Below are 144,179 nucleotides of genomic sequence, written 5' to 3' on the forward strand. Positions count from 1 at the left end.
GTATACAAATTTTTTTGCTAAAATGAGTATACAAGTTTTGTTGCTAAAATGAGTATACAAGTTTCGTTGCTAAAATGAGTATACAACTTTTGTTGCTAAAATGAGTATACAATTTTTGTTGCCAAAATGAGTATACAAATTTCGTTGCTAAAATGAGTATACAAGTTTCATTGCTAAAGTGTGATGTAAGATTCGTATGTGCATCAGTTTCCATTAATGAGTTCATAACCCAAGCCTAATGACTGAATCGTGCTCTATTGACTACTATGTGTATCCCAAACATAGTGTATAAATATGGTAAAATGCACTCAAGCGAATCGTGTGAGTGAGGAGTTGTCTACCTCCTAATAGCGCTATCCATAATGACCATGGGTTCAAAAGAGTTAATAAGTTATGTCAAATGTTTCCAGGGACTTAACCGCGATACAGACCTCACGAATTAAAGTAACATATACATACATGCAAAATATAGCAACCAATTTTTATACGAGTCAACCAAAATACAACGAACACAAATAGTTTAGGACATGCTTTTCATCCCCAAAACATTTAAAACCCAAAATAGGGGGAAGGTGTGAATACTCACAATACTTCAAAAATACAAGTGATGCCTCAGGATACACCAATACGTCTTACTACTGGGATTCTATGATAACAACACACTCTAGTGATTTTCTATGACAAAAATCTAATACTAATATACAAATTTCTACATATATAGAAATCCCAAATTTATTCTCATAATTGGGTTTTAATTACTTGGTGACAAATTTTTATGAAATGTTGGAATTTGAAATGTTGGAATTTTATGTCTCATGTGGTTCAAAGACAAATTTGAGGTGGTATTTTCCAAATTTTTGTATCATTAATTGTAGAGCATTTTAATATTTTGAAATGTCTTTTAACTAAGTAAAACCCAAAATATTACCAAACAGTCAACAAAAATCATTAAGCTTTATATTTTCATTCCAACTACTTTGAAGGTCTACCAGAAAATTTTTCTTGAATTTTTTATGCGTTTAATTAATTTTCCTTTATTTAATTGCTCAAATTAACACAAATTCATGAAAAATAGCAAAACTTTAAGAAAATTCTCCAACATTTTTCTAGAACTGCTAAACATCATATATAATCTGGAAAAAATAAAAAACTTGGATTTTAAAAAGATTAATGTGATTTTATGATTTTTGTGTATTTATTATAGAAAAACTCGAAATAAATAGGAAGCGGGTTTTAAAATTATCTAAAAAAAATTTGACACTGTTATGTAACATATATAATCTAGGAAAAATATCAAAGTTGGTTTTCAAACATCTTAACTATCTTTCTTTGTTTTATTCACTTACATAAGCATTAATTCGTAAAAAATTAATAAATTGTATCTAAAATTCACTAAAAATTTTATTTACAATTAATATATGTAACACCCTGTTCTGAAAATATTCATTTATGAATCTCGGAGGCCAAGGCTAGGGGTGCTTTGTTCTTTCAAGGGTTCGGAGTTTTATTTGAGGAGTTTTGGGCCAGGGTGTGTCGCTAGAAGTGTAGGGCTTCTCGCCACCTTTTCGTGGATATAAAGTTTGTCGGAAATGGACTTAGGATGAAGGAGTTATAACCTTTTGAAGTTGTTGTCATTTATGGTCCCTCAATGGAAAATTTGGCAAAGAAGGGCCATGCATGGAAAGTAGGAGGCGCGTGGGTATGCCCAGCGTAAGCTGGGTTACGCCCAGCGTATGAATGGAGGTGGACGCGGGATCTTTTCGGCGTACACCTGGTGTACGCTCAGTGTCCAAAATCCTTAATTTTAGGGCATGCAATTATATAAGGAACATAATGACCCAAACCCTGGCCTCCTCATCTGTCCCTCAACCCCAGAGAAGCCTTAGAACGCCTCATCTCTTCATCCTTGGGTGATTTTGACTTCAAGAAGCTCATTTTGGTGGTGTAAGCTTGGAGGAGGAAAGGAAGAGGATTAGAAAGGAGGAACCTTGGAAGCTGGAGCTCGTAGGTCTGAGATAGCATCATCTTTTGGAACTCTTTGGAGGTATAAACTTCACAACTTTACTTAAGGGTGCAAAGATATAGTGTGGTTTAGTTATGGAGTAGTTTTTGGTCCAAAGGTGGAAGCTTTACAGCTTAAATCTGATTTCCAGGCCAGGGGTTGCCACCCTTGGTGCTAAATGACTCCCTAGAGCGGAAAGTTGATACCTTGATGGTCTTTTGGAGCCATGCAAGAGATAGAACCATTGTCATGGAAGTAAGTTGTCACATTTTGAGTTTGGGCTTATTTGATGGGTTGCAAGCCATCAAGTAAGCATCTTTATGGATTAAGACATGGAAGAGGACCTGGATCTAAGTTTGTAGCCTCTGGAACGGGGTATTAAGCACTTAATGGAAAAGTGGCTTAATAGGGTTGTACGTTGGGCGTACAAGGAGGTACGCACGGCGTACAAGCCATCAGTCAATACGCTTAGCATACCTAGGAGTATGCCCCTCTGGCAGTTTGGGTTTTGAGTAATTGGGCCTCAGTGTGGGTTGTGCTTTGAACTTTGGGTCTTTGGGCCTTAGTGGGCCATCAAGAGTCAGTTAATATGGGCCAAGTATATGTGTATGGGCTTAGTAAAAGGCCCAATAAGGTTTGGGAAGCTTACCTAGTGTTGGGCCTTTTTTAATATGGTTTGGGATTTAAATTTGGACCGAGTGGGAATAGAGGGTAAAATGGTCATTTTACACTAAGGAGGATTATTGTATTGAGGTAATGGTTATTTTGGTATTGGTAGCTCAGGGAGCCGGAGGTAGCAGTTCGGGAAATTCCAGTTAGCAGCCAGAAGGTTATCAGCAAGGTTCAGTAGTGCAAGGTGAGTCTCCTCACTATGTGAATGGGTCTAAGGCCACAATATCGGCCCATGTAGTTATGAGTAGGAAGACCCGGGGGTTAGCCATAAGCAATGTATGCTAGTATGATATTTCGGACCAAGGTCCGATGTCAGGCGGGTGCCCAAGGAATGCTTGCGTGTTAGATTATACTTGTTGTCTGTGTGATACTTGTATGTGCCTGGTAGGGGATGAGTGTGGGAGATGTCCCGTATCTCATCACTAGCAGAGTATGGACAGGGTTCCGTATCTCAATAGTAGTAGAGCATGGGCGAGGCCCGGGATAGGAGGAAGGTGAGGGTGGGTTGGGGCCCGTATCTCACTATCATCAGGACCATGGATGGGGTTCCATGGCTCACCAGTAGCGGGACAGGGGCGAGGCCCAAGACAGGCGAGGCCTTAGGACAGGAATACAATAGGGTATGTTCAGTCTATGTGTTATGTGCTAGGGTTATATGTTCATATGTGTTTAGCGAGCGGGGCCCAGAGACAGGTCGGGCCTAAGAAAAATAGATTTGTATGCCGAGCAGGGCACAAAGCCAGGCGGGGCCTGAGATCGGGCGGGGCCCGAAGTACCGGGCGAGGCCCGATATAGCGGGCGTGGCCCAGTACTTGCAGTATGTGATTATGCATGGTATGAGGTAGGTTGGGGAACTCACTATGTTTCGTGCTTACGGTTTACAGTTTTGGTTTCAGGTACTTCCGGTAGCGGAGGGAAGAGCTCGGGGTGATCGCATGGCACACACCATTGTTTATCCAGCCTGGGATGTTTTACTCTAATAAAATCAAATAATGTTTGGGACATGATACTCTGATGTGATATGTTTTGTATGAATGGTTGACACTTGTGGTTTGTTTATTAAATTAAAAATGAAATTTTTGGTATGGATTTTTAGGTTGTTACAAGTTGGTATTAGAGCCTTCGTTTGAGGGATTCGAATACACCCTCAGGTGTGTCTGGACTCAAACTGAGGAATTCGTATAGAATTTTTCAAAAAGGAAAATCGATTTTGTAAAAAGGTTTTGAACAAAGAAAACAACTTTAGAAAATAAGAAAGAGAAGAAATTTAAAAAGAGAAAAGGGTGTGGTGCATGCAATCAACTGAGCTCAAGTAAGTACCCCAAATTACCCATACAATTTTATGTTATGATATGAGTATGAGAACTGCATGCTAGATTAGGACTGAGGATCTAGAAAGGATGTCTTATGTGCCTGTTATATGTGTATGAGCTTTATGAACTACATGCTAGTACAGATTCCTGAGTAGAGGATAGAACAGTATGATTGGATTATGTGGTTAGACTTTCCCTCTTGTCTGAATGCTACTTGCTTTTTGCTTTGTGGGACTCTGAGTGATGGGAGTTAACCACTAGGTGAATACATCAAGTCACATGTGATCAGGGTTGAATAATCTCAGAGTGTTGGTTTTGGCCCTATTGTGCGGCTCTCGTCTGAGTCTAACCGTTGTAGGGACGAGTCCTTTACTCGAAGGATTATCTAAGCCTCGTCACATGTGATGGTATTCAGGTAGTGGCTAATTGGCATTATAAAGATTCCTTCAGTAGCAGAGGACTGGGTGCGGGTTGGAAGATACCCTAGGGTAAGCCTAGGATGAGATTAGTGTTGGGAGTAGTGTTGGTAGATGGGACTTGGTGGAGTTGAGGCAATTCTTGAGTAAAGTACGGATAGATGTGGAAGGTAGTATGGGCCCATAGTACTGAAAGCAGAGGATCCGTACTCGATTCAAGAAGGGCCAAGATGAGACCAAGAAACTTATAGTGAGTGTGTGGTCCCTTGTTGGTAAGGAATATTATGATAGTCGTTATGATATGTTTTCAAGCATGGTCATGTTGCGTGAGAGACTAGTGGGCGGATTAGGCACCACATAGGGATCACACTCAGGATCAGGAGCCGAGCAGCTTGAGGAGCAGATGAGGGAGTTGATATCAGTTGAGGTTACGCGCAGTATTCTAGACCAGACTCCTGTGATCTTTGGTTCGGTCAAGGAGGGTATTTTAGAGCTTCTAGATGAGAAGCTGAGGGTTTTTCGCGCTGAGATGATGGCTCAGGTGGGGGTGCGTACCTTGAAATTCCGAGAGTTCAGGGCTTGTGGAGCTCCGGATTACCATGGCGCTAGGGACCCCATTGCTAGCAGTATGTGGTTGGCTGATGTCGCCAAAACTTTCCGTACGAGCCGGTGTCCCGAGGGGGACAAGGTCTGACTTGCCTCGTATCTTTTGAAGGACAGAGCACGGGATTGGTGGGAGGAGGTTGGTCATGCTATTAGAGATGATGTTGCATTGGACGCAATGTCAAGGACTAATTTCTCGGCTAGGTTCAGGGCCGACTTTGACACCCAACTCTCCCGGCTTGTCAGTATGTGACTTCATCTCAAAGATGTGATCATACCTAGACCTTTCCTTGCCAATAGGGCTTGAGTGACCTTGAACTTGTGGGTTAGGGAGAACAATTAGAGGAGGTGGATGAAGTGAAGTTCCAAGATATTTAGGAAGATCATAGATGTCTGAACTAGACATCTTTTGGGAGATATTCAAGATAGTTGATTTAAAGTCCTTAATATAACACCCAATATGAGATATTAAGGCTAGGACCCAACAAACTATTTTATAACTTGGAAGAGGGATGCCGTAATCCAAGCTATAGAATATTTGAAGGTAGGTGAATGACGATTCACTAATTTCCACCATGAAAAACGAAATAATTTATTAGGTTTTAATTGGATTTGAAACTCCTAGATCTTTTGAGATTCATTGAACTTTTCAATGGCATGTTTCAATCTCGAGTGTGCCCTTCAGGTTTTGTGACTGGGATGCCGAGGATCACAAAACAAGGTGTGAAGTAACCATGCAAATTACTTGGTACGCTTAAGTATTTACCCCTCAATCGATGTGCCGGTTAACCACACACGTGTAACGCCTGTGTTTCCGGGCTTGCCATTTTTAGCAATGTAATAATCTAGGTTAACCTTTGTAACCCGTTTTGAAATAATAAGATTGTATTATTTGAGTATTGTGTGTTTTGTGCTTAATTGCTTAATTATGTGGTTTGAATAATTAAGAATAAAAATAAGCGTCAAAATTTAACTGTAAAATAAACTTAATATCTTTGAATAATGTTGTAGTAGTTAAAACGAGGTTTCCGAATATATATATATATATATATATATATATATATACATATATATATATATATATATATATATATATATATATATATATATATATATATAGAACGCCCAAATCTGACTTCGTATAAGGAAGTTATGATTTATCGAAGTTCCGGCTTAGCAGTATACAACCTGTTTTACTCGATTTGAGATCGAGCGGTTGTTAGCCGAAGCAATCTAAACGAGGATCGAAGGTCTCGTTGTTGGTATCGAAGCGATAAAAAGTTAGGCGAGAACGGACGTCAAACGAAGAAGTTATGAATTTATAACGAAGTTTTCTGTCGCGGCCTATTAAAAATAAATAATAAAAATAAAGTCGAAATTAGCCGATGGAGTCTAAACGAAAGTTGTAGAGCGTAGTCTCACCTTCGCGTGGATATAAAGAACGTCGAAAACGGAGTTCGTATGAAGAAGTTATGAATTTCCGAAGTTTATAAATCATTTTGTATTTAAATTTAAATCAAAATTCGGAAGCATTATCCGAAGGAGTCACCGATCTGATCCGAGGTACGCCCCGCGTACTCCGAGGGATGTCGACACTCGCACTCGAGCACTTCGGATACGTAAGCAATGACGTTTTGGGCAGTACGCCCCGCGTAACGCAGTACGCCCCGCGTACTCCGAGGCTCCAGCCTCCTTAAATAGGAACCGAAGGCAGCCGACCCAATTGCCAATTTCTTCTCTTCTCTCTCCCGTTTTGCATCGTTTTGCGTGCCATAAATACCCCGAAGCCCCGGTATCATACTCTAGTCCCGAAGCAAGTCCCGAGATCCCGAAGATCCCGAGAAGTGCGGTTCCCGAGTCGAAGCTCTGCCCGCGAGAAGTTCGATTTTTGTGAAGATCTTCCAGATCTGCTGTGGATTACTACTTCTATAAGCCGTAGTGCTGTCCGATCATCTTCTGATCAAGTGAGTGTATACTACCTTTCATAAACACAATAATAATACGAGTTTGGTTCGAGTGTATTAAGAGTATTGTTGTTTATAAGTGTGAGTGTGTAGTTATTTTCTTTCCAAATACAATAATACGAATTATTATATATAAAAATACGTGCTATGTGTATATATTTGGTTGTGTTATGTGTGAATGTGTATTCACTCTCTTCTATCTTATAGATCTGCTTATTTCTTTATGAGATATGTGTTATGTGTGTGTGTGTGCCTCATCTGTTATGTGATATATGTGTTGATTAAAGCATGCTATACAGGTTTTCTTTAAACTATGTATACAAATGTATATTTTTATCTACTAATATGTTGGGTAGAACATGGGTAGACAGTTGGTGTGTAATAAACAGATGAGAGGCCTCGTTGTTGTTTGATTGAGTCATCTAGCGGAGTGTAGATGACGACCACTGGCTATTCTAGACAGTCTTGTGGAAACATTAGCAGGTTCGCCACCTGTAGGTGTTAATGAACTTGGGTGTTCATTCGCTGTACTCCATCCCCCTCATGGTTGCCTTATTTGACTTATATTGCTGAGGTACCCCCGAAGCATGTGTTGTCGCCCCGATGAAATATTCTTAGACTAGGTCCCTTATGTTAGTTGTTTTAGGGACATTAAAGTGAGAATAACGGGAATGGGTAATTGGGTTATTGTTGGTTGGTGAAAATTAAATATGATATTTATTGTGGGTTGAAAACCCTATATGCTCACCAGGCTCCCAAGCCTGACCCACTTAGTTTTAAATTGTATTACAGGTAGTGGCGGAAGGGCATGAGATGGATGAACCATCAAGTTGTTTTGTTTACAAGTCTGCATATGTTTATATTTGTTATATGACTTGTAATGTATTCGTTTATGCTTATTGGTCTGTATCGGAACATGACACCCCGAGTTTTGATTATAATGAAAATACATTTCTTTTATGAAATGCTTCGGTAAACAATGTTTTATCATGTTTTGTTTTTGGGAACAAATTCCGCAACTCTTTCAAATCAAAAGGATTTACTCTGAAAATATTTAAAAGCATAAATGAAAATCGGTCTTTTCTGGCCGAGATTTTGGGGATGTCACAGTTGGTATCAGAGCATTAGTTTAAGCGAACTAGGAATTTGTAGGATTTCTAGACTTAAACTTAGAATGCTAAGTGAAGTTTTGAGATGCGTGTCTGTTATGTTTTAGACACGAGCACTAGTTTATTTTAGGAAAGTTGCCTAAAATGTTTTATGTGCTAAATGTTATATGTTGCCATATATGATATTATTTGTTTGGATCTATGGTCTGTTGCCGACCGGATCTAGAAACCTTATGTGTGTAGGATTCTAAGCGTACGTCTACGATATTAGAACTAGCATGTAAACGTTTCGGAGTGATAAGGATGATTTGAATATCCATCATGATTGAGGATCTAATTTCACCTTATTTGGTGTGTAGATCAAAATGGTGAGAACAAGAAGTGGAGTTGGAAATGCTGACGAAAACAGGAATCAACCACCAGTGATTGAGCCAATACCTGTCGTAGCAGCAGCACCTGAGCCAATAACCATGGCTGGTGTGCAATTGATGATTCAGACGATGTTGGATCGTCAGATGGATGAAACTAGACGGCTGCTTCAACAAAATCGTGAAGAACTGTCGATTCGTGTGGAAGAGCCTGAACTGAATGAAGGGCACTCGGAAGGTGGAAACTTCAGTGGGTCTGTTGGTCCAGCCAACCCACCGATAGTTAGGCAAGATAACCATGATGGAAGGAATGATGGAATGGGATGCAAGTACAAGGACTTTTTGACTTGCAAACCATCGACCTTCAATGGAAAGGAGGATCCGATTGGGGTTATGGATTGGATCTCCGAAATGGAGCTAGCCTTCATGACGTGTGGCTGCAGAGGTAAGTTGCAAACTATCTATGCCGTGCGTCAATTCCGAGGTGGAGCCGTTCGTTGGTGGAACACTCTAGGGAAGACCTTAAGCCCTAATGAGCCACTGCAATTGACATGGGCAGAATTCTTGGTGCAGTTCAAGCGCAAGTTCTGCTCGGCTCAAAATCTGTTGGAGTTGGAGAATAAGTTTTTGACATTGACGAAAGGAAGCATGTCAGTTGATGAGTACACCAATAACTTCACCGATAAGATGGAGTTTGCCTTGCGTATCGTTCCAGACGAGCTGACAAAGGTGGATCGGTATGCGAAGGGACTTCCATGGGAGTATGAGGTGCCAGTGCGTCAGGCACTTACTCTAGAGGTAGCTATCTGGGCTGCCAAGTCTGTGGAGAACATGATCAAGGGGAGAACCACCATCAAGTTTGAGGTTGGTGAGAAAAGGAAGTTTGAGGGAACATCTGGTTCCAGTAAGAAGAGCAAATTTTCGAAATCTGATTCGAAAAAGTTTAGAGGAAAAGGAGGCGAAGCAAAGTGGTGTGATAAGTGTAAGAAAAAGCACTTTGGGAAATGTAGCGAGGATGTGACCTGCTACAAGTGTGGAAAGGTTGGACATTTTGCCAATGAATGTCCGAACAACAAAAGGATGTGTTTTGGTTGCAATGAAGAGGGGCATATTTTGAAAGACTGTCCGAAGAAGAAGGAGGCAGCTAGGCCCAACATTCCACCAAAACCGAAGGCGAGAGCCTTCCAGATGACACTTGAGGCTGCGAAAGATGAAGCTGATGTCGCTTCAGGTACCTTTCTCGTAAACGAATTACCTGCTCATATATTGTTTGATTCTGGAGCCAACTACTCCTTTATTTCGCATGAGTTTGGTAGAAAGCTAGCTTTGCCTATTGATAGACTAGATGATGCTTTATTAGTCGAAGTAGCTAGTGGCAAGTTTGTACCTGTTAGCCATCGTATGAAAAGCATCTTAATTGATCTGAATGGGAATAAGTTTCACGAGGAATTATTTCTTATCGAACTAAATGGTTTCGACATCGTGTTGGGAATGGATTGGCTTAGCGCCAATGATGCCGAAATTTTGTGCAAGAAGAAGATAGTTAAAGTAAACCCGCCTGGTAAAGATTCGTTTATGGTGTATGGGGACAAACGCAGAGTAAATTCTGGATTCATTTCTCTAATGAAAGCCAGAAAGTGTTTGACCAAGGGATGTACATCATATTTAGCATTCGTGATTGATGCTAAGAAAGAAAAGAAGGTGATGCAGAGTATTCCAGTGGTGTGTGATTATCCGGAAGTATTTCCCGAAGATCTTCCTGGATTGCCACCTGATAGACAAGTGGAGTTCAGAATAGACTTGTTACCAGGAACCACGCCAATAGCAAAAGCACCTTATCGATTAGCACCGACGGAGATGAAGGAGCTGATGATGCAACTTCAGGAGTTATTGGACAAAGGTTTCATTAGACCTAGTTCATCGCCCTGGGGAGCTCCGGTGTTATTTGTAAAGAAGAAAGATGGAAGCCTGAGAATGTGCATCGATTACAGAGAGCTGAATAAGGCAACAATAAAGAATAGATATCCGTTGCCGAGGATTGATGACCTGTTTGATCAATTGCAAGGTTCGAGCTATTTCTCGAAGATCGATCTTAGGTCAGGATATCATCAGCTGAAAGTAAGAGAGCAAGATATCGAGAAGACTGCATTCAGAACTAGATATGGACACTACGAGTTCTTGGTTATGTCGTTTGGACTAACCAATGCTCCGGCAGCGTTCATGGATTTGATGAATAGGGTTTGTAATCCTTTCCTTGATAAATCCGTGATAGTGTTTATAGACGACATTCTGATCTACTCGAAAAGCCAGGAGGAGCATGGCAGACACTTGCGAGAAGTGTTAGAAGTTTTGAAGAAGGGGAAGCTTTATGCAAAGTTCTCCAAATGCGATTTTTGGATTCGTGAAGTCCAATTCTTGGGTCATGTGGTCAACCAAGAAGGTATAATGGTTGATCCAGCGAAGATTGAGGCTGTGATGAAGTGGGAACAACCGAAAAGTCCCACGGAGATTCGAAGCTTTTTAGGATTAGCCGGATATTACCGAAGGTTTATCCAAGGTTTTTCTTCGATTGCTACTCCATTGACAGCTTTAACCCACAAAGGAGCTACTTATGCTTGGAGTGAGAAGCATAAAGAAGCATTCGAGAAGTTAAAGAAGAAGCTATGCGAGGCACCGATACTTTCTCTACCCGATGGAGTTGAAGACTTCGCTGTTTATAGCGATGCGTCTGGTGTTGGATTGGGTTGTGTTTTGACCCAAAGAGAAAAGGTGATAGCATATGCGTCTCGACAGCTGAAAGAGCATGAAAAGAATTACCCGACTCATGATTTGGAGTTGGCAGCGGTAGTTTTCGCTCTGAAAATATGGAGGCATTACCTCTATGGCACGAAGTGCAAACTTTTCACTGATCATAAGAGTCTCCAATACCTCTTTAATCAGAAAGAATTGAATATGAGGCAACGACGCTGGCTAGAATTACTTAAAGACTACGACTGCGAGATACTTTACCACCCCGGTAAAGCTAATGTTGTTGCTGATGCTCTCAGTCGGAAAGTCAATCTTGAAAGGAAAAGGCCAAGAGCATTGAGAATTGAAGTTGTCTCGACCATTGTGGAAAGTATAAAGAAAGCTCAAGAGGAAGCTTCTGAGAAAAATGACCGAAAGGAGGAACGTTTGGGTAAAACGTTGGTGTTTGGTACTAACGGTCATGGACTGAAGGTATTCCAAGATCGTATTTGGGTACCTAAGTCAGGAGGAATTAGGGATCTTCTGATGGAAGAAGCTCACAAAACCATGTACTCAATTCATCCGGGTAGCACTAAAATGTATAGGGACCTGAAACCCTACTACTGGTGGCCGACGATGAAGCTTGATGTTGCAAAGTATGTGGTCGAGTGTGTGACTTGTGCGAGAGTCAAGACACAACATCAGAAACCTTACGGGAGTTTAGAACCATTGCATGTGCCTATGGGTAAGTGGGAAGACATTGCTATGGATTTTGTCACTAAACTGCCCAGAACAAAGAATGGTCACGACATGATTTGGGTGGTCGTTGATCGATTCACTAAGAGTGCGCATTTCATAGCGGCCAGGGAGAAATGGTCTATGGAAAAGCTTGCGAATTCTTATGTGAAGGAAATTGTGAGGCTTCACGGTGTTCCGTTAACGATTGTATCGGATCGTGATAGCCGTTTCACCTCAAGGTTTTGGAAAAGTCTACAAGAGGAAATGGGTACCAAGTTATGTTTAAGCACAGCTTACCATCCACAGACTGATGGTCAGAGTGAAAGAACAATACAAACACTTGAAGATATGCTAAGAGCATGTACCTTGGAATTTCTAGGTAATTGGGATGAACATTTACCTTTGGTAGAATTTTCCTATAATAATAGTTTTCACTCGAGCATTAAGATGGCACCTTATCAAGCTTTGTATGAACAGAAGTGTCGTACGCCGTCTTGTTGGCTTGAGGCTGGGGAAAAGCAGTTTATGGGACCGGAGATGGTTCATCAAACTGCTGAAAAATTGAAAATAATTAGGGAAAGAATGTTAGCAGCTCAAGATCGTCAAAAGAGCTATGCTGACAAGAAGCGAAGACCGATGACTTTTGAGGTTGGAGATTCGGTTTTGCTTAAAGTCTCGCCGTAGAAGGGACTTATAAGATTTGGAAAAAGGGGAAAGTTGAGTCCAAGGTTTATTGGACCATTTAAAGTTCTTCAGAGGATTGGGAACCAAGCTTACAAGCTCGAATTACCCAAAGAACTGAATGGAATTCACAACACTTTTCATGTGTGTTATTTGAGGAAGTTCACGGGAGAAGTTCCCGACATAATTCCAATTTCTGAATTGAGAATTGATGCGAACAAAAGGTTGATTGAAGAACCAGAGGCAATTGTTGATCGAAAGACTAAGAAGTTGCGACGCAAAATGGTTGGGTTAGTGCTTGTCCGATGGAAACACACGAATGGGCCGAATCTCACCTGGGAGACAGAGAGTGACATGTTGAGTCGCTACCCGCATTTGTTTGTTGATGTGTGATTCCGGGGACGGAATCATTCTAAGGTGGAGAGAATTGTAACGCCTGTGTTTCCGGGCTTGCCATTTTTAGCAATGTAATAGTCTAGGTTAACCTTTGTAACCCGTTTTGAAATAATAAGATTGTATTATTTGAGTATTGTGTGTTTTGTGCTTAATTGCTTAATTATGTGGTTTGAATAATTAAGAATAAAAATAAGCGTCAAAATTTAAGTGTAAAATAAACTTAATATCTTTGAATAATGTTGTAGTAGTTAAAACGAGGTTTCCGAATATATATATATATATATATATATATATATATATATATATATATATATATATATATAGAACGCCCAAATCTGACTTCGTATAAGGAAGTTATGGTTTATCGAAGTTCCGGCTTAGCAGTATACAACCTGTTTTACTCGATTTGAGATCGAGCGGTTGTTAGCCGAAGCAATCTAAACGAGGATCGAAGGTCTCGTTGTTGGTATCGAAGCGATAAAAAGTTAGGCGAGAACGGACGTCAAACGAAGAAGTTATGAATTTATAACGAAGTTTTTCTGTCGCGGCCTATTAAAAATAAATAATAAAAATAAAGTCGAAATTAGCCGATGGAGTCTAAACGAAAGTTGTAGAGCGTAGTCTCACCTTCGCGTGGATATAAAGAACGTCGAAAACGGAGTTCGTATGAAGAAGTTATGAATTTCCGAAGTTTATAAATCATTTTGTATTTAAATTTAAATCAAAATTCGGAAGCATTATCCGAAGGAGTCAGCGATCTGATCCGAGGTACACCCCGCGTACTCGAGTACGCCCCGCGTACTCCGAGGGATGTCGACACTCGCACTCGAGCACTTCGGATACGTAAGCAATGACGTTTTGGGCAGTACGCCCCGCGTACTCCGAGGCTCCAGCCTCCTATAAATAGGAACCGAAGGCAGCCGACCCAATTGCCAATTTCTTCTCTTCTCTCTCCCGTTTTGCATCGTTTTGCGTGTCATAAATACCCCGAAGCCCCGGTATCATACTCTAGTCCCGAAGCAAGTCCCGAGATCCCGAAGATCCCGAGAAGTGCGGTTCCCGAGTCGAAGCTCTGCCCGCGAGAAGTTCGATTTTTGTGAAGATCTTCCAGATCTGCTGTGGATTACTACTTCTATAAGCCGTAGTGTTGTCCGATCATCTTCTGATCAAGTGAGTGTATACTACCTTTCATAAACACAATAATAATACGAGTTTGGTTCGAGTGTATTAAGAGTATTGTTGTTTATAAGTGTGAGTGTGTAGTTATTTTCTTTCCAAATACAATAATACGAAGTATTATATATAAAAATACGTGCTATGTGTATATATTTGGTTGTGTTATGTGTGAATGTGTAATCACTCTCTTCTATCTTATAGATCTGCTTATTTCTTTATGAGATATGTGTTATGTGTGTGTGTGCCTCATCTGTTATGTGATATATGTGTTGATTAAAGCATGCTATACAGGTTTTCTTTAAACTATGTATACAAATGTATATTTTTATCTACTAATATGTTGGGTAGAACATGGGTAGACAGTTGGTGTGTAATAAACAGATGAGAGGCCTCGTTGTTGTTTGATTGAGTCATCTAGCGGAGTTTAGATGACGACCACTGGCTATTCTAGACAGTCTTGTGGAAACATTAGCAGGTTCGCCACCTGTAGGTGTTAATGAACTTGGGTGTTCATTCGCTGTACTCCATCCCCCTCATGGTTGCCTTATTTGACTTATATTGCTGAGGTACCCCTGAAGCATGTGTTGTCGCCCCGATGAAATATTCTTAGACTAGGTCCCTTATGTTAGTTGTTTTAGGGACATTAAAGTGAGAATAACGGGAATGGGTAATTGGGTTATTGTTGGTTGGTGAAAATTAAATATGATATTTATTGTGGGTTGAAAACTCTATATGCTCACCAGGCTCCCAAGCCTGACCCACTCAGTTTTAAATTGTATTACAGGTAGTGGCGGAAGGGCATGAGATGGATGAACCATCAAGTTGTTTTGTTTACAAGTCTGCATATGTTTATATTTGTTATATGACTTGTAATGTATTCGTTTATGCTTATTGGTCTGTATCGGAACATGACACCCCGAGTTTTGATTATAATGAAAATACATTTCTTTTATGAAATGCTTCGGTAAACAATGTTTTATCATGTTTTGTTTTTGGGAACAAATTCCGCAACTCTTTCAAATCAAAAGGATTTACTCTGAAAATATTTAAAAGCATAAATGAAAATCGGTCTTTTCTGGCCAAGATTTTGGGGATGTCACAACACGCTCCATCGATACTATGATAAACATTAAGTTACCCTTTGCCTACCTTGTTAAATACGAGTTAGTGTGCCGGTTAACCACACACGCTCCACTAACCGACTTAAACAAAGTGCAAAGTGTAATTTCATGGATTAGCACCTTATTCACATTTTCCTAAGTAACTAAGATTGGGTATTATTAAGAGTTTAGTTACTTAGTATTTATCATTAATACTTTTAATGAAGGGAGAATTATACTCCTATCAAACCCGTTCGGCTAACGACCCTCCACCGGTCAAGGAAGCGGTGGGTGAGAGTGGACACCCATTAAACTGTCATTTTATAGGCAGTAACCTTATACCCTCCTTATAGATCGGCTTTGTGAATGAGGCCTACTAACGGTAAGACTGACTTTACTCTTATACATATATATATATATAAATATTTTTAACTTATAATATTATAAAGTATAAGGGTTGAATTTTAACTTTTAAAATTCTAAAGGGCTAACTTGGAATTAAAGTATTCATAAGAGAAAACTTTTCAAATTCCAAAACTTGAGGGCAAGTTTTGAAACTATTCAAAACTAATTAATTCCATAACTTATGTGTTTAAAGTAGTTTTAATCCAAAAACTCTTCAAGTTCCATAACTTGAGGACAAGTTATGGAAGACTTTAAACTAATAAATGAATATAACTTTTCTTTATTTGTAACTTGTGGAACTAATTAAGGTTACACATGTTAATGATTTAATGAAGTGACTCTTGAACCTCCATAACTTGAGGACAAGTTATGGAGTCATAAAACCATTCAATGAAAACAAGACTCTTCATTTGTGTAACCTTTGCCCATATTTATGAGTTTTAAGAGACTTTAATGTGACTCTTCATGTAACTTGAGGACAAGTTACACAAACACATTTTACAATCAACTCTTAGATTAAAATGGATTGAAAACATATTATCACATAATTTTCTATTAATCTAAATCAACTCATAAGATCAAAATAATTCAAAAAAAACTTTTGGATTCCATAACTTATGGAGGTTTCAAAATTCTTAAGATCATAACTTTAAAAAAAACTTTTGAGTTCCAAAATTTTATGACAAAATTTGTAACTCCTTAAAACCACTTAGATCAAACTTTTAAAACAAGTAAAATAATCATATCATTCTATCTTTTAATAAATTGACCTAATTCAACTCTTGTAGTAAAGTGACTCAAATTTTACAAATAATTAGTTTTTCATAAAATCAAGTAATTATCATAAAATTCGACAAACTTCATGTTTTTTTTCTTTTTTTTTCCATCAACTTGAAAAAAATACATTTGCATCAAATATAGTAGAAAACAATCTGTCTCTGATACCACTGTTGGGTTTTGGTATAATATAACATCATATGGTGCACATACAACCCTAAATACCTTGGATCTATGTTTTCACTAATTATACATGCAAATGGTTTCCAAGGCATTAAACCTATAACTGGTATGCATTTTACATAAACCATATAATATACTAGTTAGGGAAACATACCTTTTATGTGGCTTGAAGTCTTGATGTATTTGGCCTTAAGAGCTTAGCACCAATAGTATGAAATGCCTCAAATGGAATCACAACACATCTAGGACAAAGGTGGCTCTTGAGAGAGAATTCCATGCACCAAAACACCTCCATATTTCTTTAAGAAAAGAAGTGGTGATTTTGGCTATGGAGTAACCTATTTATATGTAGGATTCCAAGGGTCATGGGTATAACCCATAATCCATACCCATGGGTTGTATGATCCATGGTTCATGTGGCCCAACTCTTTATGTATCCATATATAAACTTGGTCCAACGTGGGTCATAAGCCCAACACATATAAATATAACTAATTATCATAATTAGTCCCCATAGATTTAATTAGTCTCTTTTGATCACTAAATTAATTTCAGATTATTTCTTGACCGATACTAATTAAAACTTATGATTTCATATTAATATATTATAACTTATAATATATTAATAAACCATAAATAACCTTCTCTCAAAAGTCCATCCTAACAAATTGTCCTGATGATATGCAACCCAAATGGACCATGCTACTCTCGGGTCAAGTACATACCAATAATAGTTATGGGCTTAGACATCTAATGCAACAGCATGTTCATGCAAGAGACCCAAGGGGTCGGATGTGAGATCGAGGGATTATCAGGGCTGCAGTCGTTGTGGCAAGTGTGCCAGGACGCACGAGGGTGTGTGCAGGGGTGACAGTGGGGGTGATTCTGGCTGCTTCAAGTGCGGTCGGACTGGTCATTTCAGTAGGGATTGTACTGCTACCACCACTCAGGGATCAGACCTGATATGTTTCCATTGCAGTCAGAGGGTCCACAAAAAGGCCCAGTGACCGAGATTGTTTCCAGCAGGACAAGCTATGGAACCTGCCCTTACGACCATGAGGATCACCGACGGCCGTCAGGGCTGAGCAGAGGAACCTGCAGTAGGGAACAAGGCTTTTTAGTTGTCTATAGTGGAGGCACGCACAGCAACGGATGTTGCAGGTATGTATCTTTTGCTTTTCTGTCAGTTTTATTCATGATCATGTTGGTATGGTATTGCATCTATGTTAGCGAATGTATGTTTGAATTTCATTTATGTTCGTGTTCAGATTATATACCATCTGCATACCATGGGTTTCGGTCGGTAGTTCATTGTAGTACCCTCTTTTCTAGCCGGTTCCTAAGATGCGGTCGCAGTAGCAAGTATGAGTGGGGTTCGGGAAGTGCCTTATTAGTTTTCAAGAGTGGTTTAGTATTGGTGTTGGTTGTTGCTAGCAGTGGTAAGTGTTGGATGTCAGCACACTAACCTCTTTTGATAGAGAAAATGATTGGGAATCCTTCTTAAGTTGGGGAATGTAGGGGTCTAGTCGAATCGAATTGGGGGAGAACTATTCTAGAAGTTGGGAGTGGGATTAAGTGAAATTTTGGATGCTTTCAGATTAGTAGTCAGTGGTATAGTCAGTATGGAGAGTGTGGTAAGACTGTAGGATAGCCGTAGCATTCATTAGTAGCCAGTTAGAGGAGTGTGAGCGAGGGCCCGTATCTCCTAAGTCATAGGGTTGTGGGCGAGGGCCCGAATCTCCTAGTTAGCGGAGTGTGGGCGAGGCCCGTATCTCCTAGTTAGTCGGATAGAGATCCAGAAAGGATAGTTTTTGAGGATTCGGAATGGTTTAGGACCCAAGTAGCCCTAGATAAGTGAGATTGGGGTAGGGTCACTCCGTAGTATGGTTTGGGTGGGACCCATGGGCGAGGCCCTCGCGATAGTAGCAAGACAAGTGAGACTTGATGGAGGGACCGCTCTAAGATATAGTTAGGTGAGACCCGTGGGCGAGGACTGTGAGATTTTAGCCATGCAAGTGGGACCTGGTAGAGACCTCAGAGGCAAGATAGGGGATCAAGGATCCTAGGACTTATGAGTGGTGAGGTATATAGAGAGCAGTTTTAGTTAGCCGAAGTTTCTTCGGCGGTCACTGGGAGCGACTGGGAGTTTGAGCTTGGGACCAGTAACCGGAGGGAATCCGGTATTTTGGATGTGGACAGAAAGGTTCGGACCTGCGAGGTCCCCGTTATTTCAGAAGGAAGACAAAAGGCAGCGTGATTTTCTAGCAGAAGTGTCTATCATGATGGTTCCTATGTGCGAAGTAGCTTGGGAGTTGCGGAAGTTAGAAGCTCGCCTTCTTCTGAATGGAAGACCGAGTCGGCTTTCAATATCTTAAGGATGTTGTTTCGCATGTAGAATCATCGGTTGCGTTCCACAGATCAGTTTATAGGGTGTTGGGTGTTAGTAAGGAAATACTTCGAGGACGAAGTCTAGTTTAAGTGGGGGAGAGTTGTAACACCCTGTTCTGAAAATATTCATTTATGAATCTCGGAGGCCAAGGCTAGGGGAATTTTGGTTTTCCAAGGGTTCGGAGTTTTATTCGAGGAGTTTTGGGCCGGGGTGTGTCGCTAGAAGCATAGGCTTCTCGCCACCTTTTCGTGGATATAAAGTTCGTCAGAAACGAACTTAGGATGAAGGAGTTATAACATTTTGAAGTTGTTGTCATTTATGGTCCCTCAATGGAAAAGTTGTCAAAGAAGGGCCATGCATGGAAACTAGGAGGTGCATGGGTACGCCAAACTTAAGTTGGGTTACGCCCAGCATATGAAAGGAGGTGGACGGGGGAGCTTTTTGGCGTACGCCCAGCGTACGCTCAGTGTCGAGAATCCCTCAACCCCAGAGAAGCCTTAGAACGCCTCATCTCTTCATCCTTGGCTGATTTTGACTTCAAGAAGCTCATTTTGGTGGTGTAAGCTTGGAAGGGGAAAGGAAGAAGATTGTCAAGGAGGAACCTTGGAAGCGGAAGCTCGTAGATCTGAGATAGCATCATCTTTTGGAGCTCTTTGGAGGTATAAAGTTCACAACTTCACTTAAGGATGCTTAGATCTAGTGTGGTTTAGTTATGGAGTAGTTTTTGGTCAAAAGGTGGAAGCTTTATAGCTTAAATCTGATTTCCAGGCCAGGGATCGCCACCCTTGGTGCTAAATGACTCCCTAGAGCAGAAAGTTGATACCTTGATAATCTTTTTGGAGCCATGCAAGAGATAGGACCATTTTCATGGAAGTAGGTTGTCACATTTTGAGTTTGGACTTATTTGATGGGTTACAAACCATCAAGTAAACAACTTTATGGATTAAGACGTGGAAGAGGACCTGGATCTGAGTTTCTAGCCTCTGGAACGGGGTATTAAGCACTTAATGGAAAAGTGGCTTAACGGGGTTGTACGTTGGGCGTACAAGGAGGTACGCATGGCATACAAGCCATCAGTCGGTACGCTTAGCGTACCTAGGAGTACGCCCCGCGTACTCTGTCAGTTTGGGTTTTGAGTAATTGGGCCTCGGTGTGGGCTGTGCTTTGGACTTTGGGTCTTTGGGCCTTAGTGGGCCATCAGGAGTCAGTTAATATGGGCCACGTCTATGTGTCTGGCCTTAGGGAAAGGCCCAATAAGGGATTGTGCCCAATATAGCAAATTAGGTCAGTAGCGAGCCACTAGTGGGCTTGGGAAGCTTACCTAGTGTTGGGCCTATTTCATTATGGTTTGGGCTTTAAATTTGGACCGAGTGGGACTAGAGGGTAAAATGGTCATTTTACCCTAAAGAGGATTATTGTATTGGGCTAATGGTTATTTTGGTATTGGTAGCTCAGGGAACCGGAGGTAGCAGTTCGGGAAATTCCAGTTAGCAGCCAGAAGGTTATCAATATGGTTCAGCAGTGCAAGGTGAGTCTCCTCACTATATGAATGGGTCTAAGGCTACAATGTCGGCCCATGTAGTTATGAGTAGGAAGACCCGGGGGTTAGCCCTAGGCAATGTATGCTAGTATGATATTTCGGACCAAGGTCCGATGTCGGGCAGGTGCCCAAGGAATACTTGCATGTTAGATTATACTTGTTGTCTGTGTGATACTTGTATGTGCCTAGTAGGGGGTGAGTGTGGGCAAGGTCTCGTATCTCATCACTAGCAGAGTATGGACGGGGTTCCGTATCTCAATAGTAGCAGAGCAGGGGCAAGGCCTGAGATAGGAGGAAGGTGTGTGTGGGTGGGGGCCCGTATCTCACTATCAGGAGGAGCTTGGATAGGGTTCCATGGCTCACCAGTAGCAGGACAGGGGTGAGCCCCAAGACAAGCGAGGCTTTAGGACAGGAATACAGTAGGGTATGTTCAGTCTATGTGTTATGTGCTAGGGTTATATGTTTGTATGTGTTTAGCGGGCGGGACCCAGAGACAGGTGGGGCCTAAGGAAAACAGATATGTATGTCGAGTGGGGCTCGAAGCCAGGCGGGGCCCGAAGTAGTGGGCGTGGCCCAGTGCTTGCAGAATGTGATTATGCATGGTATGTGGTAGGTTGGGAAACTCACTAAGCTTCGTGCTTATGGTTTTCAGTTTTGGTTCCAGGTACTTCCGGTAGCGGAGGGCAGAGCTCGGGGTGATCGCATCGCACACACCATTGTTTATCCATCCTAGGACGTTTTACTCTGATAAAATAAAATAATATTTGGGACATGATACTCTGATGTGATATGTTTTGTATGAATGGTTGACACTTGTGGTTTGTTTATTAAATTAAAAATGAAATTTTTGGTATGGATTTTTGAGTTGTTACAATAGAATATAAGATATTAATATGAAGTTTCATAATATTTGGATAAGTGTAGCTAGTTTCCATCAATTTAACCCCTTAAGTATTCATTAAATCGGGAAAAATAAGAAACTGTCATGAAAAAATTTGTAAATTTTTTCATAGGGTCTTTATAATGTCTAAAAGTTGTGAAAATTATTAAATTTGGTTTTTGACATTATAACTATATTTTTGAATTTATTTCTCTTCAATAAATATAAATTCTAAATCAACAGAAAAAGATTTATACAAATGCATGCAACTTCATGAAATGTATTTAATCAGTGTATAAGTCATATAAAAAATTTCCCAGAATTTACTAACCATAAAAAATATTTTATGTGAACTATTGCTCTATTTTCTTGCATTAATTATAAAAATTTGAGAAAAATGATTTATTTTCTGAAATTTCCAGATCATCTTATTTTGTTGTTTTGATATTGGTAAAAATTCGATTTGAGCGGAAAAGGATTTTATATATTTATTTGTGAATAAATCCTTTATACGCATTCTTAACAATGTACTTTGATCATCAAGCCTAGGCTTGATGTTCATCATATGCATTATGATTTAAAGACCACCATGAATGAACTTATTTTGTTCAAAATTATGTTTCTAAATGAAAAACTTGAATGCATGTGGTTTTGGATCTTTAAAACTTGTAAAACTCAAGTTGATGGATTCGATTTAGGTTTTGGTCATTGGATTTCACCTTCTAAAAACATGCATGTTGTGTTTGGCTGAAATCCTACCACCATCATCATCAAATTTGACGTGCATGAACATGCATATGAATGTTCATAAAGAATGGTGTAGAAGAGGGAGAAAAATGCACGAAAACATGAAATTTTTGAAAGAAAATGTAAGAAAATTAATTTTACCTTGAATATCAACTTGAAATGATGAAGATTCTTGAGTAAATGAGGGATATTTGCCGAAAATTTTGTGGGTTTTGGAGCTAATTCATAGTGGGAAAGAATGGGAGTTTCAAAGAGAAGAAAAGAGAGAAAAAAGAGAAAAGAGAGATTTCATCTCTTTGGATACTCAATTTCTCTCGTCATCTCATTGGGGTTTCTCTCAACCAAAATTGGCCACAAAATTACAAATATGTATGTAAACTTATGAAGAATCAAATGTAAAAATCTATCCCATTTATTTTGCTTCTATGTTCGGATTTGCTAGAGAGAAGTGAGAGAGAAATTTTAGAAAGAGAAAAGTAGAGAGGTAGAGTAAAAGTGTGAGTAAAATGAATGCAAATTTTTAGGAAGATGGAGACGGAGGGGAGTGGCCAAAATTTTAGAGAGGCTCCCTCTCTCTTACATTATTTAAAATATTAAACCTTGAATTTTTATAAAAATTTCCCTCTTTTATAAAATTATGCACTTGAATAAAAATTGGTTCTAAATTCTTGGATTGTTTTACTTATAAAAGTAAGGTTAAATGTTAATGACTTCTATTTTATTTTTCTTAATTATATTTTACTAATTTTAATTTTTGTAAGATGATATTATAAGCTTCATAATTATTTTTATAGAATTTTTGATGTTGAACCTTAGAAATTTGAGTTTTTATGACTTTTAAGGTTTTGGGGATTAATAATTCTTTGGATATCAAAATAAATTGAATCTTTAAGACTTCAAATTATGTTAGAGTTGCATAACTCTTTTATATTTAAAAATAATTTTTGTAATTTGTTTTTGTCGGTTTATTGACATTTCTTACAATAGTTGAACAATTCACTTGAATTGTAGGAGTCAAGTATATTAGTCCCAGTTTTCAACTTTGACTTAAGCTCCTATGACTGACCTAACTTCTACTACTAGGTCAAGTGCTTGATGTGTCTACATGATTCATGCAAGATGTTCGAGTTAAAGAATGACCCGAATATGGATGGTCACTACAGTTAAAGTAACTGTAGAATTCACATATCAATGTGAAATCTAAGCGTACTATCCTTCAATTCTACTTGTTTCCAAGTTTCTAGTAGGTTATAACTTAGATTCTAGTTACTAAGTCTAGTATGGTTCGTGCCTATATGTGCAACTAAGCTTAGTCAAATCTAGAACCGAATCGAATTTTGACGGTTGTCACAAAAGGTACTGTCGGGGACATGCTCCCACAACGATAGGTATAAAAGAGTTCCTTCTTCTCAAAAAGAAAGGATCTTTGTTTCTCTATCTCAAGTAAAACCCTAATTCTCTCATCAAATTACTAACTAGAAGGTCGGAGTCTCGTTTCGGATGACAATTAACGTCGGCTCTTTTTTGGTTGTGATTCTTAGGCTTAACTCTGACGATACCACCACAAACGGTGTTAAGCTCGAACACATATCACAACATTTGGCGCCATATGAGATGTACTTTGAGTTACACAACCATAAAATGACCCTAGATGACGACAATGATGGGAAAGACACCTGCAGCATCTAGCGGGGGAGAAACAAGCCCACTCCTATCAATGTCGTCGCTCAATGCCACATAGCCATCTACCTCAAATGGAAAAACCCGCACCCATACGCCAACAACACAGACACCAAGCCCAATAATGGGAACCACAGCAGCAGCAATTGCTGCCTATGGCGACCGTCGCCCGTCACAACATAGTAGCAGGTTACAACCACAACCGCAGCGCCTCAGTTAACATCGACTCAACAGTTGTAACCATTGACCCAGTTGTCACAACCAGCGGTTTCTTAGCCGCGGACGCTACCACATCAGGTGCGGATGAACACTTGGTCCCCAGGAACCATACTGTCATCAACATAATACTCAATGTCAAGCTATCAATTATATCCGGTAGCAGGAATGTCGTATATTCTACTTTTCACTCAACAAACTCTGATGTTTAACCCTATCTCCAGCAGTCTCACAGATCCAACCCCCAAACAACGTCGTCGCAAGAGTCTAACCCTCACTTATCATCGGTGCAGAAGCTCAACACCTTTGAGAAACAACCGTATGAGTCAATTCCAAACATGTTCCAACAACCATAACCAAGCACACTGTAACTACCCAAATTTTACAACGAAATTTTTCATTTTTAATTAATAAACACACTTGCATAAACCATGAAATTCCAACATAATTGTTTTCAAATCCACATTCATTACAACTTGTTTAAATCATCAGAGTGTCCCAAAACGTATTAGTGAAAGAGAGATAGAGTGCACGCCGCGCCATCACGCCTTGCCCTTGCCCTTGGGCTCAGATGTACTTGAAACAAATATGAAAACGGTAAGCTTGAAAGCTTAGTGAGTTCCCCAGAGCACACCCACACACAAACACGTACAACATATCATACTAGCTAATCAGCTATACAGAACACATAATCCATGCATAACAACACATAAGGAAGCCCTGGAAACCCTCCAGGGTCTTACTCTAAGTGTCATGGGAACCCCCACATGGTCTTAGCCCAATGCATCGGGAACCCCCGGGGTCTTTGACCTAGGATGCCAAGGAAACCCTCCAAGGTCTAACATCTAAGTGCCTCGGGAACCTCCCGAGGTCTGCCGTAGAAACCCTCCACAGTCTTACACCTACGTGCCTCGGGAACCCCCCGAGGTCTTCCACACACAATACATAGAAACAACTAGCACATTGCATATCAAATAATCCAAATAGCATATAAGTAACAATTAGTGGGCCAACCTTGGTGCCTTTGACCCATTTGTATGGTGAGGAGACTCACCTCTATCTGTTGAATACAAAAGCTACTCTCCTAACAGTCTGAAACCTCTCGAGCTGAATAATAATATTAATCAGTGTTAGGACCTTAGATTAGTCAAAGGAAAACCCAAACTCCAAACCCATCCATGAGGCCCAATTATCCTTCCCTTGCTAATGGGCCCAAAATCCAAGTCCAAAAATTACTATTGGGCCTCTTGGCCCAATAAGGCCCAACCAATATATCCATGGCCCGTAACATATGAAATAGCCCATAATTCACAGAATGCAACCAAATCCAATAACCATAATAAGGCCCAAAACAGATTTGGCCCAACTGTGATGCGTACGCTCGGCGTACCATCCTGGTACGCGCAGCGTACTGGGGTCTTGGGACTACACACAGCGTACATGCCCAGCGTACAACCAGTTTAAGCACTTTCTTCATTAAGCGCTTAATACTCGTTTCCTTTACGTCCAAAAGCCAGATCTAAGTTTGATAGGACGTCCTAAGGCATAAAGTTGGCAACTTTATGCCTTTGCATGCCTCTTATACACCCAACACCTCCATTAAGACCTTTCTAAGGTATTTACCCATGCATGAGGCCAAAACTCCCATCAAGACTCAATTTTTATAGTTCTAAAGGACCAAGGGACCTCAGATCTGTCTTTCCCATCTTCTGGAGTTTCTTAACTCACAAATGGAGGTCCAAAATCAACCAAAAGGGACAAGGTAGAAAACCCTAGCTAAATCTAGAGATTTAAGATGAAAGATCCAAGATTTTTACCTCCAAAAGCTTTGCAAGATGATTATGATGCAGGTTCTTGAAGCACCAACTCGTTCCAAGCTTGTTTAACCTCCTCTTCTTCTTGGAATGAACACTAAAAGGGCCACAAATGCACTTTTTAAAGCTCAAAACGGTCTCACAAGTTCTCTGGAGTGTAAGGACGTTCTAAAGCTGTGGAGGCTCTCTATGGTTAAGTCCAAGGGACTTAAGGTCGCTTAAATAGGCCTCATGTCCGAAAATTAGGGTTTTGGATCCCTGGAACGTACGCCCAACATACTGCTGGTATGCCCAGCGTATGTCCAGCTCCTATGTGACCAATCATGAATAGTACGCTAAGCGTACACTTAAGTACACCCAACATACTTAAAGGACCAATTATGCTAAAATGTAAATTCTTGAGGGTTTCAAGACATACCAGATTTAGGGTGTTACACGCACAACTAGAACAAAGCACACAAACAAGCTCCTAGTAGCAACAATAAATCTCGCAAGCAGCAATGTATAACCAAGCGTATGAAAACCTGTATTATGCTCAATAGTTTACAATGTACGATGGTTTTCCATACTCTCGGATGGAAAACCCAGTGAGAAGCACAAGTTCTGCCTTTTACTAGGAGCTCTTGCAGTATGAGATCTCACACTCCACGATGATACCAAACATCCCCAGATATGATGGATCACATCGACACCTATGGGTGGACGATGACATCACTGAGGATGGACAAGTGGTTCATTTGTACGTATTTCCCAGTTATGTTATCAGGAAACGTCAAAAAGTGCTTCAAGGCGTTGCAACCGGGCTGCATCTCGAGTGTCGAACAGTTACGATAATTTTTCCTTAATAATTTCATGCAACTGAGTGAAGGGAAAATACATGAAAACTCCATAATAGAATGTATGCAAAAAGAAGGAGTGTCAATACGGGCATATTATGATAGATTCAAGCTGGAGACACTTAATGTCCTGAGCCATGAAGAGTTCCTTGTAACTGGCGCCTTCGCCCAAGGTCTACTCCATAGCCCTTTGTCAGAGAAGATGTAGTGGATTGTACCTCGGTCGAAAGACGAGCTCAAATATAGAATCGAGAAATACCTCTGATAGATCAACAGTGACGAAAGGAAGGAAGTGAACCTAAAGGTCGTCGAAAACCCGTACACCAAGCAAGAAGAAGCAAACTCCCACACAAGCCCCAACCACCGAGATCACCGTGACAGAAGCCACGAAAGAAGCAATGACAAGTACAACCAACACTCAATACACCCATCTCGTAGATTTCATCCATTTGGTGAATATGATCCCAAAGCCACCGAGCTAAGGTGCATGAAGTTGAGAAAACACCTCCAAAGGTGGAAAAAGAGAAAGGAATATATTGTGAGAACCACAAGGGAAAACCCATGATATCGGTGAGGGCACAGTTCTGAGGAAGGAAATGAATGAAAAGTATCTAACGGGCAACCTCACAACAATTGAAAAGCATTTGAGGTCCAAGTTTAATGCTAACCAAAGGAATACCAAAGAGCAGAAAGATGTCAAAAAATGCCAAGTTAAAGAGGAGATCCTTACCATCACAATGCCTCATAAGAGGAGTGGGTATTATGAAACAGATAACGACATCGAGGTACTCCCTAAAAACATCCTCAATATTAGTTTTTCGTCATAGGACCCAAGGATGCTAGTTTGGAACTGCAGGGATCCACTCTTGATAACCGCTTGCATACGTCAAATACAAATCAAATGTGTCCACATAGACAACGGCAGTGGCACCCACATCCTTTACGAGCACTGATTCCAACAATTGTCAGCCTCCTGGAAGGAAAGCTTAACGAATCTGACCGCCAGTCCCCTCACCGAGTTGATAGGGCACAACTTATCGATGCTAGGAATGACACATCTCCCTCTTACTATAACAAGTCATGATGGGAGAGACATGGTCACATGCACGAAAAAAATTTAGTAGTACAATCATCGGCAGAGCATGACGTCCTGCATGAGAGGCCGACACTTTTCCCATACAATCCACGGCACCGTGAAGTTTAGCACGAGCACTGGATCGGCCACTATCATTGCCTTTAGCCCATGCACACGTCGTTACTATTAGGCCAACGCTGGCCCAAGTCTAGTGTGAATCTCAATCGAAGAACAAAAGAGGGGGTTAGTAGGTGAGGAGAGTGAGACAACAAAACGTGAAGTCTTAAGGCCAGTAGGTGTAAGAACCCCTGGGAACCAAGCTCCTCTAGTAGGGTCACAAACCAAATGGAAACAAGAAAACATGGAAAGCCACAACGAAAGTGCATCGATTACCTTGACCTGAGTGAGGCAGTTCTACCCTACGATACCACAAGAAGGCAGATGACGCCAAATCGAGGAGAGTTCATTCTAAAGGAGATGAAGGGCCAATCTTCGAATGACGAAGTATAAATCACTCCGAATCAAAGAAATATTAAAAGATCCTCATAGAAAACGAAACAAAAGTCAAAGAAGGACTTGGAACAGGCCTCTGTCAGGCATGAGATGTTGGAGTAGAACTCTCTCCAACCCCTGGTAAGTCTCTATCTGCCACCAACAGGGTTGATGCCTCTTACAAGGCTACAGATTAGAGGGCCAAAGATACCAAAATGAAGAGCAAGAATTGACATGATCCAGCGGGGATCCCAAAGTCGAGCAGAATCCCCGAAAAAAGTTACAGATACCAACACCCCGAACAGGCTGCCCTTAGCACCTTTCGACCACCAAATCAAGAAGGTACCGAATAAAGCTCTTTGGGAAAGAGAAGTCGGCATAGAAAAAATCACCAATGCCACAGAACTCACCAATCATCTCAAACGTTCAACAGATTAATACTTATGCGGGCCCTTTCCAAGCAACCCTCAGACAACAAGAGGGCCAGCGCTAAAATTACGCGACTCGCGATAGAGAAGGTGCTGCCAAGAAAAGAAAGGCACTTGCCTGTAGAAAAGAATCAAGCAAGCGACTCGTAATGAAGAGCTCTGAGAGCCATTGATGGAAAGATGTCTTGCTCGAGAGCACATCAGCCAATGACATGCAAAGATAAGATCGAACCCCTAAAAATCGTTGCTGAGGAATGCTCAGAATACTAGGTGCACATCCCTTCTCAAAGCCAACATGCATTGAATTTGACCAGCAACCATCGGTCACCCGATTAACAGAGTATCGACACCATGGGGCCACCCCGTCGCCCCAATAAGATCCAATTTCCGTGTGTTCACCCCTGTCCGTTTTATTAGGCGGGTGAAAGGCAAGCATCGATCAAGATCAAAAACAGCATGGAAAACCAATAACAATGTCTTAGCTCGATCAATAGGCCCCAAGGACATACATTGAAGGAATATCCTTTAATCTGATACAATTAGCAAGCAATATCACCACTTGGTATTGCAAACAGGCTGTTGTGAGTGCCAAACTTTGGTGTAATCATCAACAAAGCGAAGCAATGTCCAAAAACAAACATACTCAATGGGAAACACGATATCATTAGACTCAGCCAGGCCGCCTTCAGGAGAAACGCCAAAAACCACCACACTTGGTGTAAGTGAGTGGAAAGCTCCAAGGCAGAATATTAGGCAATGGAAAAGAATGGGTCTAGCCATTCACGACCCTAGAGCTAGCTAAACGTCACCAAGGAACATACGATATAGGAACACCAAAGCACAACAAGATGGAGTTTCTTTTCAAGAGTTCAAGACAGAGGAGTCATCCCTTGGACCTGGAGTGTGTGCAATTCACATCACCACCCCTAGAGCAAGGAAAAATGTTGATACAAGGCACATCTGAGGCAAGGGTAATGTGATCAAACTCTGAATGGATAATCACACGGTAGAAAGTCAGCACAAGAGCTATGCCTTGGCTTATTGAATGATATAATCATCTCCCTTTCTTTACTCACCAAACAATGTAGTTGTTTCTAAAATATTATCAATGAAGTGAAGGAAGTTTGACTATCAAAGAGAAAACAATTAGAATGTTTTTTAGTATTCAAGCTTGATAACATTTACAAAAGAGGTTGTACACGTTTACCAAATGGTAACAAGGACTAATCATCCACATCAATTGAGCAAAATCGTTGTGAGAATGCAACCATAGGTGGCAAAGGTTCATAACCTTTCCCTAGTCATGTCAATTCAACCCAAAAGGCGACAAATCCCGACCTTGACATGACTAAAGGCTTCAAAGCCTCATAACCTTTCCCTGGAAATAAATAATTCCTGAGTCCCAAATGCATTGAGGTGACGATCTCAGCTTGATTTAGATGATTAGGTTCGGAGTGCAATTCTCCAAGGATCGGGACTTAGAACAAAGTCCCAAAAGGGTAACTAACAAACCTTAGCTAAAAAGGATACCCTAACAAAGCAAACTGGACAACAAACCTCAGTTTAGAAACAATGATCTTTGACCCAAAGAAAAGGCCAATTCCAAGCTCCCGACGCGAGCTCCCGAGATAAGCCCAAAGGACCCTAAGTAATTATGAGTCCTAGAGTCATAAGTTGGGCAAATCTAGTAACGTGGCTAAATCACCAGTCCAAACATCAATTTATCAGGCAAAAGGATCTAACTATCTCAAGTAGACCCCCCAAGGTCGACATCAAACTAGGGGAAGAATCGCCTCAGTAAGGAAAAATAAGGGCACATGTTCACGGGAGGCCCACATAAACCACCTGGGGATAGAAACAAAAGCATGGCATAAACAGAAACGACATTACTATCAAAATACAAAAAAAATGATGTTCTAACGGACAGTTATCGGACTTAAAAAGGGCCACGTAGGGCCAAACAACACTTAACATGAGACATCTTCTCTGAAAACCAAAAATTCAAACATTGTTTCACATAAACAAGAAAGGAAGAAGGTAGGATCACTTACCGAGAGTAGCAGAGGAAGACCCAACTTTGAGAGGGTCACCGTCAAGCGGGTTCTCCTCGGCGTCATGCTCAAAAAACAATTAGCGAAGGCTCTCCAAGTCAAGCTTACCTAAAAAAGGAGGGAGGCAAATTCCTTTTCCATGAACGAATTCACAAAAATCATGCATGGCCTGAGTCAATTCCACCACAGCTCATGGCTCATGCGGATCAATTTCCTAGAGGCCACTTGTTCCTTCATTGCCTGCCTTCCACCCTCCAAACCAGCTGCGACACACACTGCCTTCATATCTCGGACCCTAATTGAGAACTTTATACTCTCAATGACCCGATCAACCACCCAAACAATACCCTCCCAAAGCAACCACACCACATCACCCTTCACAATCTGCCTCCTCGATTGCCTCATCGATTCCTCGACAACCAGCTGTCTAGCATGTTGCTTCACCTTCTCTTCTAATAACCCTTTCTCCTTTACCAGAGTTTCCACTCTCTTTTCCAAATGCTCCACTAGCCCATCCAAGCTCGCAACCTATTCCTCCACAGACTTTTTCTCCCCATCCAAAAGATCATAACGCTCTTGAAATTTGCGCTTTTCCTCCTTTATTACCACAAATTTTGAACTTAACTCGTCCGGCTTGGACCTAATAGAGGCAAGCTCTTCTGAATCTAAACTAACCAGACGAAGGCACCGAGCGGCAGCCACCAAGTAAGGAGCGACGTTAGTTGCAACATAATGGAGACTATTGGACATATGAGAGTTGGAAAGTAGCTCCAAGGCTTCAATGATAGTAAGAGGGAATGTCTGATGCCCCCATTAATAAGCAATAGGATGTTGCGTTAGTAGGGACTCACAAGTGAGCCCCAACTCAGGGACATAGATGACAGGGCCTGCCATAGGCAGAGAAGAGGAACTTGCAATAGGGTCATCCTTTGCTAAAGCTAAAGTAGATGCATGACTAATTTGGAACTCACCCTCAGAGTCTTGCCCGCAAACACCTTCCCCGGGAACGATAGTATCCTCCAACTCCTTCTTGGGTTCACGAGGTTATTCAGCCACCTCTTTATCTATTCCCTTCGACTATTTCGAAGTGTCATCATCGAGAATGTCCATCACCACGTCCGAATCCCCCAACAGGAAGTACACGTTTTGATTCTTACGAAGACGCCTGCCAACAGTGTTGGTACGGGCGCCTTCGGTAAGTGGCGAGTCTAACTAAGGCAACCGTCACTTGATATTCGAACGGATCCCCCAGTTTCCGCCTCCTTTGACACCTCATCCTCCGGATTAAGAGGCGAAGGATCATCGCGAGAAACCCCATCAATAGTTGTGTCAACCAACTCTGGGTCAACCTACGCACCGGATCCTTGCGCTACAACATTGCCAGAACTAGCAAGTACAAGAGCACGATCAGTGAGACCTGAAACCAAAAAACAAATCACGTACATCAGGGGATCGGAAAAACCCCCGACTTCGCTGCATCGAGATATGTATACAAAAACATAAAGGGGGTGCAAGTGGTCGATGCGTCATGTCAGTGAAAGTGGTGCAGGTGCTAAACCCCCAACTTCAGCACCTGCACCAAGGTCTTATTGGCACCCAGAGTTAAGGCGTCCAGTCAGTGAAAGTATTTCTACGAGGATAGCCAAAACCGAACAATTTGTGTTTCACCCATAACCATTTGTCCTACCAATTCTTCTTGTGGGCCTTTTGGTTTATGATAAATGCATGGATGCCCTGCCGCTGAGAGAACATATGCACACTAGACTGATTAGAGGAGTTGAAGAAGTACTTGAAAGCCAAGAATTGAGGGAGCACACTCAATGTTTGATAAGACATCTCAAAACCAATTATCTTGTTTATAGAATTAGGAGTTAGATCGTCAACAACGAAGCCATATTGACGCATGATCTCATCGAAAAAATCGATTGTCGGCAGCCGGAGAACCACCTCAAAGATTGCGACTGGGACTCCGACCTTCCATTTCGGCAGCCGAGAAATATGTTCCCCCCTTTGAGGATATTACCCCGTGCTCAAGATGAAAGCCAAATCGAGCCTAAAGGGACTCAAACTCCTTTGGCGTAGGCTCGATTCCGGTGTTCGAACTTGCCATCGTTTACCGATAACAAGTACAAGACGAAAGAGACAAGAAACAAAGATAAAGAAGAGGCAGTTAAAGAGCAAGATAGTGAAGAAAAGGAAATTGTCCCCGATTAGGGAAGAATTAAATGAGAGGCGGGAAATTTGAACGGTTGCAATGATGAAACCGTCTGCACAACCGACTCCGTCACATCAGTAGACATCAGAGCCATCTTCGCTAAAGACGTGCCTTGATCTAAGCTACAACAACCCAGCTACCTAAGGCTAATGTTGACGTTACTAGCCTAGGGGACTTGTTAACTGTCACACCCCCGAACCAGACGGCGGAAACGTCCGAGGGCTCGTGTGACTTAAATTGAATATCATCACAATGAATATACATGAATCATAACATAAACATCACCATGCATCAATATATTGCAACTGATATTGTTCACATCAAGTACATTGTTTTTAAATATTACACATTCATACCATAAATTATTTGATAGCTTTCAAAACATAACATCCTAACATTACTTGATATTACCCTTCCGCTTACCTGTTACCTGATAATACAAGTTATTTTGGAAAACGTCAACTTATGAAATGTTGGTGAGTTCATAAGCAATGTTGTGATAAAAATGATTTGTGTAGTTTGTAAAACCCAGAAAATCCGATATTTTCTAAAAAGACCATAGTTTATCAAAGCGTGAAGATCCATAAGTTGATGCATGAATGATTTCAAAACGTGTATATAAAAGGGAGTATTGTAATATAGTTATAGAGATTATACGCGAGTGGTGTTGATTTCCTCGAAAAACCCGATGTTTTCTGATAACACATGACATACTTGTTTACAAGTTTCTATACCGCTACAACGAATGATTATTGTTTACTCTTCCTTGATTACTCAGGGGGTGTTGGATTAATTAAGGGTCGTAAGTCGTTATAATCATGCATTGATAATGACGAGTTATAACTGCCGACTACAAACGATCCTTAGAGGCGTTGCCCGTTATCACTCACTTAATCCAAACAACCTTGATTACTATTGATTAACAACCTGAATCTGTTTACTTTGATTACTCATAAGCCTAGCAAACGAGGAGAAGAGGAGTACAAAGTCCTGTTACTTCCGTGAGTTCACTTTAGGCTGTCGGGGATGCGAAAGACTTGTTGGCCCATCTCGCATTTGATTACTTTGACCTTACTGGCAATACTATTGGATCACTAGGGCCCAATAGCACTTGAGAGCCATTGAAGGTCCCTTTATATGGAATTGGGTCATAGAAGGCCCAATAACATATAATCATTATCCCTTGGGCCCAAAGATCATGTTAATGGACTTGCAAGGTCCAACAAGCATGATTTGAAACTTTCAAGCCCAAGTGTCGAATGTTTACTTGTCTTAGGTATCGCATATCTACTGGAGAGTTCGATTTAACGATTGTTGTTTTGTATCGACTCGAGACCGATCGATTTGTTTATAACGATATTTGGAGTTATACGTGTATTTGTCTTTCGATTTTTGTAAACCATGGATTAGTATTTTTGACTCAATATTCTATAAATAAAATAATTGGTTTAAAAATAGTGGTTTGACCTTTTCAGCCCGTTTCTTTTTATAAAATAACAACGGTAGTCCTTAATATAAAAGAAAAGTCATTTTAGGCCCTTAAAACATTTTCTTGACACTTTTGCATCATAGATTTGTCGAAAAGGTATTTTTAACTCAAAAATTATTTTGTTGACAGTTTCAGCCCCTTTCAGAATGGTATTTTCCGGTTGAAGCCCAACTTTGTGCTATTTTTACAATTTTAGCCCAAAATCTAAAAACTTTACATTTTTTATCCTTTTTGGAAATGAAAATCATTTTTAATCCTTGAAATAGTTTTGTTACACTTTTCATCCCCATTTTTGAAGATTTTACCATTTCATCCCTTTTAAATGTTATATTTTTGCAATTTTGGGCTTATTGGGCCGTAAGGCCCAAAATTTAGCCCATTAAGCTACTATTTACATTTTTAGTCCTTTGAAGATCATAATGTTCATAAAAACAATTATTGTAACTGTTTTGACTCTTTTGACCTTTAAGAAACCGTGATTTGGCAACTTTTAACCCAAATTTTGTATATTTGACAATTTAAGCCTAATAAAGATGTTTTGTGGTGAAATATGTTTATCACAATCTTATAAGTTATTATTCTTGACTTTTTAGTGTAAAATAACTTAGATCATGTTTGATTTCCTTCTTATTTCATAGATCTCGAGATATCTTCCCTTTTTGTTACATATTCATCACAAAAACACATAAAATCACACATACATGCATAAAATCATACATAGCATACACATACACGTAGATCTGCACATTTTCTTGTATCCTCCCCCATAAAACATATAAAAACCAAAAAGAGAGGGGTATGAGGCTCACCTTGAGTTGTGGGTTCGGTTTTTGAAATGAGAAATGAAGAAGATTCGATCCTAGCAAGCCTTCTTGAAAGATCTCGAACTTAAAGGCTTCTAAGATGGTGATCATGAGTTTGAATAGATTAGGAGGAGATTTTTGATGAAATGAAGTAGTTAGATCATAGATTAAACATCAACTTACCTTACATGATGAATTTTGTGGAATAATCTCCTTGAAAAGCCCTTAGATCTTGAAAATCTGATGAAGGATGAAGAGAGTTCTTTGAGAGTGTTTGAGTGAAATGTGTGTGTGGCTTCCTTGTAGTTCTCGGCCGAGGATAGAAAAGAGAGAGGAAGAGAAGTGATTGAAGTGATGTGTGCATGGGAACATGAGTTTTTGCATGGAAATCTAAGAGGTAATAAAGAGGTGGCAAATGGAAGTCAACTCTCTTCCATTTTGGGTTGTTGGGCCGAGAAGAGGAGAAGGGAAAGAAAGAATATTAGGCTTCTTATGATTAAGCCCATATTATGATTTAATTAGGAAATTTTCGGCCCAAATAAGTTAAGGAATGATTTTTATGACCCATTAGGCTATATAAATTTGTTGTGACCCAATAAGGCCCATTAAAGTTAACCTAGTTTGTTTTAGGCTTATAAGGCCCAAAATATTAAGTTTCATGTATATGGGTCCAATTAGGGCCCATTTGAGAGTTCTATGTTCAAGATAGTTAAATTGGAAGCTTATTGGTCCATTAGGCCCAATAAGGAAATCCTAGTCCAAAATGGACTTAAACCGGGATTTCTAGGGTTTTCAATTCTTTGTTGACTATTTTTAGTGCTTGTATAAAGTGTTTGATGGAAGTTTTGTTATTATTGAATAAGCATCATGCATGCTTTCACATTGTTGGTTTACAATTGTTATCATTGTTGTTGTTACAAAGCATCAAAATTCCTAGTTGTGACATTAACGTATCTCTCTAAGAATACATTAAAGATAACAAGATAGTTATCTAAAAGACGATCTAGCTATCAGTCGTTACCCAACATAAGTGCTAGGCCCGTGCCCTCACCCTCATGATCTCACACTTAGCCCCGGACGCTCTAGTGCCAAGGTCCAACTCAGAACGAGCAGCTTCGGTCTATAACAAGCCAAATAGTACCAACCGCTCCCCAGACCGACAGTTATAGTGCTTAGAGCGCTGCTCTTCGGTGGTTTTGCGCCAATAGTAGATAATTGCTAGTGGTGAACGATCCATCAATAGGACACCACCACATCCTGACGGTCCAGACAAGACAAAAGGTATTGTCGGGGACATGCTCCGATGACGATGGGTATAAAAGAGATAAAAGCGATCCTTCTTCTCTAGAAAAAAGGATCGCCTCTTTCTCTTTCTCAAGCTAAACCCTAATTCTCTCATATAAACATTGAGGTGATTAGAACAAAAGCTTTCAAATCATATAAACTAAACCTCGCTGGAAACATTTAGGAGACCTTGGGTTGGAACCGCACACCATCACATAAAGGTAGCAACTAAGACAACTCATTAGAATTAGCTCCGGCTCATTCAAATCGAAAGTATAAAGGTTTGACAAGTTCTTGTTCAAATGTTGTTCAAAATAGATGTTGCAACTGCTTTTTACCTTGTTTGTTGGAACCATTGGGATCTACAAAAGTATAGAAGGTTAATAAATAGCCAATTCCAATTAGTAATGCGAGGAATTGATTAAGTGCAAACTTAGGGGTAGGTATTCCATCTTGGAGGCAGATGTGCCACCCTTAGAGAAGTTGCACCATTCCTTGCACATGATGCACCATCTTAGTGCAAGGTGTGCCACATATGTTCCTTGATGTGCCATGGTATCCCTTCATGTGTCACATATGTTGCGATGTTTACTATGATGCTCAAGATTTCCCAATGATGCTTAGAAGTTGAAGATGCTCAAGGATTATTGCATGAAGTGTCACCATGATGGTTGATGTGCCATGATGATTTTGATGTGCCACTCTTGCATCATGATGTTCCACTATGGATCATGATGCTCCATCATGTGTGTTGTTGATGCTCTTGAAATGTATATTGAGGATGAATGTTCTAGAAGCTACTTCATGGCGGATTGTGATTGGTTTCCACCATTCATGGGCATATGGACCAATGGGCTTGGCCCATTAAGGTTTTAGATATGATCCTTTCACTTTAAATAGAGATGCATGTTGGTTATTTGAATGTGTCTTTTGTATCTTTAGTGAGTAATATGTTGGTTGTACTTGTAATCTCTATTTTAGATCTCTATGAATAAAGAATACTCCCCTCCAACCTATGGACGTAGGTCACCTTGACCGAACCACGTAAATATTGTGTCTTTATGAGCTTTTGGTTTCGTGTGTTATCCACAGTATTTCCTGACAAGGGTCATCCGAACTTGGCAAGTGACATCAGATTTGTTCTTAGTCTTGACAAGTATTTTTTGGTTTCTTTAACAGTTTTCTTATTGACTATTTCAACACAAAGTTTGACGACGAACTCCCATGGTTCAACCCTTACTTACCACTTGCTAATTGATCATCTATTTCACATAAATTAATTATCAATCCAATTATCATATTAGTAATTCTACTTACAAGGGTAGTATCTAGAATAGTTATGTTGACTTGGTTGTTGGATTTCTGTAAGGTTATATATTGAAAGGGTCCCCGACTGCCTTACCTATTCATTCTTTATTCCATACTCAACGCATTATAGTGCAATTGATGAAAGATTTGGGGTGATATAATGGATAAGTTACATAAGGTTTGTAAGGTTTTATTTTTGACACGTCAACAACTGTGATCAGGAAACTACACCAAAGCAAATCTTTTACCAATCTTAGAAAATTTCTAGTAATGTATATGCCTACGACTTTACCAAAGGTTTCACATATAACCGATAATTCCTTGGGTTCTAAATTCATAGGGAAGTTTGTTGTGTAATATGGCATCGAAATCTTATCAAGATCCAAGAAGTTTGAGTTGAGCTTTTGTTCCTGTGAATTTTCCTTGTCCACCCAAATCTTCTCAAATATAATGCATTCATACTTTTGAATCTCTATTCCAATCCTTCATATTCGATTGATCATGCCCTATATGATCCATCAAAACACAACCCTCTAATCCTTCATCTTCGATTGACCATGTCGTACATGGTCCATCAAAACACAACCCTAATTCCATCAGGTAACAGTCCTCGAGTATTTGACGATGTGGTCGCCTTTAGATTGACTAGTAGGAAAATACAATCACCTTAGTGAACCCCCTGCCGAAGAATATGTCGGAAAAGCAATTCAACGTCATATCGGATGGTTCCTATGGTTCCTAATGGTTTCTTTAAGTAATATAAAGCACGACTAGTTGGCAACAATTTCAACAAGCCGAAATTGATTGCCACAAAACTTTCAACATGGTTGTTAAATTGGTTACCATATGAACCTTACTTAACCTTTTTGTGTCTAAATAATGGCATATACATCAACTCGTCGTCAAAAAATCAATTTTACACGATCACTTGCAAGAAATTGTATGTATGCACCAACCCATAGCGTTTGAGACATCTCATGTTTCTCAAAAATTCTTTATATGGTCTTGAGCAAGCACCAAATGTTTGGTACCAATGTGTTTCGGATTCCATTGGCACCACTAATTTCATATGTAGCATTTGTGATCACACGCTATTTATTTATAGAAATGACAATGACATGACGTACCTTATACTTTACGATGTCAACATTATTCTCACCACTTCCTCTGTAACACTACAACACTCTCTCATCGAATTGCTAGCCCGAGAATTTCCTACGAAAGGTCTTGTACCACTTACTTTCTTGGAATTTCCATCCAACATCATCAAAATTGTCTTTCTTTTTTCTATGTCAAACAAAGTACGTCGAAGAAATAACTAACACTTCCGAATATCTACTTGCAAACTGGAAACAAGCCTCGTCGACACTCTTCCAAGTTAAACTCTCAAGCCAAATACTCATTTCCCAATCCAGTTTACTATCATAGTCTAGTTATCCCTCTACAATATCTCATATTTACAAGACCAAATATAACCTATGTCGTTCAACATATCCGGCTTCATATGAACATTCTCCTCACGACTCACATGAATGCACTAAAACATATAATTCACTACATCCAAGGTACACTCTACCTCGACTTACACCTCACCAAATCTCAATCGACGTATCTTCTCTCATATACAGAAGATTGGGGTGGTGTCCGGATACCAAACTTTTGACCTCCGATTATTACTATTTCTTGGTGACAACCTTATTTTGTGGTCCTCCAAAAGACAACCTACTTTATCTTGTTCTAGAGCCATGATACTCTCATTCTTGATTAGATTCATGAAGCCTTAAATGCTAAGTAAAAAGATGGAATACATTGTTTCAGGTGGTTCATGAGTCGACGCTTAGTGGGTTTTTTTTTTAAAGGAAACTTCCTCAACAAGGATTTCAAGCCAGCTTTCGTGCACCGATTAATCCCCCGCTGCAAACATAAGGCTATGCCTCATACTCTGGAGGAGTCACTACATCCCCGCTACAAACATAAGGCCATGCCTCATACTCTAGAGGAGTCACTACAACGAACCTCCACGACCAAAAGGGCTGGATAGTGTCAGGAATTGTCTACCAATAATTCTGAATTTGTGATTTAGGTCACTTATCTTTTACTTATACTCAACAGACCAAGAAAATTTTTATTCTATATTTTATTAAATCACGAGTGAATCTGAACCCCTAAAATGATATGCTATAATTTGTGGCATCCACCAAGCACCATGGCATATAACATATGCTAGATTTTGTTCATTTAAGTTGACTAGCCATTTTTCGAAGCTACGGCCTATGAAGACTCAATACAGCAAGCCACGGTGAACACCACGTAAGTTTAAAATCCACTTTAATGGTCTAAGGAAACATATTTAAAAAAAAAATAAAAAAAATAAAAAAAAAAAAGTTTAGTATATGTAAGTTCACTTTAATGGTGATAAAACATAATCAATAAACTATAAACCATGTATCAATTAACCCAGTTAAGTTTCTTCACAAGAAAGTCAAAGAAATGCCTGAAAGATAAAAGTTACACCACTCACCAATTTGAGAAAATGCAACTTCACTCAATCGACTAAAACAAATACTCAGACAACTTCTCTTCATCAACATTCTCCGCGAGTGCATGTGAAGGGGTAGAATCGTCTTTTTACATGCCCCCGACCCAATGAGAATACTATTAGCATTAGTTTTTCTCAAACCAACGCCTCTGAGCTACATAAACCATTTCACTCAGGAAAAATAACGAGGTTCACACCGGTTCATCCGTTTCTTGTGACTCAGTAACAATTTCAGATTGAGTTTCACCAACCGAGTCAACCGGGACCGACTTGTTATTTTCCTCACCACCATGAGTAATTACAGATGGAGATTCCACTGAGTCAACCGGGGACACAGGATAACCTGCGGGGAAACCGAAACCGTTTATCGCGATAGGGTAGCCTTCGGGTGAAACCAGGTAACCATGCGGGACCCACGATTGACTCGGTATGAACTCGGCTGCATGTGGGTTCATGATTCGCGGGTCATGGAATGCGGGTTTAGTCCGTGGGACTCGGGAAAGACGTGGACCATATGGGACCCGCGCGGTTGCTGACTGATGTGGCGATCTACGTGTCGGGTTGACCGTCAACATAGTGGGGATGATGACAGGTGGCGGTAATATTCCTCCTTGATCTTTTAAAGATGGATTAAACGGAGGTGCAGCTGCTGATAACTTCTTTGTCATCTCTTTTCCATCATTTCTAATTTTTTCATCTTTTTCCGATTCCAAAGCTTCCAAACCTTCATTCTCTGGTTTCCCAGAATCGGAATCAGATTCCGGGATAACTTCGGTTTCTTCCTTCTTTTCATCAATCGTTTTTTCCTTTTCCTTTTCTTTTTCCTTTTCCTGTTCTGAAGATGGAATAACTTCTTTCTCGGGTTTTTCGATGTTTTCGGTTTCGGTTTCGGTTTTGATCGCCGGAGAAGGTTGCTCCGGCGACTTCTCCGCCACCGTTACCGCCTTGACGATGGTGCCAGGTGGAGCTAAGGCGACTTCTTTATACGAGAAGAGTTTTCCGGCTTCTTTGACACTGATGGAACGTATAGCCGGACTTAAAGGAGTTGATTTTGGGCTGAAGCTTGCGCTTTTAACGAACTTCTTGGCGGCAGTAGGTGGAGGTCCGGCAGAAGTACCGGATTCAACAGTGGTGGTTCTCGGGGATGTGAAATTAGCGGGTTTTGGTCGATACTTTGTGTTTAGTTTTGCAAGATTTGGTTTTTTAGAAGTTGAAGATTTACGAGCTGCTTTAGAAATAGCTTCTTGCCATCCTTCATCTGAGTTGTCCACTTCTATAATATCATCAATCATTTGTTGTTCCTTTTCAATCAAATCTGGTTTTGTATCCTGTTGTTCAGATTTAATCTCTTTATGTGGAACAGAAGGTTTTGGTGATGATACTTCTTCTGTTAATGGAACCTCATTGACTATGGATTCCTCATTTTGTTCTGGCTTTACTTTAAGCTAGAAAATTGTAAAAAAAATGAATAAATAATTTGATTATTCTTCATAAGACATGAAATTACAAGAGGGAAGAAAAAGTTACCAGTTTTGCACGAGTTTGTTTCTTTTGGGCTTTCATATCTGCATCTGGGGCTATATAATCGAGTAAATCTGATACACTGATTCAAGAATTACAAAAACAAATGAACAGACTCATTTAGACATTAGAATTAGTTCTAGACAGAAGGGTAAAACAGTAATTTATTCTCCACCTCAAATGGCCTTTGCTAGATATAGATGCATCAGGTTTTGGGGTACCATGGCGTGCAGCTTCTTGTTGTTCAAGAGCCTTGGATTCAAAGTATTCAAGCCATGCAGCTGCATCCTACAATATCTTACATGCTAAGTAAAAAAAAAAACTAAAAAATATCTATTTACTTATTTAGTGTTTTTATTGTATGTTTTAAGTTATAAAATACCTGAGTACGAAGATCTTCAAGTCCAAGTTTAGACTGAAGAATCTGCAGAGTAGTCTGTTCATGCTGAACACTCAAGGAGTATGCTTCCATTAAAGAGAGAGCAATTGCTATAGCATGATAGCTAGCAGCAGTCTGACAAAAAGATGAATATTAGTTAAAACATGAGAGAGAGAGAGAGAGAGAGAGAGAGAGAAAGAGAGAGGGAGATTACTTGAATGTGATCAGCTCCAAGAAGCCTTTGATTACACTTGAGAGCTTCATGAAGGTATCTAAGGGCAATATGGACATTTCCTAAACCTTCTTCCATCATTGCAACATTGATATAAGTAGCAGCAGTATTCGGATGAGAAGGTCCACATGTTATATGTAAAAGATACAATGCACGATTCACATACCTTTAAAAAAAAAAAAAAATAGACACACAGTTAGTTAAACATGATCAATCTTATAATTTTAAAAAAAAAAATGAAAGTAGAAAGAAATGTACTTTAGAGCTAGCTCTGTGTGTTGGAGTCTATAGTAGAAAACAGCTAAATCACCATAACTTTTCATAGTATCTGGATGATCAAGTCCAAGCTCCCTCTCATTAATATCCAAAGCTTTTTGCTGATAGATAGTAGCCTAAAGCATTCACATAGTTAATATCAATCTTAATTAGATTTATATATAACTATCTTTTAAAAAAAAAAAAAGGAAAAAGAAATGAGTTTAAATATACATATATATATATATATATATATATATAGATATATATATATATATATATATATATATATATATATATATATATATATATATATATACCTGATTAAAGTCACCAGTGTGATAGAGCACTACAGCCAAAAGACTATATGCTCCTGCAGTCATTCGATGATAAGGACCACAGACATATACAAATTTTGCAAGTGCCTACATGAAATTTTGTTCAAATAACATAAAATATTACAACACAATTAATATAAGTATAAAAAAAGGGAGATCAATAATTTAATATGTTACCTTAGTTCCATAGTTAACAGCATCCTCCAGCTTTCCTTTATCCAAAGATGTTTTAGATGACTCCAAAAGTGTACGTCCATCAGCAGATGAACATGCAACATGCTGTAACAAAATATTTCACATGTTAAATCCTCCATACTTAGCAATAGGAAAAAGTAAAAAGTCATATATATATATATATATATATATATATATATATATATATATATATATATATATATTACCTTATATATAGGAACCATGCTAATTATATCTGTTTTCACGAAAGGAGATTCAGAATCCATATCATAGTCTCTAGGAACAAGCTCAAGACCAACCTAATGACAAAAATAAAAAATAAAAAAAAAAAGTAACAAAATTAATATTTCATGAAGAAAAAATGTTGTAAAAGAGAGATTATTAAACTTACCTTGTGTGAAAGGCCTCGAAGAAGGGAAAACTTACGAAGATTTTCAGTGTGAGATTCGGTTTTCCATTGAAATGAAAATCTCTTTGATAAAAAGCATTCAATCCACTTCCATTTGAAGTCATTGTTATTTCCTAACAATATATTTAAGCATGATGCTATTGTCACAGATAAATCTGTAATATTGTCAACTGATGAAATAACTGATTGTAAGATATGTTTGTAAGCTCGAACAACCATTTCATGGATACAGAGTGATTGAACATGAGGAAGCTTGTCTGCAAGTTCAACCTAAAACAAATAATTTTATGTCATTGTTATTGACTTATTTCTAGCCAATAATAATAATAATAAAATAATAAAATTACCACTCGCCCTAAGGAGCACATTCGCAAACCCCTTGTGTGCATAAAATCAGTCAGAGTTCTTCCATCAACAGGTGAAAGTTCAAGTGAACCAAAATCAGCCACCTAATGAAATATCAAATGACACCTATCAATCATTTTTGGTAAAATAAAATAAGAGAATGATAATTGATAATTGAAAATTGATATTCTTCTCATAAATTCAATAATGTAAATCAACTAACCAACTTTGGGAGAGCAGTATCTTCATAGTACTTATGTGCCATTTGAATTAACTCATCAGGTGACTACAAAAATAAATGAAATTTTCAAATTAGACCAAAACAATAAAGAGATTTTAACTTCCATCAAGCAAGAACAATCTGTAAATTTTGTATTAGGAAAGGACCATTTTTGTAATTTTTTAAAACGTGCGGACCGTTTTTGTGAAAAAAATATTAACATTGACCTTTTCTATAAATTACAGGGACCGTTTTCGCAATTTATTTTCTATGTAGGGACATTATGTAACTTTTGTAAGTTTGTTATTAGGAAGGGGCATTTATGAATTTTTTTTAAACATATGATGCACCAATATAATTCTGCACAGGGACCTATTCGGTAAATTACATGGACCGTTCTCGTAATATATTTTCTATGTAGGGACCAAACATGTCAACCCTGCAAAAATGCCAATATACAAAAGGTAAAAGAATGGAAAACGTCGATGTTTAAATTTGAGGGGGTAAAACTAACATTTTACAACGTACAGGGGTGGAAAGTGGCATTCGACAAAGTAACAGAGTGGGAAGTGTGAACATACGAAAATATAGGGACCAAATCTTCCAACATAAGAAATTTTGTGGCCAAAGTTTGAAATAAGAAAGTTTTCAGGCCAAAGTTTAAGGTTATTCGTGGCCAAAGTCTAAAATAACAAACTTTTGTGGCCAAAAAACAATAAAAATATACTACTCATAAGCTCTTTTGTTTTAATATACATAATAATTCAACCTTAATAACAAAACGATAAACCATTATACATTTTGTTTTATTGATCAAAAAGAAAACCAATTTTCCTACAATGTAGTTTCTCCATTTTACCAATTTACCCTTTTGAATTATTATTATTTTTCCTAGAATAAAACAGAAAGTAAACCAACCTTAAGGTGGAGACCAGTATCTGATTCTTTAAGGCGCAAATAGGCTTCTTCAGGAAGCAGTTTTCTCCACATTATTTCCTTTTCTTCTTCATCCACCTTTTTCATCTCTTCAATATCATCTGATTTATTGTTTGTTGTAATTTCCTGTTCAATTTTGTTGCTTTTATCATCAGATTTTTTCTTAATTTCCTTCAGTAATCCCTTTCCTAGACCCTTAACAGCTGATTTTGGTTCTACTTTAGCTTTAGATTCTGATTTTCCAGAAGCTTGGTTTTGTAAATGTTGCATCCAACATGCTCCAAGTTCCCATCTGATAGATTTTAAGTTTCTAGAATCTTCTTCTTCTTCATCATCCTGCATTTTCTGCAGACTTTCCTCCATTACTTTCCTCACCAAAAGCTTTGCAGATTGCAAATCTTCAACATCTGCACCCTGAACTCTTTGTATTGGTGTAGATGATGACTTGTGTAATAGCATTCTCAAACTGATAAATAATGAAAAAAGAAATTAGCAAAACCCAAAAATCAAATCAAACCTAATTTCATTTTTTTTTAAAAGAAGCATTTTTTGACATACCTATTGACATTCAAAGCATTAGCACCTCCTTCAGGTTGATCTTCAATTTCAATGTCTTGAGGAATCGATTTTACATCAAATTTTACTTCAGCTTCAACTTTCACAACAGCTGTATATCCACAGTGTCTAACAACCACTATGCCTAGAGTAGAAGTATCCTTCATGAATCATGACAACAATATCATTAATCAGAAAAAAAAAATGTCAAAAAAACAATTTCTACAATATATAATTGAAGGGTTAAATCTTAAATGCACTAACATGAACTGTAGTGCTCTCATCTGCTGTTATGCCTTTAAGCAAGTTTCTTTTAGAATCCAACTTTGTGTTTGCATCTGAGAGATCTTTTGTAACCCTAATAAGCAAATCTCCAACTTTCTCCTCGTGTAAAACTGATTTGGTGGAACTTTTTGAGGAAAAACTGCTACTTTCAGCAAGATTTTTAATGGCAGAAACTGCTTTTAACACTGATATGTCGACAAATAGGGAGTGAAGTAGAAAAGCTTTCCTATCTCTAACTTGTCTTTCTTCTTGAGTTTTACAAGGCATTGTTGCTAGAATTGAAAACTCTTTTGCCCATTGTCTATCGTCATATTTACCATCTCGCCCTTGTCCACCACCATTCCCTCCCCAATTTTCATCTTCTACAGGAAGTGGTGGAAAAAGTGAGGGATTATCAACAACAATTGGAGGAACAATCCATGTGTTTGCTCTAAAACCATATGGGAGATTTCCAAACTGAGACAAGAATACAAGATAAAGATATTTTCACAATGGAAAGTTGCTTAAAGTTTTGGTGGCAAAGTGTAAATTTGACTTACTTTGTTGTGGTCTATGAATGCTTTCATGAGAGCTTTGTATGCCTGCAATTTAAGACATTGAATCAACATTATAACAATGAGAGCTTTGTAGTCTTAATACACCTCTCTATAGTAGCTTAATTTAAGCCATTGAAGCCAAAATATGCAAACAATGAATGAATCATGGTGACACATGTCAAATAAGTAAGATGTTACTTACACCATTAAAGATTCGGCTTATTTGCTGCAGTAGACCAACTAAAGAATGAGTCAAAAGAATACGTTTTCCAGCTGGATAGAACCCTTTCTTAGAAGCAACAATTGTCATTGGTTTTCCACTAGAAATTCTTACCTGAAAAGGGAAGTAGATATCAGTGGAATTCACTTTAGTGGTTCATATAGGCATTATGAGCTTTAACATGTCTAGAGAACATTAGTATCCATATTTAGTGAGAGCAAGTATACAATGAGATGCTCACATCAATTTGGAAGAAATCATCGTTTGTTTTATCTTCAAGGAAGGGTCGAGTAGATCTCCTGATATCTGAGAAACAAGTATGTTAGATATAAACTCTTTGACTTTCATAAAATAAGATCAAGAATAGTTCATCCATCACAAAGGAAAGATATACAATTTGAGATCTGAGCCAAATAAGTTACTTACTAGTTTCAGTTCATTATGTAATGCCATGTTTAACTTTATGCAAATTTAGGGAAAAAATGACTATATAAACATTAACATTCGTTCAAGAAATTATATGATTTTTCCATTCTTTTCTTAAACCTTCAGATGTGTTCATCTCTTTCGGTACATTAATGGCATAAAGAATTATATTTAACGTGAAAATGCATTCATTAGACGTTAATAGACTGATCAAATCAATATAAAGCGTCAAAAATCAAAATCAAACCAATGCATATCTTTTTATGGAAGAAATGGAGCGGGTAAACAGAGACCAACTAATTTTAAAGAAGAAAGTAACTAGAAATTAGCTTTGATGACATAATAGAAGAGAAATAGGGGAAAATATAGATAATTTTGCAGAAAGGGGAAGAGAAAAACATTTACTATTTAGCTTGAATGAAAAAATAGGACATACATTGGATGGGTGGTGTGAGATGAGAGAACGAGAAGAAGTCGTAGAACTGCCCAAGCCTCGGCGGCGGGTAAATCTCCGCCATGGGGTCACGGTCACCCTTGTCAGACTGATCGGAACTGATAGAAACTTCCGTTTCCGGGGATTTGGCCCCACTACTCGACTTTTTATCCTGACCGATCTCTCCATCGCTCGAATCTGGTCTGTTAGTTGTCGCTCGACTGGAGGTGGAGGCGGCATTCTTCGGAGGAGTAGACGAACCACCGAAAGCGGTGGTGCAGGCGACGATATCCAGCAATCGTCTGATGTGTGCGATGGCGAGTTCTTCGGTGTAATCCTCTGCAAAGTATTTTTTATGGTATTTCCATTTTAACCCCTTAAAGTTTAAAAGAGTTGACAATTAAGCCCAAAGTAATTTGAGTTAAGTGATTACCTTCAACGACCGTTAAGTGACATGGTTTTAGAGAGGCTGTTTCAACGGTATCTTTTAGCCTGGGTCCACGCACCTGTTAAAAAATCAGAACTTTATTTATACGAAAATACAATAATAATAAAAATTTTGTATTTTTTTTCACCTTGTTAAGATAATATTTTGATAAAAAAAAATAATGATATTACTTTAAGTTACTTCAAATTGTAACTGGGGTTAACTGAAATCTAACAAGCATTTCAGACCACAATATGTAAGAGCAAACAAATTATCTTTTTAAGAACAAAGCATTTTGTGAGGTTCCATATATTATGTAATAGTGTGTGCTCAATCATACTACACTAAGTGTAAATTAAAAAAAATATCAAATATCAAAATTTAAAAAATAAATATTTTTTAAAATAAAATTTTGAAATAACGAATAAAAAACATATTAATTGCAATTTATTATCATATTTACTATATTTAATACTTTACATATATACACGTAAATATTATGTGACTTTAATTTTAAAAATTGAAAAATCTAAAAAATGATATGTGGATTTTATTTTATTTTAAAAATATCACAAAATGACAAGTGTTAAAACTTATGAGAGATTGACATGTGCAAAATTGATCTTCATTTATTATAGTAGATAAGGTTGAGTTAAGACTTGAAATTTCCGATCCGAATCCGTATCATTTATGTTAATATGGAATGATATTCGATATCAATCCTAATAACAAAATTATTGATAATATAAATTCAATGTAGGTTGAGTTTCTATCTATCTTGGTACTTGGGATTCTAATGTACCGAAATAGATGAAACTATTTAAAAAGAATGTAATGTGGACCCATACAAAACAACTATATTTTCCAATATTTTAAGCATTTAATGCTCTTGCTAATTAAAGACAAATAAATATACATGCTAAAGATTAAATCATCTTATATGAAATGAAAATATTTTTAAAATGCATATTATAATTAATTGATTTATAACTTGGCTTAAGTTCAAAACCCCGAGCATATTGTTGTCCATTAAATAATTTATCAAATTAGTTTGATTAAAAACTATTTGAGATGGCTTGTTGATAAAAGCTCATAAGATTTTTTCCATTAGTTTTACAAATATAGATTTATACAGTAGCTTCTAATTATATATCAAAATGGTTTTTATATCATTTTATATTTGTCATATGGCTATTGGCTAGTTTAACAAATTATCATTACTTTATCAGCTATCAAATTAGTTTATCTAGCAAAAACGAGTTTTTTAGATCAAGCAAAATATTAACTATATCAATTTTTACAAAGGTTTGGTTAAAAAAATAAATTAATGTTGTTTCACACATGTGATGTATACTTCTACAAAAGTAAATCTAAAAAAACAATAGATTTTTCTGAAAATGTTTTTCAAATCTATATTAAACAGTTATTCTAACATATAAAATTTTAAAATAGATTATTAATCTCATATTTAATTGTTATAAATTTTGTAATTTATAACTATAATAAATTCAACTCTATATAATAAAAAGGAAAATCTGGAATTCTAAAACACTTTTTATTCACAGGAAACTTTCATAAGTATGAAATAAAACTCTCAAATAGTATCATAAAATAAACTTACTAAACCTTTATTTGGACTATATCCTTAGTTTTTTGCAAACCATCACCACCAATTTTGTGGTTATCTTTTTTAAATGATTATAGAATACAATTAAAATCGGAAGTACATATAGCAAGAGGTAGCATCAATGTGGTTGGCTTTGGTTTGAAATAGGTAGAAATGACAAAATTGTTAATCTGATATGAATTTTGATACGGAACACAGAGATGATCTCACAAAAGCTTTTTGGGCAAGTGGGAGAAAGGCAAATGGGACCAAAAGAGATCAATTAAAACGAACATAACTTTTGATCTATAAAGAATTTGAAATGTGTGAGATATCGATGGAAAGGATCGATGGGCCAAAGCACTTGATCGGTTGACAAAGTCGACCTGCCTTATAATCGACCATCAAATTTCACTTTTTAGGCCCACAAATCCTAATTTTACCTAATTTCCGCATAATTTCCTTTTTTTTTTACTTTATTCTATGTTAATGACAAAATATCTGTTTTCATTATTTTCTAAAAAAAATTCTCTTGTTTAGGAGGTTAGTTAATAGAATTTATTGTTGATTTTAGTTTTTCAAATTTGGTCATACCTACCAAATTTAGTATCGTCCTTTAGTTATTTGTAAGCATTTATTATTGTTTTTGTTCCACATTAAATTCAATATAAAATAAATGGTCTTAAATATGACACGACACAAAAAATTAAACGTGTAAGATAGTGTAAGGTAATAGTTGAAAATTTCAAAATCGAAAATGTCTCATTTATATGCAATATTTTTATTCTTTAGATAAATTGGTCACATCTAAACAAAGGCATATATACAAGAAAAAAGTTTGGGTTGAATCGATTTGTAATGTGGAAATAACTTAATTACATAAGTCAATATTTCATTTTCAATTTTCGTTTCCCTCTCATACTCCACATGATCACTCGACCACTTAATGCTCCCGTTGCCTTGAACATTTGCATACTTAACTCTTAATTTTTTTCACTTTGTCATCTAAACTAACTATGAATTTCGTAACTCTGCCCCTAAGTCCTATTATTTCTAGTTTCTCAATTTTGTTTTCCTTTTTGTTTTCTAAACTCTTACTCTTTCAACTTGTCTAATGTTTTCAACCCAATATGAAATAATATATTTACAATGTCTAAAATCTAACAAGCTACTAGGCACAAACTCGACATGAAAAAATAAACGGATTGTCACGATATATGGGAACCACAAAAATCATTGAAAAAACTTATGACAATATCTTTTAAATTAAGAGGTTTTATGAAGGAAAAAAAATGTTTTGAATGAAAAAAAAATTGTCATCTAATGTTTTTTTGAATGAACTCTTTTAGGTGAAAATCTCTCAAAAAATATATATCGTGGATGCTGTAAGATTACCATTTTGATAATAGATTTTTATTATTTAATGTTAATGAAAATTTGATATAGCAAAAAAATATTCAAGAGCAGTTAATATTAAGGATGCTCTTATAGACAGGGGTGTATGGAGAAATAAAAATTCAACCAATAACTGAATAAACATAATTGAAAATTGAACTGTTTTGAAAAACTAAAAACTTGATTTTTGGTTTTTTGTTTTTAGAGAAACTAATTATTTTCCTAATTTGATTTGGTTATTATATATAGGGCTAGGTTTTTGTGTTTTTTATATTTATTGTGAGTTAAAATGTTCCAATAGAAATTTAGTAAAAATCAAATAATTATTTAATTAAATAAAGATATATATTAAATAATTTTCATAATTGTATGTATATTAAATGATATCCATAATTGTAATTCTCTTTTTTATGGAAACTAAATTCGTCATTAATGTCAACAACATTCTTTCAGAATGAATTCGTATCTAAGTTTTCATGTATGGATTCGTGTTTTGTTTATGAAACCACTCACTTAAAATACAACAAGTTTGCATGAAATATGAAGAACGAGAGTATATTCTATTAGAATACACTCTCATTTTGTTAGAATATACTTTCATTCTATTAGAATACACTCTCATTTTGTTAGAATATACTTTCATTCTAATAGAATACACTCTCGTTCTCCATGTTCTTGGCAACTCTGTTGTATTTTGAATGAGTGGGTAACAAAATAAAATATGAACCCATACATGAAAAACTAGATGCGAATTCATTCTGAAAGAATATTATTTCTGATATTAATAACGAATTTAATTAGTTTCCATAAAAAATGAATTATTATTATGATACCATTTGATATACATATGGAAATCATTTAATATCTATTTTTATTTAATTAAATAAAAATTTAATTTTTTACTAAATTTTTATTGGTGCATTCTAGCATACAATAGATATGAGAAACATTTGAACCTCTCTTTTTCTCTCTCTCTCTCTCTCTCTCTCTCTCTCTCTATATATATATATATATATATATATATATATATATATATATATATATATATATATATATATATAAGCAATTGATCGAGTATATTGATAATAAGTATAACTGACATGATCTTTATTGAAAGGTAAATAATAAATATATTTGTTTACACGTTCTTGTATTTATCCTGGTAGATTATTATAGCTAAGGACATGTTTTTTTTTTTTTTCAAATTCAGTCATCTAAACCGCAAATCAAGCAAATATGACTGCGGTTTCGTTGAATGGATTGTGGAATTGTGGCATATTTACAGTTTCGTGGCATATTAGCTCATTATATTTAAACCAAAAAAAAATAATCTAACCTCATTTAACATTAAAATTTTACTAAAATTCTCTATGATGATAGAAGGCCGAGGTTCCAAATAATAATGTTGTAAGTAATCTTATATATAACTTTCTTGTTTGTTTTTATTATGTATGTTGAAATGTAGTAATATTTTATATGTTTTTTTGTCCAAAATTCAAATATATATATATATATATATATATATATATATATATATATATATATATATATATATATATATATATATATATATATATATATATATATATATGAAACCGCAAATAGTATGGCCATGCGCAAAATGTACATTAATGACTTGTACATTCGAAAATGGTCATGTTATATATGATTTCGTTAATATTTTGTTATGTACGGTTTCATCCATATATGGTATCCTATAATCTTTTGTATGAATTTGTAGTCTCTCTCTCTCTCTCTCTCTCTCTCTCTCTCTATATATATATATATATATATATATATATATATATATATATATATATAAGTATGTTCATGCGAAAACATAAATATCTTACGAAAACATGAAAGTAGATTTTATCTTATAAAAATGAAACACATGTACTATAAAAAATAAATTTATTAGCAATAAATTAAAGATAGTAAGTTTACATTGGATGATGTGATGATAATATAGATTTAAAGACGGTTTTATTAATTTTTTTTCACGTCTTTAATCATTTTTTTTAAATTCATATTTTCATAATAAAAATGTTAAAAATCATACTTTGTTAATATGAAACAATTTCTCATCTATCATCGATTATCATCATGTATTTCAAAGTTTGGATAAATTGTTTTCCAAAATATAATGTTGAGGTGACATAATATTATAGGTTTTTCTTGTTTTCGCGTTTTAACAAATTATTTGCGTTTTCGTATGAACCCTCCCATATATATATATATATATATATATATATATATATATATATATATATATATATATATATATATATATATATATATATATATATATATATATATATATAAAGTTGTTTACTTTTTTTTAATCCAAGAAGTTTTTCTTACTTTATACACGAAAACGTAGATGGCTTATGCCATCTGCTCTTTGGGGTATGAACTAAATGAAACCGGATTTTTTTTATATATCAAATATGAAACCAAAGATGCTCGACAATTCTGTAGATGGCTCGATGAAGCTGAAAGTGTGTTTGACTGTTATGTGGTTTCGGTGGCTAGTGTTGAAAAAACTTAATATTCGACTATTTTATAGAAAATAATTAAGAAAAATGGATTAGATTTGTTACATTTTCTCCTGTTATTTTTGTTAAGCTTTACAAACATGATTAATAAATAAAGCGAAAAAACAAAAATAAAAACCAAAAGTCCAGCCATAAAAACAAAAAATTAATCGTAGGCTTAAAAAACCAAAACTTAATCTCAACTTAAAAATAACCCGACAGCTTAGTTTTTTTCTAAAATAAAAGGCCGAACCTTTTGATCTAGTTTTAATTTAGTCAAAATTGATCCCCTAATTAAAGATGCTTTAGATCAAACATTACTTAATTTATGCGCCGCTCAAAAAATTAAAAAAATTAAAAAAAAAAACTTAATTTATGAAAATATTAAGTAATAAAACCTAATTATATGTCAAAAAGGATGTGTAATTGGTGGAGAAAATTAAGTGCTAATTTATGGTACCTCATGTGACAAGGAGTAACTGGTCAAGTGGCATGCCTCCACGTGGACCGCTAAAAGCCTCCTAACATCTAAGATCTTGTCCGTAGATATTCCCTGTTGTCAATCGAAATGAGAAAAATAACGTCAACCCTACAATACATTTCCTACACCCATCCACACCAGATAATTTCACTATAATGTTTACCTTTAGCGTCACTTGGGATTCCTCCGGCGTCTCTATACCTATTTCTATAACCGTTGGTAATACTATTCAAATGGAAAAAGATATACAAATATTAGAAAATAGTATCCACATCAAAAAAAAAAAAAAAAAAAAATTGATAAGGGCTTAAGTCAATACGTTTTAAAATCCATATAAAAAATTAATAGCGAAACATTAACAATGTTTTGTTAAATGTTGTTAAGAATACAGTTTAACAAGATTTAACGAAATAAACTTTTGCTTGCACATGAGATTATTAGATGTGCAAGAATGTTAATTATCAAGAATTATATAAAAATCACATAACTTAAATGCATAATAATAATGATAAGGCAATATTAACCATGCGTCTTTTACCTTGACATGGTAATCTTTAGTTCACGTAAATATAATGTAGGCATGTTTTATGGCAGCTAACACACTATTTGAACTAACATTTTCATGATGCATACTATTATTTAAATTTAAGAGTAAATTACATTAATGGTTCCTATGGTTTAGGGTAATTTACGCGTTTGGTCTCTAACTTATTTTTTTAACTCGGAAGGTCCCTACTGTTTGTTTTTATTACACGCTTGGTCCAAGTCTTACCTAAAAAACTATTTTGTCCTCAATTTTTAAAAATATTTAAATAAATACACCGCAACCCTACCCCCTCACCTTATATTATCTATCCTATGGGCAAGTTCATCAACTGGCACCACAGAATGTAAATCACAATGTCCAACCACAGTAAAAATGATATTTATGCTTGAATATGATGTATTTTTTATGGATTCTAGAACTCATATCTAGACATATTCTAAAATTATGTTTGTAGGAATATATATATATATATATATATATATATATATATATATATATATATATATATATATATATATATATATATATATATTTGAGAAAAGAATATTATAACCAAATAACCAATATATGCAATAAGTACAAAAATTCATATAGAAAATTAAAACGCGCCTCTAGGATTATATGAAAAATGTATTACCTAGAATGCCATTTATTTTATCTATCGATTAAATTAATTATAATATAGAACACGACATTGTCTACTTGTGGTTACTGGTTACTTAAAGCATCAATGCATATATAATATAATCAGTGGTTAAAAGATGGTCGAATGCATAGCTGACATTCAATTAATTAAACTCTAACATGTTATACCAATGTTCAATAAATACGAATTTCAATTGCCTGATAACTATTGAATGAGAAAAAAGAATTTTTTTTTAATATTTAACGATTAACAAATGAATGATTTTTATGAAAAAAAATGTTACATTAAATTTTTGTAAAGTTTAGTGCATTATAGAAAAAAGAAATAATAAAGTTATATGAAAAATGAACTGTAGAAAAAAGAAATAATTAAGTTATACTAAAAATGAAATGGTTATATGACAATTAATTAACTACACAAGTTCAATATATTGTGGATGTTATTAGATTAATATCATCTAATTGAGAAAGATCATATTCGTTGCACCAATTTGAAAACTGAAATGCATATGTAAGCTTTTTAGCCACATTAAAATGCTATAATGATGAGATTCATGATCGATGGTAATTTTTCAGAAAACTACACTCTAATTCCAATCTATGGCTATCAATCAACAATCATCAGCCATTGTTCTTTCCTTCATGAACTAACGTCATTTACTTCCGAAAAAAAAAATCTTTGAATGCATTTCATTTTCAAACTTATCCCAACATAAATTTCAAGAAACAAACACTAAAAAAGCTTCACACACAAAGAAAAAGAGACTACCCATCGTACCTTTCTCTTCCTTCTTCTTCTTCTCGCCCTTAGCCTTATGAGGTTTTCCTTTAGCAGCTTTCGGAGCCATGTTAAAAACCAATTCAAGTTCACACAACGAGCAGAATTCGGATTAAATTCGTTAAACATTCATAAAATCCATCACCCACATCCCTAAAATCAGTATAATTCAATCTCAGCAACTTTCAGCAATCAAGAAACCAAAATTCAATGAAGAGAATGAGAATATGACAGAGATTTCAAATGGAGGAAAGCGATACTTGAGATAATAATTAAGAAGAGAGTGAAGTAGGTTGAGTAAATGTGATAGTAGGAGGTGTATGTGGGATTGGTATTTGGTGGGAGAGATTTGCCGATGAGGAAATGAAATTAGGATTTAGGAGATGGCGGAGGAAGGATAGGATAAGGTAAAGCGGTTTTATACTGGTTCGCTCCTTTTAGAAGATGCAGTACAGGGCTCATTTACAAGTTACAAGTGAAGATGGCTGGCGATTTTAGGCCTCTAGTTTTAGTCTCATTTGTTTATGATAAATTAACATATATAATTTAGTATATAATTTAATTAAGTGTAAGTTACGTTTTGGTCTATGTGGTATATATTTTCTTCCGGTTTGGTCATAATTTTGAAAATTTGTCACCACTATCCTTTTGATTGGTAATCTATCAGTTTTGGTCCCTACTTGAGTTACCACCAAGGCCCTTCTCTTAAATACTTATTAAATGACAAAAATGCCAATGCTTTAGTATTTTCTGATTTTGTATTATTATTATTATTATTATTATTATTATTATTATTGGCCTCACTCATGATCATTTTCCATTATATACCATCACCATTTTCATCATTTTTCACACTGTCATATACCACCACCAACAATATCATTTTCACAACCTACAACTCAAAACTAGATCTAGCTAAAATGTAAAATTGGAATGGACCAAACCTGGAATCCATAAATCAGAATTATAACGAAAGTATCGTAGAATATCAAATCATAAAATTGCTAATGAGTGTGTAAAGTCACGCCTTTAGAATCCCACGAACTGATAATGTGCATGAAAACATTTAATTCACAACTATAGACTAAAACTTAGTGAGTTCTTCAAAATATCACACATAGTACATGTGACATCCTTAATTTTCACGGTCTGAAAAGACCTTTTATTTATGCTTATTTTAAAACAAAGTATTCTTTATAAGTGCAAAATTTATCTCATAAAAAAGTATTTCCGAAGAAATATTTTTCATTGATTATTAAAACTCGAGATGCATAATCGATACAAAACATAAGCATAAACATAGTCATTACAAGCCTTACATTAACGTATTATACTAATGGCCAAAACTTATCGAATCTTTCAGTGGATTGTACCTTTGTACCGTTACCTATAATACAAAATAACTTAGTGTGTTAGGCTTGGGAGCTTGGTGAGCACATCGGGTTTTCAACCTACAATATTGTAATTATATATTTTTCACAATAAACAAATAACCCGATTACTTATTCTCGTTATTCTCACTCCTTGATCCTATGATGATGATATCGTTGGACCTATCCCAAAGGATTTATGTGAGTAGACAACACTACTGTGGGGAATCCGCAACAATAAGTGTCAATAAGGCAACCTTGAGGGCGATAGAGTAATCGAATGAAAATTTTTCATTTTTTCCCTGAAAAATATGATCATTAACACCTACAAGTGGCAACATGCTAGTGCTCCACCAGACTATTAGAATAGTCAGTGGTTGTAATTTATACTATGTTAGATGATTGGTCTTGATAGTAAAAATAGTACAAAGCATGGCCTTTCACCATTATTTTATTTTCTCAAAACCCTTCACTAGCCAATACAAATTTAAATAAGATAAAATAATTTATATAGTAAAGTCATAACATATTATTCCATATAACACATATATTGTCACACCCTCGGACATCGACGGAAATGCCAAGGTGCGTGACGTAAATCAGTGGTCATAGTTATTAAACATACATTGAGCAGTGCAAATATAATCTTCTATTATTACCAAAATAGAACTTACATTGACAATGATTATTGCTAAACCACAACACACGCCTAACAATTTGGCGTTTACAAAAGATATACTACAATAACAAAAATTCTTCTATGCAAACTCTTCCGATCTACCAATAAATCTAAGAATACATACATTAAGATACATCAACAAAAATTGTTGGTATGCTCTACAGGTTTTGACACTAAGTGTTTTTATAACCAAAAGTGTTTTATAAGATTTATCTGGTTGACCAATTTTTATAAATACATACTTTTCAATCAAAGGCATAAAATAATTGAGTTATAAAAATGTATTTGGACTTATTTTAGAAATATCGTTTGCTCAAATTCAAAAGTATAAAATTGGCAAAATACATATAAGTAAGCCAGACTTATATCAAATTCTATGGTTCTCATGACCAAAATGCAATTTTATATATGGATTTTTAATACCAACTAATGTAAAATAAGATATATCACCCTTTGTGAAAACATAAAACATACAAACAATTTTATAGTTTATATGTAAAACTCATAGATCTTGAGTTTATAAAAACTTATAAGGTTGTGTCATAGCGTTTATTAAATGTTATCTTACTTAATTTGGGAACCGGTATCTAAACAGTGGAACAAACTCCTCCCATACAAATATAGTGTTTTCGTACAAAAACAAAGGGTTATTATTATGTGTAAGTTAATAAACCTCATCCAATTGTGTTATGATATTAATTAAGTGTTATATGACTTAATTTCTAGTATTGATATCTTTCATTTTGAGTCACAAACTATCCCACTACAGAGTCCTTTTCAGCTAGTATAAGTGAACAAAAACCCTGTATAAACCCAATATCGATTCTATACCGTAACAAAACAAATATGGGATCTATAATAAGCTCATAACCGAACAGCGACACCTCTACATCAACATTAAAAAGGGGCATGCTAAAATTCCACAACACAAACATGGGAGTGCTAAAAGGTCCACACCAACGCTTTATCAAATTCGTGGAGTAATAGTGTAGAAACGTCAACGCCAAACTCATCTCGTCAAGCGATGGTTGTAGCTAGCAACATGTGGGCGAGATGCCAACCCATATAGATAAGCGTCGTCGATTGAAAATTGTAAAAGAGGGGTCGTATGAACTCACATTTATAATATATTAGATTGTAGCTAGCAACATGCAGGGACAATTTTGATCAAACAATGCAACTAGAGGGGCTGTTTTACATTCTGAAACAAAAGATGGGCTATTTTTGTTATTTATTTAACCAAAAGGGACTGGTTTTGTAATAAGTTAAATTAAAAGAGTTGTTTTGGTCTTTTAAATGAAAGGATGGGGCTGATTTAATTTAAATATACAAATAGAGAGGCTGGTATTGCCAAATGACACAGACAATGGAGACATCGGTCCTCTTCTGATCGGAAAAGAAGAAGACGAACGTAAACAAACAGAAAAGGGTCCTACAAACATAAGCCAGGGGGAAGGATCTTCGATCCTTGACTGATTGAAGGAGAATAAGGAAACACAAATGGAAAGTAGCGATAGGGGAGCTCTGGTAGTCAAGCATATCATAAGGAGAGAGAAGGACCATCAACCACCTTCACTGGCGAGCGTTTTCCTTCGTTTATTTGCTTTGTCACAGACAACAACACATGAATGGGAGGAGGAGCAAAACAATATTGTCGATCTTTTGGGAGGGGTTAGGGGTGTCAAAAAAACTCGAACCCGATTAACCCGACCCGACCCTAACCCGAATAAGGTAATTAGGGTCGGGTTCAATAAGGTTAGAATTCCAAATCGGGTTATTCGGGTTAACCCAACAAACCCTATTTGTAGTTAGGGTCGGGTTTAGGGTTGATTTTTACAAAAAAATTGGGTTTCGGGTCAACCCGAATAACCTGGTTAGTAATTCACAACCTTTACATATTCCATCGCTCTCTACTTGAACAGTACAAAAGACTACAAACCCTTTGAAAATGTAAGTTTTTGTGACTCTAGAAGCATACGAGGGTCAAGTAACTCCCATTGGTGAAGTTGAAGTGCAAAATGATATAAAATCTCAAAAGTAATGGAGCAGCTGAGAAAGTAAAGATTTTATTTGATGGTTATTTCTACTTTAAACTAACTATAAACATGAATAAACTACATGGTGTTGATCGTTAACTAGAGATTAAAAGTTCATATATTTAATATTTATAATGGGAAAACTCTTTTAGCTATTGTGGTATGCATGCTTTCTCATATGTTGTAATAACCATGAGGACCATGATCTTTTATTTTTAATTTATTTCAATTCGTATGCATTCTTGATGTTAAGAAAAGAGTAAAAAAATGGTTTGAGTTTATATCAGATTGCACTCTTGAAAAAACCATATATATTATGTTTAAATCAAGTGTTTAGTCTATTAACCCAACAAACCCGACAAACCCGACCCTATTAACCCGAAACCCGACCAACCCATACCTTAATAGGGTCGGGTGTCAGGTTAAATTATTTTTTTGTGAAAACCCGACTAACCCGACCCGATTAACCCGAAACCCGATTAACAGCCCTAGGAGGGGTGATTTAGCTGCTCCGATCGATGGGAAAGAATGAGGTAGGGAGAGGGAGTCGACCTTCCGACGACGATTTGCAAATGAAAGGAAGCGTAGGCCATCACCGCTGTCTATAGTGGTGAGGGAGGCTGCTCTGACAGCTTTCTTGTTGTTTCTTCTTTCTGATATGGTAGTACACACACAAAAGAAAAGCAGCAGCAGGGGGTGTTTGTGGGGTGTTACAGGTGTAGTATCATGACAGGAGAGGGAGGAGGGAATACCACAACCGGCTGCTCTCCGGCTTCCTTTTCTTCGTTGGGGTAGTAAGAAACTAGATGGAGAGTGATAAATGAATTCTAGAGGGAAATGAGTGTGAGGGAAGCTTTTTGAGTGTACAATTGATCTAGAATCGTATGTGATCTGATCTCAACAGATTTGAGTAGATTTTAACATGATTTTGGTTGTACAAAATTATATTTTTGAAAGATATTATAGATTACTTTGCAAGATATACATACACATGTATGTATTTCGAGATTTTGGAAAAGATTTTGTGCATTCATACCATTTCATTACATTTTTTGAAAGTGCCTACTTATTGTCTCGGTCTTGGTGATTCCAGAAATGTAGACGGAGTTCAATTCCGATATATGGAACTCCAGGAAACAACATTTAAAATTTCGCGATTAATTGTTTTAGATTCAACAGTTTTTGTGATTCCGTTTTTGCTCGAGATTAAAAATGTCATAAAAATTAAATAAATAATAAAGCATAGTATAAGTTTAAAAATGTGTTCAAAAAAATTTTCTAGGTTTGTAGCTATCCTAAATGAAGTAGTGCATGGTTTGTTTCAGGAAAATCAGATAAATACTGATTTTGTAACTTAAAAGAGACGGAATTTTCTCATATGATTACCGTTTTTGATGTTCTTTATATCCACGGAATCAGGTGAGCTTAATACTTTCAAACTGGTCATAAATTAGTCCTATGTATACTTGATGAAAAATTTTACTTTTTTTATGTCACAAATAGAAATAAATTTTGGTGATTCTCGATTCGATCCTGAATGATAGACAATTTGTTGAGCAGTTTGATACATTTTGAAATTAATTATGAATATAATATCTTTAATATACATTACAAACATAGAATCACACACAATTGGTCCTTAATGCATAACGGCTCGCGGTGGTTTGACCGTCGAACTCTGACCAATCTTTACTAATTGTTACATATATAATAAACACATATAACATTTAATAAATACTTCATATCTAAGTGTAAGGGGAAAATAACTATGCACTCACTTGTTAAAAGTGGATGCCTCGGAATTTAGGCAGCACTTCACCTTAGCACTTAGCTTTTTCCTTGGCGTGACCTAACTATAATTGTTATTAAGTCTTAGCATGAATGATGCATATCCCCAAATTTAAAAAGTTTTGTTTAAAACAAGATTATGAGAAGACAACAAATTGATCTAAGATTAGCATTCAGTGTGGAACAATAATTAGCAACAAAGCAATAGAGTTAGCATCATTATATAGAACATGAAGTGGAAAGATAAGAGAGATTTTGGTGTATCACTATTGTGTTGTAGAAACAGATGATCATGTACAGAATGTTTCAAGGTGTCATTAGTGTATGGTTCTATACGCTGAATCATTTACCACTTTTATTAGAAGAATAACTTAGGAGAGAATGGTATGATGTGTATGATACATTCTGGTATGGAATGTACCCATTGGCATAGAATGTCAAATTTCTATCAGTGTATGGCTTTTACAGTGAATCAAAAAATTCTTTGTTAGAAGCTTTATAGGGCTAGAGTGGGTAGAAGCACGTAATATATCACAATATATGATATACCCATCGGCACAGATTTTTCAATTCCTCATCAACGTCTGGTATCATAGACTGAATCATAAAACTTTAAAGAAGAAAAATAGGGCAAGAAGGGCTTAGTGTGTGTGATAAACTACGCTTGCTTAACCATTGGCATATAATTTCAAACTTTTATCAATGCATGATATCATACAGTGAATCATCAAGTTTTATGACAGACACACATAGGTGTAATCAATATGAATCATAGACAACGCATAACTCATCAACATGGAGTGGTTCAACTCCTAGCATCAGAGAGTATAGTTTCATTCTAGAATCAACCATTCACCCTTAATTCCTTTTGATATGGTATAGTACAAAATTTAAAAAAAAAACTAAATAAAGACAAAAAGAAACAGTAAAAAGAAAAGAGTCAAAAAGGAAAATGTGTAGCTTTTTCATGAAGATCATAAAGACCTGATATGGTTTATCCTTTGAATTAAATGTTCACAAAGTACTTCCCTTTTCAAGAAACTTGCCACACCAACTTCTGTCTATAAAAGAGAAACAAGTTAGCACTCATTTCACACCTCAAAATATATCAAGATACAAAGATTGTAAGCACCAATATATATATATATATATATATATATATATATATATATATATATATATATATATGCTCTTATCCTTCGAAGATGAGATTATTCTGATGGATTTGAAGCTTCATATTAATCTCAGAGAGAATATATTTAAAGAAACTAAGTCTTTGTAACCAATGAGTCAAAAGTTTCTAATCTTTGTAACCTTCAAGTTATGAAAATTTGCAGGAGAAGACTTGTAGGAACAAACCATTATGAGCTTCATAATGAGAGACAAGAATCACTTTTTAGTAATTAATTATTTGGATCTCAGATGGAGGCCGGAGTAGCAGTCAGAGCGTCTATGGAAGTTAGATGTGCCATGTTCACACCCGGCCATGTCTCAACGGGTTAAAAGCCCAAAAGAAGGAAATGAGAGCATTAAGAACATTTTGTTCAGACACAATTCTTTCTTATCTTGTGTCGACAGTAAGACGCTCAGTATCTATCCCTCTAAGCATCGGTTTCATACTGAAGGATGCATGTATTGAAGAAAAGATGCAGAGCTATTGAGAGTGGTCTATGAGACCAATCTTGAGGTTAAGATCTTGAAAAAATGGTATACAGGGTTAGGCGAGCTGGTATTTTCTTTATAGAGGAAGAATGCATGTTAACATCAAATTTTGAAGCTGGATGATCATGAGACTTAAAGATTGAGAGAAAAGAAAACACTAGTGATTAATAAGGTGTGTGTGTGTGTGTGTATATATATATATATATATATATATATATATATATATATATATATAATGAAATCTTGAATTTTTAGTTTTTTAAAGAAAAAGACTTGTTTTTGTAGTTTTCAAAGCAACACAATAACGTATTGAAAATACAAAGCAGTAAATGTCTAAGAAGAAACAAACACATCAAGCACAAATTTCATTTTTCTTGATAGCAGTGGGCAAGATTAAATTCTTTGAGTTAGTGTTTTTTCCCTCCTTCTCGCTGAAGCATACTTTGTAGCCAGTTTCATAAAGTTGACTGATAGAGATGAGGTTGTCTTAGACCCTTGACACAAGAAACATCCTCGAATTCCATAGTCCTACACTGAATTGATCCAAACCCCTTTGTTATTCCTTTGCTATTGTCTCCAAACGTGTACAGGGCCAAACTTTTCAACATAATCACTTAGGAGAGACTTACAACCTGTCATATGCTTGGAGCATCCACTATCAAGGTACAAAAAATGTTCCTTACCCTGCAGTGCTAAGAAACAAATTAGGACACACTAACCTATTTTTCAATGGGTCTTTTCATTAAAGAAAAAACATCATAAGACGCAGTGGGAAGACAGTTTAGAGAGTTATGCTTTTTGATCCACTTCTCATTTATCAAATGAAGATTTTCAACTCTCTTAGTTTCCTCACCAAAGTTAGACTCACTGATCTTATGAGAAGGATCTCCACAATGATAACATACCCTTACTCCAAACTTTTTATTTTCGTTGACACTTTTCAAAAATTTGGGTTTCCAAAGAGTTGTAACTTTTTCATAAATATTTGAATAGGTCTTTGTAATATAGGATTTGTCTAAGTGACAGGTTGTGGAGTTGGGGTGAGACGCTAATGTACAAAAAGATTCATTAGTGTTAGAGGAATGAGAGTTATCAGTGTCATGACAGTCGACAATACATTCTGGGAACTCATTAAGTATCTCATGTGTGGAGTGAAATTCGCCACTAGAAATGGGAAACTTGAGATACATTTTAGTGGTTTCGGTAGGAATGTCAAAGAGAGGATTTCGAACAGTAGGATCTAAAGCAATTAGACGGGTAGTGCAAATAGTGACACCGTTAGGGCTAGTCATGTAATTTTTATCAATGAGAGATTGATTTATGAATGAGTGACTAACAAACCTAGAATTAAAATCTTCCTTGAGATCATGAGAGGAAGGAAAGTTTTGTTCAGTTTTAATCTGTTTATAAATGTTGTCAGTCTCATTAATATTACCACTAAGAATTTTTTCACATTGATCAGGTATTTAGGTATCTATTATTTTACTTAACTTATGATGAGAGTGATACCAATTATTCATAATAACTTGAACTTTTTTAACATACATTTCAACTCTATCCTTTTAGTTTGAAGATTAATATTGGTAAGAGATAGCTTTTTGACTTTAGTTTTAGTAAAACTAAGATTATTTTCAACGTTGGACAAACTTTCCATCAATGTGTGAATTTCTAACCTAAGTGAGTGTTTTTCTTAGTTAACTTTTGAGAGATGATGACATAGGTAATTAAACATGATGCAGTTTTCACTATCAGAATAAGTGATGAACCTGTTTACTTGATATATGGAAAAGGAATCCCAATCTTGTATTTTTGAATCCTTAGCGGCTTTGGCCAAATTATCACGCCTGGTATGATACTCTTAATTTTTTTCTAAAGCGATGTGGTTTTCAAAGAGGAGTTCTTGATCCTACTCTGATCCGAAGAGTGTCACACCCCAAAACCGGAACGGTGGAAATGTTCTGGGTTGGATGACGTCATGTCAAGTATCACAACATATGCAGTATAGTAATCAAAGTACAACAACCATTGCATTAATAGTAATAGTTTTACATGGTTTACATTGTATAGAATCATCATAGTAATACAAGTAATAATGTAGGTGCAACTTGGTACTAAATGGTCTTCACCAAAAGCGCCTGAGATGTACCTGTCTATTGCTGACTTGAGAATACAAGTTATTTTGAAAGCGAGTATCAGTATTTTTATAAATGTTGGTGAGTTCATAAGTCTTTTAGTTTCATTTGTGTAAGTTCAAAATAACTTTAGAAAAGTGGTAGTTTAGAGTCTATAGAGTATTAGTGTCCTTTCCAGAAAATCCTATATTTTCTTCAATAAAAGTAGTCTTATACTAAGAGTCGACTGAGTTATGTTGTAAAAAAGAAATTTTCCCTTAAACACTATCATTACCAAAATACGGTATTTGATTTTAAAGAAAGTAGGAGAATATCAGGGAAAATAACATATGCCTCAGCAGTGAAGACTACTGACTAAGGCAGAAGAAATCATAGACTCCAGGGAAGAATCGAATGAACGACACGCCTGACTCAGTCTAACAAGAGGAGATACAGACCCCAGACGGTATCAAATGAATGACACGTCTAGTAAGGTCTAAAACAGAGAGACACAGACCCCAGACAGGATCAAATGAATGATACGTCTTGTAAGGTCTAAAACAGAGAGACACAGACCCCAGACAGGATCAAATGAATGATACGTCTAGCAAGGTCAAAAAACAAAGAGACACAAACCCCAGACAGGATCAAATGAATGATACGTCTAGTAAGGTCTAAAATAGTGGATACAGACCCCAGACAGTATGAATTGAATGATACGTCTAGCAAGGTCTAAAAATAGTGTAATTCTAGGTGTGTATATTCGAGGTGTGTATTTCCAGCATACAGTGTTAAGTGTCGTTACCTTAAGGCAATGAATTATAAGGTAACCCCGAGATACTCGTAACCATACTGATAGACACTAGAGAACTCGACGCCCTGCAAGCGTCAAAATAAAGATGTGACATTTGTCACCCCTTGGCTTGGTAGGCCGTGGACTGTAGCTAGCAGTCAGGGTGCGGGGGTGTCAATCCCGTATAGATCTATACACATAATGTCCGCTCTCCCTACAAGAGACTCTGGTTACCAACTAGACAACGGAGAAGGCCGTGTCCTGAAGATGTATCTCGAATAGTGGATTCTGATGTAAGTGTTGGACTAGCAGTAGAGACTCATAACTGAACCGATCGATGTAAACCCATATGTCTATACATGTATACATGATATATAATTAATGATCAAACGACCTTCGGATGGATATCCGATCCCACCAGACCACATCTCAACAAAGAAAAGGAAATAGCGCGAACTAGCCTTCCTAAGTCCTTTAATCATTATTTATATAACTATACAAGTACAGACATACTTTTAACTAAGTGGAAGCGTTAACAAGTATAAGTGAAGTAGAAGCATTAACAAGTATAAGTGAAGTAGAAACGTATCGTGAAGTAGGAGCGTATCGTGAAGTAGAAGCGTATCGTGAAGTAGAAGCGTATTGTGAATTAGAAGCGTTAATAAGTAAAAGTGTATCACTAAGTAGAGGTATTTCACAAAGTAAAAGCGTATCACGAAGTAGGAGAATTAACTAAGTATAAGTGAAGCAGTAGTATCTTAACCAAGTAAGAGTATAAAAACATGGAAGAAACATGGAAGAAACTTTGATGAAAACTTTCGGAAGGCCTTTATACTTAAGAAAATCACGACTTTGTATTCTTTTGTAAAATAAGTTTGAAAGCCTTTAGAAATCCTTTGAAAACCTTTCATAAACACATTTTGGTTATAGCTTTGATAAAACAATATAAGTAAAGATTTGAACAAGTAAAGTCGTTTTGGAAAACCATTTGCAATATCATACTTGGCAGAACAGTTAACAGTGTAATAAATCCTTGTGCATGCGGGTTATCAATCACATGTGATTGATATGATAACTGGCATGTTTAACTTGTATTCCCCCCATAAAAACATGTAAAAACAGTTGAAAAGGTCCATTAAGGGGTATGAACTCACCTGTTGTAAGTGGATCCGACGAAGGTGCCGGTTGGGTGCTCGGTGTCAAGTAAAGACTTGAACACACTTAGTGACCTATTAACATATGGTGACATATGTTTACATACAATTAGTAAATATAATACTAATTAAACACGTATACGCATCCTAAAGTGCGGAAAACACTTTGGTTAAGTGCTTGGAGTGTCCCGGGTAACATTTAAGGGTGTGTATGGCTTAGATAGGGAGTTTACTCTTCAAGAGTAAACTCTTTATAGAGTTCACGGCCCTGGGACTAACTCCCCATGAGTTTACGGCCGTAAACTCATGGTGAGGGTGTTCTAGGATGCCAAAATGTCTTATATCCAGGGGCGGTCCTAGCTAGGTGCCCGGTGTGGGCCCGGCAACACCTAGCTTCCGCGCACGTAGTAGAAAAAAATTCATTTTTTTTTAAAATTTTTTACCTATTGTGCCACTACGTAAAAAAATCGTGCAACTACTAAAAAAATTGTGCAACTACATAAAAAAATTGTCACTCTATCAGGAATTACTAAACGAAAAAAAATAATAACGAGCCCACAACCCAATGTTTTAATCGATTATTGTCTAATAGTCCAATTGCCCAAAGCCCAAAATAAAACTTAAGTGGATAAATTAGCAATTGGGCTAATTGCTTGTAAAAAACATAGCCCATCCTAATTATTTGAGTTTCTAATTGATGATCGGTACAAGCAAAAAAAAGAAAAAAAGAAAGAAAACGATTACACAACAATATAAACGATCGTCGAGACGTCGACTCGACTTCTTGGCGCTTGCGGCTTGCCTCCAAGGCTCCAAAATTCAATCAATTGCCGAATGCCGATCGCCCCTAGATGACTTCTATATTCGATCAAGTACTTCTGTCTTCTTGATCGTGAGTCACAGCCCAAAATCGATTTTGTTGTTTGATCGATTTTAATCCTAGAATCTTGATCGATTTCTTGAAGCAGGTTTCAACAATAGTATCGATCAATAACTTTTGTCTAACTGTCTTCTTTCAATTTCTACAATGAAGCAAGTAAGTTTTACCAATTACCATTTACCAATTCATTTAGATATTTGAAATTGATATGTTTTTTAAAGTTATTGATTGACTTGGGTGAAATTGATTTGTTTTGTTGAAGTTATATTGTTTGATTAGGTTATATTCATATATTGCTATGTTTTTTTTATTGAATTGATTGTTTGATTAGGTGAAATTCATATGTTTTTATTGAATTGATTGTTTGATTAGGTGAAAGCAACTTGTTTTATTGAAGTCATTGTTTGATTAGGTGTAATTGTTATGTTTTTATTGAATTTTTGTTTGATTAGGTGAAAGCAACTTGTTTTATTGTTTGATTAGGTGTAATTGTTATGTTTTTATTAAATTTTCTTTGATTAGGTGAAATCAACTTGTTTTATTGTTTGATTAGGTGTAATTGTTATATTTTTGTAGGTTAAACTAAGTGATTTTTTTTACCAAAAGACAAAGACCTAATCCTAATGAAAGTGGTGAAGAATGTTCCCAAATACCAATCACCAATCAATCAATTCCTTCCGTTTCTAATCCTAATGCAACTCCACAAACACCAATCACCAATCATTCAATCCCTTCGGTTTCTAATCCAACTCCACAAACACCATGTTTTAACCAACCTAATGATAACGTTGACTTGAAAGATCTTCCAAAGGACCCGACGGATAGTCCATTGATTACAAGTTAAAAATTCAAATATAAGAGATGATGTAAGAAGATCATATTTGCTTCAAAGACCGTGTCAAGTAAGGGCACATAAGTTTCCTAAAAAAAATAGGTGATAGATTTAGAAGATTCGTTCCTTCATGGTTTAATGACTTTGATTGGTTGGAATATAGTGTGAAAAAGAATTGTGCATATTTTTTATATTGTTATTTGTGTGGGGACCTCATGGGAAAAAAAAAGGAGGGAGAGATGCATTTGTTTCCCAAGGTTTTGATACTTGGAATAAAAAAGATGCATTTCGGACTCATGTGGGTGGTGTTGATAGTTTTCACAACAAAGCAAGAGAAAAGTGTGAGTTTTTAATGAGGGAAAAACAAGCAATTAATGTAGTCTTGAGGAGGCAAACCGAAGCGGAGGACAATAAATATAAAGCTCGATTACGTGTTTCTATTATTGTTGTTAGACTTTTATTAAAAACTAGTTTATCGTTTCGTGGTCATGACGAGTCGGTTAACTCGGAAAATAGAGGGCTTTACATTGAAGTGTTAAAAGCCATTCGAGAGACTAGTGAAGAGATTTTCAACAATACTTTAGAAAATGCTCCTAAAAACAATCAACTAATTTCCCCTAAAATTCAAAAAGAACTTGTGCAATGTTTTGCACAAGAAGTACTTTTGAGTATTCATGAAGAGATTGGTCAAGATGTTTTTGCTTTACTAGTTGATGAATCTAGTGATGTTTCAAAAAAGGAACATATGGCTATTGTTTTGCGTTATGTCGATAGTCTTGGCTTTGTGAAAGAAAGATTCATAGGAATAGTGCACGTGAAGGATACGTCTTCTTTGACCCTCAAAAACGCCATAAATGAAGTACTTACAAGTAATAAGTTGAGTTTTAGTTAGGTAATTTATTCTTTACTTTTTTTTATTTCAATTTAATATTATATATATATATATATATATATATATATTAATTGTTTTAAATTTTAATAGATAAGAGGACAAGGTTACGATGGGGCTAGCAATATGCGAGGGGAATTCAATGGTTTGAAAGCTTTGATATTACAAGAGAATGACACAACTTTTTATGTACATTGCTTTGCACACCAACTTCAACTAGTAGTTGTGGCTGTAGCAAAGAAGGATGATGGTGTTAGTGACTTTTTTGAGCAAATTTCGTTGGTGGTTAATGTTGTTTGTGCCTCCTGTAAAAGAAAAGACTTACTACGAGAGCAAGCAAGAGAAAGGGTGCAAAAAGGCTTGTGTAGTGGTGATCTTGAAACAGGAAGAGGGTTAAATCAAGAGACTACACTTGTTCGAGCGGGAGAAACAAGATGGGGTTCACATTTCAACACACTCACAAGTTTGATTAAGTTGTTTGCGGATGTTCTTGTAGTTTTAGATTTTGTGAAAGAGGAAGGAGGGTCATTGGCAAACCGTCAACAAGCATCTGGAATCTTAGCATATTTTAAATCATATGAGTTTGTGTTTTACTTACATACGATGTATGACATTTTACACCTCACGGGTACATTGTCAAAGCAACTTCAAAGAAAAGATCTAGACATTTTGGAAGCGGCTTCGATGGTTAGAGGGACAATGGAGGCATTGCAGTCTTTTAGAAACATAGGGTTTGCTAGCATTTTGCCAAAAGTATCCTCTTTTTGTCAACACACGAAATTGAAACTTTAGATATGGAATAGTTGTATATTGGTGCGAGAAACCGTAGGACTACAAAGACTAATAGGTTTCATTTTGAGGTTGAAATCTTCAACACGGTGGTAGATATGCAACTTACAGAATATCGGGATCGATTTAGTGAAACAAGCACCCAATTACTAAAATACATGGCTGCTTTGAGCCCTTGTGATTCATTTGCACAATTTGACAAATCAAAGTTATTGAAGTTGGGTAAGTTATACAAGTATGACTTTGATGATTCAGATATGATAGACCTCGAAGGACAACTTGAGATATTTTATCACTCTTGCATTAAAGATGAGCGTTTCACTAGTTTGAAAGGAATTTCCGACCTTTCTCGTTTGATGGTTAGTACAGGGAAGCATCGGTCTTATCCTTTGGTTTATAAGCTTTTAAAGTTGGCTGTGATATTACCCGTAGTGACCGCAAGTGTAGAAAGATGTTTTTCAAAGTTGAAGCTCTTGAAGACAGACTTGCGTAACAAAATTGGCGATGAATTTTTGAACGGCGCATTGCTTTGTAATGTCGAGACGGAAGCACTTACGAAAGTTGAGGATGAAAAAGTAATGGAGCGATTTCAAAAGATGTATGCACGAAGATGACAAATTTAAATTATAATAGATAGTTGTTATATAATGTTTAACCAGAAAAATTTTTTGTATTAGATGGTTTATATTATGTTTGACCGGATTTTTTTTAACGTTCTATATTATGTTCGACCAGACGAAAAAATTTGTGCAACCCCTACTACTAATTCCTACGTCCGCCCCAGCTTATATCACTTGTAGATTTATGCTAGATCCAAATATAAGGCACATGAGTGGATTTAAGGCATCTACATGGACCATTTGAGGAGTTTACGGCCCTAAACAAGGAGTTTACGGTCGTAAGCTCCTATATGCATGTTCTTTTGGTGTTTTAAGGACTTAAATGATAGAGAATAAAATCCTATGCATTTTTCCAAGTCAAATGGGGAGTTTAGGGCATCATTTGGGCACTTAATGGGAGTTTACGTCCCATGGACCAATTCTATGGGGGTTTACGGCCGTAAACTCCTATTTCCTTGGTTTCTTTGTTGTTTAAAGCATTTCCTTCAATGAGGGTTGCTTCTAGATATTTTCCAAGGCCATAGGAGGTGTTTGAGGGCATTTCTAACACTTGAACTTGAGTTTACTCCCCATGAAGAGGAGTTTATGGCCCAAGCATGATCTTGGGCAGTAAACTCAAGTTTACTCCCCAAAAGTTAAGTTCAACGTGTTCTAAGTCCGTTCCCATAAGTCATTTAGCCATATCTAAGCCTTAGGGGAAATTTTGAGGGGTTTTGGGGCTTAAAAACCCCACTTAAGGGTGTTCACGGTCCAAGAGTGTTCTTGGGCCGTAAACACCTAATCTTGCATGTTAGCTAAGCTATACAACACGTTAGGATAGATTACTTACTAGTTTGGGGCTCGAAACGGACGTTTTTGGCTCGAAAATAAGTTGTAGAGAGAGAGAGTGTAGAGAGAGAGTGAAAAGGGTGGAAATGAAGTCCACTCCCCCTTATATAGGGGCTTGAGTTGGGGCTCAGTGGAAATCTACCCGATACTGTCGTTAAACGGGGCTTTTGGTCGCACCCGATTTAGTGGTCGTATTTTGACTTGGTTGAAACTACAATTTTCCAAGGGATTAATGAGGGTGTTTCTAATTTGTTTCAACCCTTACTAAGTTATTTAAAAAGTCCCAAATTCATTAACCAGTCCAAAAGTTAATGGACAGTTAAATAAAACGAGGCTTATTAACGGAAAAAGGGTTAAAATGACGGAATAAATTTCGGGTTGTCACATCATCCCCCCGTTAGAGGGAATTTCGTCCCGAAATTCAGGTTTAGGCAAGGAAGTAGGTATGAATGACCGAGTAATGAGATGAGGGTACTTCCTATTCGGTTTGCCTCGCACTCCCAAGTGATCTCTGGCCTGTGTCTGTCATTCCAACAAACCTTCACCTATGGGATGCAGATTCTGTCTCGTGTAGTTAGCGATTTCCTACAGGTATGTCTACGAAATTAGGGTTCTCAATGGTTTCTATCAACATGAGTGGGATGCAAAGAGTGACATCGGGCAAGCACTTATCAAGTCTAAGAAGTGGATCGATCTGGGGTGAAGCTTGTGGAATATCTGAAAGTAGTAGTGGTCTAATGAAGGTTGGACCAGTCTCCGTAAAGGATCTCGGATGGTGCTAAGCTCTTGGAAGGGTAGAGCTTTTCTGTACTTAGAATATAGTGTACTTCTATGGCAAGATCATCACTGGCGTGATCGCCATTCCGAAGTTCCAACCGTTCTCTCTTACTAGGAGTGTAGTCCCTTTGGTTGGTTCTTAGAATGCTCGGGTTGTCCTTGGATTCGTGTTCCTATTGTTTGGCTTTCAAAGGTTTTCTAGATCATCGGATGGATTGTGTGTCTATGGGTATCTGTTTGATATAGAGTGGCTATCTCAATCTTGTGCAAAATGAACCTGCACTAATGAATCTTGAGATATTTCTAACTGAAACCCTCAGGGTCGGGGAGATAGGGTTTCATCAGAAGAGTGTTGGACTATCTCGGGAGGTGGTTCTACTATTTCTGTGCGAGATAGTATTCGTGGAACACCTAGTAGTCCAATGAATCTCCAATACATGTTCTAATCTGCAAGGCGTTGGTTTGTTCTAGTGTGGAAAGCGTGTGCTCTTGCATCACCCATCGACTAGCACCTAGGCTGGTGACAAGTCTATAATCTCTTCGAGATCTGGGTTGTCAGGCTTAACGCAACTTACTTTCGCACGTTAATCAAGTATTCTTGGTTGCGAAGGTTATCCTGTGGTTCTCGATGTTCTAGTGTTCACTTCGGAGAATGCAGTCTATCGTCTACAGGGCGACGACGACCTCCTCCATGTAAGGGGGCGGAGGGTTCTAGGCACTACTTGTCGGTAACGGGGTGGACGAAGTGCCTGAGTAGTGCGAACATCTACTGCAACTACTCTTCCAAAGGTTCTGAGTTTTTCTCGGTCTTGGTCAAATCTAGTGAGTATAGGGTCCCATCACTCGGAACTTTGATCTCCATTATATACCACCCTTATGCATATGCTCAGTTATAGTGGTCAGCCCTATGAGTTCTATTCTCTTGATTCACGAACTTGATTGCGAGGTACGAAGGGTCCTTCCAGGGGATCTACGGAGTATGTTATCGTCTTCTGGAATACATGCGGTGTCTTCGCTTCGGTTTCTTTCTGTCTAGGAAGGTTGGTTAACGGCGCGCGGTACCCTTCTCCTAGGTACTTCGGAAGGTTCGAGGTAAGAGGGACGACTGGCGGATTGCATTAGGTTTTATTATCTGTATTATGTTTAGGTTCAGAAGGACCTTTAATTGCCGAAATGGCTACGGAGAAAGTTCTTTTTACACAGCACTAGGGATTTACACATGGTTACACGAAGTCGAACCATGATTGATATAGGCATCGAAGTTAGCACACTTCGACATGATACAGTATGAGGGTCGATGGATTCATGTGCCGAACAAGCACACCAGTTCTAGGCGTCTCGGGTTTCGTCCCGTATCACTACCGCGAATACTTGGACCGATAGAGTTGACGCGGAACTATAGAGAGTCCTGAATGTTTCTGAGTAGAGTACCTTTTCATGAATGGATTCTCACGAGGCATTTCTATAATCGCTTAATATATACTAGTCATGTATAATTAAGGTGGGGAGGACTGTTGACTGAGCGACTCCGCCCTAAATCCACAACCCAACAAGGAATAGGAAATGAGGCGACATTCACTCACTCTAGGTCTATCCATCTTAATTATACATGGTCGTAACGTATATATCTAGCCATTATAGTTTCACCTAATGAAATTTTAAATTTTATAACAGTGATGCGACTTTCGCCTTAACGGGGAAGTAATTACATTTAGAGTTAGCCTTTTAATGTTTTCGGTTTGCTATCTGAGATTGAGAGACGTACCAAGATCTACCGGGTTCCTTGATGCTTCTCCCTAAGCCTTAGAGTTAGACTCCTCCTGAGTATTTGTTGTTTCCTTCGGTTGGGCAGTCCCTTTTGGAGTGTCCAATCTCACCACATAGACGGCAAACTGGATTGGTCGTCACTTTGGTGGTTGATGTAATACACTCAACCGGGGTTCTGCAGACGCGAGCAGTATGCCCCTTCATGTGGCACCTAGCACAATAGAGTTCCTGGCACATACCATGATGATGGTAGCTACACTTTCCGCAGCGGGGAAGGCTTCCTAGGTACGGTCTTCTTGAAGTAGGGATGGAAAGGTTGGCAGGGGTATTGACTGTCTCAGCTAGCTGACCTTCGGAAAGTCCTTGAGCCGAGGTACTTCCTTTCTCGTTCTTGAACTTTCTCTTTAGTGGAGTTGGCTGAGGTTCTTGGGTGGCTGTGTACACAGAGGTTGGTTGCTGCTGTCCACTACTAGGATTGGAATTCCCGATATGGCTCTTGCTAACGTTGGCGTTGTTAGTATTCAGTTGAGCCATGACAGCTGCAACGGCTGCAGAAACTGCAGCCTGGAACGTAAATTCATCGAGTAGGAGAGTCGGTTTCTTGCCAGCGGATGGGTTACGATCCTTCGGAGGCATGGGTTTTCCTATACGGAAAAGAACTCAAGCGGATGAGAGACGATGGTTAAACCTGGACATATCTGTCCTTACTGTATTAGGCATAAATTTTTCCCGTGCTTCGGATATTGGTTGTCTGAGTGTCGACCTACATCCCTATGATGTATTCCTGGTATTCAAGGTAGCAGTGTGAGTATCGGAAAAAGCCATAAGATGGGAGTCGTTCTTACTAAGTTACCTTTATACTGGGAAAGGTTTCACTCTCTGGCTTGGAAAGATTTGAGAACAGTTCGGAACGAAAACCGCGGGAAGAAAGGCTCATGAAGACTTATGGCTAAACTCTCTCAATAGAGGTGTGGGGATCCGCTCTAATTGTATTACTTGCAACGGGAAAAGGCGTTTTTACCTAACACATAGCGTGAGTAGTGTAATCACTAACTCACTAAATTGTATTATTTTATGGATGTATTAGCATGACAATAACGAGGAAAAGACACTTCTCGGGTTCCATGTACTAGCTCCCTCTGTCTACCTCGTATCTTTGACTAGGGCCGGCGTTGGTTTTCTTTGGATATTTACCTAGGGTTCTTTTCTTGTGAAGACACATTGAATTTATACTCCGCCTTACTTCCGAATCCGACTCTGGGTGTCATCACTTCATGATGGATGACTGGAAATCTCGGAAGTTTAGGCGAATCTCTCACCGATGTCCCTAAAAGATATAAGCACTTGGTGATTTCAATAGTCTCGACCTAGTTCATTTATTTCCGAACTGGAAATCTCCTCAATGAACCTCTTCGAGGTCGGAATCAACTCTTCCGGTGAGAACTGAAGTGGATAAGGTTTTCTATAGGGTTCGTGTGAGAATGGAAATGTCTAAAGAATCCTAAGAGATTATAAACATTTCACTGGGTGATCCATATTGAGTCCTGCTACGATTACATAGGGTATACAAATCATATATAACTTAGATCTGATAGGCCTTCGAATATGTGATACTACTCTGTATCCACATCCAAACAAGGAAAAGGAAGTAGAGCTAAACCACACATTCTTAGCCTATGGGATCCTTATTATATATAACCTTGGGAGTATACTCTCTGTAATTGTAGGTATATCAATAAGGATCTTTTTAGTTCTTCACACAAGGTTGTCTATGGATTCTAAAATACCCCTATGGTATTTTAATTTCTTGTTTGTTCTTATATTCTGAATGTGATTCTGGGATTAATGTGAGTCTTTTAGTATTCCAAAATACTCCCATAGTATTTTAAACTTTATGTTTGGCTCTAGCATTCCTAGTTGGTAAGTTTTAGACTTGTTGCAACACCACTATCACTCCCAAGCACACATTCATCGCATCTCGAATAAATGTAGTTGATCAGCTTACATTTATTCCAGCTTATGATTACATAACTGCCCAGGTTTGACGGTAATGCTCAACATCCGAAGACTTTTATTGTTCTTCTTGTGATACTTGTGTTCGAGTGTTTAGATTCTGGATGTTCTTATACTTTGATAAAATATGGTTATATTTTAAAGTATAATTCTTGGTCAGAGTGTTTTATCCCTATGTATTTATAAGTTGTATATCTTTTATGAATTGATATACTTAGCTCACTATAAACAATGCTCTGATACCAATCTGTCACACCACAAAACCGGAACGGCGGAAACGTTCTAAGGTGGATGACGTCATGTCAAGTATCACAACATATGCAATATACTAATCAAAGTATCAAAATCGTTGCATTAATAGTAATAGTTTTACATGGTTTACATTGTATAGAATCATCATAGTAATACAAGTAATAATGTAGGTGCAGCTTGGTACTAAATGGTCTTCACCAATAGCGCCTGAGATGTACCTGTCTATTGCTGACCTGAGAATACAAGTTATTTTGAAAGTGAGTATCAGCATTTTTATAAATGTCGGTGAGTTCATAAGTCTTTTAGTGTCATTTGTGTAAGTTCAAAATAACTTTATAAAAGTGGTAGTTTAGAGTCTACAAAGTATTAGTATCCTTTCCAGAAAATCCTATATTTTCTTCAATAAAAGTAGTCCTATACCAAGACCCGACTGAGTTATGTTGTAAAAAGAAATTTTCATTTAAACAATATCATTACCAAAATACGGTATTTGATTTTAAAGAAAGTAGGAGAATATCAGGGAAAATAACATATGCCTCAACAGTGAAGACTGCTGACTAAGGCAGAAGAAATCATAGACTCCAGGGAAGAATCGAATGAACGACACGCGTGGCTCAGTCTAACAAGAGGAGATACAGACCCCAAACGGTATCAAATGAATGACACGTCTAGTAAGGTCTAAAACAGAGTGACACAGACCCTAGATAGGATCAAATGAATGATACGTCTAGCAAGGTCTAAAAACAAAGAAACACAGACCCAGATAGGATCAAATGAATGATACGTCTAGTAAGGTCTAAAATAGAGAGACACAGACCCCAGACAAGATCAAATGAATGATACGTCTAGCAAGGTCTAAAAACAAAGAGACACAGACCCCAGACAGGATCAAATGAATGATACGTCTAGTAAGGTCTAAAACAGTGGATACAGACCGCAGACAGTATCAATTGAATGATACGTCTAGCAAGGTCTAAAAATAGTGTAATTCTAGGTGTGTATATTCGAGGTGTGTATTTCCAGCGTACAGTGTTAAGCGTCGTTACCTTAAGGCCATGAGTTATAAGGTAACCCCGAGATACTCGTAACCATACTGATAGACACTAGAGAACTCGACGCACTGCAAGCGTCAAAATAAAGATGTGACATTTGTCACCCCTTGGCTTGGTAGGCCGTGGACTGTAGCTAGCAGTCAGAGTGCGGGGGTGTCAATCTCGTATAGATCTATACACACAATGTCCGCTCTCCCTACAAGAGACTCTGGTTACCAACTAGACAACGGAGAAGGCCGTGTCCTGAAGATGTATCCCAAATAGTGGATTCTGATGTAAGTGTTGGACTAGCAGTAGAGACTCATAACTGAACCGATCGATGTAAACCCATATGTCTATACATGTATACATGATATATAATTAATGATCAAACGACCTTCGGATGGATATCCGATCCCACCAGACCACATCTCAACGAAGAAAAGGAAATACGGCGAACTAGCCTTCCTAAGTCCTTTAATCATTATTAATATAACTATACAAGTACATACATACTTTTAACTAAGTGGAAGCGTTAACAAGTATAAGTGAAGTAGAAGCGTTAACAAGTATAAGTGAAGTAGAAGCGTTAACAAGTATAAGTGAAGTAGAAACGTATCGTGAAGTAGGAGCGTATCGTGAAGTAGAAGCATATCGTGAAGTAGAAGCATATCGTGAAGTAGAAGCATATCGTGAAGTAGAAGCGTATTGTGAAGTAGAAGCGTTAATAAGTAGGGGTGCAAACGAGCCAAGTCGAGCCCGAGCCTGGCCAGGCTCGGCTCGGGCTCGTTTAAGTTATATAAGGCTCGAGCTCGAGCTCGGCTCGATTCGAGCTTCCTTGTACCGAGCTCGGCTCAAGCTCGTAAAGAATTATACAAGTTCGGCTCGAGCTCGGGCTCAACTCGTTTTATATCTGACGTGTCTAAATAAGCTTAAGCTCGGCTCGAGCTCTTTAAGAAGCTCGTTTACTAATACCCTAAATCCATAATTCCCCTAATATGTTTTTATTTTAATATATATAAATAATATTAAATTATATTATAGAAAGGCTCGTTTAGGCTCGTGAGCCTAATCAAGCTTAATGACATAGGCTTGAGCTCGAGCTCGTTTAATAAACGAGCTTAATATTGTCACACCCCAAAACCGGAACGGCGGAAACGTTCTGGGGTGGATGACGTCATGTCAAGTATCACAACACATGCATTATAGTAATCAAAGTACAACAAAACATTGCATTAATAGAATAATTTTACATGGTTACATTAGAAGGTATCAAAGTAATACAAGTAATAGAATAAATACAACATGGTACTAAGCTATCTTCATCAACAGCTCCGGGGATGTACCTGTCTAATGCTAACCTGAGAATGCAAGTTATTTGAAAAGCGAGTATCAGCATTTTTACAAATGTTGGTGAGTTCATAAGCATTTAGTGACATTTCATTCAAATAACTTAATAAAGTAATAGTTTAAGAGATTTCAGTGTATTAGAGTCCTTTCCAGAAAATCCTATATTTTCTTTAAATAAAGCAGCCTTCTACCAAGACTGGCAGTGATGTGTGGTAAAAGTAGTTTTTCCCTAAGTTGCTATCATTTTCAAAATACTGAATTTGATTATTGAGGAAAGCAAATGACATCAGGGAATATCATATGCCTCAGCAGTGAGGACTGCTGACTAAGGCAAGGAACCGTAGACTCTTGGAAAGTATCAAACGAACGACACGCCTGGTTTAGTCTAATCTAATGAAGACGTAGACCCCAGAAGGTACCAAATGAAAGATACAACTGGTAAGGTCATAAAACAGCGAATACAGACCGCAGACAATATCAAATGTAAGATATGTCCTGCAAGGTCTAAAACAGTGAACACAGTGAATACAGTGGATTCTGTGATTACAGTGGATACAGACCCCAGACAACATCAAATGAAAGATACGTCTTGTAAGGTCAAAACAGGGGAGACATACCCCAAACAGTATCAAATGAAAGATACGTCTTGTAAGGTCAAAACAGTGTGACTCTGAAAATGAATTACCAGCATACAGTGTAAATAGCTGGCGAAATACCGTTACCTTAAAGCCATGAATTATAAGGTAACCTGGGATACTCGTAACCATACCATCCGACACTAGAGTACCAGACGCCCTACAAGCATCTATATAATGTGACATTTGTCACCCCTTGGCTTGGTGAGCCGTGGACTGTAGCTAGCAGTCAGGGTGCGGGGGTGTCAATCTCGTATAGATCTATACACACAATGTCCGCTCTCCTTACAGGAGACTCTGGTTACCAACTAGACGATGGAGAAGGCCGTGTCCTGAAGATGCATCCCAAATAGTGGGTTTCTAATGAAAGTGCTGAACTAGAGGTAGAGACTTCCCAATAGTGGGTTTCTAATGTAAGTGTAGACTTGAGGTAGAGACTCTTAACTAAACTGACTGAAGTAACCCGTATGCCTAAGCTTGTGTACATAGCATACGACTAATGAATCAAATGACCTTCGGATGGACATCCGATCCCACCAGACCACATCTCAACGAAGAAAAGGAAATAGGGCGGACAAACCTTCCTAAGTCCTTCAACCATTATTTATATGCATCTACACAAGCAAAGACATACATCTAACTATGCTTGAGTGGGTATCAAGTAAAAGTGATTCTCGTGAAGTAGGAGTGTCTAACAAGTGAAGTAAGAGCGGTCGCAAGTGAAGTATAAGTGTCGAATAAGTAGAAGCGTATCGCGAAGTGGAGATGACAACAAGTGAAGTAAGAGCGTATCGAGTATAAGTGAAGTAGAGTCGATCTCAAGTATAAGCGAAGTAGACTCATATCACTAAGTAAGAGTGTGAATAAGTATAAGCGTCATCAGGTATAAGTAACTTCAGGTATAAGTGAAAGCGTTACAAAGTAGGAGTATAAAATAAGTATAAGTGAAGTAGCAGTAACTAACAGGTAAAAGTATACATGAAAACCTTGGAAAAACCTTTATACTCGGGAAAATCGCATTTGTATTCTTTGGTAAAATAAGTGTGAAAAACCTTAGAAATCTTTGGGAATCTTTCATAAATCAGTTTGAAAATGGAACTTTGATAAAGCAATAAAAGTAAGAACTTGAACAAGTGAAAACCCTTTTTGAAAGCCATTTATAGTGTCCTACTCGGTAAAACAGTGTGCAGTGGTAAAATCTTGTGCATGCGGGTTATCAATCACATGTGATTGATATGATAACTGACATGTTTAACTTGTATCCCCCCTATAAAACATTTAAAAGCATTTAAAAAGGTTCATTCAGGGGTATGAACTCACTTGGTGTAAGTAGGTCCGACGAAGGTGCCGTTTGGGCGTTCGGTGTCACGCAAGGACTCAAACACACACAATGACCTATTTAACATATGGTAACATATGTTCACATACAATTAGCATATATAATACTAATTAAACACATATACGCGCTCACAGGAGTGGAAAACACTTTGGCTAAGTGTTTGGGTGTCCCGGGTAGCGTTTAAGGGTGTGTGTGGCTAAGAAATGGAGTTTGCCATGCGAGAGTAAACCCTTATCACCTAGTTTACAGCCCAGGGACTACTCACCATGAGTTTACGACCGTAAACTCATGGTGATGGGTTCTAGGGTGTTTAAGGCTTCTACTAGCATCATAGAATTATTCCAAGCACTTTTCCTAAAAGGCATGAGTGGGTTTAAGGCTTCTAAGGGCACTTTATAGGAGTTTACGGCCTAGAGACACTCCCATGGGAGTTTACGGCCGTAAACTCTCAATCTTTGAGTTAAGTGAAGTTTTAAGCCCCTATTACCTTTCTAGCAATTTCTAATGAAGTGTGATGCTATTTTGGGGGATTAAATCTAACATTTGGATGTGTTTTGGGGATTTTACGGCCTAGACACTTGCTTGGGCCGTAAACTCCTTTTTACCCCTCCATTTCATGTGTTTAAGTCCTTAAATCCTTCCTAGCATTTTATAGAAATAGCCTAAGGCCATTTGGGGGACAAAACCAACATTTTGGGCATGATTTGGGGTGTTTACGGCCTTGGTATAGACCTGGGCCGTAAACTCCTTTTTCCCCTTTAATTTGATGTGTTTAAGTGATCAAAACCCCAATTACTAAGTCCCTAAATTATGTATGAAGCCTAATGGTGGTTTGGGAGTGTTTTGGAGGCATTTTAACATAGTTTTGAGGGGTTTACGGCCTAAGCATTTGCTTGGACCGTAAACTCTCTTTTAAGCCCTAAATCATTGTGTTTTCATGCTCAAACACTCCTAGGTAAAACCCTTAATTTATTTCCAAGCTATTAGGGACATTCTTGAGTCATTTTGGCCATCTTTTGGGGGTTTACGGCCTAAGGAGGCACTTAGGCTGTAAACTCCTTTTTCATATCTCGATCTTGTGATTTTTAGGCTATAATGACAATAAGGTACACATAGAACAAGTTAGGGTTTATAGTCTTACGTTTAGGAGTCGGAAATCATGGTTTTTGAGTCGAAAACGAGCCTAGAGAGAGAGAGAGTATAGAGAGAGTGTAAAAAGTCTCCAATAGACTCCACTCACCCTTATATAGGTTTCACAGTCGGGGCTCAGTGAATTTTTACCCGATACTGCCGTTAAACGGGGCTTTTGGTCGCACCCGATTTAGTGGTCGTAATAATAAAACTTGACATTTTCCCAATAAATGGAAATGTGTGTCCTGTGTTTTTATTTCCTTTTATCACGACTTAACAGCATGCTAAATGTAACCCAATGGAATGTTTATCAATTTGACGCCCTCTAATTTAACGGAACTTTTATACAGGGGAATATCCCGTTAACGGTAATGGGGAAATGTAACGGGACAACTTGGGTTGTCACAAATATTAAGCTCGAGCTCAGCTCGGGCTCGTTTAAAATCAATTTCGAGTCGAGCTTTTAGCGATCCGATCTCGAGTAGCTCACGAGTAGCTTGGCTCGTTTGCACCCCTATTAATAAGTAAAATTGTATCACTAAGTAGAGGTGTTTCACAAAGTAAAAGCGTATCACGAAGTAGGAGCATTAACTAAGTATAAGTGAAGCAGTAGTATCTTAACCAAGTAAGAGTATAAAAACATGGAAGAAACATGGAAGAAACTTTGATGAAAACTTTCGGAAGGGCTTTATACTTAAGAAAATCACGACTTGGTATTCTTTTGTAAAATAAGTTTGAAAGCCTTTAGAAATCCTTTGAAAACCTTTCATAAACACATTTTGGTTATAGCTTTGATAAAACAATATAAGTAAAGATTTGAACAAGTAAAGTCGTTTTGGAAAACCATTTGCAATATCATACTTGGCAGAACAGTTAACAGTGTAATAAATCCTTGTGCATGCGGGTTATCAATCACATGTGATTGATATGATAACTGGCATGTTTAACTTGTATTCCCCCCATAAAAACATGTAAAAACAGTTGAAAAGGTCCATTAAGGGGTATGAACTCACCTGTTGTAAGTGGATCCGACGAAGGTGCCGGTTGGGTGCTCGGTGTCAAGTAAAGACTTGAACACACTTAGTGACCTATTAACATATGGTGACATATGTTTACATACAATTAGTAAATATAATACTAATTAAACACGTATACGCATCCTAAAGTGCGGAAAACACTTTGGTTAAGTGCTTGGAGTGTCCCGGGTAACATTTAAGGGTGTGTATGGCTTAGATAGGGAGTTTACTCTTCAAGAGTAAACTCTTTATAGAGTTCACGGCCCTGGGACTAACTCCCCATGAGTTTACGGCCGTAAACTCATGGTGAGGGTGTTCTAGGATGCCAAGATTAATTTATTTCAAGATTAATTTATTTCTCACTAAAGAAATACTTCATCTCGGAAAATAAAGCATCTTTACATTTATTTTTTACTAACCTTTCATCTATTTTAATCTCTTTCAGCTTATCTTGGCCGTTTTACGTCAATCCATTCCGATATTGTTCTTGTTTTCTCACCTTGAGAAGTTTTTCAAAGGAGATATGAGATTTCACATTCCGTTCTATTTGTTAAAATTATATCGGATTTCAAATCCGAAATGGTAATGTGATCTCGTTCTTTTCTTTCTGAGCTCTAATCCTTTAGCTCTTGGATTTTCTCAAGTCTATTTCAAACTCTAAGACCTCTAAGATATTTCTTATCTCTTTTACTTCTGATATCCATTCAGGGATTTGTGCCATTTATCAGATTAATATCAAGTATTTGTGAGTGATTCTTATTTCTCAGAAGTATCTTATGTCTATTTGATCTATTTTTGGACTTTCATGGATCTGAATTTATCCTCCAAATACTAGAATAAATATTGATTTTTAAGATTGTTATTTAATCCGGTTTAATGAAATGTCCAAAAAAAATATCCAACTATTATACGATTATCCTTTTAAATTCTAATAAACATGCTTTGGCACACAAAATAAGAATTGATTGAGTGTTTTTTTCTAAATGGCACAAACAAATGTCCTTTCACATTGGGTTTAATTGTCACATAGGAGGGTAATCAAGTACCCTACATTCATTGCAACTCGTTTTCGTGTTGGGGGTCATCATTGCTTCTTCGACCTAACACTAAACAAACCCACCTATAAAAGGATTTTGAATCCAAACCGTTCCTTCTTTACGCTCTTTTATCTATCTTTTCCTTATAATTTTCTCTATTCTTTGTGTTATTCATCAAAGCTTCAAAAAACTCATTAATGGCGTCCAAGATTGCAAAATCCCCATCAAAAAACAAATCCTATAAGCGATCTGCATCATCTTCAACATCTGAACCTATTTTGAAGGACACAACTCAACTCTTTTCTCTCGACCCTCTTGTTTATGATGACTCTGTTCTTTTGATGATTGAATACCTCTCCCGCCATCTTATTTTTTTTCCTCTCACTAAAGTTCCAAACCTTAATTTCCCTTTGTGATTATTACACAAGGCGTTCGAGAGAGTGAAAATCGACAATGATGTTCTTGAGTGCCATATCACCAATGACAAGATCTTTCCTGTCACCAAAGAAACTTTCCTCAAGGCCATTAGGATTTCCCTAAATCCTGAGGGTTTCAAAGTCATTGAACCCAATCCTAAATAATTTCAAGATTTCCTCACTAAAATCGGTTTCAAATATGAGTACAAGTCTAAAGAATTCAAGAAATATGTTGTTCCTGGCATAAGGACAATATTGATGCATATAGTCAAGAAAGGTCTCTCCAGAAAGCATGAAGGCTCGAAATCAAAGAGAAAAGATTGGCTTTATTTTGTTTACAACATCTTCACAGGAAGAACAAACGTCGTCGATCTACCTAAAGCAAGATTTTTGGAAATTTGTCGTCCATCGGAAATCAAACGGGATTTCATGTCTGAGGTTCTTGTTGGGGTATAAAGTCTTGTCCAATATGGATCACTTAGATCGTAATGGAGCACTTGAGGTTCATGGAGCATGTGACAAACTAACGTCCTTTATGAAAGGAATGGATCATCAGAGAAAGCAACAGATCAAGTGACAAAGGAATGGATCTTCTAAAAGGTGTTTTGGAGCAACTTGGAGTGGCTTGGAGCAACTTGGAGTGGTTTTGGAGCAACTTGGAGAAACTTGGAGCACTTGGACCAACTTGGAGCAACATGTTGCGCCATGCTGACTAATTTTGCACCATCCCTTGGGATGTTGCCCTATATGGAGGAATCTTGCACCATCCATGACGATCTTGGGCCAAAGGGATAGGAGTTGCACCATAGGAATGAATGTTGAGCCACACACAAGAGATGTTGCACCATATGGTAGCCAAAAAGTAGATGTTGCATCACATCTATGACATGTTGTGCTATGAGGGTATGAAGTTGCACCAAGGGAAGGATGTTGCGCCATCTTGAGGAGATGTTACGCCAACATGGACCATCTTCGTACATGATGCACTGTAACGCCTGTGTTTCCGGGCTTTCCACTTTTAGCAATGTAATAGTCAAGGTTAACCTTTGTAACCCGTTTTGAAATAAGAAGATTGTATTATTTGAGTATTATGTGTTTTGTGCTTAATTGCTTAATTATGTGGTTTGATTAATCAAGAATAAAAATAAGCGTCAAAATTTAAGTGTAAAATAAACCTGATATCTTTGGTTAATGTTGTAGTAGTTGAAACGAGGTTTCCGAATATATAAAGAACGCCCAAATCTGACTTCGTATGAGGAAGTTATGATTTATTGAAGTTTCGACTTAGCGGTATGCAGCCCGAAATACTCGATCTGAGATCGAGCGGTTTTTAGTCGAATTGATCTAAACGAGAATCGAAGATCTCGTTGTTGGTATTGAAGCGATAAAAAGTTAGGCGAGAACGGACGTCAAACGAAGAAGTTATGAATTTATAACAAAGTTTTTTTGTCCCGGCCTATTAAAAATAAATAATAAAAATAAAGTTAAAATTAGCTGACGGAGTCTAAACGAAAGTTGTAGAGCGTAGTTTCACCTTCGCGTGGATATAAAGAACGTCGAAAACGGAGTTCGTATGAAGAATATATGAATTTCCGAAGTTTATTAAATAATTTGTATTTAAATTTAATTGGAAAATCCGGCATTATCCGAAGAGGAGTCATCGGACTCATCCGAAGTACGCCCCGCGTACTCGTGTACGCCCCGCGTACTCGTGTACGCCCCGCGTACACCGAGGAATGTCGACACTCGCACTCGAGCACTTCGGATACGTAAGCAGTGACGATTTCGGAGCAGTACGCCCCGCGTACTCCGAGGCTCCAGCCTCCTATAAATAGGATCCGAAGGCAGCCAACTCATTTGCTATTTTTCTCTCTTCTCTCTCCCGTTTTGCATCGATTTGTGTGCCAGAAGTACCCCAAAGCCCCGGTAATATTCTCGAGCCCCGAAGCAAGTCCCAAGATCCCGAAGATCCCGAGAAGTGCGATTCCCGAGCCGAAGCTCTGCCCGAGAGAAGTTCGATTTTTGTGAAGATCTTCCAGATCTGCTGAGGATTACTACTTCTGTAAGCCGTAGTGCTGTCCGCTCATCTTCTGATCAAGTGAGTGTATACTACCTTTCATAAACACGATAATAATACAAGTATGGTTTGAGTGTATTAAGTATATTGTTGTTTATATGTGTGAATGTGTATTCACTTTCTTCTATCTTATAGATCTGATTATTTCTCTATGAAATACATGTTATGTGTGTGTGTGCCTCATCTGTTATGTGGATTATGTATTGATTAAAGCATGCTATACAGGTTTTTAAACTATGTATAAAAATATATATTTTTATCTACTAATATGTTGGGTAGAACATGGGTAGATAGTTGGTGTGTAATAAACATATGAGAGGCCTCGTTATTGTTTGATTTAGTCATCTAGCGGTGTTTAGATGACGACCACAGACTTTTGTAGATAGTCTTGTGGAAACATTAGCAGGTTTGCCACCTGTAGGTGTTAATGAACTTGGGTGTTCATTCGCTGTACTCCATCCCCCTCATGGTTGCCTTATTTGACTTATATTGCTGAGGAACCCCCGAAGCATGTGTTGTCGCCCCGATGAAATATTCTTAGACTAGGTCCCTTATGTTAGTTGTCTTAGGGACATTAAGTGAGAATAACGGGAATGGGTAATTGGGTTATTGTTGGTTGGTGGAAATTAAATATAATTATTTATTATGGGTTGAAAACCCTATATGCTCACCAGGCTCCCAAGCCTGACCCACTCAGTTTTATTTGTATTACAAGAAGTGGCGCGAGGGCATAAGATGGATGAACCATCAAGTTGTTTTGTTTACAAGTCTATATATGTATATATTTGTTGAATGACTTGTAATGTTATCGTTTATGCTTATTGGTCTGTATCGGAACATAACACCCCGAGTTTTGATTATATAATGAAAATACATTTCTTTTATGAAATGCTTTGGTAAACATTGTTTTATCATGTTTTGTTTTTGGGAACAAATTCCGCAACTCTTTCAAATCAAAAGGATTTACTCTGAAATTATTTAAAAGCATAAATGAAAAATCGGTCTTTTCTGGCCGAGATTTTGGGGATGTCACATGCACCATCTTGATTCCTTTGTTGTGCCATACTGATCCATGTGTGATTAGAAGATGATCATGCTCAATGAATACACCATGTTATGCCACCATGATAAATGTTGGGCCATTAGTGATCATGATGATCCACTTGTGCATTCTCCACTATGGTTAAGGTGGTCCATCATATGTGTTGATGATGCTTACAGAGTGTATGACATGGAAGAATGTTCTAAAGGATGCTGCATGGAGGAATATGATTGGTTGTCACCATTCATGGGACTATAGGCCAATAGGCTGGGTCCATAATCTGCCTACCCCACTCACCTATTCTTCTGAAGTACCCTTCGATGTCTTAATACAACTTACATACATATACACACACAAGGAGTCTACACACAATCCACCCTCACCTTCCCAAAAGGGTGATGCTAGTATTGAAAAACGTTCTTTGGATCCCCTTAGAATATACTCATGAGTCAAATTGCATCCTTTTCCTTCAACACATGCACGCTCTATGGCTTTCGTCGTAGATCCTAAGCTTTCTAAATTAGGGATGGTCCCTCCAACTTCGGATGTCACAATCGAAACGATACCCTCCACGAGTAAATGAAATTTGGGTGCTACCAACTCATATTAGAATGATTTACTTGACAGGTCTAAGTTTCGACATACTAATCTTACTCGTGATCAAATTGAATACACCGTTATTTGGATGCGACTCTGAGCTGCTGATACCTTTTTGCATGATCACAAGTTCCACAAGATGTTGATGTTGATGCGTTTCTTTTCTATGCCATAAATGAGTTCAAAAAACATACTATCCGAACTCCCGATGATGTTCCCAATCAATTAGATGATCCATCCGCTAATGTTGTTGAGAAGACTTTGAGTGTATAAGTGTCTGAACAAATTCTTAATTCGGATGAGCCTCCTATAACCAATAAAGAAGCTACATGAGATGTTCTCGATCGCACTCTTATTTTAGATGATCCCCCTCATGATAATGTTAAATTGTGTGAAAATTATGTTTGAAGAAGGTGATATCAAAATCACTAGTGTGCTTCCTTCCAATTCTAAATGTCAGCTCCTACAACCCTCATCCTACAATCCGGAAGCTAAATTTGAATTCCAATTGTCTTCCTACAACATGGAACTTGATGGTGGTGGAGAAGATAATCAAGAGAAATTACCTCTAGATGGTGGTGTTTTAGAGCTAACCATGACGATGGTGGAAATGAAAGTAATAAGAAAAGAAGCAAGTAAAGTGAAGGATCCAGTTCAGATACTAGATCATTGGAAGAGAACATAGCAGATCCCTTAACTTTTCTCGAAATACGTGACAAGATTGACCATGTTGATGCCAATGTTGATACAGTGAATACTCAGGTTTGTGCTCTCAATTCAAAACAAGATTTATTCCCTAAATCCATTTCCTAAGTCAAGGCAGCCACCCCTTTGATTCTAGAATGAGAACAACAATTTGATCAACTTATCTCTCTTCGTCTCAATTACACTCTCAAGGAGTCCAACCGAAGATATTCTAAAAATTTAGATACTCACATTGAGACCATGGAGAAAATGCTAAAGGTCCATGATTACTTGGTGTCTGAAACAAATGAGATCATCAAGAAAACCCATGTTTATCATCAAAAGTAGACCCAACGTCTAGAGAAAGAGATCTGATTCAAAGATGGCATGAACCTTATAACATAAGAAGTCCCCATCAGAGTAATTTGGTCTACTCAACACTTTATGTACATTCAAAACTACAAGTTTGATGAAGTCCTATCCATCTTTGAAGAAACCCTCAATATTGTCACATCCCCGACCGAGGCTACGAAACACGTCGGGCTGTGCGACTAAGTTCATGGATCAAATGTAAACTGAATATATAGCACATGTACAACAATAAACAATATAACATTCGTGTTCCATCTTGACATTTAAATACAAGGTTTATACAAATAATAATAATAATAATAATAATAATAATAATAATAATAATAATAATAAAAATATAATAATAATAATAATAATAATAATAATAATAATAATAATAATAATAATAATAATAATAATAATAATAATACATGAATTGCCTTAACTGATAAACATATAACACAATAGCAAGTAAATGTTGGATTAATGTCTAAGTCCATAACTATATTTGGTATGTACTTGACCCGACTCCGCATGGTCCATTTGGGTTGCACTTCACCGACACAATTTATATGGATAGTCTTTTGATAATAGTATATTTATGATTTATATTAATATATTATAAGTTCTAATATATTAATATGGAATCATATATATATATATATATATATATATATATATATATATATATATATATATATATATATATATATATGGAATGGGCCAAGTTCATTTAGGTTGGGCTAAGCTATCATGGATAGTCCATGGAGTTTTAACCCATGGATCCTATGAAATGAAAGGTCATGGGTATTAGGGTTTACATGGATGTAACCCTAATCCTCCATACTATATAAAGAGGCCTTTGGCACAAGAAATGGCACTAGTGTGTGAGGACATAAGAGTGGGCCAATTTTAGTGTGCATACATATTCTCTCAAGTTCTTCCAAGGTGTTTTGGTGATTTGTGATTCCACTTGAGGCTTCCACACTATTGGGGATAAGCTTTTAAAGCTTGAAGACATCAAGCTACATCAAAAGGTATGTCATCTAACTAGAACTTTGTAGTATAGGTGCTTTATAATATGCTAGTTAGGATGAAACCTTGGAATATTTAATATTTTCATGTATAATAGAGAAAACATAGATCCAATGTTTATAGGGTTGCATGTGCACCATAGGAGTGTTAGAATGCTCAAAACCCAATAATGGTATTAGAGCCTAAGCTTGTTTTCTTATATACTTGATGCAATTGCTGAAAAATCGAAGTTATCTTGCTGTCTGGATAGCGGACTCGTTGAGTTCACTCATGGACTCGACAAGTCCAAGGGAAAATGCAACCAACTCATCGAGTTGGACCCCCTGACAACATATCTTTGAGTTTTGGTGTTGGAATTGGTCTAGAATCATTATCTTAAACTGTTTTGGACTTATAAAAACTATTGTTTGATATGGTAATGATTATGGTAAACCAATTTCAGAGTTGTTATCAAAAATTTCAAGTTTGATATGGTTATTTTTATGATTCTTGAAATTGTTGATATGCATGTTCTTGAACTTATGAGCTTAGATGATCATAGGAATTATTTGTAACCTTCTTGGCAGTTTAATTCTTGATCATTATGTGTTTTAATGGAGTCCATAACTTGTCCTCAAGTTATGGATAACCAAAAGTCACAAGTCATTAAATCCATTAAAAGAACACAATGGTTACATAAAATGAAAAGTCACTCATTTTAATAAGCCATTAACTCATAAGTTATGAGAAATGAAAAGTTTTGAAAGTTTACAAAACTTGCCCTCAAGTTTTGGAACACGTAAAGTCATAATTAAAACTTTAGTTCCAATCCCTAGAATTTTAAAAGTTAAAATTCAACCCTTATACTTTATAATATTATAAGTTTAATAATATTTATATATGTATAAGAACAAAAGTCGTCTTACCGTTAGTAGGCCTCATTCACGAAGCCGACCTATAAGGGGGGTATAAGGTTACTGCCTATAAAATGGCAGTTTAATGGGTGTCCACTCTCACCCACCGCTTCCTTGACCGGTGGAGGGTGGTTAGCCGAACGGGTAGGACAAGGACTATAATTCTCCTTTCATTAAAAGTATTAATGATAAATACTAAGTAAATAAACATTTATAAATTCCTAATCTTAGTTACATATGAAAATGTGAATAAGGTGCTAATCCATGAAATTACACTTTGCACTTTGTTTAAGCCGTTAGTGGAGCGTGTGTGGTTAAGCGGCACACTAACGTAGATTTAACAAGGTAGGCAAAGGGTAACTTAATATTTATCATAGTATCGGTGGAGCGTGTGTTGTTAACCGACACATCGATTGAGGGGTAAATATTAAGGGTACCAAGTATATTTGCATGGTTACTTCACACCTTGTTTTGTGATCCTCGGCATCCCAGTCACCAAAACTGAAGGGCACACTCGAGATTGAAACATGCCATTGAAAAGTTCAATGAATCTCAAAAGAATCTAGGAGTTTCAAAACCAATTAAAACTTAATAATACATTTCGTTTATCTTGGTGGAAATTGGTGAATCGTCATTCAGCTACTTCAAATATTTTATAGCTTGGATTACGACATCCCTCTTCCAAGTTATAAAATAGTTTGTTGGGTCCTAGCCTTAATATTTCATATTGGGTGTTATATTAAGGACTTAAATCAAATTTACTTGAATTTCTCCCATTTTTGATGTCTGGTTTAGACAAAATTGATCTTCCCAAATCAAGCTTTCCTAATGAATATGACTTCCCGAGTTTGGCTCATGGAAGTGATACTTCTCTTCCACCACATCCTCCAATAATTCTCCCTGACCCACAAGTTTAAGGACTTGAAAAGTTCAAGATCACTCAATCCCTACTCACAATAAAACATAAAATTGGAAGTCCTGTGTGCACTCATGTCTTAGGACTGAAGTCACACACTGACAGGTTGAGAATGTTGGGTGTCGTTGTCCCAAGGAAGTTGGCTATTGACTAGGTCTTTCAGTCACTTCCTGAGTCATATAGAAAGACTACTATGTGACAGATCACGACATGACCCTAACGGATCTTTCTTATTTTCTTATTGCTACTAAATCAGAAATGATTTGGTGTAATAGTCAAGCAAATATTGATGGAAGGTCTATTTCTCAAACTTCCATGGACATGGACAATGGTGACATTGGAAGTTCAGAAAAACTTTCTCTTCCCAATGGAAACGGATCAACCTTGGTCAACCGGAAGGTAAAGAGAAAGTCTAAGTCTGGAATAGCCTATGTACCATTCCCAAAGAGTCTATATGTTCTCAGTGTGAAGAAAAGGGGCATTGGAAGTGAAGCTGCCCAAGCTACCTGAAAGAAAGAAGAATCAAAAGTTTGACTTTGCTTCTGGTAAGTCCACTATCTAACTCTTTTAAGTTCCCAGTTGATGATTCTTAATACAAAATGTGACTCGGTTGCATTTTGATATTTAGCAGGATCAAGCAAAGGGAAGGAAACTTAAAGAAAGAGTATGTTGAATTTGATCGTGAAGATGGATTTCTTTCGCTTTGGTTGAAGATTGAATTCTTGAGCTACTTCTTAGGAGTTATGATAGATTTCTAGGAAACATGTAATAACATTGTTTTCATTTCAAGTTGCATTGTAAGGAAAAGTTTTTTCCGCATTTTAAAATAAATAAAAGTTTGTTTTACTTTATTTGTATCTCCTTACAATGGCATTCATGAAAACTTGATGTTTGTATGTTTATAGCAATATTGGAAATATGAATTTGATTCTATCATTTGTGGTAGTGTCTAAATCTACCAAATAAGTAAAGATTCTCATCACCCAAGTTTCAATTGGACCGAAACTTGGAATCATACAAGGTGTTTAGTGTGATGTATGAGAATTTTCAACTTTGGAAAATTAAGACTAGTTCCGTTTTCACATGTATATGTGACTCAAGAGAAGGACTAAGGGATCAAGTAAACATTCTTCTGCACTAGCCAAAGTTCACCATAAAATATGGATAAGACTATTCGTCATGATTTACTAAGGTTTAGTAAATATGATTATAATTACAAGCTTAAGTAGAATTCTGATATATTGGAAAAGTTTCAATGTATGATAGAACGAATAAGAAGAATCAAATTAGGAAGAAGGATAAAAGTTTCTCAAATCTGAAAAGATGGGAGAGTAATCTAGTATCATGTTTTAAGATCATCTTAATGATTTTGAGACCTTATCACAATTCATCCTCTAAGTGCATTCTGATAGTTAAGAAGAGGAGTTATGAATTGTTGAAGTGGTTAAATCAAGAAGATGATTCATAAATCATTCCAAAAACACTTCTTAGAGGAGTAAATTACACGAATGGTCCTTATGGTTTGAGATAATTTACGTGTTTGATCCCTAACTTATTTTTTTAACTCGGAAGGTCCCTATTGTTTGTTTTTGTTACGTGTTTGGTCCCTACTGTTTATTTTTGTTACGCGTTTGGTCCCTGTCTTACCGAAAAATACTATTATTTAAATAGGAAAAAATGGTGTGTTAGATAAGGAAACGTGAGGGAGATGAGATTGGATGTGTGTTTATTTAAATAGATTAAAAAATTAAGGGCAAAATAGCTTTTTTAGGTAAGACAGGGACCAAACGAGTAACAAACACAAACAGTAGGGACCTTACGAGTTAAAAAAATAAGTTAGGGAGTAAACGCGCAAATTACCCTAAACTATAGGGACCATTCGTGTAATTTACTCCTTCTTAGAGTTATACTCTAAGATTGTAACTTGAGTGACATGTCTTAAAGAAGGTTTAAAATACTTGTCAAATGTCTACTCTAGCTTGTACATTTGAAATTGGTAAGTTGTGATGTTTTGGATAAAACAAATACCAACTAAGACTAATTGTGTTAAGTGTCTGTCTTGATTAGAATCCACACTATCTCTTGAATATCTGGCAAGAAAGTCTTATAGGTCAAGGAGACAGTGGGGGTCTAAAAGATCCTTAAGGGTTCTCAAGAAGTAATCAAGAATAAAACATGTATTTCATCACTAGCACACAACTAGAGGTTTATAACCTATCGTGTTGACATTTCTGTGCCCATTCCAGTTAAGTTGGCTATAAATTTGAGCTCTACATGTTCTCAATTGCTTGCATAGCTACTTGGAAGCAATGGCAGGCCCTTGAGCTGCCAGGTGGCAAGAAGTTAAGATTGCACAAGTTCAATCCATATGAGTTAGGATTTGTTACTAACCTAGTCTTGTGATTATGGTTTGACAAATTCATGGAGATAAGAACACATACACCATAAATTCTAAGTGTCATAAGGTTTCTCTCCGATTCATGAAAATGATTGTGAGGAAATTCTTTCACTAAATAGATTTTAAGTAGATAGCAATTGGGATATTTGCAGTTCTCAAAGTCGTTAGTGGAGCGTGCGTGGTTAACCGACACACTAACATTGACTTATGAGAAATGGCAAAAAGTCTAAACAATTGAGACTATGATTATAGCATCCCTTTTCATAGTTCTAAAATTGTTTAGACACACCTGTGAGCTATCTAAGATAAGGTGTATGTTTTTGATAAAGTCTTGTCAAAGCAATCTAGTATCAGAAATCTAAACTTTGATAAGAATGTCAATAAAGTATTGACTTCTAGAGGTCCAACTGTTTTCTGGATACATGTCAAAGCTAGTGGGAGCATAAGTGTTATGCTAATAATTATCATGTTATTGGGAGCATGATAATTATGTTAAGTATTGCAAGTTAGAAATGTTAATTATAGAAAACAAAAGTTTCAATTTGTGAGGTTGCAGGGGTTGGAAAAGTTGTTATGCTATAATTAAGGGAGAGGAAATTATATTTCATTTCAATTCTAAAAAGCTTAGATTGATTTAAAATCATTCTAAAGAGCTTATATTGAGGTTTTAATCACATTTAGTCAAGAATATATATATATATATATATATATATATATATATATATATATATATATATATATATATATATATATATATATATATATATATATATATATATATATATATATGAATTTCATGTTGGATTGGTTCAACTTAAGAAAATTCTATATATTGCGTTCTCAAAATTCGATTATGATTATGGCATCCCTTTTCATAGTCAAATTTTGAGAATACGGCAAACAAAAATTATTATGGCAAAAGGCTGGTCTAGAACCATATCTTTATGTGAAACATCATGAATCGTGTCCCATTTATTTCGGGTACAAGATCGATTAGATGTGCTATAATATTTATCCTTTCTGAATTGTCCAAATGTCTTGGGGCATTAAGGGGAACAATGTCTAGAATTGGATATGACAAAAGTGATTAAGCAATTGTTGAGGACAATCTAAGGTTTACCAAATATTGGTTGATCAAGGATAGTTGGAAGTATAATGGTAATATTGGAAGGACCATATTGACATAGTCTGAAAAGAGGCAACTCTTGTTCATAAGTGGTAGTCAAAATGGGAATATAGAGTTGTCTTCATAGGTGGAAGCAATCTGTGTAAGGTTAAAGAAACTTAATGCAAGAAGCATGTTCAAAAGCAATTCGCTTTGAATTTGAGACATCGTTTCCATTGAATTGCTTTCCATTGGGATACTATGTAATTATTGATACCAAGTCTTTGTGGCTTTGTGCATAATCATTACAAGAGGAACAGTGCATATAAGTTTAAAATCTAAACAGATTTCGATAAATGATAGGAATTTGGAATTCTTACATTTAAGACAAGGATTTAGGAGTGTGAAAAGAGAATCATTAAAATTATGTTCAATTGATCTAGTTCACAATGAAAAGGATCATAGACAAACATAGAGTTCATACTTGGTGTATGGCAAAGCTATTGTTTAGAAAACATAGTGTACATGCTTGGAGCATGGGACACTGTGAAAACCCGAAATTTCCTATCCCGTACAGTCAAGCACTTCATTGAAAGTCAAACTTACTCCTACTAACTTTTAGCACAGTTTCGAGTTCGTTTGAGCATTATGAGCTTTATTTCATCTAAGGAATAAGTAAATGAGAGTGTCAGTTGAACTTGTAACCTGTCAAACAAGCCTTAAGCCCTCAAGAGAGGAATTTACGGCCAAGACCTTGGAGTTTATGGCCGTAAACTCAAGGTGGCCGTAAACCCCTTGATATATATATATATATATATATATATATATATATATATATATGACACTTAGTCATTTTTACTTGATTTCTTCCATTCCAAGCCCAAGAAAACGGATTCTCTCTCTAGGATCTTGAGAGTTTTGCTTCCAATCTTCAATCTAGTAAGTAAACTTTCCATTTTCAACTTGATATCCTTCCATATCTAGTGAGTACACATGATTTCATCCATGAAATCTCTTCTTTTGGTTAGATCTTCAAGTGTTCTTCAAAACACCAAGAACACACACTAGTGTTCTTGGACCTTAAACACCCAAACAAGCTTCTATATTGTAAGTACTCTTGTCCTAGCTTGTTGTGTGCTTGAATGAACTTGTTTACACTTTAGAAACATCAAGAAATCCGGGTTGGAAGAGAGTTTATGGCCAAGGCATCACCCAAGGCCGTAAACTCCATATAAAGGTGCAATGTTGCCCTAATTTCCTCCCTAATGCTTAGAACTTAGACTAGAACTTATCACCATTGAACTAGGGGCCTTAAACTTCAAGTTTATGGAGTTTTCCATGGGTTTATGGCCGTAAACTCCAAAGGGAGTGGTCCTTGGGCCATGAACTCCATAGCAATGCTTTACACCCCTTTGATGCAACCCAATCGGCTTTAGGGTGTTTATACTTACTTAATTAGTGTTATGATCTGTTGAGTCTAGTTATGTTGCGTCATGGGCTTATGTTTTGTATCCGCATTGGGCCTGTCCATCCGTGATTTTCTAGTAGGGTTTTACTATAAATAATGCATGCATGTATGCATTAGAGACAGTCGTGATTATCATTTATTGTTTTGTAACCCTAAGCACCTCTACAGTCGAAGTTCTTAATCACGCTCTTCTGAGGTGTTGACTCTTAATCATACGACATATTTAAAGCCATTCTTGTGTTCTTAATTACGTTCTTGATTGTTTGCCTGCATATAATCTATCGATCCTAATAGAACTTAGTTCCAATAATTGGTATCAGAGCAGGAGACTGTGTGATCAATCCACATTCCTTCTATGTTAATAATTCCTTAGGGTTTCCGCTTTTATCAAATATAAAAGAAGTCTTCTTCCTATCGACGGGAACTCTTTTTGATAAAACCCTAATCTCAAGTTACATGTCTGATTCTAGCGGCTCACCATGTCTCTTGAAGATTCTCAAACAAATCCCATCAACATCTCTAACAACATTGGATCCACTACCAGAATTCCCATTCTTTACACTCAAGACTATGAAGTATGGGCGCACCACTTTGAAGATTATGTGGTCGAATATGAAGATAATGGTTATCTCATCTGGGAAGCCATCATGCGTGGGCCGTTCGTTCATTCTGGAATGAACATAATGGTTAAGACTTAAAAAGAATATAACAAGCTGGTGGCAGACGAAGACAAGATGCCACAGGATAAGAAGGATAAGTTGCTAAGTAATGTGAAGGCCATGAGAATGATCAGATTCGCCTTGCAATCTGACACTTTTCGGTTAGTTGGTTCATGCACGACAGCCAAAGAAATCTGGGATAGGTTGAAAGAACTTTACTCAACCAATGAAGATCTAGAACACTCCATTCAAACCTTGTTGCTCTCTGAATTTGGAGTTTTCGAACAGAAACCATAAGAAAAACTAATACAAACTTTCGATTGATTCAATCATCTCCTAAGTAAGATGATCAAGCATGGAATAGAAAGAAAGTTGATCGAGCAGAAGGTAAACTTCATGAACGGTCTGAGACCAGAATGGATGGTTGTGGTTTCAACAGTAAAAGCTCATGAACAGTTTAAATCTTATTCACTAGCAAAACTTGTGGGAATACTTAAGTCCCTTGAAAGTGTGGTAACCAAGGAGGTGAAAGTTGTTTCAGGTGTGGGATCATTGACCCTTGTCTCAAAAGGAAAGAATATTGCAGAAGAAGGAGAGGAGTCGGATATATGTGAGTGTGACCTTACAAACGAAGAATATGCCATGATGAGTTTGCAAAAAGAAAATTTCCTGTCAATAAGAACAAAAAACTGGTAGGGAAGTTACAGTTCTGAGAAGGTGAAAGATGAAACAAAAATTACTTCTCAAAAGGATGATGACAAGAAGGAGAGAAAGCTTACAGGAGACTCTGGGTTCGACTGCAATTACTATCACTGCAAGAACCACTTTGCCAAAGATTGCATGCTGAGGAAAATGGTTGAGAAAAGAGATGGTGAAGACGATGAGGCGTACTACATGCGAAAGTTGGAAAAGATCACGAAAAAGAAAACTTCTAACAGTTCTATGAATGCCTTGATTGTGCAGGAAAATGCAAAAGAAGGTGAGTTCAGTGGCGTTGAAGTTTGGTCAACCAATTCTGAAGATGAAGAGGTGAGAAAGCCCACTCATGGAAAAGATTATGTGGCAAAGGATGCTAGTTCGACAGCAAGATGTTTGATGGTCACAGCTGGTGGATCAACCGAAAGTCCAAATAAGGAGCCGAACCTAACTGAGGATAAATGCTTTGCAGCCAAGCCCGTGAGCGAAAAGATCAACGACTGTGATCGGCTGATCAAAAAGGTACACTCCATCCTTGAATCACTTAAAGTTCCAATAACAAATTATGAAGAAGAATTAAAATTTAAATTTTCTAACTTAAGTGGTAGTCTCATTCAAACTCGCTTAGCGAATTCTAACCTAACTGACCAACTCAACAGGGTGTCTTCAAAAAGTGAGGAGAGAACGCGGAGTTATCTAGGGCTAGGGATGAAAGTATTTATTTGAAACGAGACAATTTAAATTTTTTGAAACAAAGGAATGTTTTTTGTTTAATTGCTAAGCGCTTATATACTAATATTGCTCAATTACGTTTAAGTTGTAAAATAGGGAAAAAGATTCATAAGATGATCTTACCCTTCGTTGAATTTAAGGAGGATGAGGTCATTGTTGAGTGTGAATCAATAGTGTCCTCAGAAGAGACATCTAACGCTTACAAAATTGGACTGGATAAGATAGAGACCTTCATTGACTCTAAGGAACATAAATGTATGCTCAAAAATCTTTTAGATGAAAATGATAGGTTAAAAATTAAGTCTGAAACCATTCAACATTTGACTCATCCAACGCTAAATTAATTTCAGAAAATAAAATGAACATAGAAAATACATCTGAATTTGATGAAGAAAGTGAGATAAGCGAAATCTCAGTTGAAGACGTGGTTGATTGCTCTGAGTTCATGAAGAGCGAAACCGAAAATGAGAAACCCCTCATTTCTAAAAATTCGGTGGAATACGCTCGCCTGTCAAAGGACAAGCCACAGAAACTCAAGGAGATAGCAATGGTTTATAATAAGGTTCAAACTGTGCTGAATCAAGTCTATGCTGTTACAGGAGTCACTACAAAACAAACAGCAGAGTTAAAAATCTTAGTTGACAAAGATAATGCTGAAGGATGCAACGATTACTTCTGGTCGGCCCCTATTGACAACGCAGACGAAACCATTGGCTTATCTGAGCAAACTTCATGGAGAGTTAAAGGAAGATATGTTGCTGAACCTATCAACAAACCCTCGAGTTTTCACAAACCAAACACAAGTGGAACAAAAGAAATCCCTGAAGAACCAATGAGAAAACCAAGCGTTCCAACTAAGACAACCGGAACTCAAAAGAAAAAGCCAAAATTGATTTTTAACATTCACAAATCTCAAAAGGAGCTAGCTGAACATAAACGCCAAAGAAATCAAAGATACAATAAAAATCTGAATGATCGAAAACGTTATTGGCAATCTCAAAATCCCAAGTACGTACCTCCTGAGAAAGAAACAATTGACAAAGGAAAGGAAAAGAAAATTTTAGTCCAAACTCCTACTATTCCAAAGCTCAGAACCGAATGTCTAGTTTCGGTCCAAACGTCAAGGCTAACAACCAATTGTCTATTTTCGGTTCCAACATCAGCACTCAGAACCGAAAGTCAAGTTTCGGTCAAAAGTCTAGTTTCGGTCCATCCAACTCCCAAAGAAAATTCAAATCAATAAAGGGCATCAAAGGAAAGGGAAAGCTTGATTCTGATTTTGATATCAATAATAAGAAAAAGTCGGCTAACCCTAGAATTCAAAAGAAAACACCAAAACCATCTAACAACACACCATTGAATACACTAAAATTTAAACAAGATAAAACCAAAACCAAGGTGTATACCATTAAAAGAAAAGTTCGATCCACTCTAATAAAAAGAACTTATTTGGTTGATGTTTCTACTGTAATTCCTTTTTCTGTGAAAAACTCACAAGGACCCAAGAGACTTTGGGTTCCTAAATCTTCTTGAATTTGCAGGTGATAAGTGACGAGCAGTTCGATGATGAATGGTACATAGACAGTGGCTGCTCTCGTCACATGAAAGGAAGGAAGGAAGAGCTGAGGGAGTTTCGGTCCCTAAAGGACGGTGGATGTGTGAAGTATGGCAATAACTCATATGGGACAATCAAAGGATATGGTATGATAACCAAGGAAGACTTCTCGATTCGAAAAGTAGCGTATGTGGAAGGATTGCAACATAACCTCATCAGCGTGTCACAATTAGTTGTTGGAACAGGTTTGAAGGTTTCGTTTGATGATGAGGGCTCTGAAATAATTGAGAAGGAATCCAAAAAGGTTATGTTGAAGTCTGAACGCAAGGGAGAGATGTATCCTTTGAATCTCAATCCAATTAGAGGAAAACCGGCAATATGCTTGTTATCAAAATCAAATACAGATGAAAACTGGTTGTGGCATCGATGCCTATCGCACCTGAACTTCAAAGACATTAATAAGTTGGTACTTGGTGACCACGTTCGAGGCCTTCCACTTCTCAAGTTTGACAAGGAATATCTGTGTGCAGCGTGTGAGATGGGCAAACAAAGCAGAAAGAGCCATCCTACACAAATCAACACAAAGATTGTTGAAGCTCTTGAACTTCTGCACATTGAATTGTGTGGACCTTCGGCTATCGAAAGCTTCGGTGGTAGTAAGTTCATTCTTGTCATTGTAGATGATTTTTCACGCTTCACCTGGGTTTTCTTTCTTAAATAGAAATCAGATGCGACACCCAAGTTGAAGATATTCATCAAGCATGTGGAAGTATAGCTGAGGAAACTGGTGAGAAACATTAAAAGCGACAACGGGCTGGAATTCAAGAATAAAGAGTTTGAGGATTTTCTGGCTAAAAAGGGGATATCTCACAACTTCTCAGCCCCTTATACCCCACAACAGAATGGGATTGTTGAAAGAAGAAACCGTTCCCTATGTGAGGCAGCCAGAATCATGCTAAACTTCGCTTCTCTACCACTATACTTTTGGGCTGATGCAGTTGCAACCGCGTGCTACAATCAGAACAGATCCTTTCTCAAAAAAAGATTCTCAATCACTCCATATGAGATTATGATCAATCGAAAGCCCAATGTTAAATTTTTCCACGTGTTCGGTTCAAGGTGTTTCATCTTTAATTCAAAAGAGAACCACAATAAGTTTGACATCAAAGCTGATGAGGGAATTTTTCTTGGGTATTCGCTCACTTCAAAGGCATACAGAGTTTTGAACAAACCCTCCAAACGAATTGAAGAAACATATTATGTAACCTTTGATGATAATTACATGAAGAAAGTTCAAAGGAGCGCAAGTGCCATAAGGGAAATATTTCCTCAATCAGGACAAGTCTCGGTTCCAATATCCATTTTGTTTGAAGAATACATTCAACTATTTGATGAACCAGAGAAAGCAGCACACTCAGAAGCGAAAGCAGCAGCTAACAAAATCGACAATCTCAAAAAGATCATAGATGAAGCTGCCAAAGAAATGGAAAGTGAACCTCCTAAAGCGACATGTGGTCAACTCTCCAATGACTCTCCAAACAACGGCTCAATGTTTAAGGGGGAGAATCCTATACCATCCCCAACTCATAAAGGTCCAAGAGAGGGGGAGCATACAATTCCAAACCCACCCAATAATAGTCCAATCGAGGGGGAGAATCCAACTTCTACAGAGGATGAAAACTCTAATCCTGACATAGGTTTTACTTCGCCGGTCGAGGGGGAGAAAGAGAATACAACTGACAAAGATGAACAATAAGAACTTGAAGAGGAAGTAAATGCAGAGTTGGATCCAGCTTGAGACCCAAATTATCCTCCTTTAGTAAAATGGACCAAGGATCATCCCAAAACACAAATCATTGGTGAATCATCTGAGAAAGTTCTCACTCGATCTCAATTGAAAGCGAAACAAACTGCATTATTCTCTAAAGTTGAATTATGTATGTTTAATTCGTTTGTCTCCAAAGTCGAACCAAAAACAGTTAATGTTGCACTTGATCATTCAGATTGGGTACAAGCAATGCAAGATGAGCTTCATGAGTTCGAACGCAATCGAGTTTGGAGACTGATTCCCACACCAAAGGATGCTTCAGTGGTTGGCTTGAAGTGGGTCTTTAGGAATAAATTGGACAAAGAGGGGAACGTCATTAGAAACAAGGATCGGTTGGTAGTAAAAGGATATTGTCAAGAGGAAGGGATAGACTATGAGGAAACCTTTGCTCCAGTAGCAAGGTTGGAATAAGTTAGAATCTTTCTGGCATATGCTACTCATAAAAACTTCAAAGTTTTCCAAATGGATGTAAAATGCGCTTTCTTGAATGGAGATCTAGAAGAAACAGTGTATGTTGAGCAACCTCCCGGGTTCGTGAATGAGAAATTCCCTGATCATTGCTATGTGCTGGATAAAGCTGTATATGGTTTAAAGCAAGCACCGAGGGCCTGGTATGAAACTTTAACTCGCTTTTTGAAAATGTCGAAATTTAAACAAGGTTCAGTTGACCCAACTTTCTTTCGAAAGAAAGAAGGCGAACATCTAATGATAGTTCAGATTTATGTTGATGACATCATCTTCGGCTCCACGAATCCTAGCTTAACGGCTGAATTCAGGAAGTTGATGGAGACTAAATTTGAAATGAGCACAATGGGTCCGATTAATTTTTTCCTTGGTTTGAATATTAGACAGGGACCAGAAGGTATATTTATCAACCAGGAGGCCTACACAAAGAACTTGCTGGAAAATTTTGGTATGACGGGAGATTCGAAAGGGAAGGTTCCTATGGTATTTGGCACTAAGTTAACACCTTCTCTGGAAAAACCTGCTGTTGACATAACACTATATCGACAAATGATAGGGTCCCTTATGTATCTAACAGCTAGTAGACCGGACATTATGTTTTCTGTTTGTTATTGTGCCAGGTTTCAAGCTAATCCAAGAGAACCTCACATGGTGGTGGTGAAAAATATTTTCCGTTACCTGAAGCGAACCTCATCTCTCGGTCTCTGGTATCTTGCTAGATCTGGATCCTTTAATCAAGCTTTTCTGATGCTGATCTTGGAGGATGTGGTCTGGACCGAAAGAGCACAACTGGTGGATGCCAATTCCTTGACGATAAACTTGTTAGCTGGCAGTCCAAGAAGCAAACATGTGTGTCACTTTCAACAGCCGAAGTTGAGTATATAGCTGCAGCATCCTGTACTTCCCAAGTAATATGGATACAAAGTCAACAAAGAGATTATGGGCTGAGTATGAAGAAGATTCCTCTCTATTGTGACTCAGAAAGTGCAATAAGAATTTGTCACAATCCAGTGCAACACTCAAAGACTAAGCATATTGCACTTAGATATCATTTCATCAAGGACCATGTAGAAGATGGAAACGTGGAAGTACATTTCGTTCGGTCCTCTGATCAACTGGCTGACATATTCACTAAAGCCTTACCTGAAGCAAGCTTCAATAAAATTTTACATGGCCCGGGAATGATGGAATCAGAGTCGGTACCAAATCCTCAAATCTCTCGGTAAAAATTAGACAAGCGAAATAGAGTGAACGCTCGGTCTAATTCGGTTCTGGATTTTTCGGGAACCGAAATGAACCGAACGCTCTGTCTATTTCGGATCCATAATTTTCGGGAACCAAAATGAACCGACACTCGGTCTATTTCGGCTCTGGAATTTTTTTTGGAACTGAAATGAACCGAATGCTTGGCTTATTTCATTTCATTCTTTTAAGATAAGGTTTCGGTTGTACATTTTGCTTATTCTTTTAACTATATTTTTATTTATTTTTGGTGTTTTGTGCTACTTTATTTATGTCTTTCTGTTTTTCTTACTTTTCAGAAAACTTCAAAAAAATAAAAATATTTTCTTTTTCTGTTTTTATTATTTTTCAGAAAACTTCAAAAATCCAAAATTATTTTCTTTTTCTGTTTTTTTATTTTTCAGAAAATCTCAAAACTACAAAATAATTTTGTTTGTTTATTTTGTTTGTGTGGTGTGTTTGTTTGCTTGTTCTTTTAATTAGGTCACAAGTATACTAGTGCAACAAAATTTGGAGCTAAGGCAGGTACGATTATTTTCATTTGAACTAGTTAAGGGTCCCTAGAAGCATGTTGCTGCATGTTGACCAAAGCCTCTGCGACTAAGATCAAAGCCATAATGATTCGATCTATACCTTTCATTTCTTCCCAATCAGGACATTAAAATCAACTCAAGTCCGGAGCTACCTTACTCTTCTCAAATGAGTTAAGAGTTTTCTGCTTTGTCATGATAATATAGCAGAGGTACTTTCGGTTCTTTACCCTCCTCCTTACATTCTCCATTATCTTTCGGTTCACCATTGTAACCCTCGAGACTCTCGGTCTTTACCACTGAGGTTTATGGTTGCACAAAATTTGTGTTTGTGATCTTAGATACGTACACCACGTGCTAAGTGAAACCCAAAAACCAACACCTACAAAGAATTGACGGTGAATCATTATATTCAAGATCTTACTTGTTATTTAATGAAATCTCTTTTTATTTTTGAGTGGTCTTTTATGAAATTGTCTAACACCAAGGCTTTTCTTCCAAAAAAGATCCAATTTATTTTTGTTTTTGAGATTTCTATCACATCTTAAGTCACTATAAATTATATCCAACCTACTTGTTTAATAGACCACAATGGTCTCACAAGTACTTCTTCCAACGTTCGGTCTTATGTTAAGAATCGACGTTCAGTTGAAGATAAGCTACCCTTAGTCTATAATTTAAAAGAAGCCTTTCAATAGTTCTCTACAAACAGTTGATCGTATCTTCTCGGGAAACCACACAAGCACTTTAAGTCTCTCTTGACTTTGAAGGAAGCGATTTTTGCCCGAAATCATCTGCTTTATGTCTTCTAATAGACATCACTCACATCTTATACACATTTTGCTTTATTTCATTATCTTTTGTCACCCTATTGCACGGAAATTTTGTTATTTTCTAACATTCTGGTTACTATTGGTTCGATTGTTGTTTATCTTATGGAGCAACAGAGGTTATCCTAAATTTTGGAGCGACGTTGAATTTCAAACGACGAATTAAGGATAAGCTTTTGGGCGCGTGAATTTGAACGGTCCCTAAACCCACGCGTGATGACGTATACCTGGGAGATACCACCCTGTCACTTCGCGCTTTTCAGGCAACGTTTCAGCGATCTCATCAATATCATGATGATTATTTCTCTCCCCTGGCAACGGTATATAAAGGGTTTCTAATTCTATTTGTCTCTTTTACCTGCAACAAACTCTCTCTATATACACGGCGATTTGCAACTGTTCATCTTCATCCTTCACTCAACAATGGAGACTTCATCATCGGCTCACGATCAAACTGCTTCATCTACATTGATCTCGATCAAGCCAAACCAAAACATGATCATCGAAATCAACCCTTTTCTATACGACTCGTACATGCTGCAAGTGGTCGAGTTTTTGAAGTATTCACCTCTAGTTCTAGCCCTAACACAGGTTGAATCCGTCCTAATGTCGCTCCTATCGCAAGTCTACACTACCGCCTCGTATGATAAGAACAAGGAGAGGATCTACTTCCAAATCTTATTTCACAAGGCTTCGATTTCTAAAGGGAGATTATGTTCCCTCTTTCAACTTGCTGTGGATTCATCTGTGATCTCACCGGACTTCATCATCACTACTCAACTGTTCTCGATGCTTTACGAGATGGGCTACACCGATGTACTTACCACTGTTACGAAGGTCAAAAAGTCATGTTTGCCGCCCAAGTGGAATAGATTGCTTACTCTTCTCATCAAGAGTTTGGCAGAACGGAGTGGTGGGTCTGATGGTACCAGCAAGGGTTTTCTGACCCTTCTATATGGCCTTTATAATGGTATCAATCTCGACTATGGGTCGATTATCTGCTCACAGATGGTGCAAAGCCTCAACACTTCAACGAGGCACTCAGAAGTTTCGTGTGGTAGATTCTGGACTCTCATAACACGGAGGGCAATTGATACTCTGCAGGTTCCGGTTATGAAGGATGCCTTAGTAGCTTCTGTGGCTACGTTTCACACCAAGAAAATTATTATTTCTGATCCGAAAAAGTTCCCTCACAATGGCTCTATTCCTGAGACCATGTACAGGTGTGTTTCAGCTGAGAGTAAGCTCATTGTTGAATATTGCAAGATTCCTCCCAAGGCACCGAGAGTCTTATCTCCTGATCAGCAGGCTGCCTTGGATGCTGTCGATAAGCCTAGAAACCGAGGAAAAAGGGCTACTACCAAGAAAGGGACAGGCGAGGATGATAAGTCAAATTCGAAGAAGCGAAAGTCTGAGAAAGGGGATTCTTCTAAGTCAAAGAAGATAAAGAAGATGGCGAAAAAGTCCAAGAGTCCCTCTCCTTCCCGTTCAGAAAACGATGAGGAGGATGCAGAAGAGGAAGTTCACCATGTATCACTGAGAGGCAATACTCCTCCCCGATCCCCCTCTCCAACCGAACCTCCTCATGACAAACTTCCAACACCACCTCCATCACCGAAACAAACAGTTTCTATTTCGGTTGCTCCTATTCCCCCACCTATTACATCTCAAACAACAACTTCTGTTCCACTACCGCCTCCAGTTTCTACTATTCCCATTTCTACAACACCAATCCCTACTCCCATTATTTCCCAATCAACTTCCACAACTATCCCACAACCAACAGTAGGAGTCAACATATCTGATACGTGGGCGATTACTGAGACAGAACCTCCAGTTACTTCTAAACCACTTTCACCCTCACCTTCAACCAATTCTGGTGCCACTCTCGGTGGTGCTAATGATTAGTTTGATTCAATCTTCTACAGTCCCTATCGGCTTCCTACAGATGATGATGATGAAGCTCCAGTCACACGCAAACACTTGAAAAGCATTGACGAGAAACTCGACAACCTGCTTCATGCCAACAAGTCCTACAGTGATGTTGTACTCAAAGCTTTCCTGGATACTGTCCTTGAGCAATACACCGAGTCTATTGAAAAATCTACCAATGTTGTTAATGAGTCTACTTCTTCTTGTAAGAAGGCCACTACTACCATTGCAGAAATCGTTCAAAGTATTAAGATTTTTATTGAGTCACTCAAAAGGCATGTTGATTCCAATGTAGCCAAGGTGAATGCCTCTGTGGATTCCTTATCCAAGTCTATTCAAGAGGAGCATACAAAGTTTGAGGCTGTTTGTTCTTCAATACTAGCAGAGAACACCTCACTTATCAATTTTGTGACTTCTCGGCTTGACTCTTTTCATGTTGATTTAGCTAAGGAGAGTGCTCTAAAGGAAGAACTTGCATGCCAAGCCTCCACTATTGAAGTTTAGAAGGTACAGCTAGCTTAAGCAGAAAAGGAGATTTCTTTATTAAAGACGGAGAGAGCTGTCTTTCGAAGCTGTGCTGGGGATGTCAAGGATATGCTGACCAGTCTCCTTGGTGCTCATGATCCTATCCTCACTTTGACTATCAGGAATCATTTTACTTCAAAACTTCTTCCTGTCCTTGCATTTTTACACGAGATGAAGGGTGTTTCAGAGAGGTTCATATTTCCATAACAAGGGGGAGAGGATGCTCAACCGAAAGTTACTGTGAAGACTGAAGTTGGAGTTACAACCGAACCGAAGGATAATTTAGCTTTGGGTTCTGGTGTCAAAGAAAGGAAAAAGCGTCTTATTGGAGAAGATGATGAGGATGACGAAGATCAAGAAACTATTTTTGAGATCCTGAACCAAAAGAAAAAGAATGAGGAGACAGATGAAACTCTTTGGACTGCTAAGGAGGCTGAGGAAAGGGAAATGGGGAACAAGGAAGAAGAAGAAGCCTTAAACTGCAAGAAGGCCCTGTTTCCCCTCTGGACTAGAGAAACACTTATCAATGAGGCTATAGAATTTCCAAGCGTTTACTGGCTGGAACCTGTCGCTTCTTTTGATTGTGACAATTCTAAGGATTCACAGTTATATATGTCGATAACACGAAAGGTGTTCACGTTTCATTGCTTTTATTCGACTGTTGAAGTTCCTTTTCCCTCATCCAAAAGTTGATCGAGAGCTTATCGACTTTTATCTGCAGTATGGTCAACCGCAGTACTTGACATGGAGCGCACAAAAGATAGTTACTATCAAGGTACTGAAACCTACATCTGCTGGGAAATTTGCAAATGTTAATTTCAAAATCACATGAGGATCAGCAAACTTGGTGTCGATTATTTCCCTGGCAGATCTTCCAAATCTAAATCCTCATGACTGGATTCTGTTGTTTAACATTCTGCTCACCAATCCAAAAGAATATGAGCCGATACTGGATAATTTGAAGAGGATGTTGGCCTCTTACATCCATGAGGTTGCTGCTATGGATTGGGAGATAGCGAAAGTGATGAACAAGAAACCGACTGTCAAGCCTACACCGAAACCAAGTGATGTGAACAATATGAAGATGGGTCAAATCGATTCTACACATCTTACTGTGATGGTCACAAGAGGCGAAGGCAATCACTTTCTGTTTGCTCTCACTGATAAACATTTATTCTCAACTGACTGCTTGGATTACATTATCAATATTATCCATCGGTGCAAGCAGAACTCAGAAGCAGACAAGAAGAACTTCACGGACATGCTTCGGTGGTACATTACCTTTCGTCATCATCTGTTGGACATCATACAGAGGGTGTTCAAGACAATCAAGAAGTCTTCTGCAACTCAACTGAAGTGAGCTTTCGGCTCCATTGACGCAAAGGAGGGAGATTGTTGAGTCTAGTTATGTTGCGTCATGGGCTTATGTTTTGTATCCGGATTGGGCCTGTCCATCCGTGATTTTCTAGTAGGGTTTTGCGATAAATAATGTATGAATTAGAGACAGTCGTGATTATCATTTATTGTTTTGTAACCCTAAGCACCTCTACAGTCGGAGCTCTAAATCGAGCTCTTCTAAGGTGTTGACTCTTAATCATACGACATATTTAAAGCCATTCTTGTGATCTTAATTACGTTCTTGATTGTTTTCCTGCATAGAATCTATTGATCCTAATTGAACTTAGTTCCAACATAATCACTAATTAGATGTGTACATATGTCTTTATATGTTAATAGGATCATTGTGTGTGTTTAGGTCTTCACGTAACACCTAGTACCTAGTCCAACACTTCCATCCAATCCACTAACTACAGGTGAGTTCATACCCCTTAATCAACCTTTTAAATGTTTTTAAATGCTTTTATGGGGGGGGGGGGGGGGAGGAATACAAGTTGAATCATACTAGTTATTATATCAATCACATGTGATTAATAACTAGCACTCAAATGGATTTCACTATACTTTTAGCTGTTTTTCCAAACAAACTACTTCAAAATGATTTCTCAAACGCTTTTACGGGTTAAACTCTTTATTAAACTTGTTTTCTATACTAAATCTTTCATTTAAATTCTGTTATAACTATGTTCAAACAAAGGATTTCTACTTTAAACTGTTTATATCAACAAACTGCTTTTAAATCATTTTATAAAATGACATCAAGTCATCGATTTTTATTATTAAACTCTTCAAATGTTTTACAAAACTTCTTTTCAAATTTTATATTGTCAAATGCATGCCTATATATGTATAGTTATGTAAGTAATGTTTAAAGGACTTAGGACTACTAACTCGCTTTAATTCCTTTTCCTTGTTTAGATGTGGCCTTAGGGTATCGGTTATTTGTCCGAATGTCATCTAAATATTAGTTACATATTATGTATACATATGTAGACATAAAAGTTCTATCAGCCAGTTCATTACCTTTGGGCAACAAAGGCATACTTTTGTTCATTCATATACATACATTACTAGTAAACTATAATAGGTATAGTTTAGAGGTATACTACTTAGTATTACTAGTATAATGTAACATACAAAGAGTCAGTTCATACATGAGTCAATACACACTATAAACAATACATACACTACACTATACAATTGAACATACTATAAAGAGAGACAAAGAGAACATACACTAGTACATACTATTCATACACACTATATACTATACTAAAGAATTCACTATGATGAGGATCAGGGAAGACATACACTACACTACACTACACTAGTACATACTACGGGACCGACTATCCTACACTTGGATACTAGCTACAGCAGGATCTGTTCATCTTCGGATGTTCTCGGTTGTACTATTTGGCGATTTACCGCGCCGTGTTTATCCTAGACAAATGGATACAATTTTAAGGAGTATACAATTTTCCTTATTACCTTTATTTTGTGACACGTTCACATAAACGATGTGGTAGAATATATTTTGATACGTTTTCAATGATTATATAATTTTCCTTATTACCTTTATTTTGTGACACATTCACATAAACGATGAGGTAGACTATAATTTGGTAATAATAGTTATACATGGGAAAAACTTTCATTTTTACAGAGGAGTAAACCTTCAAAACAATCGGGTCTTGGTAGATGACTACTTTTTATACTAGTAGGAAATATGAGATTTTCAAGGGTTTTCATACTTATACAAACTTTTCATCAAACATTTTACATGTCTTTTCTTTACAGTTTTACAAATCAATGACATTAAAATACTTATGAATTCACCAGCTTGAATTCTGATCTACGCTTTCAAAATAACTTGTATTCTCAGGTCACCAGTAGACAGGTACGATGACCAGGTTTTGAGAAGATGGAGCAGTCAAGACTCGTCTTTTATTTTGATTTCTTATTATGGTTTCTTATTTTATGAAAGAACACACATGTATTAAAATTTTACTATTAATGCAATGGATCATGTTGTTTCTTGTTTACTACTTTGCACTGTTGTGATACTTTACATGACGTCCTCCGCCCCAGAACGGTTTCCGCTGTTCTTGGTTTTGGGGTGTGACAGACACCTAGTGTTTTAATTCAAGTATAAAGTTGATAAAACCGAAACAATGAATAATGAGTAATCAGTATGGTGATAAATAGAAAGTGTTTTGTTATATTCATAGGTTTTGATACCATATTAGATTCATTTATTCTTGTGTTTCACTTTGGATGTTTTGACTTCCATAATAACTAGGTTATTCTTCCGAAATGACTAAGTTATTCAAACCATCCACAGTTGGTCATATTTTGGAAGTAGATATGAATCAATAATGTCATGGGTTGGCTTGTAGAGGTCCAAGTTGGTGGACAAAGTTGTGCTACAACACTCATGAGCGCTCATAAGTTTTGAATATTGGATTCAACCCACGCTCATTTAAATCACTTCATGGATTTTATCATGAGTGATCATGAGACGATAATATCTTATATTCTTCAAACCTAGAGATATGAGTTGTTACTATGAGTTGGTTGTACATTGATTGCACAAAAACGCATTCGGTAACTCGATGTTATAAAACGTGCCTTTGTGTATGATTCAACAAGTAGTAGAACAAGCCATATGAGTCGAAGTTTATCCATTCCTTTTACCTTCGGGATAAAAGTGATATTTGTGGGCCCCTCGATGATTTAATGATGACAGATGTGAGTGCTTGGCCAAGCCAGGACTGATTTGATTTGTTCAATCAGTCAGTCATCATAAATCGGAAATCGGGAAACAACAAATGGACAGAGAGAATGATTATAATCCATGTCTCAGTCCATATGATATCTAGAATGGAGGAATATATGATCTCTTATCTAATGGACAAGTCATTGACAAAGGTCAGAGTTCGTTAACAAGGTCAGATTTCGACAACGGCTTTAAGAGCTACGATTTCCAGTTGGTTTTTGAAGTCATACTCAATAATAGTTTTAGCCTTATCCAAGTGGGAGATGGTTGGATTAATTTCTAAGTCCATAACTATATTTGGTATGTACTTGACCCGACTCGGCATGGTCCATTTGGGTTGCATTTCACTGGCACAATTTATATGGATAGTCTTTTGAGAATACTATATTTATGATTTATATTAATATATTATAAGTTCTAATATATTAATATGTAATCATAATATTTAATTAGTATTGATCAAGAATTAATTTAGAATTAATTAAGTGATCAAAAGGAACTAATTAAATATGGACTCTTATATATATATATATATATATATATATATATATATATATATATATATATATATATATATATATATATATATATATATATATATATATATGGAATGGGCCAAGTTCATTTAGGTTGGGCTAAGCTATCATGGATAGTCCATGGAGTTTTAACCCATGGATCCTATGAAATAAAATGTCATGGGTATTTCGGTTTACATGGATGTAACCCTAATCCTCCATACTATATAAAGAGGCCTTTGGCACAAGAAATGGTACTAGTGTGTGAGGACATAAGAGTGGGCCAATTTTAGTGTGCATACATATTCTCTCAAGTTCTTCCAAGGTGTTTTTGTGAATTGTTATTCCACTTGAGGCTTCCACACTATTGGGGCTAAGCTCTTAAAGCTTGAAGACATTAAGCTACATCAAAAGGTATGTCATCTAACTAGAACTTTGTATTATAGGTGCTTTATAATATGCTAGTTAGGATGAAACCTTGGAATATTTAATATTTGCATGTATAATAGAGAAAACATAGATCCAAGGTTTATAGGGTTGCGTGTGCACCATAGGAGTATTAGAATGCTCAAAACCCAACTGTAAACTAGGTCACCTATAATCCAATCCGTCTTGAATGTCTGTTTAGTGATTTCCTGATAATACATGTAGTTTTTAGAGTCAACACAAGGTTAGTGAGTGTTACAGGTTTTCTGCTAACCGCAGTAATACTTTTAAAAACTCCAGAAAGTATTATCTTTGTATGAATAACAATAATTGAAATAGTGTTTGCAATGAGTCTTTAAACGCCAAAATGTATCTTTGTATAAGTAAATCTATACATAAAAACCGTGTTTGTAATAAACCTTTAAATATCCTTGAAAACCAAACTGTTATGTTACATAAGTAATTCCATACTCAAAAATAGTTTTGAAAGCAACCAAGGCCACGGTTGTTAGTGAGAGAGAAAGATATTCTAGTTAATGTTTATAGTGAGTCCTATAACCGAGCTATATGACTTGAGTGTACCCCTTACAATGCTTCATTGGACGTTTTAGTAAAAATTGAAGACACCTATCACCCGCTTCAATTAATCGGTCGAGGGTTGTAGCTAGCAATCGCAGGTGGGGATGTCAACCCCGTATATATCTGTACATATGTATATCTCTCCGAAGATTAATTGTTATAGTAGTGTGGGTATGCTAAGTGTTTAGACTCTGTTAATGAATAACGAAACATCTCATTAAAATCCCTTAACTAAAAAGTTTGTGAATGGCTCTCAGCTCTAACTTAATTGTGATTAATTCACTAGGCATAATGAATATCATTGTATAAAGTTTATAAAATCCGAGTATTTTTGACATATATGTAAAAGTGTAATGTGTTCGCTTTTATAAAATGAATGTTTCAAATTAATGAACATATGTATATGTATAAACATTGTGTACTTAAACATATAAATAAACATGCTCAGTATTAGCTTGAATCCTTGAGATACTACAAAGTTTCATAACGTGCTTGTTATAATATGCAATGTCACATAAAAATCATATAACCTTGTATCGTGTAGCATTTGTTGTGTGAAATAATTATTTCATGATAAAATAACCATAATACATATACGAAAAATTTATACTAGTTTATTTGTAACAATATGGTAAATTGTTAAATAATATTATTTTTATAAACTAGAATTATTGTATTTTCACATAAAAAAATTGATTCGTATAAACAAAAGATTTAGGGACATGTACCCCCCCCCCCCCCCCCCTCTGAAATATTTAAAATATTAAAAAAGGGCCGTAAGCACTCACCCTTGAAGAGTGAGTTTCAATCGTTCGAATTCGATTTATTTGAGATGCTAGTCGTGAGAAATCGCAAATGTTACGTTTCTTGAAATATGAAATATTCTTGCGACCGTTTCATAACAAATTTAAACTATTTGGGGCTTTTTGGTAATTTAATTTAATGAATATGACTGTTTTGGTAAAAATAAATCAAGTGGGGCTGAAATGGTTTAAATGGAATTTAATGTTTGAGTCTTGCACTAGTATTGTTAAGACAACTCTATTGGAGCGGTTGTTTTGAATAAAGGGGGTTAGAGTTTAGGGATTGGGAATGATTTCTAAAATAAACATGGCAGTAGGGGGTTATTATGTCATTTTTAAAAGAATTTAAAAGGGATTTGGGCTTTCATGAAGAGGATTTTCATGGAGGGGCCATTTTGATTAATGGCCGAAACTTAACTAGGCTAGGGCTTTTATGCCCCGTCTTTGATTTAGCGGTGTTTTGGATACCTTTTTAAACAATATTTTGACTTTTACCTTTTTCAAAAAGTAAAAAAGGCCCAAAAGTCGTTTGGCAAAAAGAAAAGTCCTTTTCATTCTAACTTATGGCCAAGAAGTAAATGAGGGCCGGACAAAAGACGCACATTCCTGTCTTTTTGAGACTTTTGACTTTTGCCCACCAAACACATTTTAAGAAACTACTTTTAGAGAAAGTCCTTTTACATAGAGTCCTTTTACAAAAAATACTTTTAAGGTTTAAAAGGTATCCCAAACACCCTCTTAATCGGTCAAAGAAAGAACGGCTAAAACGATGAAAGGAATACGACCACGAAGACAGACAGAAGAGGATGACGAGAGGAAGCTACTCCGGTCGTTTGGTTGATCGATTGCGAGAAGGGGAGATCATCTACGAGGTTCGACTAATCAAAGCAACAAAAGGGACGAAGCAGCAGCAGTGACGAAGTTGAGACCTTCATATGTCTTTGATCGATAGGGACATGAGAGAAAGAAGGCGGAGGGTGAGGGGTGATTCGGTGGCATTTGCGAGGGGAAGAAGAAGAGAGGGTTGCGAGATCGAGTTGGAGATGAAGGGAATCGGAAAGAGCAGCCTTGCTCAAGACGAATTCTACGAAGGAGGGGGATAGATGGTCAATCCGAGGAAGCAAACAACGAAGGATGAAGGTGGCGATGGTGGGAGGCTGTTGTGAAGTCAATGGAGGGTTTCTCAGGCAGTTAGTTGAGTAGAAGGGGGTTGCTCCGACAACTCCCCTGCTCTTCTTCTTCTTCTTCTTCTTCTTCTTTGTTTATTTGTTTTGGCAGAATTCGATAGAGGGTAAAGGATTGTTCGTTTGGTGTTTGACAGGAAAAGAAGAAGCAGAAAGGAAAATGGAGATATAGAACCAAGGTTCTAAATGGCGTGAGGCGCGGCATGGCGGCAAGGCCAAGCCTCAAGCTTAACGAGCCATGGTGTTTCTCAAGGCGTGAAGTAAGGCGGCGATTTTGTATTAATTTATAATTATATTACCACATAAATGTAAATTTATATGAAATATAACTACTTTTTAGAAGTGTTATATCAATAACTAATAACAAAAAGTTAACAAAAAACACAATACTTGTATCACCGATTAGAAAAGACAAAAAATATCAAAAAAACATGTATGAAACGAAACAACATGCCCCATAACACGTTATAACGCGCCATGGCACGCCTTGCCACGTGCCACGCCTAATAGCAATGTTATGAAGCTTTTCATAACGTCAAAGTCACGCCTCACGCCATGGCGCGCCTTGGCGTGCACCATGGTGCGCCTTTTAGAACACTGTATAGAACTTATATGGGTGTTTTTGGGTTTGATTTTTGACAGGGGAAAGCATGAAGAAGAATGATGGTGATGAGTCTGTTTTGCTGCTTGAAAGCAAAAGGAAGAAGAAGAAACGAGGCTGTGATCCAAGGATAGAGAAGGGCAACAGATCCAGAAACGGGAAGGATAGATGAAAATATCATCATTTTTTTGGATAGATTTCAAAATATGTCTGTATCAATTTTTTTACATGATTTTGTTTGTACAACATTTGGCTGTGAATGGAAACAGTGTTATGTGAAAGATTTGGGTGAAGAAAGAGTCTAAGAAACTCTTTGGTGTGATTTTTGTAAAAGATGAAGTGTGGAAGCAACTATTAACTTAGTTGTTATTTTTTTTAGTTTCATAATTGTGTGTAAGCAAAGAGTGGTGTAAAGAATTGTGTTTGTGTAATTGGCAATTTATTTTATTCATTTGGCTATTACCCATTATTGTTATTATTGTTATTATTATTATTATTATTATTATTATTATTATTATTATTATTATTATTATTATTTACCAAAGTATAATATTCCATTAAGCTTTAAAAACAAATCTTGGTTCGCGTGTCCAATTTTCGACGTCTGAAAATTTTTCTGATAGTGCCGATTGGTATATTTTAATTCTTAGATTCTAAAAACCCGAACGGAGAAATTTTTCTAGTTGTAGAACTCCGGGAATTTGTGTTTAAAGTTTGGTGTCTAATTGGTCTAAAACATATTCTTTTTTTGACTTTTACAAATATTTTTACTAAAAATATTTCAAATATGAAATTAAATATTAAGCTATAGCCTGAGTCCAAAAATACTTTCGAAAATTCCATTTGAGGTGTGCAAGTCCCTTAATGGAGAGAAAATAGTTTTAGCGATTTAAAAAAGAAAATCAGTATTTTACTGGCTTTATATTCTTAAAACGGTCGTATCTTTTGCATACGAACTCCGTTTTGGATGTTCTTTATATTTTTGAAATCATGGAAACACGTAATATGAGACTAAGGTGTTCGTATTGCTCGCAACAGCTTAATATGGAATTTCGGTTTTTCAGACGCATTCCTATGGTGGTAGTTTAGCTATTTGATTTGTTTGCCAGATTCTGTATTTGGAAGTCAGATACCATCTGATATCTTTTGATAGTTTAAATAGCTCATTTATTTTACATTAGATGCACTAAAACTCAATGAGTCAAATTACAAAGAGGTTTACTATAAACTTGACCGTTCATAGTCTTTGAACCTAAATTTTGGGGATGTCACAGATACCATGAAATCTCAGGCTCCAACCATTGATTCCTAGGAAGAGCTCTCCAAAATGATGAATCGAAGTTGTCATAAAGTGGTCAAAAATATTGGTGAACTCAAGGAGACAGTGGCATTTGCACCGAAAGTCAGGCCTTCTGATGCAAGAGTGGGAGAAGTAGCTGTGACTAGATGGAAACCAAGCTCTAAATTTTAACTCTGAGATGAAACTTATGAAGAAGAAGATGATGATGATAAGATAACTGTGAATGATGAAGTCATCTTAGCAATTCATTATGAGAGCGAGCCACCTTCTTCCATAAAAATCATTCCAGATTAAGAGAAAATTAATTGGTCTTCCTGGCCATCAAATATGGTTGATTCTTTCAAACATAGCATGGAGATTGCAAAGGCCAAGACAAATCTCACAATCGATGATTTTCGAGTAACTCGACTTATGTTGCCTCCAATTCCTACTCCTCGCATTATTAGAATTGATGAAGGATCTCCAATGCAAGTTGATGATGGTCTTCCTCCTCAAGAATTAATTCTGCAAATTTTAGAAGTGACAGTAACTCGTGCAGCTCATCAATTGATACAAGTCACCCCTAGAGCTCCAATCAAGGATAAAAGAAAATGAATAATTTTTTATTAGACCAGCCCAATGAAGTCGTTGAGAAAGTTTGAGGGTTTGTCACAAGACAAAATCAACAAGGCAATTGAAGAAATTCTTCTCATTCAAGCTTTGAAGGATTCTCTGAATCCTCTATCTGGAATCTCACCATATTTCCCAGAAGAAAGGTTGTATGAGCATCACATGGTTCCATTTGTGAGTTATACTATTCCCACTTCTAATTATGAATAGCTCGATCTACTAATCTCTCATCATGGCAGATATATGTCAAGTTCACTCCATTGCATCCATCTGATGAACAAGATTTTCTTGTTTGTACTAAAAGAGAGAGAGAGAGAGAGAGAGAGTGAGAGAGAGAGAGAGAGAAACTGAGCAACATCTACTCCATTAGTGCTCTTCCTAAGAAAGAAGCATTGTCGAAAAAAGGATTACACATGTTAATCATTATGGAATGAGAGTACTAAGCAAATTGGGATATGATTGCATTCTCTATAACTACTACATATATCGAAACTCACAAAATAAGATCACAATATCGGATGCCGACTTTCCGACTATCAACCGCAATGATGTCCGTGTAATTGGTTCACGTCTTAAGGACAATCAAACTTCTGATCTCGGCATCGGATGTTGATTTTTCTCCATTCTTCGAAACTGAGAAACTTTTTGCTCCCATAAACATAAAGCTGGAAGAAGTTGATCTACTCATTGAAGGTCCTATGATAGCTCCAGAGCTCGGATACGTGTATATGAAGAAGAATTCAAACAAGAAAGAAAATTTCAGAGTTAAGCAAAAGCACTTGGTTTACACAAATATGCTTCAAAAGTTCATCTCAAAATATGCAAAATCTCAAGCATCTGATGAAGCAAAGAAAGAACTATTCAAGAAACTCACGTGGTAGATTGAAGTTAGAAGTTGGTTGTAAAAATCATATATGTTCACCTTTGGAGAGAAGATGTGAAGGCTCTTTGATTGCTAAGATCACTTAAGGCGAGGTTGTTAGAACATGAAAAGTGATCCTTAGACAATCCGAGGCAATCTAGATTCTGAGATGTATGCATGTCCAAAGTATGAAGTTTCCGAGGGAATGAAGATTTCCGAGATAGAAGTGACTAGAGGATCTGAAGACTAGTATTGTTTTGTATATTGGTACTTTGTCTTACATTTTGTAGCACATGTAGGAGACAAGGTAAACCACAAAGATAAGTCGGGTGGATGATCTTCAGTTAACTTTTTAGTACAAGTGTCTCCTTTTGTGATTGGTCCAAAGTTAGTATAAATAGGACCATCACCCTATGTAATTTGTTACCCCTTTTCACACTTTTGAAGTATCAATAAAAAATTATTCAGTCAATCATTTTGTCATTCTCTTTGTTTCTATTCAGGTTCATACTTTTAATACTCTCTATTATTACCATGCGTACTTTGTTGCTTAATATCTTCAGGGGTTGACTAGAATAGAATACTTGCCTCTATTTTTGTGTTATCTCAACGTCTGAGTACTCAAATATTGTCCTAGATATCTTTGGATATCCTTTGTTCTCACATAATGCTTTGATACCAATCTATCACACCCCAATTGGTGGTGGAATCACCAGGGTGAGCGATGTTAATAACTATCATAGTCGAAGTATACATGAACATTACATAAAAGCATAAGGTATCATGATTACATATTAACAAAATATCTTACATCAACACATGTTTCATTACATATCTTCAGTGTTGCAAAGACTGAAAAAAAATATAGCTAATACAAAATGAAAATTCCATAAGACATGTGCTTGAACCTCCTTCATCTTACTTCCCTAAGAATACATGTTTATAAACAACATCAACAACAAATTGTTGGTGAGCTCTATAGGTTCGGACTCCATATACCTTTAAGATCCAAAAAAGTATAGTTTTATAAAAAGATTTTAAGTGTCCCATGAAATCATGTTGTACCTTCTTATTTGAGTAAAAAGAAATTAGTTTCACCAAAAAATATTTTGTATAAAATGGAAGGTTTATGATGACAACTTATTCATTTATAAGTTTAAAAACCTTGTACAATCGTGTCATGTTATTAATTTAGTGTTATGTGACATAAGTTTTGGTAATGCCACTTATCAATTTGAGTCACAAACTATCCCGCTACATGCAGTCTCTTTCAACTAGTATAAGTGAACAAAAATCCTGAATAAATATTATTTCAATTCTATACAGTAACGAACGAATAAGGGGTCTATAATGAGTTCATAATCGAACTGTAACATGAAACCTCTACACCAGCACTACAAACGGGCATGTTGAAAGTCCACATCAACACATACTAAACGTCATGGAGAGAGTAGTGTAAGAATATCAACACCCAAATTTGAATCGTCAAATGATGGTTGTAGCTAGTAACCGTTGGCGGGAGTCTACCCGTATAAATCAATAAAGTCGAACTATAGTTAAAAACATAGCCAATATATCTTTGGAAGTGATCCTAACTCATATGGATTTTCATAAATGAACTCAGCTCAAAAGGGAGACCCATGAGTGTTGGATCCTAACAATGTGTCTAAGCATCCTAATCCTAAACTTTCCATTAGAAGTTTATTAAATACTTAATATTTCTGATGTTTAGGAATAACTATTGACTGAATTCTTTTAGTATTTGAGATTCATAAGACTTAACATATTTCAAAGTTGTATTGTTTATTGTGATGAAATTTGGGCAGCATAACGATTGTTTTTATAACATTTTCTAGGTTTCAACTAATGTGAAACCAATAATTTCTATATTACCAATAAGATACATAATCAATATAATACATAGTTTTATAAATAACGATTCTTAAATCCAGAAATCAATTATGCAATCATATTTGACAAATTTCATATTTTAGTAACAATGATATATATTTTTATAATAATTTTAAAATATAATAAAATCGTTTTTAAAACTCATTTTTAAATAACATAATATGATATATATATATATATATAATAGTTGATTTTTGATATTTTTAACTAGTAGTTTTATATGTACACAGATTTTGAATTTCAACCACTTTTGGTGTTGCACTTTCTTTTAATACATAAATATGTTGAATGACAGTTTTGGTTATATATAATGTTTTATTATATGTATATTCTTAACATGCTCCAACTTAAATATAAGAAAGTTTATATTTTATAATTCAACAAGTAAACTTTTATCATTATAACAATATACTGATGAACTTGTAGTTATTCTTAACTTTTATTCTCATATTTCACAACAAAGTATAAGCATGTCAATTTAGCATTCTATTTAAAGTTGTAAGATTTAATGGTGATTTATAGCATTTTATGTTGTTATTTCACAATTTTTTAAACATTAACAAAGTATGATGTTATTTTGTGTATTTAACTTACAATCCATCAAAAGTTTCAAAAATCAACATGTATTCTCCCCCAAACATGAAAACCATAAAAATTGGGCCATAGAAACTCACCCTAGTTGAGTGGGTTTGATTTGATCGGGAAATCAAGAAACCAGTCACTAATATGACTTTTGAAATGAGACGCCTTGGGATCGATCTGAGCAAACATAAGGGAAAAAACATGTTAGGAACTTAAAGGATCAAATTTCATCTCAGCTTTACCATCGTAGAAATCTTGTCAGAGCTCTACGTGTCACCAACCATCGTGGCGTGTGGTGGATGATCTAGGTGGTTTTCGACCAGATTTCAACCAAAAAATATGCATTCTCACCTGGGAATTTATGGATGAAGAAAATGGAGCAAAAGGAAAATATTTTAATGCTGAACGACTAAAAGCATCCCGAGACCGACAAAAGAGTTATGCGGATAAACGACGAAAGCCCTTGGAATTCCGGGTTGGTGACCACATACTGTTGAAGGTCTCACCTTAGAAGGGAATGGTACGTTTTGGAAAATGTTGGAAGTTGAATCCAAGGTATATCGGGTCATTGAGATCCTCTCCAGGATCGGCCTAGTGGCTTACAGACTTCAACTACCGCAAGAACTCAGTAACGTACACCCTACCTTCCATGTGTCCAACTTGAAGAAGTAACTGTACGACGAGACTCTCGTCATTCAACTTGAAGAAATTGAAGTAAACGAGATTCTCCACTTCGTCGAGCAACCTATGGAAATCATGGATAGGGAAGTCAAGAGAACAAAGCAAAGTTGCATACCCATAGTGAAGGTCCTTTGGAATGCCAAGCAAGGACCTGAATTTACTTAGGAACACGAGGACTAGATGAAACAAAAATACCCACATCTTTTCCCCAAACCTTGAGTACCCACTCAAAATGTTAATTTTGGGACGAAATTCCTTCTAACGGGGGAAGATGTGACAACTGTCAATTTTGGGTCAAACAAAGTCAACCAAGTCAACCAAGTCAACTCGACTAGTATTAGGATTTTAGGATAAGCATTATGTTTCCTAATGTTCCTAATATACAACTTACATGTATCAATACAAAGTACCTCTCTTTTTACCAATTATCAAATATAAACCCTAATTAGGGTTAGTAACATAACAACTCGATAATTCAGCTATATATTATTTGGGAATAAATAATACTTGTAACACAATGTAGTGAAGTTCATAAAACTAACACTGGCTACAAACACAAACTTTTGGCGAATTCGTCACTAAATACGACAAAGTCTATACCCGGCTAAACACCAAATTTTAACGAAACAAAATTGGAAATTCAACCTAACTTGCATGTAACGTATTAATATTTTGATAATAATGTTTACTATAATGATTTGAATTTTTATAATTCAAATTAAATATTTTATACATCCTTTATACCTAATTTATTTTATAAAGCACCATCATTTTTATAAAAATACCCAAAGTTTATAAAGGTTTGACTTTTTTTATATAAAAAAAGTCACTAGTTAATAATCTTGTCCTTCCACCTTAATTACCCAACTACTTAACCCTAGGTAGCTTACCTTTAGTCTCATCCATGTTCCCCCATACCACCCCTCATAACTCACCCTAATCACCCCCACCCACCTTTTCCTTCCCTTTTTTATCTCGGCCGAGAGACCTTCATTCATCATCATATTCTTCATTTTTCACTTCTTCTCCAAGTTTAAGCTCTCATCTTCCAACCCAAATTTCTTCCAAGTTAGTTCTTGAGCTTTTGGTAAGTATTTTCTTCTTAATCTACTGATTCTACATACTTCTATACTAGTTTCAATCCATTTACACACATTATCATGTGTTACTATTCATAGGATCTTCAAATCTTCAAAGTGTTCTTCAAGTGTTCTTCACTTGAAACTCTCCATCTACAACCTTCCATTCATCAAGAAAACACACATAAGGTGAGTTCATACCCCATCATTTTTGAGATTTCTAAGTTTTAGGGGGAGAATACAAGTAAACTTGTAAAAATATACAAGTTGTTATGCATGCTTACTTACATGTTAAAGTGCTAAATACATGAAATAATGTTATTACCAAGCTTTATGAACATTTAGATGTAAAAATTTGTTTAAAATACAAAACTATGAAAAAAAAAGTATAAACATACTATATTTTCTTATGAAAAAGTTATAAACGCAAAACTATAAAAACTAGGGTTTTTATGAGCATAATATGATTATTCTAGCAAAACTGGTTATAACCAAATTATTACACCATTTTTGTGGGATATAAACCAAAATATGTTATTTTGGACATATGTCTTGAAACTAGTCAAAAATACCAAAGATTTAATGTCACAAAAAGAAAACTTCAAAAATCTATCATTTTATGCAAAAGTGGGTTTTCTAACAAAAATGGTCATAACTAGGTTATGGTTCCATTTTTGTGGGTTTTGACCAAAAATATGTTGTTTAAAATATATAAAGTTAACTTGACCTAAAAATCACAAAAATGTAAAAATAAGTTTTACATAACTATATTTCACTATTTTCCATTTGTGACGTTAAAAGTAAAAAACTAAAAAATGGACATTTTCATACTAAGGATTCGCTTATTTGTGCTAGATGTAAAATACATGTTATTTATGAATATCTAAGCATGCTAGCTTCTACATATGCATATATATATATATATATATATATATATATATATATATATATATATATATATATATATATATATATATAGGTACAAAAATCAAATATTATAATAAATTATATAAGTATAGTTTATGGATCATTAACACTATTGTAACACGTTGAGTAAAGTGTGAGTGTGTGTGTGTCTATATATATATATATATATATATATATATATATATATATATATATATATATATATATATATATATAATTATTTCGTACTATTTTATTATCATGGAAAAATGTTAATTTCACATACAAATGTTTTCATTACAACAAAACGTAAACTCGTTGAATCAATTTTTGTGAGTCAAAGTTTTCATTGTACCTATCAGTGTACCTACAAACGTATTGTATTATAACCAGAATCTCCCGTAAGAGAGCGTGATACTTGTGTATAGATCTATACGGGACTGACAATCCCGCATCTAAGTTGCTTGCAACAGCTATACCGGCAAGTCTAGGGTGAGATATGTCTAACATTTTGATGCCTGAAGAACGTCGTAACAGACCATCTAGGAAACATCCCAAAAATACAGACCAAAAATTTCATTTTAAATCATTAAGAAAATCATAGTCATTAAACATAATATAGAAATCATAAATAGTGTAACTCAAAATATCATAACATCTGTCAAAATATATCAGAGTATAAACATCCCAATCTAGACAAATGGTGTGTACTCTGCAATCATCCCGAGCTCCTTCTTTTGAAAACCGAAGTACTTGAAACCAAAACTGAAAACCGTAAGCACGAAGCTTAGTGAGTCTCCCCCAAACTACCGCATACCATACACATAATCATGCTGCTGAGAGATACGGGCCCCGCCCACACTCCGCTAACTAGAAGATACGGGCCTTGCCCACACTCCGCTAACTAGGAGATACGGGCCCCGCGCACACTCCGCTCACTAGGAGATACGGGCCCCGCCCACACTCCACTAACTAGGAGATATGGGCCCCGCCCACACTCACATACATAAACAAACACATACTAGTATCATACAGATAACAAATACACAACCTACCATTATACCAATAGCCATACTCAAATAATAATAATGAGATACGGGCCCCGCCCACACTCAGCTAATAATGAGATATGGGCCCCGCCCACACTCAAATAATAATGAGATACGGGCCCACCCAAACTCGAATAATAATGAGATACAGGCCTCGCCCACACTCGAATAATAATGAGATACGGGCCCCGCCCACACTCACATATATAAACAAACACATACAAGTATCACACAGACAACAAGTATAGCAATCCAAAAATCTGACTGATATTTATACTCTGGTAATAGTGAGATACGGGCCCCGCCCACACTCAGCTACTAACATATTACATATACGGGCCGGCCTTGATGCCTTAGACCCGTTCCTACTGAAGGAAACTCACCTCGCACTATTGAAGTCCCGCGAATAAATCTCGAACTGTTGGCTGACAGATCATCAAGTTGTCAACATCCAAATAAACCCAATTAATAATTAGATCCCAAATGCATATCCATAAGTCCTTGCTTGGGTAAAAGACTACTTTACCCCTAACTCAGCTTGATTCAAGCCCAAGGCCCAATCCAAAGGCCCAATAGTCTGATAATCAACTAAAGTCCAATTATGGCCCAATTTTCTAAATCGGGCCCAAATCCTTCACATGGTATTACTTTAAAGGCCGAAAACATCTAGGCCCAACAGGAGACCCAACTCCAAACCCAACAAAATTAGGGTTTTCACATGAAATGATGATTAGGGTTAAGTGTTCTCACTTAACCCATTAAGTCCATTATTCCACTAAGTCATCATACAATGGAATCGACATGAGTCATAACTTCAGTCTATTGGTCTAAAAGCGGGTCCCAATAGGCCCAATCCAACAAATTTACAATTAGGGTTTTCTAAACCCTAATTAGGGTTTTCAAGCCCAATAACGAACTAACCAAGTCAAACATTAGGCTTTTAGGTCCATTGGGGTTCTACTAGGCTGGGCACCACCCACTACCACCTCGGCCAGTGGTGGTCGGCAGCGGCTCACGGCGGCAAGCAGCGGCAACCGCCATTTCCAATGGTAGTGGTTGTTCCTGCCCGAAATTTGCATATTCAAATTCATATCCACAAAATACCTACTCCTACACACAATAACACACACATCCACCTTTCACGGTGGCTGCCAGCGGCAGAAACAGTTATAATGGCGGCAGCCACCACCTTGAGGTGGCGGTGGTGGGTTTTCCGACCCAAAGCAACTCATACAACAACAACAAAAATGTCAGCAAACTATATTCTAGACATATAAACGCCCAACCACCCTCCATGCGGATGACGCTGCCGGAATGTCATGAGAATGAAGGCCAAAAGCCACCGGTGGCAGCCATGACGTCTCCAGCATCATTTTCACAGCAAATAACGAGGAAGAGGAGATAGGTGAGTTGCAGTCAGACTTACCAAGCATGTCACAACTAGCATTTTAGCTAGGAAAATTCTATTCTCATGTAATCATTTAACGATTGTAAAGAATGTACTTTAAGTGAATATCACTCAATGCTCATTTAAATACATCTCTTAAGGGTTGAAAACCCTAGAGATCCAGGTTCAAGTTCATTATGGACTAGGATTTTCTTATTGGGCCTAATGGACCAATGAGCATTCAATTCAACTACATTGGGCTTAGAAACCCTATTTGGATTATGAATGGACCCAATTCATAAATCTATAACACTTTGGACCAAGGTTGTAAAAATCGCTTGACGGTTGACTGGTGTTAAGGGATTAAGCGGTCTTGGTGGGGATTAATCGGAGACCATAGATTATTAATAAAATATTAAAATTAATTAAATATTAATATATCTTAAGAAAAACAAGTACTTCAAAATTAGAAAATAAGAAAAATTGTAATTTGGAAATACGAAAATATGAACATTATGGTATAATATTTCAAATTTTGAAAATTTGAAAATTTTGGAGTAAAAAAAAAGTTAGTTTTTTGAATTTTTTTAAATTTTTTCGACCTTTTTTTGACTTTTGTTGACTTTTGTTGACCGATTAATCCCGCCAAACCCGATTAATCCCAAATTTCCAGTCAATGCCCTAATCCTCGACGGTTGGAGAACGTCAAACGATTAATCCATGATTAATCGCCGATTAATCCCGATTTCTGCAACCATTTGGACCATTTGGGCCTAGAATGATTCATTCTAACCCTTAATGAGCCTTATTGGGCCATAATTCATCGAACTAACCCTAATAAGCCATAAATCCATTCTTTTATGTCAAGTTGGTCCGTGAATACACTTAAGGGCCCAATAGGCCGAAAACCTTCCTTATGGGCTTCATAATTTCGAGCAAGGACCAAGATATGGCCCAAGCTTCCCCATAATTACCCCATTTCGGCCCAAGTGTGTAAAAAAAGAATAATAATAATAATAACAATGAAAGTTAAACTAATCAAACTATGAAACATCATTATTATTTGGAGGATAACCAAGCTTAATACACCCCATGCATCTAGACAAAATCTCATGTTTCCATGCACTCTTCTTCCCTCTCCTTTTCTTTTTCTCGGCCGAGAACTAACACACACACACACACACACTTTCAAATCCACTCCAAAAACTCTCAAGATCATCCTCCTTCCTCCAAGAAATCTCGAAAATTTTCTTGTGTTTCAAGGATCTTCATCAAGTCTTCTCAATCTTTGGTAAGTTGTTATCAAACACAAACATCTTCTTTCATTTTAACATTAAGAATTCCTTCTTACATAGCTTTATTCCATGATCACACTCTTGGAAACTTCTTAAGCTCGAAATCCACTCAAGGAGCTTGCTAGAGCCAAAAATCACATTAGCTTCTTCCATTTCTTCTTCTAAGCCGAAACATCAAAGCATAGGTGAGTTCATACCCCCCCTTGTTTTCGTTTTTTACTTGTTTTTGGGGGGAGAATACAAGTATTTATGTGTAGATCTATACATTTATGCATGCTATGTGTGATTTTACTTGACTTTTGTTGTGTTTGTGTGCTAAACTCGACGGATCTATAAAACTTTCACAAAACCAAGTGAGATTCTTAAACAAAAACACCCTATACATCATACTACAAAGTTAAAAGTGTCATAAATGCCTAAGTTGTGAAAAACAAAACAAAATCTTATGTAAGAATCATTTTAGCAAATAAACAAAAATTTGGGGTCAAGGGTGACACCCATGGTTTTATAGGGGCAAAAAGAGTATTATTAGCTTAAAAATGAGCTTTATAACAACCATATTTTTCTAAAGGTCAAAAGTGTAAAATTTGGCATTTTGGGCCTTAATGTGGGCCTCACGGCTTATTGGGCCCAAAATTGCAAAATTATCAATCTTTGGGGATTAAAATGTTATTTAACCAAAAACTTGATCCAAAATGAGAATAAACGAGATTACGGGCTAAAAATGACACTTATCTCAAAATTTGGGCCAAAAATGTTAATTTGACAAAAATCGACCGAAAATGTCATTTTATGAAATTAAGGGGCTGAAAATGTAATTTTCTACAAAAATGGGTCGAAAATGTCAAAATATATATATATATTTTTGCCAAATCCGTAAATTACTAAACATTTGGGGTGAAAATGCAAACTTTTATAAATTGATGGACTAAAATGTTATTTTTATTTAAAATGGGCCAAAAATGACATTTTATGAAAAAATAAGCCTCTAACTGTTAATTTAGTTCTTAAGGGACCTAAAGTGTAATTTTATTATACACAAGTTCAAATTACAAAATTTTGACGTATCACGCTAGAAATAACATTATAACAATACACTAGAGTTTTATAACTGTATGAATAAATTTTTCCGATTAAAGGAACCATACTACAATAAACAAACGAAATACAAAAAGGGGTGCGAATATTGGGCCTACTGCTTCCTATACATGCTTATTGGGCCTCCGTTAAACGTGTGCATGATTAATGGGCCCAATATATTCATTTCATGTTTATTGGGCCTTAGTGACCCAATTACATGCTTAAAGGGCCTAAATTATCCTTTACGTGTTTATTGGGCCTTAGTGGCCCCTTTACATGATAATTGGGCATGAACTATTCATTATATGCTTAACGGGCCTTAAGTGTCCTTCTGCATACTTAACAAGCCTTGAAACAATTCACACGTCTAATGGGCCACAAGTGTCTTTTTTTTTATGTTTTGTTGGGCTTTATCATTTCACATCCATACATCAACTAGCGTCTGTAAACTAAATACATATAACGTTATACATATTCATGTGGAAATATTTGGGATCTAGTGGGACTTGTCAAATGACATCACTGAGTGTATGGTCGTAGCCTATAGTTATAATCAGAGTCTCCTGGAGGGAGAGCGAGAGTTTGTGTATAGATCTATACGGGGTGACCCCCCACGCCTTAGCTTTTGCTACAACTTAACTAAGCCAGTCTAGGGCGACAAAACCTTGATCAAACATCGACATTTGGAAAAATGCCAACACATGCAAACTAGTCATTATCATGCATGGTCATAACGGCTCACATAGAGATCCAATACCATCTTAACATTTCGGAGATTAAACCGTTCGATCGTGTCGATACAAAACAACTTATACGATGATGCAAGAAATATAACACTTTTATAAATCATAAAATATCGGATTCTCTGGGGGGAAACATTATTAATCATTGCCTTTTTCTCATAACGGATACGGTTTTTCATTTACACATGATTTTACAATGAAGATCACACATACATTTATACTTATTCATTACACTATTAATCATTGCCTTTTTCTCATAACAGATACGATTTTTCATTTACACATGATTTTACAATGAAGATCACACATACATTTATACTTATTCATTACATCTTTTTCAAAGAATTTTACAGAAAATATCAGATTTTCTGGGTTATGCAACCAATACCAAGTTTTTCAATCAAACATGCTTATGAACTCACCAACATTATATGTTGACCGTTTTCAAAATAACTTGTATTCTCAAGAAATTGTCAAGCTGAAGAACCATCAAGAGCATTTTGGAATTTCTTGTATGTATGTGTCAATTATCGTACAATTTACATTTTCAAATTATGTAATGTAAAAAATGTACTTGATGTGAACAATGTCAGTTGTAATATGTAATGTTGGTGACGATTTTGTTATGTTTCATGTATATTCATTGTGATGATATTTTAATTTATAGTCACACGAGCCCTCAGACGTTTCCGCCGTCTGGTTCGGGGGTGTGATAAAGCGTTTCCGGTTGTTCATGCCGCCACGCAAGGACGAACGCCTCCAGTACTTGGTCTCCGGCGGTTCTTCGGCCGCACAACGCATCTCCGGCAGCAAGGTGGCAGTGGCGGCTACAATGGCAAGGCAGCAACGGCGGTCCTGGAGCTTCTCACGGTGGCGGCTGGAGAGGGTTTTTGTGATGGTGGCGGCGACTACTTCTCATTAGGTTTAGGGTTACCATCTTCCAAATGAGAGGGAAAAAAAGAAATACGGGATTAATCCCGTGACATTTGAAGTTTTGATCCTTTTGACAACTTCAGCCCCTCCTCACGAGATTGTTTTCAATTAAAGTCCAAAACTAGCTTTTAAACCCTGATCCGATAAATTCCTTTCGTAGTAGGTCCCTAAATTACCAATCAGCCCCTAAGCCTTCATATCTTTTCAATTGAAATCCATTAATTAGGAAACGCACCCCGACTTCTAAAATCCTTTTTAAATTAAATCTAGAACTAGCACTTTTAATCCCCCAACTTCTAAAATTGTAAAAATTAACCCTCGAGACGAACGCCTTGCTATATAATTATTGATTTTAGGGTTACTATACACTCATCAATTTATTTATTTATTTATTTAATAAATGGGGTGTTACAATCTATGACTTTAGCATGGTTATAATAACTCACATGGGGAAACAACGATACATTTAGTTTACGGGGAAACATACATTCAAATAGTTTTATATAAATTAAAACTGCATATTACTATTTTAAGTTTGGAAATACTTTTACATTTCGGTCTTAGGGTTTCTAACACTACAATTCATTTTAAGGAATATATTGGATTTTCTGGAAACGAACACTATCATTTTATAAGGAAAGGCTTACAATTCTTCATACAAACATTTATGAACTCACCAACTTAATTGTTGACACTTTTTCAAAATAACTTGTTTTCTTAGGAAATCACTAAAACAGGTAACTACAAACTTTTGAGTATGGGACGCTAAGGCGTCAGACAAATCTTTTTATCATCATATTGTAATTGATTTTGAAACATGCAGCTCTTACAAAAATGTAACCTTTTCAATTATATTTATGATGGTTGTGTTTGCTTTGATAACTATTATTCATTATGTTATGATACAATACATGAATGTCATCCACCTCCACCATCCTGGTTTGGGGGTGTGACATCATCATCGGAATGTTAAATTTTACATAGCTCTTGATCCCGCCCCCGAATACCTTCATCACCCCTGATCCCGCCCCCGTTTACCCGTTTTATAGGCGTAAAATTGACTTTCATTTTATAGGCGTAAAATTGACTTTCTCTTTATTGGGCCAAGGCCCAATTACCAAGTCCTTGACTTGAAAGTCCATATAAAAAGTCCATTATTGGCCCAATTTACTAAATTGGTCCCATCCTCCTAATTGGGCCTAACCCCATTATCCACTATCACTATCTGACCCAAAATATCTTATTTACAAAGTCCAGCAAAGGCCCAAATCCAATTAATCCATAACCAATTCAAAACTCAAAGCCCATATGTCAAAGGCCCAACAAAGGACGTACACGGGGCGTACTCCTCCAGAAGTTGACTACCATCGGGGTGGTTGACCCAGTACGTTGGGCGTACTGGACAATTTGCCAAAATATTATTAAGTGCTTAATGGATTAAGCACTTAAGCCCAAACTTCAGATCCATAGACCTACCATGCCTAGGATCCATAAAGTCATGAACTTTATCTCTTTGGACGTCCAATCTGTCGCACCCCCAAACCAGAACGGCGGAATCGTTCGAGGGCGGATGCTTCATGTAGTATCGAAACAGTTGAATACATAGTAAAGAAAGTAACACAACCATCATATATATAATTTGAAAGTTTACATTGTAGAAAAGTACTTGTTTCAAAAGAAATTACAATATGATGTCAAAATGAAATTAAACTAACGTCACAACGTCCCTTCTTCAAAAGCAGTAGTTTACCTGTATTACTGAATCCCTGAGAAATACAAGTAGTTATGAAAGAGTAGGTCAGCATTTAAGCTAGTGAGTTCATAAGTATTTAGTGACAATGTTTGTATGAAATAGAATGAAAATGGTTTGTACATGTTTAAATGTTCCTAGAAAATCCCATATTTTCTACTATAGTAGATGGTAGTTTAATTGTTCCAAAACTATAATGCAATAGTGCTTTTCATGCCTAAAATAGTAGGTTTATGTATAAATCGCTAAGGCATTTGAAAAACCCCGTAAATCAATGTGTTTTTAATACTCCATGTGAGTCTTATAACCATGCTATTTGACCAGGATGCCTATAACAATGTTCTTCAGGCGTTGGAAAGTTATGAAGTTTGTCACCCCAGGCCTGCCGGCCTAGCTGTAGCTCACAGCTTAGGTGCGGGATTGTCAATCCTATATAGATCTATACACAAGTATCACGCTCCCCCTACAAGGGATTATGGTATATAATACATGACTTAAAATGCATACTCGAAAGTACGTGAAATGTCTCACAAAACTTAGTATAAAACAGATTTACGTATGAAAATGTCCATTTGTTCTTCTATATGAAAGTATCTTTTTGATATAGTGTTTCTAGTATGTAAATGTTTATGATTTTCTCGTAAACTATACCTATTATACTTTTTCAAAGTGTGTGTTTCGTTCGTATAGTAAATCCTAGTGTAATGCTCACTTGTTATGTAAAGTATAACAATTAAAGTGACATAAATGATCATATATACTTAAAGTATAAATAAAGTGTTTGATTCGTATATATATATATATATATATATATATATATATATATATATATATATATATATATATATATATATATATATAAACATGTCTTATTTCCAAAGACAGGATGTTATCTTGAATATATATTGCAGACGAAAGTTCCTATGTAGTAGTTATGAATCACATATGATTCACTTGATAAAAAGAGTATATAGTGAAACTTTATGTTACACACGATAATAACCGTGTGTTTACTTGTATTCCCCCCCCCCCCCCCCCCGCCCCTAAAAGTGTATAAAAAGCATTTATAAACATTTGAAAGTGTGGTTTATAGGGGTATGAACTCACTTGATTGATTGGAGAAAGCAAAATGAAAATCGAACAGAGTTTCGGCACGAGAGATAGAAGAATAGAGCACCTAAACCCGGCACCCCAAGAGTTATATTTATAGGGGTAGATTTTGGGTGCCACGTCGTGGCAAAGGGTTGGACACATCGTGGTGGTCAAATCTTATCCTCCTCCATTGATAGGACGCCCTCAGTCACATGCCGGGTCGCGGCAAACTGTGCCACGTTGTGGCAGACCTGACAGCCTCAAATTTTGGACCTCGAACTTGTAGAATCCGTAAATTTCGCGTACGAGCTCCGTTATCGACGTTCTTTATATGCACGCGTAAGTGAGAATATACTTTACAACTCTCGTTTAGATTAATCGGCAAATTTTTAATTTATTTTGAATTATTTATTTTTACGGGCCGGGACATGAAAAGTCCGTTAAAAATCCATAACTTCTTCATCTGATGTCTGTTTTCGTCAGACTTTTCACTGTTGCGCTACTATTGTTCAGACCTTCGATTCTCATTAAGGTTGTTTTGGCCAAAAGTATCTCGATCTCTATTTCGTTTTTTTAGTTGTCTACTACTATATCCGGATCTTGGAAAAATCATAACTTCTTCATACAAAGTCAGATTTGGACGTTCTTTTTATGTACGCTCACGGTTTGATGATATCTACAACTTTCAGTTAAATACTTAAGGCTAAAAACTGTTGTATTGAAACTTCGCGTTTTTCGCTTAATCGGTGTTGTCGGTTTTGTCGGAAATCTTAGAATGGTCATAACTTCTTAGTTATAACTCGGATTTTAGTGTTCTTAGTATTTCTGTAAACCTTGACACAATATCTAGCATAATAAATATCTCTATAGGGAGTTTTGCACATTTCATTTTTCGAAGTTAATTTCATTATATCAAAAGTGGTTACAATACTTGACTTTTTAGGTCATTACATAGAGTCGAAATATCGGGTTGTCACATCATCCCCCTGTTAGAGGGAATTTCGTCCCGAAATTTAATGTAAGGTAATTATTTGTGGACTAGGGAAACAGATGCGGGTATTTTTGTTTCATCTGATCTTCGCGCTCCCAAGTATATTCAGGTCCCCGCTTTGCATTCCAGCGGACCTTCACAATGGGTATGCGACTTTGTTTTGTTCTTTTAATTTCCCTATCCATGATTTCAATTGGTTTTCCTATGAAGTGTAGACTCTCGTTGATTTCAATTTCGTGTAGAGGGACGACGAGGATCTCATCGAACAAACATTTTTTCAAGTTTGACACATGAAAGGTAGGGTGTACGTTATTGAGTTCCTGCGGTAGACAAAGTTTGTAGGCTACCGGGCCGATCCTTGCAAGGATCTCGAATGGTCCGATATACCATGGGTTTAGTTTCCCACTCTTTCCAAAACATATCAAACCTTTCCACGGTGAGACTTTTAGTAGGACACGGTCTCCAACCTGGAATTCCAAGGGTTTCCATCTTTTGTCCTCATAACTCTTTTGTCTGTCTCTTGAAGCCTTTAGTCGTTCCCTAATCTGAACAATCTTCTCAGTTGTTTCTCTTATGATTTCTGGGCCTGTGAGAGTATTATCGGGTACTTGTCCCTTGGCTAGTTGCGTGTCGCCAACTTCAGCCCAGCATAGTGGTGATCTGCACTTTCGGCCATAAAGGCCTTCGAATGGAGCAACTTTAATGCTGGAGTGATAGCTATTGTTGTATGAAAATTCGACTAGTGGTAAATGTGTATCCCATGCTTTACCAAAATCGATTACACAAGCTCTTAGCATATCTTCCAAGGTTTGTATGGTCCTCTCACTTTGACCGTCGGTTTGTGGATGGTAAGCAGTACTCATGTCGAGCCTCATTCCTAGAGATTTTTGTAATGATTGCTAGAATCGCGAGGTGAACCTACTATCTCTGTCGGAGATAATGGATATTGGTACACCGTGCAGTCGTACAATCTCTCGGATGTAGGTTCGAGCTAGCTTCTCCATCTTGTCGGTTTCTTTTATTGACAGGAAGTGTGTGGATTTTGTTAATCTATCGACGATTACCCAAATGGTGTCTAGTCCACCTGCTGTCTTGGGTAGTTTGGTTATGAAATCCATGGTTATCCGCTCCCACTTCCACTCGGGTATTTCAGGCTGTTGTAGTAATCCCGAGGGTTTTCGGTACTCTACCTTGACTTTGGCCAAGTCAGACGCTTTACCACATAGGTAGCGATCTCCGCTTTCATGTTTGGCCACCAATACAGTTTCTTGAGGTCTAAATACATCTTGTCTGAACCTGGATGTACGGAGTATTGAGTCTTATGCGCCTCGTTCATGACCACGTCTCTGAATCCACCAAACTTCGGTGTCCAGATCCGATCCATGAAGTAACGAACTTCGTCACCCTTGACTTCAAGATTCTTGTCCATTCCTCTTAGGGCTTCACCTGCCACGTTCTCTGTTTTCAAGGCTTCCCTCAGAGCTTCCTTGATTTGTGTGGACAGATGTGAATGGATCGTCATGGTTAAGGATTTCACTCGGCGACCTGAGTATTTTTTTTGACTAAGAGCATCAGCTACTACATTCTCTTTTCCTGGGTGATAGCGAATCTCGCATTCGTAGTCATTCAGTAGTTCAACCCATCGTCTCTGCCTCATGTTGAGTTCTTTTCGGTTGATAATGTGCTGAAGGCTGTTATGATCCGTGAAGATCGTGCATTTCGTGCCATAAAGATAGTGTCTCCAGATCTTTAGCGCGAAAACGACTGCTCCTAGTTCAAGATCGTGGGTAGTGTAGTTGACGTCGTGTGTCTTGAGTTGTCTTGAGGCGTAAGCGATGAACTTACCTCGTTGCATTAGTATGTATCCAAGACCTTGATTAGATGCATCACAGTAGACCACGAAGTCTTTTGTTCCTTCTAGCAAGGACAGTATAGGTGCACTACATAGTGCTTGCTTCAGTGTTTGGAATGCAGCGTCTTGTTTTCCTTCCCAATTGAAAGTTACACCCTTCTGTGTCAGGGTGGTGAGTGGTTTAGCAATCTTCGAGAAGTTTTGTATAAATCTACGGTAATAGCCAGCAAGGCCTAAGAACTGTCGAATTTCCATTGGGGTTCTTGGAGCTGACCACTTCTCGATTGCTTTGATTTTGGAAGGGTCCACGTGTATTCCGTCTTTGCTAACCACGTGACCTAGGAAATCTACCTTCCGAATCCAAAATTCGCACTTGGAGAATTTTGCGTATAACTTCTCTTTTCTTAGCGTTTCCAAGACTTGTCGAAGGTGTTGACTGTGATCCTCTTTAGTGTTCGAATAGATGAGTATGTCATCTATGAATACGATCACAAACTTGTCTAGAAACGAACGACACACTCGGTTTATTAAGTCCATGAACACCGCTGGTGCATTTGTTAATCCAAAGGGCATCACTACAAACTCGTAGTGACCATAACGAGTTCGAAAATCTGTTTTTGGAACATCTCCTTCCAAGACTCGCAGTTGGTGATACCCGGATCTAAATTTGATCTTTGAGAAATAACTCGCTCCCTGCAGTTGGTCGAATAAGTCGTCGATGCGTGGTAGTGGGTATCGATTCTTGATAGTAAGATTGTTAAGTTCCCGGTAATCAATGCACATGCGGAAAGATCCATCCTTCTTCTTTACAAACAAGACCGGTGCTCCCCAAGGTGACAAGCTTGGCCTAATGAATCCTTTGTTGAGTAGTTTGTTCAATTGGCTGGACAACTCCTGCATCTCTGCCGGTGCTAGACGGTATGGTGACTTAGCTACCGGTGTAGCTCCGGGAATTAAGTCGATTCTGAACTCGACTTGACGTTCCGGTGGAACTCCGGGAAGATCTTCAGGGAAAACATCGGCAAAATTGCAGACTTCCGGAATGTCCTTAATGTCTTTCGTTTCTTTTTCCTTGTCTACCATATGGGATAAGAAGGAATGGTACTCCCTACGTAGATATTTCTGGGCTTTGACACAAGAGATGATTTGTAAATTTGTACTGGGCTTGTCACCATAAATGACAAGAGTTTCGCCGTTTGGCAGATTCAGGCGAACGACCCTTTTGTGACAAAGTATATCAGCATGGTGTAGGCTTAACCAATCCATACCGATGATGACATCAAAGCTCTTTATAGTGATCGGCATTAGATCGATTTGAAATGAATGTTCGTTTTGAATTAGTGTACAACCTATGTACATATCATTCGTGCTTCCCGTTCTACCGTTTTCCATTTCTATTGTAAATATCTTATTGAGTGATTTAGGGTTCTGTTTTAGTACGTGCTTGAGTTTATGACTCATGAAGCTCCTCTATGCACCACAATCAAAGAGTATGCATGCATAAACGTTATTGAGGAGAAACGTACCCGTAACCACCGTGGGATAAGCTATCGCTTCATTTTGCCCTATTGCCAGTACTCGTCCTGTGCCGCCCGCATTCCTTGCCTTAGGGCAGTCTCTTTTGTAATGCCCAGCTTCATTGCACCCGTAACATGCTTGACCCACACCAACTCCTTGGACTTGGGTGATCGGTTGTGCTGGTGCTCTACAGAAACGGGATGTATGCCCTTTCTTGTTGCAATTGTTACAGTGCATCTCTCGGCAATTTCCATTGTGGTGGAAATTGCATTTGGCGCACTTCGGCAGGTTCCCAACATATGGCTTTGCTGGTGTATTGGTAATTGGAACAACAATGGGGGCAGTAGCGGCATGGACTGTCACAATCTGTTGTTTCTTGGAAGGTTCCTGTGAAGGCTGACTCTTCCTTTTGTACCAGAACTTTGTGTTGTTGTTGTTGTTGTTGATATTGTTGTTGATGTTGATGTTCTTGCTTCCTCTGGGTAGCGCCGGAGCGATAGTTGCGAAGCCTTGACAGATTCCATGGTCAACGAGGGCTTGTGCCAACTGTTTGGCGCTATCGAAAGTGACTGGTTTGGAAGCTAGTACACTTCCTTGAATCTGGGGGGTCAGTCCCCAGATGTACCTCTCTATTTTCTTGCTCTCTAGAGCAAACATCCCTGGGCAAAGGATTGCCAAATCACTGAACCTGTTGGTATAGGTCGTGATGTCTGAGCCTACCATGGTAAGTCCCCAAAGTTCCTGTTCGAGCTTTTGTAATTCGCCCCATGGACAGTACTCTTGCAGTAATATTTGTTTTAGATTCTCCCAGCCCATATATTTAGCCACTACTAGCGTTAGTTACTTGAAATGGCCATTCCACCATGTCAGAGCTCTTTCAGAGAAAGTACAGGCAGCGAACTTCACTTTGCTCCCTTCCGGACAAGAACAAATCTCGAAAACTGCTTCATTTTTCTCTATCCACTGTGATAAAGCCATTATCTCTCCGGCCCCATTAAAACTAATGGGTTTGCTATTCATGAAATCCTTGTATGTACAATCCCCTAAACGACCTGGATGTTGGCCATTCGTAGAACTATTTACTCCCCCACCAGAACCATTGTTACTCATTTGGGCCATTGCCGTTGTTATTGCAGCTGTTACAACAGCTATCAATGCAGCATTTTCCGTCGATGGAGGCGGTGGTGGTGGAGGTATCTGGGTCTTAGGTTTGGACGAGGAGGCATCACGCTGCCAAGAAATACAAATAAAAGATTATAAGTTTTGGTGGTTGAGAGTTGAATGATAATGAGTTAACTATCTTTAATAGTTCGAGAATTTAGTTTGACCAACACAGGGCTTTGAGTTTGATTCACCAATGGAGTTTGAATAACAATAAACAAACTCATGAACTCGAATGAAATACACAGAATTAACACACAAAAGAGGTATGCCCTATATATATTAAACATATGGTTGCGTTACATCCAAATTTAGAAAATTTTGACCTTTCTAAAGGTCTCTGATTACAGGAAGTTAAAGAAGGTAAGACTTTTAGCCGAGTTCCTATTCTATAACAAAATTTTGGGATTCGGCAAGCACTACTTGCGACATAGGTTGCGCTTGGAGCTAGACTCCGCATCCGATTGCCTTGCTTCCATAAGACGCCTATCGAAGGCGGCTTGTTGTTCCCTCATCTCAGAGAGGGCTGCAATCATTTGTGCTTGAAATGTGTCGGCGCAGAGTTGGGTGTCATCTTGTAACTTATCCAGTCGACGGATGTCGGAAGTTTGAACTTGTACTTCCACGTTGACTTCACAAATCCGGTTAGATTGAACCCCGGATTGATAGGACTAGTTGGTTAGCTTGCCCACCATGACTGGGAGTGCTCGATCGGCTGAACCTCCGCCGCTGACATCGTAGAAGTCTCGACACATACCGTAAGGAGGACGCACTCCTTGATGTTGACTCCAATGGTGGAGGTGACTTCCCCAAACGGGAGTGGGTCCCTGAAAGTTTCTCCTAACAGTGGGAGGTTGAGCGACTGGTGGGTTGATTACCTATGGTTCTGAGTTTGTCCTAGAGTCATCCCCTTCATCCAATTAGATAGGTTCTTCATCTTCTTCGGGATCTTCTTCGACCCATCCCCGTTACCTTGGTTGAGATAGTAGGGGTCTCCGTGTGGGTTGAATCCAGCCATTTGACTATACGAGAATAGGGTTATAGGAATTAGACAAAATTTGAAACATGTAAAACTAAACATGTCGTTTAAACTATTGCATGTACCAAATACTCCTATAGTATTTAAATTTGTATGTTTGATACTAGTGTTTATTTTGGTAAGTTTTGACTTGTTGGTCACTACGACCATTCCTCGACATATGTTAGTCCAATCTCGGACAAATATAGTTGATCATGCTATATTCATCCCAAATCTGATTACATATTTCGAGGCCTAATCATAGTGTCCAACTTGTCTTAATACTTCTTGTATAGTTCTAACCATGAAAAATATATTGTTGTATGCATGTATTTGTACTTTTACGACCCAAAATAATCTAAATTAAATGAAATAGTGGGTATCGGTTCTTGATAGAAAGCTTGTTAAGTTCCTGGTAATCAATGCACATGCGGAAAGATCCATCCTTCTTCTTTACGAACAAGACAGGTGCTCCCCAAGGTGAGAAGCTTGGCCTGATGAATCCTTTGTTGAGTAGTTCGTTCAATTGGTTGGATAACTCCCGCATCTCTGCCGGTGCTAGACGGTATGGTGACATAGCTACTGGTGTAGCTCCGGGAATTAAGTCGATTCTGAACTCGATTTGACGTTCCGGTGGAACTCCGGGAAGATCTTCAGGGAAAACATCGACAAAGTTGCAGACTTCTGGAATGTCCTTGATGTTTTTCGTTTCTTTTTCCTTGTCTACCACATGGGCTAAGAAGGCATGTTACTCCTTACGTAGATATTTTCTGGGCTTTGACACAAGAGATGATTTGTAAATTTGTACTGGGCTAGTCACCATAAATGACAAGAGTTTCACCGTTTGGCAGATTCAGAGACGTGGTCATGAACAAGGTGCATAAGACTCGATAATCCGTACATCCAGGTTCAGAACAAATGTATTCAGACCTCAAGAAACTGTATTGGTGGCCAAACTTGAAAGCGGAGATCGCTACCTATGTGGGCAAGTGTCTGACTTCCGCCAAAGTCAAGGTAGAGTACCAAAAACCCTCGGGATTACTACAACAGCCTGAAATACCCGAGTGAAAGTGGGAGCGGATAACCATGGATTTCATAACCAAACTACCCAAGACAGCAGGTGGACTAGACACCATCTGGGTGATCGTCGATCGATTATCAAAATCCGCACACTTCCTGCCAATAAAAGAAACCGACAAGATGGAGAAGCTAGCTCGAACCTACATACGAGAGATTGTACGACTACACGGTGTACCAATATCCATTATCTCTGACAAAGATAGTAGGTTCACCTCGCGATTCTGGCAATTGTCACAAAAATCTCTAGGAACGAGGCTCGACATGAGTACTGCTTACCATCCATAAACCGACGGTCAAAGTGAGAGGACCATACAAACCTATGGCCGAAAGTGCAGATCACCACTGTGTTGGGCTAAAGTAGGCGACACGCAACTAGCCAAGGGACAAGTACCCGATAGCACTCTCACAGGCCCGAAAATCATAAGAGAAACAACTAAGAAGATTGTTCAGATTAGGGAACGACTAAAGCCTTGGAAACCCTTGGAATGAAAGACAAAAGAGTTATGTGGACAAAAGACGCAAACCCTTGGAATTCCAGGTTGGAGACCGTGTCCTACTAAAAGTCTCACCGTGGAAATGTTTGATACGTTTTGGAAAGCGTGGGAAACTAAACCCAAGGTATATCGGACCATTCGAGATCCTTGCAAGGATCGGCCCGGTAGCCTACAAACTTCGTCTACCGCAGGAACTCAATAACGTACACCCTACCTTTCATGTGTCAAACTTGAAGAAATGTTTGTCCGATGAGACCCTCGTCGTCCCTCTAGACGAAATTGAAATCAACGAGAGTCTCCACTTTATAGAAGAACCTATTGAAATCATGGATAGGGAAATTAAAAGAACAAAACAAAGTCGCATACCCATTGTGAAGGTCTGCTAGAATGCAAAGCGGGGACCTGAATATACTTGGGAGCGCGAAGATCAGATGAAACAAAAATACCCGCATCTGTTTCCCTAGTCCACAAATAATTACCTTACATTAAATTTTGGGACGAAATTCCCTCTAACGGGGGGATGATGTGACAACCCGATATTTCGACTCTATGTAATGACCTAAAAAGTCAAGTATCGTAACCACTTTTGATATAATGAAATTAACTTCGAAAAATGAAATGTGCAAAAGTCTCTATAGAGATATCTATTATGCTAGATATTGTGTCAAGGTTTACAGAATTACTAAGAACACTAAAATCCGAGTTATAACGAAGAAGTTATGACCATTCTAAGATTTCCGACAAAATCGGCAACACCGATTAAATGAAAAATGCGAAGTTTCAATACAATAGTTTTTAGCCTTAAGTATCTAAATGAAAGTTGTAGATATCATCAAGCCGTGAGCGTACATAAAAAGAACGTCCAAATCTGACTTCGTATGAATAAGTTATGATTTTTCCAAGATCCGGATATAGCAGTAGACAGCTAAAAACTCGAAATAGAGATCGAGAGACATTTGGCCGAAACAACCTTAATGAGAATCAAAGGTCTCAACAATAGTAGCGCAACGGTGAAAAGTCTGACGAAAACGGACATCGGATGAAGAAGTTAAGGATTTTTAACGGACTTTTTGTGTGCCGGCCCGTTAAAAATAAATAATTCAAAATAAATTCGAAATTTTCTGATTAAGTCTAAATGAGAGTTATAGAGTATATTCTCACCTACGCGTGCATATAAAGAACATCGAAAACGGAGCTCGTACGCGAAAGTTAAGGATTTTACAAGTTTGAGGCCCAAAATTCGAGGCTGTCAGGTCTGCCACGACGTGGCACAGTTTGCCGCGACCCGACAAGTGACTGAGGGTGTCCAATCAATGGAATAGGATAAGATTTGAGCACCACGACGTGGCCAGCCCTTTTCCACGACGTGGCACCCAAAATCTACCCCTATAAATAGAACTCTTGGGGTGTCGGGTTTAGGTGCTCCATTCTTCTATCTCTCGTGCTGAAACTCTGCGGTTAAGCTCCCGAAGCCCCAGTTTGCATACTTAAGTTCCGAAGGAAGGTTCTATACTCCTGAGACTCCCGAGATTCCTGAGAATCCCGAGAAAAATCAACTTTTCCAATTCGAAGTTCTGTTCGATTTTCATCTCGCTTTCTCCAATCAATCAAGTGAGTTCATACCCCTATAAACTACAATTTCAAATGTT

General features: G+C 37.1%; 2 protein-coding genes and 1 pseudogene across 2 annotated transcripts; 2 read left to right on the forward strand and 1 right to left on the reverse strand.

The window, feature by feature from the left end:
* Positions 1-40,307: 40,307 nt before the first annotated feature.
* On the reverse strand, positions 40,308-56,588 carry LOC145053544 (protein REDUCED CHLOROPLAST COVERAGE 2-like). Its single transcript, XM_079001609.1, has 24 exons — positions 56,378-56,588; positions 56,118-56,270; positions 54,311-54,372; positions 54,127-54,219; positions 48,135-48,207; positions 47,705-48,040; positions 47,084-47,148; positions 46,825-46,956; positions 46,626-46,667; positions 46,066-46,542; positions 45,805-45,962; positions 45,229-45,712; positions 44,314-44,376; positions 44,093-44,194; positions 43,728-44,015; positions 43,543-43,635; positions 43,319-43,420; positions 43,124-43,228; positions 42,807-42,940; positions 42,531-42,714; positions 42,320-42,451; positions 42,113-42,225; positions 41,944-42,019; positions 40,308-41,861 (listed from the first exon to the last, which is right to left on the reverse strand). The coding sequence occupies exons 2-24, from the start codon at positions 56,185-56,187 to the stop codon at positions 40,608-40,610; spliced, it is 4,638 nt and encodes a 1,545-aa protein (XP_078857735.1). The 5' UTR covers positions 56,188-56,270; positions 56,378-56,588; the 3' UTR covers positions 40,308-40,607.
* A 12,149-nt stretch (positions 56,589-68,737) lies between these two features.
* Positions 68,738-71,714, forward strand: LOC145050151 (uncharacterized). Its single transcript, XM_078998444.1, has 4 exons — positions 68,738-68,746; positions 69,586-70,281; positions 70,405-70,998; positions 71,115-71,714. Exons 1-4 carry the CDS (start codon positions 68,738-68,740, stop codon positions 71,712-71,714), a joined length of 1,899 nt encoding a protein of 632 aa, XP_078854570.1.
* A 17,714-nt stretch (positions 71,715-89,428) lies between these two features.
* LOC145050152 (uncharacterized) lies at positions 89,429-105,372 on the forward strand (annotated as a pseudogene).
* The last annotated feature ends 38,807 nt before the right edge of the window (positions 105,373-144,179 follow it).

The sequence above is a fragment of the Lactuca serriola genome, chromosome 5 (assembly GCF_051521515.1).
Source record: "Lactuca serriola cultivar US96UC23 chromosome 5, Lser_US96UC23_V15, whole genome shotgun sequence".
In the NCBI taxonomy this organism is placed as follows: domain Eukaryota; kingdom Viridiplantae; phylum Streptophyta; class Magnoliopsida; order Asterales; family Asteraceae; genus Lactuca; species Lactuca serriola.

What these genes read in the sequence shown, in the direction of transcription:
- LOC145053544 (XM_079001609.1), bottom strand. Translation starts at nt 56,187, where the DNA reads ATGGCTCCGAAAGCTGCTAAAGGAAAACCTCATAAGGCTAAGGGCGAG. An exon ending in ATGAGAGCACTACAGTTCAT is followed by an intron (nt 45,963 to 46,065) that starts GTTAGTGCATTT and finishes TGATTCATGAAG; the next exon opens with GATACTTCTACTCTAGGCAT. An exon ending in CTGTTAACTATGGAACTAAG is followed by an intron (nt 43,229 to 43,318) that starts GTAACATATTAA and finishes AATTTCATGTAG; the next exon opens with GCACTTGCAAAATTTGTATA.
- LOC145050151 (XM_078998444.1), top strand. An exon ending in TCAAAAACGCCATAAATGAA is followed by an intron (nt 70,282 to 70,404) that starts GTACTTACAAGT and finishes AAATTTTAATAG; the next exon opens with ATAAGAGGACAAGGTTACGA. An exon ending in TTTTGGAAGCGGCTTCGATG is followed by an intron (nt 70,999 to 71,114) that starts GTTAGAGGGACA and finishes GATATGGAATAG; the next exon opens with TTGTATATTGGTGCGAGAAA.